Source organism: Pisolithus orientalis, assembly GCF_024613125.1.
Source record: "Pisolithus orientalis strain OTSU chromosome Unknown F5J12scaffold_21, whole genome shotgun sequence".
NCBI classification, from domain to species: Eukaryota; Fungi; Basidiomycota; class Agaricomycetes; order Boletales; family Pisolithaceae; genus Pisolithus; species Pisolithus orientalis.
In genome coordinates this window covers 491,504-623,651 of record NW_026260802.1, presented here as the reverse complement: position 1 = coordinate 623,651, position 132,148 = coordinate 491,504, and the positions used below count along the sequence as shown (strand labels likewise).

Sequence of the window (132,148 nt, the reverse complement as noted above, 5' to 3'; positions counted from 1 at the left end):
TGTCTGAGCACCGGAGAGGGATGTGCTAAAAAGACCACACTTGGGCGAAAGAAGTAGTCTGAGTAACACGCACATACCTAGCGAGGTGCCTATCAGTAAGCCGGAGCCAATGTCTCCTGGTGAAATCGGATTCCCGAACTCAGATCCACCGCTTTCATTCGGACTAAGGCAGGTTATTATCAATCAGAGTAGCGTTGCTGACAGTGCTCGTGCAAGGACTCGTTGATCCAGATGGAATGGTTGCATTACCATTGATGTGTTGCAACCTCGTCCGAGCATCTGTCGTGCTTGTCAGATGATAGCACGAAAAGGAAACCCGCTCCGGAACGTCTCTCTCGTCCAAGCTGTCGACGGGTGGGCGTGGCGACGTGGGAGACGACAATACCTGGTTTTCGTCGTCACTGGCGCTCAGCGCTCAGCATCCCACGTCCCAGGGTGACATCAGGGGTACATAACGATGTCCAATAGCAACGTCTTCGTAGGCTGTGGGCATGAAATTAACACTTGTTCAACAGTTACTACTGTGATCATACATACCGTCTGCCATCTGGGGGGACTGTGGACATTGGAGATGCCTTGACTCTGGGTATCAACCTTATGTAATGTCGCCAGTACTTCGAAATCGTCGCAGTAGCAACTCTTCGAGTCCCTGATACTGCCAAGAAAGCGGTTGATGCACTCTTAGACTTGCTCTGTTACTGATGTTTCTGTCGTTTATTCACAGTAAACAACAGTGAAACGACGTCATGCTGAAGAGGAATGGAGGTTCTGGCAGAGCTACGGAGTTCGAAACCTTTCTGTCCTGTCTTGGATACGACGACTTGAAGTGTCCTTGTCAACGCATAAGCCTGCGCTCTGGCCTCACGGCGCTTCGCTGCCATCAGATCAGTCGGGCTCCCTCGTCCCCAACGAAATATATTAGTCCCCGCAGTATGAAGTTCCAAGTTGTTTCCGCTGCCCGTCTCCACGTGCGGCCATACCACTTTCCAAAATGTCTACCGTTACTTATGAAACTGCGCTGCTGTTTTGGAGAATAATTGCCCAAATATTCTTCAGGGAAGTTTGTCCAAGAGGTGCCTTCAATATCCCTCGAGATGGACTTGTCGTATTTGCCGTTGCACCTCACCACAACCGAGTATGTGTGGCTCACTGACCTTGTACGCCCAGTTCCTTGACGGCGTCCCCCTGAGTCTAGAGATGTACCGAGAAACACGCCGTCGCATTCAGTATTTGATTGCCTCTAAGAGCCTGAAACGTAAAGTAATTGGTTTCCTTGCCCGACAAACGGACAATTGCAGTGCGTTTCCTGACTTTCAACGGCCATATGCATTCCGACTGTTGCATAGTACCCGTGGCTCGAGCTATAGACGAGGCTAAATCTGGAACTGGGTTGGTTTACCTTTCACCCAATGACTCCTGCCAAGTGCTTGGAGAGAATACCCGTTTCAAGTCAGAATCCTCTCCTAGGATGCAAATTATGTTGCCCAAGTCCGTGAGCTCGGTCGTTGCGCAAGTCCTCGAGGTGATCTCAGATACCGAATTGCGCCTTAAGAGAGAACTCGGAAGTGAAACAAGCAAGGGAACTGCTGGTGTACGAGAGAAGATAACGGAAACTGGGGCAGAAGGGAAAAGGGGTTTTCCGTTCAAAATTCTGCCTTATATTGACCAACAAGAGATGTATTGTGGAGTCTACCAACGACTGAAGGAAGGCGGTTGCATCGGAATTTTTCCTGAAGGTTTTGAACGTGTTATATGCGCTCCGTTCCTACTTGACGATGCGTTGCAGGTGGCAGCCACGACAGAACTGACCTGCTTCCTCTGAAAGCGGGTGTGTCCTTAATGGCACTTGGGGCGATAGCGAATGATCCAGGTGTGAAAGTCAATATCGTGCCCGTTGGTCTGTACTATTTCCACACCCATCGATTCCGATCGCGAGCCGTCGTGGAATTTGGAAGTGTGCTGGATGTGCCAGAAGAGTTGGTGGAGATGTTCAAGCAAGGCGGATCAATCAAGCGTGAAGCAGTTGCGAAGCTTCTGGATCTCATCCACGACGGTCTGAAGACTGTGACAGTAAGGGCATCTGATTATGACACTCTTATGGTGCGGTGCTTAGTCGTCAGTGTCAATTCTCCGCTTACCTCCGTAGCGTAGTTAATACAAGCAGCCCGGCGCCTTTACAATACCCCGGAGCAGTACCCTACGTTGGGACAGGTGGTCGAGCTTAACCGCCGTTTCTTGGAAGGTTGCGCCCATTTCAAGGATGAACCACGCATACAAAAGCTGAAAGCTGATGTATTGAAATACAATCGACTTCTTCGGGATCTTGGATTGCGAGACCATCAGGTAGGACAACATCTCGCGCTCTGGGTAGTTCAGCAGAACTGAAGACCATGACAAGGTACCGCAGGCGCGGAAAGCGACTTGGAAAACCTTGAGTCATCTGTTGTATCGTCTGGCCCCCCTAACGGTTTGGGCAGTTCTCGCCTTGTCTGGAACGATATTGAACGGTCCTGTGATTGTTCTGGTCTTCGTGATTTCTAGACGGAAGGCCAAAGGTACGAAAAGGACGAACGTGGATAGATGTAATAACTGACTTGGCGATACCAGAGGCACTCGCAGCTTCCGTCATCAAAGTCGCAGATCGAGATCTGTCTGCGACCTGGAAAGTCCTGATCTGTCTTGGTACGGCTCCCCTCTTGTACACGCTTTACGCAGTCCTCGCAGTAGCAATCGCCGTGAATGTTCAGTCTCCTCTAAGTGTACGGCTATGCGCGCCCTTCCTCGTCGCCTTTGCGCTACTTGTTATGAACTATGCAGTTCTTAAGTTTGGTGAGGCTGGGATGGACGTTTTCAAGTAAGTGCATATCGCTCTGACTTTCAAGTTTGGACTCATCTCCATCTTTATAGGTCGCTTAGGCCACTTACCCTTGCCCTCGGTCCTGAGCATCAACGAGATCTTGACAAAGTAAAGGGAATGAAGATGCGACTCTCCGTTTAACGAAGTCGTGGAGGTTATCAATGAATTTGGACCCAAGCTTTACGATGATTTCGAGAAGGTGAGTTTTGCCTTTACCTCACTGATATCCACTCGTCAAACGTAGGAGAAAGCTCTGCATTTTAGTTCCAGCCAGTGATCCTACTTCAACTGGAAACGATGACTCAGGAGTTTGGCACCGGAAAAACAGTGTCGGCCAGGTAGATGCACAGAGGAACCTTATCCGTCCAATGGTAGGATCTTACCGTCTCCACGAACCTCGGATCTGACTAGCACTTTCCGGACTTGGACGGACGAGAGAATATTTGGACGGAGTTGTGCCGCGAAATGCGGCACCAGTGCATGGAGAGCAAGCACAGGGCCTCAAACTCCTGACGAATCAGAAGAGGGGGACCATTGGGATTACGACCACGTCATCAATATCATTCCTGCTCATGAAGACGCGTTACGGGGGAAACCTTCTAGCTGGCAGGGTTCCTACGCTGACATACAAAGGCTTCGGACGAAATCTGCCAATCGGACAAATGTATCCGTAACATCTTCCGGAGCTCAGATTTTGGAGAGTCAATCGATGCACGCACGATAGCGCAAGCCCAAGGAAAGTCTCTGATCTCGTACAAGGTTTCGAGGGAATGACGAAAGGCTTGAATAAGGAGACTGGCGAGATATCTCGCGCATAGGGCCGTGGATGATGTGGTGTGCGCGTCATCAGTGCATGCTGGTCTGCCAGGTTACCCTTGAGTAGTACAGAGACAACCGGAGACTTGTAGGGGGTCCAACACCTTCATATTAATATACATGTACGCGTCGAATGGGAACAGAAAGCCACACTCCACAATTCGACCTGTAAGGTTTTGCATGAAGCAGCATTAGTAACGAATGAGATGCTATGTATAGCGTAGCAATATGACTCTGACAAAACGGAGTCAGTCTGATTGCAAAGGGAAAGACGAGCTTGGGGTAAAACGAGGGGTGTGTGTGACTGTGAACTGGTCCTGATCTGTCTGGTTGCTCGGTTGATATTTGATACCACGACTCTGAAGCTCTGCTTCTACATCTTCCGGAACTCGGCCCTTTGACATTGACAGCGTATATCTCGCTTTTCGACACCAAAGAGAATCAAATTGTCAACAACGCTAGGGAGTAAACCAGAAGGCAAACAAGACTCACCCGTTCACTGCCATCGCGCTACCACACTCGACTCAGGATCAATGAAGGAGAGGTAAGTCCATCAAACTCGATGGTGGTGTAAACGGATATGCTGTCCTCAGACCCCTTCATCGGTTTCACGGAGGGGGACATAAAAAATAGGATGTTTGAGGTTTTGTGAACAGGAAGATACAACAAACATGCACTTACAAGATTTCTTTGCAGGTTAAACATCCAATCTTCTTAGAGTCTGCTGAACGTTGGGTATTGGAGCATAGTAGGCATGCTCAGAGATTTTTATATTTGCCTTGCGAAGGAATTGAGGCTATGATCATGGAGGTCAACGTCGTCAGCCTTCACATAATTACATAAGCACATGCGTAAGTGCAAGGAGATAGGTGCCCTAGGCCTCTTGCTGCGAGTCGATACCACGACGACGGGCTTCATACTGATCCTACCCACACCTTAACCTCTGCATTCTAAAGTACACAGAATCATATCCTACGTTCACATGGCTCCTGGTCGTATCAAAAAGTGGTTCAAGTCGCTTGGCAGTGATTCTCATCGCGCCCGCCAAAGCGACTCAAGTGATTTAGCTCCTGCTGCAACTAAAGCTGCGGCTGCAGGTATGATATTTTTCTAGCCTACGAAATATGACACACTCGATGTGGGGACACAGAACCTAGTGATCTTGTTGGTGATGTGGCGAGTCCGATTCCCAATCACATTGAAGCTACTCCGCAAGGTATTATTGTTGGTCTTCGTGAAATCCGATCTTTCTAATGACAAGTCACAGAAACTACGTCTTCTGGGCCTGCTTACCGCCTCGATCCTGAAATGGCACAAGAATACATGAAGAACATCAAGCGCTTTCGAATTCTGGTCATGGGCAGAGCAAATGCTGGTAAAACCACCATTCTCCAAAGAGTCTGCAACTCTACAGAAAAGCCGGAGGTTTTTGATGGGAAAGGAAACAAGGTAAGGTTCTATGAGGTTGATGGAACCTAGCTAACAGTTTCAGATGGATGGTGCCGTCGTGCAAGGCACTTTGACAGTAAGATGCCATATTAACTTGTGGAAATTCATATTGATGCTGAGTGCTCCCAGCGTGGCTACCATAATATTGAGCATGAACTTGTGTTTCAGAGTAACCCGGGTTTTGTGTTCCATGACTCCTGTGGGTTCGAAGCAGGTTCCACCCAGCAGTTTGACCAGATGAGGAACTTTGTGGTTGACCATGGAGCCGCAACGAAGGTGAATGAACGCATCCATGCCATCTGGTAAGGGATATGTTACGAGTAACTACAGGCTAAGAGAACAGAGGAACGTAGGTTTTGCATCCCCATGACAGACTATCACAGGACAGTAACTGCAGCTGAGCAGAAATTCTTCAATGAGTGTGACACAGGACATGGTAAAACAACTCTTCCACAAATATGTTTGCATGGAACTAACCATCTGCTTAGTTCCTGTGATAGTGCTGTTGACAAAGGTGGATGCCTTGTACCTTCCTGCATTTGAGGGGCTTCTGGATCAAGGTGTGGCCATAGCTGAGGCAAGGGAAAGGGCAGTAGAAAAACAAGGTGAACTGTTGGAAAGGTGGCTGGCCCACATAAAACATGAGCTTGGCAAGTGCAACTTTCCGCCTAAAGGATATGTGTCCCTTCAGAGTGGGTATGTCATTACTCAGAGATAGTGCTACTAGATATTTTGGCAGAGATGCATCAAGAGAGTGCAGACTGCAGTGCTTTGATGCAGTGGACAGCAAATGTGTTGAATGAGGAAGGTTTACAAAGGTTGCTTATATCAACACAACAGTCAAGTATTGCACTGTGTGTTCAATATGCTGTGCAGAAGTAAGTAAACAAGTGTGTTTTGGCACAGGTACTGATTGTCTGAAGGACATTGAGAAAAAGAATGGAGTTAGGTTTTGTGGAAAGATTGCAGGTGGCTGCAAAAGACCTTGAATATGATCTGCTGGGATGGTTTCCAAATGGTGTGGTGAGTGACCAAATTCTTCTGACATATGGAATCAATGATGTTCCCATTGTGTGCTCCCTTGCATATATTAACAGGTGGTGAGTAATTATCAGTGTGTTCATGCTGCCTTTAGTAACTGGGCTCATTCATGCTCCTGGTGTGGGTGGCATGACAGCATGTGAGTGATTTCATGACATGTTTGCCTGAATGTCTGTTCAATGGCCTTCTTTGTGCTCTTGATGTTTGTGGCAGCGGGTAAGTGATCTGATGGCATGTTTAGTTGGATGTCTGCTCAATAGCCTCACTTGAACTTTTGCTGTTGGTGGCATGACAGTGGGTGAGTGATTTCATGGTGTGTTTAGCTGGATGTCTGTTCAATGGCCTCAATTGCACTCTTGATGTTGGTGGCATAACAGTATGTGAGTGATTTGATGGCATGTGTAGTTGGATGTCTGCTCAATGGCCTCACTTTCACTCTTGATGTTGGTGGCATGACAGCAAGTGAGTGACTTGATGGCATATTTAGCTGGGTGTCTGATCAATGTTGCACTCTTGATGTTGGTGGCATGACAGGCTGTGAGTGATGTCATGGCATGGTTAGCTGGATATCTGCTCAATGGCCTTACTTGCACTCTTGATGTTGGTGGCATGACAGGATGTGAGTGAGTTCATGGCATGTTTAGCTGGATGTCTGCTCAATGGCCTCACTTTCACTCTTGATGTTGGTGGCATGACAGCGAGTGAGTGACTTGATGGCATGTTTAGCTGGGTGTCTGTTCAATGTTGCACTCTTGATGTTGGTGGCATGGCAGGATGTAAGTGATTTGATGGTATGTTTAACTGGATGTCTGCTCAATGGCCTCATTTGTACCCTTGGTGTTGGTGGCATGACAGTGGGTGAGTGATTTGATGGCATGTTTAGCTGGATGTCTGCTCAATGGCCTCACTTGCACTCTTGATGTTGGTGGCATGACAGGATGTGAGTGATTTGATGGCATGTTTAGCTAGATGTCTGCTCAATGGCATCACTTGCACTCTTGATGTTGGTGGCATGACAGTGGGTGAGTGATTTGATGGCATGTTTTAGCTGGATGTCTGCTCAATGGCCTCACTTGCACTCTTGATGTTGGTGGCATGACAGAGGGTGAGTGACTTGATGGCATGTTTAACTGGATGTCTGTTCAATGGCATCACTTGCACTCTTGATGTTGGTGGCATGACAGAATGTGAGTGATTTGATGGCATGTTTAGCTGGATGTCTGCTCAATGGCCTCACTTACACTCTTGGTGTTGGTGGCATGACAGAATGTGAGTGATTTGATGGCATGTTTTGCTGGATGTCTGGTCAATGACCTCACTTGCACTCTTGATGTTGGTGGCATGACAGGGTGTGAGTGATTTGATGGCATGTTTAGCTGGATGTCTGCTCAATGGCCTCACTTGTACTCTCGATGTTGGTGGCATGACAGAGGGTGAGTGATTTGATGGCATGTTTTGCTGGATGTCTGCTCAATGGCATCATTTGTACTCTTGATGTTGGTGGCATGACAGGATGTGAGTGATTTGATGGCATGTTTAGCTGGATGTCTGCTCAATGGCCTTACTTGCACTCTTGATGTTGGTGGCATGACAGTGGGTGAGTGATTTGATGGCATGTTTTGCTGGATGTCTGCTCAATGGCCTCACTTGTACTCTTGATGTTGGTGGCATGACAGGATGTGAGTGATTTGATGGCATGTTTAGCTGGATGTCTGCTCAATGGCCTCACTTGCACTCTTGATGTTGGTGGCATGACAGTGGGTGAGTGATTTGATGGCATGTCTAGCTGGGTGTCTGCTCAATGGCCTTACTTGCACTCTTGATGTTGGTGGCATGACAGCAGGTGAGTGACTTGATGGCATGTTTAGCTGGATGTCTGCTCAATGGCCTCATTTGCATTCTTGATGTTGGTGGCATGACAGCTGGTGAGTGACTTGATGGCATGTTTAGCTGGATGTCTGTTCAATGGCATCACTTGCATTCTTGATGTTGGTGGCATGACAGGCTGTGAGTGATTTGATGGCATGTTTTGCTGGATGTCTGCTCAATGGCATCACTTGCACTCTTGATGTTGGTGGCATGACAGGATGTGAGTGATTTGATGGCATGTTTTGCTGGATGTCTGCTCAATGGCCTCACTTGTACTCTCGATGTTGGTGGCATGACAGAGGGTGAGTGATTTGATGGCATGTTTTGCTGGATGTCTGCTCAATGGCATCACTTGTACTCTTGATGTTGGTGGCATGACAGGCTGTGAGTGATTTGATGGCATGTTTAGCTAGATGTCTGCTCAATGGCATTGCTTGCACTCTTGATGTTGGTGGCATGACAGAATGTAAGTGATTTGATGGTATGTTTAACTGGATGTCTGCTCAATGGCCTCACTTGCACTCTTGATGTTGGTGGCATGACAGTGGGTGAGTGATTTGATGGAATGTCTAGCTGGATGTCTGCTCAATGGCCTCACTTGCACTCTTGATGTTGATGGCATGACAGTGGGTGAGTGATTTGATGGCATGTTTTAGCTGGATGTCTGCTCAATGGCCTCACTTGCACTCTTGGTGTTGGTGACATGGCAGGATGTGAGTGATTTGATGGCATGTTTAGCTGGATGTCTGCTCAATGGCCTCACTTGCACTCTTGATGTTGGTGGCATGACAGCTGGTGAGTGATTTGATGGCATGTTTGGCTGGAGGTCTGCTCAATGGCCTCACTTGCACTCTTGATGTTGGTGGCATGACAGTGGGTGAGTGATTTGATGGCATGTTTAGCTGGATGTCTGCTCAATGGCCTCACTTGCACTCTTGATGTTGGTGGCATGACAGGCTGTGAGTGATTTGATGGCATGTTTAGCTAGATGTCTGCTCAATGGCCTCACTTGCATTCTTGATGTTGGTGGCATGACAGAATGTGAGTGATTTGATAGCATATTTAGCTGGACATCTACTCAATGGCCTTATTTGTGCTCTTGATGTTGGTGGCATGACAGTATGTGGGTGGCTTCATGGAATGTTTCACTGGACATCTGTTCAATAGCCTCACTTGCATTCTTGATGTTGGTGGTATGACAGAGGGTGAGTGATTTGATGGTATGTTTAGCTGGATGTATACTCAGTAGCATTCCTTCCACTGTTCATGTTGATGGGTTGCAGAATGTATGTGATTTTTGTCCAATGTTGAATCTTTCTTGATTCCCTTGACTTCCATCCTTTGGCTTCCATTTGGCTTGTAGCTTGTAAGTGGTTCTGCCATGTTGGCCCCCATGTTTGCTAAATTTCATCCATTCCCTAAACTCCTCACATGGCAGAATGTGAGTGACTGCAAGGTTGTTTGAGTGCATAGACTGATTATGATTCTGTGGTGCCATTGGTGTAACCTCCTCTTTGGTAGGAGGTGTGTAGCCATACAGCTCCTATAACAAGCTACATTTCTCATCCACCTATTCTGTGGCCATATTTGTCACATGTGCTATTAACTTCTTAGCTTGTAAGCATTAGCTTCCTACCTCACTTGGTCAAGGCAAACATTAAAAATAACAGTCAAAATTTGAAGTCAATCCTGACATCCAAATGCTAGCTCTGCCCAAGGATGTCACTTTGTTGGGGAAGTTCCCAACTCTCGAGTCAATGGCTGCACATGCCATTGGTAAGTGTTTCCCATTCCCTAAACAAGATATACTTACTGTTCTAGGATGCTTGCTTGTTGCTGAACATTCTTACTTTTTAATGCAGCATGGGCACCATCTTTCGGCAGGAGGTTTTATCATTGGCTGTGGAGGAATACAACAGCTCCAATATGCAGACTACCATTTCAGAAGCTGTCAAGGCAGCTTTGCATGACCATAATGGTGATATGCATGGTTTATGTGAAGCTATCATCAAAATCATCATCCAGTACCTGCATGTGTAAGTGGATATTTTCACTATTTTTGCAGTTTTTGTTCTGAGATGTTTCCAGCAAACAAACTGTTGATGAAGCCAGAAGGCCAATAAAGTCTGTACATGGTCCCAACATTAAAAGTAGCATGTCTGGGTATGGGACTATTGCTTATCACCAATTTGCAAGGCATGTTCAATATTCAATCTCTACTGTAACATGCCTAGCACCAGTGTGACATTGGTGCTTGTCACACACAAATAGATATATCTGCCATTTCTTCACTGATTTGAATGGTTGGAGTTGAGAACACTTGTGTTCAATTTCATTCCTGCTTATGAAGACATGTTCCAGGGGAAATCCCCAGCCAGAAGGGTTCCTGTGCTGACATACAAAGGCTTTGGACAGTATCTATCAATCAGACAAATGTATTTGTAACATCCTTTGGAGCTCAGATTTCAGGCAGTCAATTGATGCATGTATGATCACACAAACCCAAGGAAAGCCTCTCTGACCTTGTGCAAGGTTTTGAGGGAATGTTGAAAGGCTTGAATGAAGAGATTGGTGAGATATATTGTGCAGAGGGCTGTGGATGATGTGGTGTACACAACTTCAGTGCATGCTAGTCAGCTAGGTTACCTTTAAGTAGTACAGAGACAATCAGGGACTTGTAAGGGGTTCAACACCCCAATATCAATACACATGTACACATTAAGTGGGAGCAGAAGGCTACACTCCACAAATTGACCTGTAAGGTTAGAAAAGGCTGGGGTAAGATGAGGGTGTGTATAACTGCAAACTAATCCTGAACTGTGTGGATGCCCAGTCAATATTTGATACCACAACTCTCAAGATCTGATTCTACAACTTCTGGAACATGATCTTTGACTTTGACAGTGAACATACATTTCACTTTTGACATCAAAGAAAATCAAATCTTCAACAACCCTAGGAGCAAACCAAAAGGCAAACAAGACTCACCCATTCACTGCCATCATGCTTCCCAACTCAAGCAGGACTGATGATGGAGGTAGATAATTTCTTTGCACAACTCAAAGATAAACATTGTATGTAAGTGACAAGTCCAGGATGACCAGGTTCAAGACTGGACTGGAGACCAGTGAAAGCACTGTAAGGAATCTGCATTCCCTAGGTGCATAAGCCCCTATCATTGGCCATTCTCTGACTATTGTTATGTCTCCAGACTGCCCACATTCACTGCAGTTCACACACTGCCTTCCCACCTTCTTCACTACCTTCCCACACCCCTTGCTCCCTCTTGTGCACTGCTATACCTGCAAGCTGCTGTGTTTAGGTCACTTCCTTTCCTTCAGACTCTTTTCTTTTACCATGGTCTCTGTTTTCTTGATGCTAGTAGTATACCCTCAGCCCCTGTTGTGGCCTGTCCTGTGTCATATACTGAGAGGCTCATACTTTGGGCTTATGCCATCAATGCTGAGACAACACCAAATGCCAAATGTACCCTTCCCTTTTACTATACTTTTCTAGTTAGCTCTGTACTGCCCCCATGTGTGCTGAGGCAGTGTCTGTCACCAGCTTTCCAGTCTCTGCCTTCTCGCTTAACCCTTAGTTAGTTTCTCTGCATTGCTATCCAGTCCACCACTGGTAGCCCCAGCCTTCAGGTTGCTGGTCTTGGGTATATATACCCTACATACTCTGTACTTAGTCTCCAGTCTGAATATCAACTTAGTTCACCCCTAAGCTCCTAGCTTAAGCCTGAATTGACTCTCAGCTTTTGCTCCTGAACCCCCTTGACTCCCTCTGACTTTAACCTGGCTTGCACAAGGGTCTAGCACATGAGCTAAGACCAAGGGTTGTTGCATCAGCTCTCAGCCTTTGGTCCTTTGACCCCCAACCTTGACATGGACTTAACAGTATATTCAGACTACCACTTGTGCAAGTCACTCACCCTTGATGACCAAAACCTGCACCCAAGCTCAAGCAGATCATGCCTTAGAGTCCACCTCTGCCTTGAGACCTACTCAACCAGAAACCTCTGACAACCCTTGCCACCAGTCAGTCCTCAGTTCCTTCACTAGTCACCACCAGACTTCTGCAATTGTGCAGCAGTTCCAAGGATTTTCAGCCCATCATTCCAGTACTACACTGGCTTCCAATGATCAAGGTACACCAACACCAGCTGGTCATTGACCTCCCACTCCCTTTGGCAACCCCAGAGGTGATGGCAACAACAACCCAGATGACTCTGACCACCACTCCAGTGATGGTGACAATAATAACAATGACAATCCTTTTGGACCTGACCCCAAGGAAGGTGAAAATGAGGAAACTGAAGAAAACCTCCAAACCATAAGGGTCCTTGGGCAGTCTCACCAGGGCCATACAGTCTCTTGTCCAGTCTTCTCACCAAGACACTGAAGGAAGCTCAGGATCAGCTAAGGTCCAGGAGCCAGACACCTTTGATGGCACCAACCCAAAGAAGCTCTGGCAAGTTCCTTGTCCAGTGTGAGTTGACTTTCCAGAACAAGCCCTGAGCCTTCCATGATGACCACTGAAAGGTAATCTTTGTTCAATCCTACCTTAAAGGAATGGCACTTGAATGGTTTGAGCCAGACCTACTCCTCACCAGTGAACCCAAGGACCCACCCCTGTGGATGGACAACGGGTGTGAGTTTGTCATTGAACTCCAATCAACCTTCAGTCCCCATGACCCTGTAGCAGAAGCTGAGAGCCAGCTTGATCACCTAACCATGAAAGAAATGCACCACATTAACAAGTACATGGTCAAGTTCAATAGGCTAGCTACCCAGATCTGGGGTTACAGTGACAGGGCTCTCTGCCATTTCTTCCATGCCAGTCTTCCTGACTGAATCAAAGATGAGATAAGCTGGGTAGGCAAACCCCATACCCTCAAAGGCCTTCACCATTTAGCACAGGACATAGATGCCCACTACTGGGAACAACATGATGAGGTCCAATGCCAGAACCAGTCTTCTGGTAACCAGAACTCATCCAAGATAAGCAATAAAGACTTGAACACTGACAAAGGGAAAACCTCAGCATCCAACACCTCCCAGCCCTCCATTCCCCTGAAGGCTGGCAGTACCAATGCTGGGTCTTCAAAGCTTGAGCCAACTAGCAACAAGCTCAGAAAGCACAGAAGGTTAATGGCTGCTGAGCAAAAGTGACATTTCAATCTAAAGCTCTGCATGTTCTGGGGAGGAGAGGGTCACATAGCCAAGGAATGCCCCAAGAAGGTGGCCAAGGCTAGAGCAGCTGCAGCAGCTCTGGAAGCCACACTGAAGGCCTCCACTGAGGCAAAAAAATAGTTGGCAGTCCTCAGAACCTTGCACACCCCAAGGACCACATTGACTCCAGTGGTGTGCTCTTGGAGGTTAAGCTCAGCATGCCCACTCTTTGCAACCCAAACAGCCTTATGCCTACCATTTCTTTAGCATCCTATGACAGGCTGGCATTTCCAGTACTCATTGACTCTGGCTCTATGCACTGTTTCATAGATACAAAATTTGCAAATAAAATCTCTGTTCCCCTTTACTCCATCCTGCCAGTCCAGCTTTGGCTGTTTGATGGCACATCCAACTTGGTCATCACCCAGGCAGCAGAGCTTGTCTTTGTTTTTCCCTCCAGTGATGCAACCCTGCTGGACTCCAAATGCAAGGCAGTCTTAGGATACAACTGGCTCACCCAAAACAATCTGTTGATTGACTGGGCCTCAAGCAGTACATTAGATCCCAGACACCTGTGCAATGAGTGCCAGACCCCCCAATGTCACCCCCTGACCCTGAGCCTACAGCTCTCAGACCACCCACCTTTGGCTCTGCTGAGCATCTGACCTTGCAATTAGAGAAACTGGTTGCACTGGGCTTGACTTGCCCACCCATTGCCTTCATCAATGCCACAGCCTATGTCTGGGTATGTAAACTCAAAGGATCTTCTCAGTTCAGCCTCCAGCTCCATCCCTTGGCTCTCACCTCCCTTCAGTCTTCAAAAGTGGAAGATGCACTGAACCTCTCTGGCATTCCACTGGAGTACCATGAGTACACTGACATGTTCAGTAAATCTAAAGCCACTACTCTGGCACCCCACTGAGAACATGATCTTAAGATTGAGCTGGAAGGGGACACATCACCACCCCTTGGCCCTATTTACTCCTTGTCACTGGTAGAGCTTGAAGCTCTGTGAGCCTTCCTAGATGAGCATCTGGCTACTGGGTTCATCTGACCTACCTCTTCCCCCCATGGAGCACCAATCTGTTCATGTCAGGTGCCTGTGCACCTCAGATCATGTTTTTCCTTTCCCCTATTTCTATCTCACCCTACAGGCATGTAGTGGACACTTAGCTTCGCTCTAAGTGTCCTTGGTTTGCATTTGTTTATTGTTTACCTTTGTTTATCATTTTTGCGCACTTACTGCTGTGTGCCCAGTGAAATTTTCTTCAGTCTCTTACACTGGGCACCAGGTACAGTCCTGTATTATTTTACTCAATATAAGTCTCTTACACTGGGCACCAGTGGCCTCAGATTGTGGTTATATTAACACAGTCCTCTTTGTCAAGAAGAAGGATGGCTCCCTTTGGCTTTGTGTCAACTTCTGGGGCTTGAACAAGATCACCAAAAAGGACCAATACCCACTCCCCCTCATCACCAACCTCCCTGACTCACCATCCTGGGCCAAGGTCTACACCAAAATTGACCTCAGGCATGTGTATCACCTGGTCTGGATCACTGATGGTGATGAATGGAAAACCATGTTCTGCACTTGGTATGGGTCCTTTGAATGGCTTGTCATGCCTTTCAGTCTGTCCAATGCCCCAGTGGCATTCCAATGCTTCATCAACATGGTGTTCACTGACCTCCTAGATGTATGCATTGTGGTCTACCTGGATGACATACTCATCTACTCCAATGATGAGGACTTGCATCAGCAGCATGTCAAAGAGGGTCTGTGCCAACTCTGGAAGCATGGCCTGTATGCTAAACCAGAAAAATGTGAGTTCCACTCCAAGTTGGTAGAATACCTAGGCTAATGTCTTTTGCCAACTGGTCTCACCATGTCTGGCAAAAAGATCAAAGCTGTCTGTGACTGGCCTGAACCCTGGAAGGTCAAAGACATCCAATCCTTCCTAGGCTTTGCCAACTTCTACCAACACTTCATCTACAACTACTTGGACATCATTGTCCCCTTGACCTGGCTCATGCAAAAAAACATACCCTGGAACTTCTCTGAGGAGTGCTGGTCAGCCTTCAATATGCTCAAAGAAGCTTTCACCACCACTCCTATCCTTACCCACTTTGTTCCTGGTGCTCAACTCACAGTGGAAACCATCACTTTGGACTACACCATCACTGGCATATTGTCCATTACTGGAGAAGACAACCAACTTTGCCTGCTCACCTTCTACTTGCAGACACTGTCTGCACCAGAACTTAACTACAACACCCATGATAAGGAGCTACTTGCTATCTTTGAGGCTTTCAAGGCCTGGAGACACTACTTGGAGGGTGCTCCTCTACCCATTGATGTAGTCACTGATCATAAAAACCTAGAATATTTCTCAACCTCCAAGGTGCTCACATGCTGGCAAGCCTGGTGGTCTGAGTACCTGTCACAGTTCAACCTTGTCATTTGTTTTTGCCCAGGTAAGCTTGGTGCTAAGCCTGATGCTCTCACTGGATGATGGGATGTCTACCCCAAAGAGGGGGATAGGGGCTATGCTTAGGCAAACCCCCACAACCTCTGACCAGTGTTTATGTGGGAACAGCTGGTCTCAGCTCTCTGTGCCACCTGCTTGGAGTACCCTGTACCATGTGCCAGCCTTCTAATGGACATAGAACAACTCCACAATGAAATACTCTCTTTGGACAGTGCTAGGATCATGTGGGTGAGCAGAAAGTGTAGCATTGCTAGTGAATGTAAATATTTGTCAAAGCAATGCTAGGATGGGACTATGTAGTGTAATGGAGGGAGATGTGGAGAGGGGAGTTGGGGGAAGCATGGAGTGCTTACCAGCCCAGAATGGTAGTGATAACCTGCTGGGAAGGTGTGAGCTGCGAGGGCAGGTGGGAGACACCTTGCAAGAGTCACAGCCACAACAAGGTGGTGCTGACATGCTCAGGGACCCAGGGGTAAGACCACAAGGGGACCAAGAACAAGGTTTGAGGAGGGGAGTGGCAGGCAGGTGTGATGATGAGGTGTGGTGAATGAGGTGGTGGCACTGGAGAAAGACAGGATGTGCTGCTTACCTACACTGGTCCAAAGACTCAACTCTGTGACTGGCACATGCCTTGCTGTGTCACAGAGTCACACTCTTTGGATGGCACTAGGATCATGTGGGTGAGTGGAAAGTGTAGCATTGCTAGCAAATGTAAATACCTGTCAAAGCAATGCTAGGATGGGACTATGTAATGTAATGGAGGGAGATGTGGAGAGGGGAGTTAGGGGAAGCACAGAGCACTTACCAGCCTGGAATGGTAGCAATAACCTGCTGGGAAGGCATGAGTGGTGAATCCCTGGGTGATAGGAAGTGGTCTGATGACACATGCAGTGAGCACTGGGTACCCAGGAGGTTAGGAGGAGGGGCACTGCCCTGGGTTATCTATGGACTGGGGGAAGTGTGTAGTGAAGGAAAGCATGGTGTAGGTTCAGTTCTGATTGCATGTATGGGGTGAGGATTTGCATGTGATGGTGGAGGTAGATGAGGAAGGTGTTGCTTGCCCAGCATCCCATCAACCTGGCATCTGACCTTTGGTTCTGCAATCATGTTGCTTATCCCATGAGTGTTTTGTTCCCCTGTTCACCTGTCATGTGACCTCACCACACATGCCACAACAGCCTGAGTGGCTGCACCCAAGCTTCATAAATACTGTTTCCCTTTTGACTGTCACCCTCTCTCTATTTGCCACCTTTCCACACTGAAAAAAAGCTGCATGCTCTTGGCCCTGTGTTCCCCCCCCCCCTCACCCTCTTCCCCTCCCCATTTTCCAAACCAAAAAAAAGGTATGTGATTTCTTTCTCCACATCCTTTCACTAATCTTTTTTGTTTTCATCTAGCTTTGTAATTCTTGGGTGTTGGTGCCCCCCCCCCCTCCTCTCCTCAGCACTGTCCACCCAAAAACAAAAGTACATGATTTTTTAATTCTTTTTCAGGTGCATCTCCCCCCCTACTCACCACTTTTCTTTCCATCTAGCTTCATTGTCTCCCCCCTTCCTCCTACCCACTCTGTCCAAGCCAAAACAAGGTATGTAAGTTCTAAGCTGCCTCTCACATTTATCCTAGCTCACTGACAGATCTTCTTAGCTGCTCCCTCCCTCTCCCACCACCCTCTGTGTCATACACAAAATAAAGTAAGTCATCCTACCTACTTTGCCCCTGTCTTCCCTGTCTAGAAGTGTACACACTTATGTATCTATATGTATGTAACCATGTAATAATCATTCAATCTAATATACACATTTATATTGATAATTCCATTCCTTGTTCCATTATATTCCCAGTCAGCTGGGATTTACCCATGTTCGTTTACTCTTTCCTCTGATCATGATATTCATATCTTCTTTCAGTTCTGCCTCATGTGTAGGGATGGGGGCACTTTATGGGAGTGTGATGTCATGGGCTGCTGGAGGGTGGTCTGCAACAAGTGTCTGGTGGTTCCAGAGGATTCCCTTCAACAGATCACTCAGCCTGGTGTCTCCTTTAGGTATGTTCACCCACCACCCTATTTCATCACCTCAAGTCCTTTTGTTTCTCCTCAGGTGTGTCAGTTGTCATTGGAAGAGGACCAGACATGGAACTCCTCAGCCCTACTATGTAGGTCCATCCAAACTTCCCCCATCCAGCCTAACTCCAAATACAGGGCTTCTATCTGGGTGATGAGCATGTCCTCAGCAAGCCCCCTGCTGTCATGGGCACATTCCAGCATGCCACCACCTCTGAAGTGGCTACCCTTTCCACAGCCATCATCCACCTTCACCTGGATGGCTTGACCATGGACCCTGACCCATTCCATATCATCCAATCCATGATACAAGGGTATTTCAAACAAGAGGGCACCTACAATTTTGCACAGTTGCCTTATGACTTGGGAACTCAGGAGTCTAGGGCTGCCTATGAAACTGCAGCTGAAGTGCTCTCTTCCTTCCTGGCCCCTTATGGAAGGGTGGTTCTCTTCTTCACTACCAACAGTGAAGAACAAAGTGGGGATCTCTTTGCTGGAAGTAGGGATGGGCAGGTATTTGTCTCAAGGGTCTTTGAGGTGAGTCACCATTTCTCAATCTTTACTCTCACCTCACCATCTCCAGGTTTTAGAGGCTCTCCTCACACCCCTCTCCAAGGTTGTTGAGGGAGGCGACCTCATCTTCCTGGTGTGTGGATATCTGGTCAAGCATCAGGAGAGTTTCCAAGACCTCAAGTCAGCCATGAACCAGTAAGTGTCCTCTCCATCTGAGCACTTATTTATCACTCATCACCATTCCAGCTTCAAGCCAAGGTCAATGCTCCTCTTTGATGCAGACAGGTTACTCCCCATCAACACCATTCCTTTCCTCATGAGTGTTTTGGACCTTACCATCATCCAAGGCTTTCAACAGATGGATAAGACAGTCAAGGCTGCCCTCAAGGATTGTGGGGTGCTGGGTAGACACTCAAACATCATCCTCATGTTTTGGGGGTCTCAAGGAGGGAGGGTATTGGTGGAAAGGTACATTTGGACTGACAAGTTCATCAAACCTTGGGGTCAGAACTTGCCTGCTCAATGCCCTCAGCATGGGAGCATACAAGAATGGCTGGCTGCTAGTGCTGATTCAACTTATTCCTATCAGTGCCAGTATCCTGATTGTGGGAAGGACTTGGAGGGGACTGCATTGCCACCCAAAACTTATACCATCTCTATGCCTCAAGGAGCCAAAAAATTACTAGATGGAAAAAAGTCATCTGCATGGTTGGTAGAAATTTTGTAAAATACATATACCTCCACAGTACATAAAAGATGGACTGTTTATAAAGAATGAATCCAATGATATGGCCCATACTGCAAGAATGTCCCATCTTTCCTAAGAAAATATGTTGAAAATTATAGAAGAAACAGATCCTTGTTTATTCTGGAGGTTTCACAGCTGATATGCATATATAATTTTGTATGTCTGCTGCATGCTTTGCTGATGCTGGGTTGGGCTTAAGTGAGGTTAGAGGGAGCTCACCCATGAAATGGTGATGTTGGCCAACACCCCTTCTAGGGAGCTCCCTCATGCTGAGACTAGGTCAGCCACTACCACTTCCAGGGGGCTGGGCCATGCTTAGGTGATGTCAGCTGACACCACTTCTAGGGGGCTCCCTCATGCTGAGGCTACATCAGCTGACACCACTTCTAGGGAGCTCATCCATGCTTAGGTGATGCAGCTGACACCCCTTCCAGGGAGCTCCCTCATGCTGAGGCTAGGTCAGCCAACACCACTTCCAGGGAGCTCCCTCATGCTGAGGCTAGGTTGGCCAACGCCACTTCTAGGGAGCTCACCCATGAAATGGTGATGTCAGCCAACACCCCTTCTAGGGAGCTCCCTCATGCTGAGGCTAGGTCAGCTGACACCACTTCTAGGGAGCTCACCCATGAAGTGGTGATGTTGGCCAACACCCCTTCTAGGGAGCTCCCTCATGCTGAGGCTAGGTCAGCTGCTACCACTTCCAGGGGGCTGGGCCATGCTTAGGTGATGTCAGCCAACACCACTTCTAGGGGGCTCCCCCATGCTGAGGCTGCATCAGCTGATACCACTTCCAGGGGGCTCATCCATGCTTAGGTGATGCAGCCAACACCCCTTCCAGGGAGCTCCCTCATGCTGAGGCTAGGTTGGCTGACACCACTTCTAGGGAGCTCACTCATGAAATGGTGATGTTGGCCAACACCCCTTCTAGGGAGCTCCCTCATGCTGAGGCTAGGTCAGCTGACACCACTTCTAGGGAGCTCACCCATGAAGTGGTGATGTCAGCTGACACCCCTTCTAGGGAGCTCCCTCATGCTGAGGCTAGGTTGGCTGCTACCACTTCCAGGGGGCTGGGCCATGCTTAGGTGATGTCAGCCAACACCACTTCTAGGGGGCTCCCCCATGCTGAGGCTGCATCAGCTGATACCACTTCCAGGGGGCTCCCTCATGCTGAGGCTAGGCCAGCTGGCACCCCTCTCAGGGGGCTCACCCACCCAGGGTAGGTTGGCCAATGCCACCTTTAGGCAATCCCATGAGCTGTGGCTGACCCACTTTCAGGGCCATTGGCTGACATCAGTTAGTCCCACTTTCAGGGTGAATGTACACTTTGGGTGTCCCAGTTTCAGGACTTTGGTTGACTGAATTATGTGTGTAAGTATAGGTATGCTCACCTCAGTGTATGAAGAAGTCACTGAGGTGGAAAAGAACAGTGCAGAAAATTTATAGCACCATAATTAGTAAGTGTAGTGACATCAGAATTTAATTCTGAGGGTCAGGGAGAAATTCCGAGCCCTCTGGGTGAAACTCTGAGAGGCTACCATAATTCCAAAATGCATTCTCAACACTCCCCCTCAATCAGAACAGAGTTTGAGTGCAGACATGAAGTGTTTTGCCTCGATGCTAGGTAAAGGTTTGGTAAGGGTATCAGCAACCATGTCATCAGTAGGACAATAAATTAAATGAAAGGGATGGTTTTCCACAGCAAAATGAATGAAATGGTATCATATATCAATGTGCTTGGTGCAAGCATGGTAGCTGCCATCCTTTGTGAGTGCAATGGCAGATTGGCTGTCAGAATACAGTGGGATAGGATGTTTGAGTGGTCAGAAAACTTCCTTGATGAGTCATTGAAGCCACAGGCCCTCTTTGGCTGCATGAGTTCATCAGTAGACCACTTTGTGAGCTGGTAGTCCTAGGGAATCTGTCCAGTGCTGGACAGCTCTGGACAGCTCTGGCCAGCAAAAGTGATTTACTGATGTTGCTGCAATGTACTCTGCTTCAGCAGTGGAGAGCATTACAAGTTCTTGTTTCCATGAGGCCCAACTGATAGCTCCTCCATCCAGTATATAGGTGGATCTGCTTATAGCACATTGATGCTCCTGTGAAGCTCCATCTGCATCAGTATAGCCCTCAAGGCCTCATTCTGTATTTCTGAATGACAAAGTGAGCACCTTTGTGCCTGCAATATACCTGTAGATTTGTTTTATGGCTTCCCAGTGAGTCATGTTGGGTGCATTATTGAACTGCACAACTGTGGAGACAGCAAATGTGGGTGTGTTCCAACAGCAAGGTGCATAAGGGAGCCTACAGCAGCACAGTAGGGCACATTTTTCATGCATGCAGCTTCTTCAGCTGGCTGTGGAATTTCTCCATGAGAGTTTTATTCCAGGGTCCATCAGAATTGCAGCAGGCTTGCAGTTGGCAAGGTTATATTTCATCAGGATGGCCTCAATGTAGGACTGCTGGGATAGTGACATGGTGCAGGCTTCTCTGTTCTGTGTCACCTTCATCCCAAGTAGCCAACTGATGGGCCCTAGGTCAGAGATTTTGAAATGAGTGCTGATCTCCTGTTTAAATGAGCAAACTAATGATGGGGAACTGCCTCTTACAGTGCAGTTGTCAACATGGCTGGCAAGAATGAGAATTTCTGGTCCTATGTGACCATAGAATACTCCCCAGTCTGTGTGTGCCCTGGTGAGTCCAAGATCTGTGAGAGTGGCACATAGCTTCTGGTACCATCAAAGTGCACCTTGTTTCAAGCCATATAATGCAATGTTTAGTTTCCCAACTGGATGGGAAAAATTCCACCCTACAGGGTAGCCCTCAGGGAGCTCCATGTAGGTGTCTTCCCCATCTCTGAGTTTGCCATTTAAGAATGCCAAGTGGAAATTGAAGACATCAATGTCCCAGTTGTTGCATGCAGCAATTGCAAGTATAGTGTGAAGTGATGCAAGTCTTGCAACAGGAGCATAGGTTTCATCATAGTCAATGCCCTGTATCTGAGAGTAGCCCTTAGCAACTAGGTGGGCCTTGTACTTCTCAATCTCCCCAGTAGTGTTGCATTTGATCTTGAAGACCCATTTGCATCCTATGACATTTGCACCTTTTGGGCACTCAACAACATCCCAGGTGTGTGCCTTCCTCTAGGCTCTGTAATTCTGCATTTATGGCATTTTGCCACTTTGGCCAGTCAGCTCAGGATTTTGCCTCATGTACTGTTGATGGGTCCAGCCCTTCAGCTTCAGCCATCCCTGCCACCATAGCATACACAATGTTAGTGTCATCTTCATTGGCAACTAGTTCTTCATCAAATATGTAGGTAGCATTTTCTCAGGATTTCAGGCTTTTTGGGTTGCTATCACTCTCTTGGAGTTCTTTTACAAAGTCAAGAGGGATGTGTCCATCATGAGTGCCTTCCCCTGCATGTAGGCGCCTCATATAGTCTGATTCAAAGCACTGGTGAGTGGAATGACAAGGTTGAAGTGGAGGTGTTTCAAAATTCTCTCCAAGTGGGTCTGAAATGAGTCTCGGAATTTCCATAGTTGCTTTGGTGGGTCACTTGACTATCTGCAGGGCCTCAGAATTTCATTTTGAGGCTTTGGAATGTCCATTTGAGGCTTCAGAATTCTCCTGCTCCCCCTCAAGTGGCACACCATGTGGTATGGACACATCTCAGTGCTCAACAATGACACTTCATTCAATTCCAATTGCTCATGTGTCAGGCAAGTAGATGTGGTGGCCATCACTCTCAGGATCAAAACCTACTCAGTGTCCATCTCAGGCTTGCATGTCTAGCTTGGAGCCAGAGGTATCATGGACCTTGACATGACATCCCCAGACTGGGATTTTTGAGGGGTCAGGTGGTCTGTTGTAGAGCATTTCATAGGGAGTCTTGGTGCCTAGATGACAAGTTGATGAGTGGTTTTTGAGCCAAGTCACATGCATGATGGCCTCCCCCCAGAGGTTCTTGGGTAGGCCACTGGCATGAATCATCACACAGTACATGCTCAACAAGTGTTCTGTTGAGTCATTCTGCAACTCTGTTGTGTTCAGGGGTATCATGGACAGTTATGCATCATTCTGTGCCTCAGGATTTCAGATACTCCAAAAATTCCACACTAAGGTATTCTCCCCCATGATCTGAGCAAAGTCACTTGACTTTGGTGTTGAATTGCATGTTCAGCCATGCTTTGTAGGCCTTGTAGGATTTGAAGGTCTTGGCCTTTGTCTTCTGCAAAAATAGGGTGGTGTAATGAGTGTGGTCATCTGTGAATGATACATAGTATTGACTGTGGCCTGGGGTTTGGACTGGAGAAGGTCCCCAAAAGTCTGTGTGGACCTCATCACCAAGGTGTTCACAGTGGGGTGGGTCACACTCCTTCCCAATGGGCTTCCAAGTTGCTTTGGCATACTCACATGAATTGCATGCACCCATGGTGGAATGTGCTTCATCCAGCTTAATTCCAGTGATTGTGCCATCCTTGAGCATGCACCAGATGGCTTTGGGAGCAATGTGACCAAGCCTGATGTGTATCTCCTCCATGGTCAAGGATTCTGTGGCCTTAGCTAGGCCTGTGAAGGCACAATGAGCTCATTTGAGGCAGTAGAGGCCTTTTTGCATCAGAATTTTGGCTACTTTCTTTTTCCAAGCATCAAAAATTTGACAATGCTTGTCTCAGAATAATGCAGCATACCCAGTGACATCAAGTTTGCTAACAGAAATGAGCATAATTCCCATCTTGGGGGCATAGAGCACATCCTTGAGTTGAATGTGGGTTTGCACAGTGCCATTTGGGAGTGAGATTGCAAGGTCACCTTTCCCAATGGCATGGAAGGTGTGGTTGTCAGCAGTGGTGATAGGTTTAGGAATGATTGGCTTGTAGTTGAGGAATTTGCTGTGGTAGGAGGACATATGATGTGAAGCACCTGAGTTGAACAGGATGGTCTCTTCTGCAGAATTTAGGCTTTCACCAGTGAGCAGAGCATGATCAAAGGTGTTTGTATATGCATCTTCTTCATCAATAACAATATCCTGGGAGTTCAGAATTTCTTCCTCCACAATTTCTGTTAACCAATCATCATCCTGCAGGTGTGCTAGCCAGACTCCATCAGGTTCAGAGTCAGCTCTGGTCTGTGTGCTTGAGCTGGCTGTTGCACTGGCTGCAGTAGCTGCTTTTCCAGAGCCTTTTTCCTTCTTTTTCCCCTTTCCTTTGTTCTGGAACCACTTGGGTGCTTGCCCAGCTTTTCTGCCACCCTCTTCCCAGCATTGGTCTCATGCATGACCTTTCTTTCCACAATTTTCACAAGTAGACTTCTTTCCATCCTTCACTGAATAGGCTGTGTCTTCAGAATTTCCAGAGTTTCCAGAATTGCCTCTCTTCATCCACATTTGGCACCTATCATATTCATCAGAAATTACTTTGATTATAAAGTCCAGAGATAGGTCCTTTTGCATGACCAAGGCCAAAGACATCATAGCTGCAAGGTTGGAGTTGTACAAAGTGGGAAGTGAACTGAGGATGATGGCTGCAAAGTCATCATCTGTGATAGACTGTCCAAGTGCAGCAAGTTGTTTGCACAGTGTGTACATCTTGTCAAAGTGAGCACAGACATCACCTTTTCCTGAACAGCAAGATTCTTGGAGTTTTCTCTGAAGATTGATTGCAACAATGCAAGAGCAGTTTTGGAAAAGGTCAGTGAGGACACCCCACACACTCTTCACAGTCTCTTCCTTCAGGACTCAAAGGCACAATGATTCCGGGAGTGACACAGTGATCACTTGCTTGACATATCCATTGTCCTTTGCCCATTGCTGAAGTTTTTCTGGATATTCATTAACAAGTTTTTGCTCCATGGCTGTGGGCTTCCAGGAGGAGTCTTTCCCTGCTGAAGGGTCCTCTGGTTTTGCATCCAAGCCAGTCAGGTGCCCAATCAGCCCTTTCAAACTGACAGCCCATTCAACCCAAGCCTTGTAGTATAGCCAGTGTGAGTCAAAGTGAGGTTCAGTGGTGAAAACCAACCAAAACCAACACAAAAGACAATGAAAGCAAGTGGTGGTGTGCCTATGCGGTACCTAGATGGTAGAACCTGTTCTTTGGGAGGGTTTCTGCGAGCTGCAACACTCAGAGATGAGTGCTGAGGGTTGGGGGTGCTCCTGACAAAGAGGGAGCAAGAATGCGATAGAAAGCGATAGGGTAGACTGCTGTCAGCCTACAGAAGGATGGATGGTGACTTAATTCGATGTCCTAAGCTGTACTGAGCTCAGGGAGGGCTTGGAGCGAAGTATATGGATGATAGATGATGATAAGCAAAGTAGATGATAGCTAGACCCTTAATAAAGTCTCAACTATTGAAGCTGATGAATGATTTACTGAGAGATGATAAATTGCGAGCAAGAGGGGCTCTCTGATGTCTTTTTTATTTTTTTTATTTTTTTACCTAAGTACAGTGACTTATATACAGTACAGGGGCATTGCCTATGGAAAACAAGGTGCAAACACTTGGTAAGTGATTGGTAACTGATGAGTAAGGAATGTAAGCGATGGGTAATCGTCTTGGAAAGCATTGGTAAGCATTGGTAAGGATAAGTAAGCCAAAAAGTGAAGAATCAGTAAGCAAAGTCAAAAGATTGGTAAGTATTGGCAACAGGTGAGTCAAAGACAGTCAGAATGTCAAAGTATGAGTCAAGCAATGTCAGGAACCAAGAAAGCACACTGGAATCACATCAGGGGGAGGCTGTGCATGTCACATCTTGAAGAGATCGCTTCTAGGCCAAAGTGGGATGACAGAGAGGCAGCGCTGACCTGATGCCGATATAGTACATCCAAAAGCAGACAGGGTGAGTCAGATGTCAACAGGGGTCAAGCTTTGGGGGTCTGTGGGGTGACAGGAGCATAGGGGATCACAACTTTCCCCCCCAAACCATCCTCTCAGTGAAGCAAATAAAAACTTCATGAATGAGGCTCTGTTGGAAGAGAGGATGAAGGGGGAGCATCTTCTGCTGTATCTTGCAACAAGGAGGCAAGATGTGCATCATACTCATCATGGATGCGATCAGGGAGAGTGGAGAACAGTAGATTATACTGTAGCTGTCGCAATTTTGGAAGAACGACGGATGAGACTGGTATGAAGACATTGCAGGGGGCAGGGAGGAAGGATCCATATGCTTCTTGGACTGGAGAGACTGAAACAACCACATAAGACCTTTCCAAGCAAATGACAGACCTGAGGTGACCAAAGAACGTCCTCCTGGAGGTCATACTGACAAAAAGAACACACTGTCCAAGCTGGATGGGCTGAGAGGGGGCAGATGAGGGTGGGATGTACCAGGACGCTTCAGGATGGAAGCTGGTAGGAACTCCTGGTAGATATATGTAGCCATGGTCCCTAGCAAAGGGGACAAGTGAAATGACTGATGTGGAGGCAGCCATATCAGAAGAATTAGCAAAATGAGCGTCTTTTGGAGGGAGTGCTGTAGAAACATGTGGAGTGCACAAATCCTTTCCAATCTTGGAAGGTAGGATCGCAGTGGCTGAGCACTACAAGCGAGTGTGGGAATGGTTTTGGTGTCTGCAGAACTGGTGGAGATATGTCGAAAACTGGAATGCCATACACAGGCACTTAAGAATTTTATTGGCACTTAACTCACCTCCTCCTTTTTCTTTGGCACTGACAACTTGTTCTTGTGCAAGGGATGACTGCTGACATTGCTGGCTGTCCTTCTTCGCATGAGGGCTATGGTCTTCACCTCCATTCATCAGCTACATCCATGTCCACCTCACCAAACACCTTTGGTGTGTGACACCAGTTGCTTCTGTCTGCATTTAGGGTTGGGACTTGTAAGGAATGATCATCTTTTGCCATAGTGGGTAGTGTTGCTGTGTAATAACTCTTTGGAATTAGAGCATGAGAGTGGGGCTCATAACCTAACAAAGTTATGAGTATCTCAGTCTATGAACAAGTCACTGTATTGGTACCTAACAAAGTTATGAGTATCTACACTATGTCAGTACCAGGTAAATGAATGTAAGTATAGGTATGCTCACCTCAGTGTACAAAGAAGTCACTGAGGTGGAAAATAATGGTGTGGAAAATTTATAGTACTGTAATTAGTAAGTGTAGTGACATCAGAATTTAATTCTGAGGGTCGGGGAGAAATTCCGAGCCCTCTGGGCAAAACTCTGAGAGGCTACCATAATTCCAAAATGCATTCTCAACATCAAAAGTGGATGCTCACCCCAGAACCTTGAACTTGATGTGTCCATGCCAACATTTCAGTACAGAGGTCCTGTGGGCATGTTCCACACATCCCATGGGTGGTATTGATGACATGGGTACATTTCTTGTACTTGGCAACCAGTCTCCATCATAGTACTGAATGCTACTCCCAGATAACATCCTCATCTTGACTCCAAGTGTGTCAATGGCATCATTGCTCATTGCACTGTCCCTGCTGCTCTCACTGCCCAAGTTCCCTTCATCAATGGTCTCCTTTGGCTGTGATTTGATGTGCAGCAGGTACAGCTCATGTCTTGGCTGTCTTAGTGCTGGTAGGCCCTGTCTCCAGCCTCATCACACTCCCTTTGACATCTCCACTGACTGGCTGGGAAGTTTCAGTGCCTCCATGCACTTCTGGCTCTCTACTGTCATCAGGCAGGCTCTCGAGCATGCACCAATGTATGTAGAATTCTTGTGGTCTTGCCAGTGCATGGTTGTGCTCATTTCACAGTGTCTTGACCTCTTGCACTTCACTGGACCCCAATGTGTGCTGTTCAACAGGCCATAGTGCCAATTCCTTCCTTTGGGTGCACTCTTCTGGTGTGTACTGACACCTACAGGTCTCATTTGTTATTGGCAGTGTGCAACCCTGCTCAGTGTGCAGTCCTGTGCCTCCTGGTGTACTACCATGCACTCCCAGCCTGTCATGAGTGTCTCCATAGCCATACCAAGTTGCAGCCATGGGTAGCAATGCATCCTTGGTCCTGCATGAGCCAGTGTTGTGACCACTATTGCTGTCCCAGTCATTTTCAGCCTTTACTGACTGTGCTCCCACTTTCAGTGCATCTTTCCTGTTCCCAACTGTTCTGCTGCTGACCCTTGACACTTCCAGCATCTTCAGAATCATGTGCTGATGGCTCTTGCTACCAGCTGGCTTGTTTGTGTGATCTTGAGGATCCTTTCCACTGGTGTTTTGGCCATTTGCATAGCTGCTTGCATTACCACCACACTCCCCCTCAAGTGGTACTCATCCCTGCTCAGCTGGTGACTCCAGTACATAGTTTGTCATAGGGGGTTTAGATTGACTGTACTTTGTAGGTGTTTGTAGTAAATTCTTGGCAGTGTGTGCTTCCATTTGAAGAATTAGGTCTGGCACTGGCTTGATAGCCTTGCATTTGCATTGCTCAGCCATGACCTTGGGTTCAGCATGCCCATCTGACCCCTTGCAGCTTGTCTCCCCCACTGCATGCTGTTTAGCAGCTGTAGTGCCAACTCCCTCCCTCAGGTGTTAGGCTGGTGTCTGGGGACTGTTTGGCAGGTCCTGGGCACTTGTGTGTACCCCTCTCTCATGTGTGCAGTGACCAGGGTCACCTGTATGGTGCTGCAGCACATCTGTGCTGCCACCTGTGTCCTTCATGTTGCCAGTTGTCTGCAAGTCATTGGGAGTGTCTTGGGCACTTGCATGCACCTTTCTCTTGTGCATGCATTCTGGCCCATTTGATGTGTGGTGGACCTCTGTGTCCCCACCATCAGCTTCAAGGTTCATTGTCTTCTTGGCTGTGATATCCATGCTGTCAGCCTTGTCTGTGGCTTCCTTGCCCAGACTGCTCTCTGCAGCTCTCTCTTTGCTAACCTCTCTAGACATCTCACCCTCAACTTTGACTGATTTCACCCTTTTGAACTTGACTGGAGATGCACACTGACAAAGTGCATCTTTGGTGGACTTCAAAGTCTTCAATTCAACCTCTCCACCCTGCAACATGACTCACCAGGCCACCTCAACTGTAGCCTCAGTTTTTACTTTGTCACCACTTCTCACCTCATCATGACTGTTCCCCTCAAGTGTCACCTCCTTAGGTGGCTCACTTGACAGTTTGTCAGGCTTCACATGTGGTACAAGTGTCTCATCTTCTGGTTCTCATGCATTTTTGCACTCACCATTTGTTCCTATTGGTTCATCCTTGCCAATGCTTGACTGTTCAGCTGGTGCACTGACACATTTTACAGGGATGGAGATAGGATTTGGGTTGCCATAGGTAGTTGCTAGGTAGTTGAACATTTCACAGGCTGTCTCATAGTATTTGATGCATGAAAAGATGGAATCAGGCATGTTCCACATCAGAATAGAGTCCACAGTTCTACTAGACTTTGGCCATTCTTTTAGTTCATTGCTACCTGGCCTTGGTTTTGGCTTCATGCCAACCAATACTTGTTCCACATTTTGGATTTGCATAACCTCAAGTATCTTTGCACAATACTCTTTCCAATTCCATCTGTTCATCTTGAGCTCAGGGATGTAGATGAAGCCTTCCCTAGTTCAGTATCTCTTCACTGCCATTCCTCCTAGGTTCTGCCACTAGGTGGGGTTCATAACCTGAAGAAGTTTGTGGGGTTGCAGAGGGAAACCCAGAGAGGAATCTGTAGGGAACCTCAGTAGTCTGTCAAGCTACTGAGGGACTAGGTAAATTTTACTAGTGTATGGGTGTGCTCTAACAGCTTATGTAAGTGACATGATCACATGCCTAAGTCCAAGTATGGACAGGGGTCACTTCACTCCAACAATGTCCTCACTCACCCTCATCCACATAATTTGTTTCTTTGTCAGGCCAAGATCAGTTTATTGTATGACTTACCACATCCTTCATCTGTCACAACTCAACCAATCACCCTGCAACTGGGATATTGTCATATGTACCCCCCCTCCATCCATGGCAATGTCTTGGAAAGCTTTCAGGAGATAAACACTTCCTGCATTGAGTCTACTATACTGTTTCAAGTGAGAGAGTGCCCAAGGTGGATCAGGAGATCAACATATGGCATCAGGAAAATAACACATTGCTATTTTTGACTTTTTGGGAAGGAATCTACTATTGTTTCCCATGTCCTGCAGGCATGGCTGCACTGTTCTCACTTATTTTGGTCTTGTTCAAACCACCTAATTCATAGCTTTCAGTAGATACCACATATATTCAAATTGATGGAGGTTCCAAAGAGATATTGTGATTTTTCTTTCAGACAGTGTGCATCACACCAATGGCTCAATATCTCTGAATTTTCAGACATTTTCTAGTCTTCTTGGCTTAGTTATATCATCACTTAGTTGTCTCAATAGGTTCTGTTCTCTTTTCATTCTTCAAAATGCTGTATATGGTCAAAAAAAAAGTACAGATAGTAGATTCCTTCCCAAGAAGTCACAAATAGTCACAATAGTCACAAAATCACGGGCTTAAACCGGCTTGATAGTCGAGGTCAAAGTGATTCACTCGGAAAAGTATCCTCGATCCTGGTGATTGGTAGACATGTCAAACATCCGCAACGCATCCTCACTCTCACTCGCCTATGTCGTCTTTGTCAGGCAGAGATCGGCTTGTTACGCGACTTACCCTACGCTTCGTCCGTCGCAACTGAACCCATCATCCCAGACGACTGAGACATCGTCGTATGTGCTCTCACTACGTCTATCAGTGTTTTGAAGATCGTCCTCTCATTGAAACTGCCAATCTCTCTCCATCCCTCCACTAAGAGCGATGTTGCACTACTCATGACAGACACAAAAGTGAGGGTAGCTCTCAAGACACATCAACATGGAATGGCAGTCACACGCGAAGTACCTTCAAACGGCGAATCAAAGCAATCAAAACTGCCAGAGACGGTTCTGCGTTTATTGCCGCCACGTTTACTCGAGGACGTTTTGCCCCCAGACAAGGAATACACTGGGACCGTACAATGATGAGGCAGGCTATACAGCGCTCTGCAAGCAGAGCATTTGAGTTGCGCGGACGCAGTACATCGGAGGCGAGTGCTACGGCGGTGGGATGAAGTGTTAGCAGTGTCGACTTAACGATCAGGTGACACCATTGATGGAAGACTTTACCAAACCCCAGCAAGTTTCGACCTAGGTGTGCCGCTTTCAAGGTCGGACACCGAGTGGGCATATATTGGGGATGCAGGTGCATCTTGCTTTTTGACCCCTATATGTGTGCGTTTTCTCCACAACGCCTTTGCAGGACTCGAAGAAGCGAAACGTATCCTTCGCGAGGCGGTGGAATAGCCGACAGAATACGCGTCTTCGTTCAAGCAAGCACCGATACCGGAAATTCTCCTGTACGGATATCCAGCTTGTGACAAGGTACATCTGCCGTTTGCAAAGAAGTCGACTTAATTCTGTCAGTATCAAAGGTCTCGAGTCACCGAATAAGTATATCGGTACGAGCGAGAAGTCGGTACGCCTGCTTGTATCGGGTGTTGGTACATTCTCACGTGAGTTTACAGGTTCGGGATGTATTTGATAGTGTCTGCGGCAACAAGGTCAGAGATTTCCTTGCGTCCAAGCGAAGGAATCCAATGGGCAATTGGTCATCCGGGTCTCACCGATGCTGCGCCGCTGCGATCCGGTCGCTTGGACAAGTCTGTTGTGCAACATGCCCGATTGTAACATGTACAATATGCAATTTTATAATTGGCATTAGCGATATCCCGAAAGTGACGGAGGGGTTTTCCAGCACAAATCTTCAAGCGCTCGCGTACATGCCGCAATCGATGCATCGCCGACCCTAAGAAGGTCTGGTTGGGTGGATCAGGCGAGCAGAAGACGCTATCGCGAGCGGACGAGTTTCAGATGCAGGAACAGGTAAGTTGGACAGACGATTTGGATATGAGCCTAGTTGTTGACATGTGCAAAGTTGTTTGCACCTTCAGCAGATTAGGGCTTGTTGTGGACAAGGGTAAAACTACTGTTGAAGCTGAAAAGGTCGGCCAAGCTCCCTTGTCGTAGATCTATTGCAAGCGATTGTCTTGTTCATACAATTTCGGAAAAATCACACGGTATGAAATTACTCGGGAGGACTTCTCGGGGTTGCTTAAGACGGCTCGTCCGTCTGTTCCCCGCCCTGAGATGGACACGTTGAGGTTACGCCGCATGTGAGTATCGTTTTTCCCTATTTAGTTGAATGTGGGGTATAATGACGGAGATAACCCAGAGATGAGACCATTGCGTCTAATCGCAGTCGGAAGTTGAACAAAAAGTTGTTCCCATCACCTGCTAGTAATACTTCAGGCGAAGGTAGTGGCGTCGGCACACGGGTGACGCTGGGGTGATTGATCGATGATGGCAAGGCATTGATCAACGCGACAGTTCTGGCCCGTGTATGTACTAATAAATTCGGACACGTGACAATGCGGAATTCCGTCTACTGTTCTGGTAGACGCCCTATCATTTCTACATGGCACAATGCCAGTTTTGAAAAGGGATGATAAGATATCGATATGTATCTTCGGTGGACGCCTGCCCACGATGCAGCCGCGATGCGTACACGAGGCTGTATGTACAGTGATAGCCGGCACATCGTTCCTTACTGCTGCAGGTGTGGGTGGTGCCAACTCTTTCTGGGGTCTTCCAAACTGGGACCCCGGGAGGCGGTGTTCAAGGGTTTATTAACAACCAACACGAACGCATCCTCATTGCACGGTATACCGACTCGTCTAAACGGGATTTTTTTTTGGTTTTATTTTTTCCACGAAGTAGTGCGGCCATGGGTAAGTCATCCAAGAGACATGCAAAACATACAGCTAAAGCGGGTACTACACAAAGTGCGTTGTTTTTTTCTTTGTTTTGTTTTCATGTTCTCTTTCTTGGTGGCTGTCAGCCTGCCACGGTGCGGTGAATGTATTGATGATTGATCTTATAACTACTTATTAGTGAGGACGCGTATGATGACGAGGTCGAAAGGCCGGGTCAGTACCCACGTTCACTTGGATCGCATCTCAGTTGTGGCTCACGTTTCCCCTTCCCACATATACAACTACGTATCATACAATACGCACACACCGCACCCACACAACACGTACTTAACGGGGATGAACACAAACACAGGCACCTTCCGATCCTGAACAGAATACCCAGCAACTGACGGGACAACTCCGTTCGTTGGGGTTATACGCCGCGCCCACGCTTGGAGATGGCAACTGCCTTTTTCGCGCGTTAAGCGATCAATTGTACGGCTCTCCGTCCCACCATATGCAGCTTCGCCGCGATATCTGTGATTGGATTGAACATCATCGACAGCGGTACGAGCCGTTTTGTGAGGATGAGAGAGGGTTGAATGTACATTTGGAGTGTATGAGACAGCAAGGTATGATAGTGTCTCCCGCCCTTCTCCGCCCCCACCACACGTTTTTGATATACAAATATTGGGCCGTGTGTGTGTAGGGACGTATGGTGGCCATCTCGAACTATCGGCTTTTGCACATTTTGCAAGGCGGAATGTCAAGGTGATCCAGCCGGGACTGGTTTACGTGATCGAATGGAACGCAGGGGGCGTCGACGAAGCCGATACGTCGGCACGCGGATTGGTGGGTGCAGACGAAGCCAGCGATGCACGAGAGAAGAGACGACTACGGAGGCAACAGAAACGCGGGGAAACGTGCGTAGAGGCTGTGCAAGAAGAGTCACCAGAGGATACTCTTTACGTGGCGTAGGTGTCGTGTGCACTGGGTGGCGTCTACTAAGCGCCTCCTCTTTCGATCATGCAGGTATCACGATTGGGAACATTTTTCGTCGGTGCGGAATTTGCGAGGGCCACATGCGGGTCTTCCGCATGTATGCGAGTTGTCTGAAGATGTTGCACCGCCTTCGCCGCTGTCGACCCCTACCAAGAGAAAAGTGACCTCGCGAGTCACATCGAAGCCGGCGTCCAAAGCGAGTGTTTCGAAAAGTGTTAAGAGAAGCAGCGTGAAGGTGAAGGCGAAAGAAGTTACTGTGCCGGCTAGCCCTGCACTGATACCACTGCCTAATTCTCGTTCGCCGTCCCCGGATGCTTCAGATTGTTTGACGCAGGCCGAGGCAGATCCGACACCGCCGATTCCTGTAGCCGTGCGCCCCGAGCTGATGCCTCCAGGCTCTGCGCCACTTCGAGTTCATCGTTCGCCCAAGCGATCGTTCGATGAATCATCTGGATCGTCTCTCTCCGACGTCGTTGCAAAACGCACGCGGAGCTCACTCTCAAGAGCGGACGACTACAAACGCCATGACGCTATCGAAGTGGAGGACCCGGCGGAAGAGTCGACCCCTGAGCTGTCTGCTCCTGGTTCGTCGAATTCTTCGCCATTATCTTCACCAGCGTCTTCTCCCCGACCTACGACACCGTCCCCTCCAGAACCCGTGGAGAAACGGATCACGCGAAGAGAACGCAAAGCGCTCGGACTTCCCAAGCCGAGGTCGGTATTAATGGCGAAGAGGGCATCTGCAACGGGTGCGGGAGTGATCGTCATTCCTGGGGGGCGGTGCAGCAAGAAGAGTGGAGGAAACAGTAAACCTGTGACGGTGGTGCGCGTGATGGGGGATGATGAAGAGGGGAGCATACAAGATGAGGAATGGCAACGGAACGGGACGGGACGATTGGACATTCGCGGGTTTCGAGAACTCAGGATATAGCTCACCACCGACTGCCCTTTCCCTCTCTTTCACGACCTTTTACGATCCCTGTCACGATCCCCCTCCCTCATCACCCCATGGACCCCTCATCAATCACCCATTCAGACCTCATTGGCATGCGGATACTATTCCAATATACCCGCAAATGTTTGGCATACATATATATCATCATCATAACCCATCTGGTATGTGGTGCACAACTTATCCATGACGGGTGTAACGGGGCTTTTCTTTTCTTTTCTTTTTGACAAGTGTTTCATTTCATATGTATACTATATTTTTTTCTGTAGTGTTCCGCATCCTCCTGTTGCATCTACTATTTGGACGGTATGTATCGCACGGTAGAGTTGTATTGTGTATGGGATACAGGAATCAAGTGACGAGTAATCAGGGGCTTGATTACATGTTAGGGGTTCTACCAGTGATCCAACCTGCAGGTCGCATTATACTTCACTGGGACGGAATGATTATCGACCCGCCGTCCATCAAGATAAGCTTGTGGGTCGCAACCCTGTAGAGTCTGGTCGGGAGCTGAGCGATCTCCACCCCCTCCCTTGTTCACGAGCATCGACCGTCATGCCTCTTTCCTCCATCCGTAACACTCTTGACGGTGCCACTCACAAGAAGCTGGACAAAAGAGTGAATAAGACTATTTTGGAGGTTTGGGGCGAAAATCCCTTCGGAACATTCGGTTTTGTGACCCTTCTTCAACTCATCGCAGAGTGCTCGCATGGCATTCTGGATCCCAAGTACCAATCAATTACCGCAGCAGCGGTGCTTGTGAGGCATCCCGAGCTGGGTGCTATGCTTCATGCTGCTTAGGAGCGCCGATCTTACTGCGATATTCGAAACCTAGGTCAGCTTGATCTCCTTCGTTTTCTGCGCTAACTCGTTCTCCAGAAATTCTTCAAGCACCTAAATCGTTGGCTACGTACGCGGACATGCTACGAGGTTCTTACAGTTTCTACTCTATGTCCGTTGGCTTACTAGTCATAACCCTCCAAGGGTCTGTCTGTCAAAATGATGAATGTATTGCATAAGGCATTCATCTCCCAATATCGCGGGAAGGCTGCGGATGCCTTTGGCGAATACCTAGCGAGGAGTGACAGAAAATTCTGTGATAGAACTGCGCGTGGCCCTCTCAAGTACTATGGCAAATTCAGTTCTATCGTCCAAAGCTGTGGAACCGGCAAGTCACGCCTGCTGTTTGAAGTGCGTCATTCGTCATCCTTTCCATGTAACGTTTTGTTTACCCGATTCAGCTTTACACGAAGGGTATTTTAGTTCTTTATATGAACCTTCGACTATCTGATGATATAACTGGCTTTCCAGCTCGGGATGATGCACCAGCTGCTGTACTGGTGGATAGTGATGATGATGATGTCGATTATGGTGATCGGTGCCGCATATTCTTTGCGGCTATTTTCGATGTCGTCTGTGAATATGTATCTGCTAGGTTAGCCTCCGGGAGCTCGAAAGATGCTGTGCTCGAAGAGTGGAATGAGTCGATCTGCGATTTGCGAATTTGCGTTCTGACTATCGCAAGCAATTCTTCGAGACATTTCATACCACATACATGATGGCACCGCAAGGTGTGACTTCCGACGCATTTATCAATTTCTCTCACTGGGTACCTATGAATGAACATATCTCTGTCCCCAGAGAATGGTGACGACCAGTTACCGTAGGCCTTATTAGCTTTAATATCCTCTTGTCTCTAGAGTTGATGACATGTACAAGTGCGGATGAGTGGTTGCTACGTTACGTCACTGTGACAGCAACCAACCGCTCGTAGGTAAAGTGATACCCATTTACTTTAAGAATTGCCCTTGGAAAACTGATCACTCTGGTTTTTCTCAGATCTTCATATTGGATCGGGTCGGGAGCAGTTCCCACCGGAATGACCTAGATAACATCACTCGCGATCATGACTCCATCAATTGCAACTCATCTCTACCGTTGGTCAATTCGGGCTTGAAGGAATCTGCTGTGGAAGCAAAGTTCCCCGGCAAGAAGTCTCACGGAGCCGAGTTTAGGAGTCCATGCCTTCGCATTTACGCCGCTTGCAATTAATAGCCAGACTTTCCCTTCTTATCTGAATCCAAGCAGCTTCCTGTCGACACTTCAGAACATCAGTAGCCCACGAGGACTTTCTCGGTCGGCAGCTCACGCAGATTCTGCAGAAACAAGTACAGTATGGAAGATTCTTGTACAAATGTCATGGAGTGGGAGGCCTCTGTGAAGGTTTTGCGTAACTCAGAGGGTAAGGAGGAAAAAGGAAAGACTAGTGATGGCTTACAGACTCGGGGGAAGAAACGAAAGGCGTCGTGATGCAATTACTCGAGGATATAAGTAGCCGTTGTTACGATGAACATAAGATATGGGATGCGCTAGAGTCGACACCAACGTCAACATGGATATCCTTCCTCAAGGTAGTTATGACCTACCGAGCCATAAGCATCCGTTTGCGAGCCAAGTTCTCTTCCGCTCGCTGTGTGAGCCTATTCCAACCGACTGTTGATGCCGGCTACCAGACACTTCAGAAGGCTCGCGAGGCCGGATGACTGCGTTGCTTGAGGATGTCACTCTCTGGAAGACCTCTTTCATCTAAGCTGTCGACAGGTGGGTGTAGCGACATGGGAGACGTTACGATACCATTCTTCCTCAGCGTTCTAGGTCCTGGAGTAGATAGTGATGTCCAGAAGTCACGTGTTTGTAGGCTGCGAGTACGGCTCAGCACTGGTTCAACAACTACTAGTCATCACACGTACCGTCTGGGTGACGTCTTTCAGGTAGAAGGTAAGATGCATTGCGGCAGGACCGAAGGGCGGACGGATGCCCTCAGTCTTAATGTCGTGCGTTTATGTAGATGAGGTACTTGCATTGTCGCCGCCGATGAAGAACGAGAGAAACGTCGTGCTGCCGTGCCCCTCGTTCGTGTGTTGGCTATTCCGTTCATGTGATGATCAGCTCGTCGCTACCTCCCTCGACAGGTACGTTGACCTGTCTGTGCAATTTTAACACGGGTTGTCATGTGCGACACCTAACACAGGAAAAACGGACGGAATCCATTGGAAATGGATGTGCCTAACCTTCATGTGACGATATTTGGCTCATAAATGCGGGGAATGTGTTCACCATGAACAGGTCAAGAATCCAGTCGGATTACAACGCCGTCACTCGCACTCGTCATACTAATATTCACTTCTAGTTCCCATCGCAGTATGTTTATTCAGTAGAGAACCGGGCGCAGTTTGATTTGACATACGTAGTGGCATGACCCATCAAAAATGATCACGGCTTAGCAGTGCACCGGGACTGATACCTACTGGAGAGGGCCGGCGAAATTCCAGCTAGGCGGTTGTGACAACAGACGAAGTTGGTCCACCACCGTGCTTTCTACGTCTCTTCCTCTTGCGCGTAGCAGTTAACTGTTCGTCATTTTCTTCCCGCTTTCTCTTTTCCCCAATGGAAAGGTCACTTGCAGATGGAGGGGCAGTGCTATCGCTTTGCCGAGGTATCCTCACACTGGCTGGCCTGCGCCACCTTCTTCTTCATACTAAGAGGATTTGGTCCCTTGGGTCCCTTTTTCTTGCGTGGAGGATTGCTTGGCTGCTGAGGTAATTTTACCAATTCGGCAGCCGCTGGGCCGAGAGCTTCTTGTTCTTTCTGGAGAGAGAATTGATAATCTACGAGCGTCTTTATGCGAATTAGCACTCACTTGTTGTTTTACCCTGAGGGTTTCTTCGCTAGGTGGTTCGAGGATCATCACAGACCGGTTAATGTGAATAATCGGAACGCCAGGTATAAGACGAAGTTTGGCGCGAAGGGGCTGCGACTGCGTGGCTACCACATAGCGATGTTTATTGCTATCCCCTACGAAGATTGTTAGAAAGAAGGGCATGCTCAGAAGATGGTGTCCGACCAACTACACTTGCCAAGCAATCATCCCCAGGGATGGCTTCCCTGTGGTTACACTTTCGACGTTCAAAAAGTTTTGCAAGGTCTACGGCCGATTGCTGAGACTTCCCCCGGAGATAAAGTTCGTGTATACAGCATTGCGTGATCACTACGTCGAAAGGTCAGCTTGGCAGTGCTTCTTGGGTACGTGACGGGGCCGTACTGGGTTTCGTCACTCCTTGCAGCACAGTACTCAATTGTTTTGACAGGTCGATCCTTGACTCTGTGGCGATCCTACATATCTCAGAGTCAACTAGGGACGGGGGTAAGCTTGAACAAGGAAAACGCTTGCTGAACACACCTAGAATCTGATATGGCTCCCGGAATCCGAAAGATATGCAATAAAGTGACATGAGCTTCCGATACGCCTTGGCCCGCTTCTGCCGCATTTTGAATATCTGAAGTGTTACCTACACTGGACGAACACGAAGATATCATATTTGGTCGTGTTTGTCCACCGCTTCTCCCAATTACCAGGCGCCGAATAAGCACGTCCTGATCCAACAATGAGGTCCTCGTCACTCCTTATCCTTCTTTTGGGACTCGTGCAGTAGGTTCTCAGTTGGAATAGGTTATGCGAGCGCTGAATTTTCTAGTATTACATTTGCTACCGACCTGCTAGGATTCGTGCAGTGGAACGACGTGTGTCCAAGTGAGTGAACTGCATCCTCCCTAGTGACATGGCTTCATATTGTAAGAATAAGGCTATGAAGAGCTTGGTGCAGCCAAAATTCTGCTGGATGCCGGTCGATATTCGGCTGGGGTGACGCGAAGTGGTAACTTCTCTATGTCCGTCTCCCTTGCCTGATTACAGACCGACTGTTGCACTGATTTTTGAATGACCTAAGACCGGACGTTAACCCAGGGGTATACGTTCTATCCGTACTTTCTCATGATTATACTTTCGAACAGGTATACTACTTCCAATTTATCGATGCGAGAATGACCCTGATACCTTTGTTTCTGCAGTTTCGTGTCGACGTATCGGACGCATCCTCTATACCAGAAGTCAAGTCTTATGTCTTTGGAACACCACTGTTATCCCCCTCAGCGGTGATCTTGCCGTACCCCATTATTTTGAGTCCCCGTAGCAAGAACAGCTACTTCAAACCACACGAGTCGTTCAGTTTGCTGGGCATGTTCCGGAACCCTATGATGATGCTCATGTTGTTCACTGCGGGCATGATGTTGGCCATGCCTTATATAATGGTAACATTTCGTTCGCGTTCCGCCTGTCTGGACTCATGCGACACTCTCGTAGAAAAATCTGGATCCTCAAAGCCTTGAGGAAATCAAGAATAGGCGGGAAATGGTAGCGAGTATACAAAACTCGGTGCAAGGTGGGGACCTCAAGTCTGGGTACGTCACTGTTTTGATAGGCCTTTAAACGTATTAACCAGCTGGAACGCAGACTATCTGCCTTATTGGCTGTTGAAGATAAGACGAAAGCCTCAACGTCAGGCGCCAAAGTGCAACCTAACAACAGCGGAACGACGATACAACAGAGGAAAGTCGGGAAAGGTGGAAAACGACGATGACGTGGGGGCAGCATTGTACCATCTCGTGTTGTGCGAACATTTCGTAGACACCTTGCAATCGAAGTTGCGGCGCGACGCGTTGCCACCGAGGGAGGAACCTTATTGGCTGTTCTTCTTCCCTAGGGCAGAACGGCTGGATGGTCTCCATTCCTCACCGCTGCGGTATCTAGCGTTCGAATGACGTGTTCATACGGGATGTGTCATAGCCGACACCAACCTCGAAATGTACGTTCTTCCTCAAGGCAGCCAAGACTCCGCTGGAATCAGTGCCAATGATTTTCCTTTCTTATCTAAATACAAAGGGCTCCAGCTGACACTTCAGACTAATATTGACCCTCCGAACGATCGATATCTTACACAATCTCTCCAGGAACAAGCGCGATATAGAAGTTCCCATACAAAATGTCATATGACGTGGGAGGTCTCTGCGGAATTTTTGCATAGCACAAAGGCTAGAGGAAGCAAACGAAAGGCTGGCGATAGCTTACTGGCTAGTAGTGAGAAGAAAAGAAAGGCTTCATGATGCGATTACTCGAGGATATAGGTAGCCATTGTCTTATTTCTGTAGGCAGAATAGACTGGGATTACATACAAAGCATGACTTCCCTTAACTTTCCAAAATCCACGCTGCTCGTCGTTTGGGGGTTTACCACATCGACCAATATCCAACACCTCTACTCCGTCTCCGTTCCGCGTGTGCACGTGTCTCGTTCAAGGTTGTCGTTTCCATCTTTTAACGCACCGCGGACCAATCCGGCCACCAAGAATGCCGTAGTTCCGCTATCGAGAATGCCGTGGCCAATCCTGAAATGACAGATGAGCTCGTTGATCGATTCTTGGATGTGCAGACAGATGAGGCGACCAGTGGAACTGTCGATAGGACTCTGGTACAAATATATCCGATGCCGATCGATGCGACGAACATCGTCGCAGGAAGCAGGAATTAGCATGCGTATCCCGACGCTGGAGAGACACCATCTTCGACAATCCCTTGTTCTGGACGACCATCCTTGTAACCCCATAATGGGCACCGTCGCTTGTTGAAGCGCATATACAGAGGAGCGGACGTCTTCTCGCCGACATCCAAATCAAACTCTGGCAACCCCCTGCGGGACTTAGTAATTTACCCCTGCTTCTCAATATCGTCATGCGTTGCTCGGACAGATGGCGTAGCGATGATGCATAGTGTAAGGAGTGGAAAACCCCAACCTACCGAGAGCCAAAGGAGACCTATGCATGTGACCGAGGCGTCCGGTCCGGTATGATCGGCGGTCACAAAGAGTTTACAGACCTATTTTCGCGCGGATGAGGAGCGCTATATTCCCATCTCTTGCATACGTCGTCGCCGATGACCAGTTCAACCATCCATATTCCTTTAGCTTTGGACCCGACAGTATGCTCTCTCTGAATTTCTTAAAGCTCAACAACTTTTGTCCTTTCCGGGCTGGCGCCCTTTTGTTCCCACCGGACCTCAGAATTTTGGATATGACCTTCGAGATTTTTGGCTTTCGACATATCTCTCTGACTCTCCCATCAGAGAAGTTGACTGTCCTCCTGCTTCATGGCAACGAACGTGGATGGACCCCCACCCCAGCGACTCTTCACTTCCCACACTTGGTGTCGCTCTCGCTTGCCACTGTCCAGCCCACACAGTTACTAATCACATTGTCGCCCCTCAGCTTCGACATTTCTGTTACTTGCATAATTCTAATGCAGAAGATCCAGTCCACGCTGTATTTGCTCAACTTAAAAACAAGTTCTTCACTGTCACCAAACTCGATATACACTTACCGGCTGGCAAAACAGGACTTGCGATTATCGGACATGTTATTGTGGACGCATTTCCTGGGGTGCGCCACCTGGTGATATACTTGGAGGATCTACCAGCATTCATTGAGCAGCATAGCTCAGAAGAACCATCTCCCGCGGACAGGTGGAGCTCGTTTGAATGCTTAACACTTCATTGGTCACGTACCGGAGGTGACACATGTAACCTTGTGTCATGGCTATAAAAGCGGAATCGTAGAGGGCAGACCGTGTTGCATGTGCAATTAGCGCCAGCACCAGATTACAAAAATCACGTTCCTGCTACCCATTCACTGAGCGAATATTGTGTCTTAGAGATAGAGCTCAGCGATTTTGGGCCTGATCCAGGGGTACGTTTCTCGTGATAATGTTCGTGAGGTCTCCGTTAAACGTGATACATAGCTCCTCCGTCAACTTATACAGCAATCCTATCGTATTACCAGAGAGCGAGAGCTTTCCGGCGAAAATTGCTGGAAGTGCCAGGCGGATGACATTGCACGGCAAGAACGAGACTAGGCTTAAAATTGTCGCGCCCCCGCCCGGCGGGTCCCCAGTGAGTGCTTGGTTTGGGTTGTCTTCCTACATACGAAAGATGTAGAATTTGTCGGTGATTGCACTCTGCGAAATGAACAAGGACAGTCTTCACACAACTCCCACAGTCTCCGAGGCGCTGCATGCCGTGCACTCTCAGCATATAACATATATATATTCCTCTCCCCCAAGGTAGAGTGGCTGGATGGTCTCTATGCCGAAGAAGAGTTTCACAACTATGGCATTCAACATTCGAACGTCCTTGAAGACTTCGTTCTCAGACGCCATGTTGCACAAATTATGGGACGTGCCGGAGTCAACACCAACCTTGAAATGCACGTTCTTCCCCAGGGCCGCCTTAGAACATGCCGCTTCGACTACAAGTCAATCTCTCTCTTCCTCTCGCTTGCTGTACCGAGCGTTCACGCCCAGGGCTTACATAGGTGAATGATTGTGTTGTGCAGCGATGTCCCTCCCGGTATGTGCCCGGTCGAGATATCATTATTCCTCTAAGCTTTCTAGGCGCGAGTGACGATGTGGAAGACCACGCTTCCGCGATGCACCTCAAGTGACGCCAGAAGCAGACAGTGAGTTGCAGCTCAACACACCCAATCTAACTCTTCTTTCGTTGGTGGCTTGGGTGTTGAACTGCGAAGGGAATGAGATAACGCAAATGGGAAAGTCGTACCTCGTTCATCCCAATCTTTTTCCGATGACGCTCTGCTACTTTGGGAGAAGATTGCGGTTGGCAGGAAGGGGCTCTTCTTCAACAGGCTGTCATACATGGTCAGCCCAGATCCACTAGAATTGCATTATGCCCTTGGAGAAGATCCTTGCTGAGGAACTCAGTGCATGGAACATCGTTCACGATGTCAAACCCCTTGACTCGATCTTCGTGCATTACATTGACGTCGCTGAACTCACCGCCTGAGAGAAACCCCACTCAGAAACGCCGGGACCTAGAAGCGGAACTCTATGTCAAAGAAATCAAGGTGCGTTTCTCAGGAGCTGGGGTTGGGCCGAGAAATGCTGTTCCAGTGTTCCGTAGACAACTTCCATCATCACCCCGCCATTTCTGGCTCAGCAATGAACCGATGAGTTGGCGGCACACATCCCGTCTCTCAAAGTCAAAGTCAAGATCTCCGTGACCGCAAAGGAAGAACGGGAGAAACGCCGTGCTACCATGCTACGGAACAATCGGAAGGCAAAATGGCTAGTCTCGATTGGTACACGTACTTTAATCGGCTCGATGTGTGTATCACGACCTGTAAAGGTGGCTGCACGTGCACTCCCGAAATGCCTACTGTTCAAGGTCTAGCGTACAGTAAACTTGGAAAGGCTAAGGAGTCCGTCGCCGATGTGCGAATAGTGCGGAATGACCGCGGATGAAGTTCAGATGATTTGGGCTGGCAAGTCGGAGTATATACACTTACGTCTCGGTGGCGTATGCAGCAAATTGACTCCTGCTGTTAGGGAGATGGTTTCGTTGGTCCCAAGGCTGTCATCCTTTGCCGTCTTGGGAACCCCTGCTGAGGCACAGGTCTCCGACCTTTTCCGCCTTTCGATGTCCCGTTACCCCGTCGCGTGTGGATATATCTTACCCCCTTCTTTGTGGATTCCCTCGCGTCGACGATGCCACTGGCTCGACGTAAGCATGACAACTCTTTCTCAGACATGGCTTCAAGGACTGTCAGGACTTTTGTGCCTATCCCAGCCACGGCTCTACGGGAACCCTAAAATTCGTGATCAGTGATGAGTTGACTGCTCCGCAGCAGTGAGGTACCTTGTTGGCATAGATCTGACCAGTTGAGCGTGGCGTAGTTCCGTCCTTCCGCCTGGAGCACAGGAGACTGACGACGGTTTTAAGTATGTGACCGACTGCTGGAAGAGTCATTGACAGAACTCGGTTCGGATGCCCGAGATGTTGTGACCTACGAAAGGTGGCAGGTTGACGCTGGCATGCTACCCAACGTTCTCAGATGGCTCCATCGAATATGCACCCATCCCCAGGTCTGCATAATTGATAGACATCTTTCGCAGGTTGGGCAACTTCGCGACAAGGCCACAAACTCGCCAAAAATGAGCGTTCTCAAGAGCATGAGCGAGGTTTTGAAAGTAGATTGGATGCAATTAGCCTTTTGTTCGGCGGAAATTAACCAATGCAACGATCTTCACTATTCGGGTTATGAGGGACCAGCGTCAGCGTTGCCTCATGGATGACCGAAAAGTAAAGGTGCCTATTCTATCTCGTTTTCCCGCTTGCAATTCTGGAACCTCACTCGTCGTAGGTACGATCGTGGTTCGTTTAGCGCAAATTAAGCAGCATTACGAGAAAGATCGCGACCGATACCAACGAGCACTGGATAATCCCCCCGATGGAAATCATGATATTGTCGCCCTAGATTCTGACGTGGGTGCTTGCTAAACCCAATTCCCACAAGCGAGGGAGAGGGCAGTTACAAAGCATATCCTTAGCTCCGTACCATTGACGTATTTCTGCGTCAGCTTTGAGGCGCGGTTCCCCGCAGTTTTCCCGGGTACCATCTTCGATTTCGGCCAGAACTTTCAGGGTGTCTCGTACGATGAAGTTGACGGCGTCGTGGCGAGCGTTCTCCCGTGTTGGTGCCTGTGGCGAGGGACAATGAATTCTGTGGAGTCTGTGCCGAAGCAATACGACAGCAACTTGTTGCATGCACCATAGTAGCCGTTTTCCATTGCAGGAGCTCCCAGCGACATACGTTGGTTTCCAACGTCTGGCGTTGTGAGCTCATAGATGGAGGCCACGTCATGCCGATCGTAAACGGCATGTTTACAGAAATTCCAGTGACTCGACTGCATATATGATGGAATGATAAACACGATACCAGCGTGGTATGGGTACAGTGGAGAGATGCGGCGACTGCATCTGCACGACGTGAGATGTCGTAGACAGAACAAATAATCGCAAGCAGAAGCAAACAGGTGACGCGACACGACGCGTATCACGTGCCCCAAAAAGTCAATCACATGCCAACGCTGGCCTTGCGTCAGGACGTCCACCAAAACTCGACAGCAAAAGAAAGCGGAACCACCAAGGCAATGCAAATGCAGGACATGTATATGCGCTCCAGAGGCGACCAAAGACTGAACAAGAAAAATATCCTAAACCAGACATTGCCTGGTGTGCAGACACCTCTTGCCGCCATGAAGAACGGAGAACCCGACCACGGTGGTATCTTAGTAAGTTTTCGTTTCTGGGCGTCCTAATCTGTGAGTAGTGCGTTTATGAGCCCGTTGAACGGGCTTTTTCTTCCTGATCGACGGTTGTGGGCGTGTACGTGTCCCGGAGAGTTGTATCCGGGACCGGTGCATAGCAATAGAAACCATTCTGTACCCGGGATCGATGCTCTTGAGGCGACGGTCGATGATGGCGTTTGGAAGGCCCGAGTATAGTCGCCCATATCGCTTCGTTGCGCGACTGGATTCTGTTGAGGTAATTTATCGCAAAACACGTCTCGTGGGCTGCATATCAGTATTCATGTAAGTACCTGGGACAATTTCAAGATCTACGATCCGACGATCTCAGCGGTCAATTCATACAATGGACGTGAGTGCACGCTCTCTGTGGCCGCGTCTCTGAGCCATATTCTTGCAAATGTATTTGCAGGTGTAAGCTAGCAACGACGTGTGGGCTTTCTCTTACACATTAAGACTGCTGTGGGTTAGATAAAGGATGCCATAGCGTGCGTGTGTGCATGATATCTAGTTTAATTGTGAAATTAATCAGACTCACATCTCGTCGTTGCATGGTGAACAGTTTTGAGAATGGATGCATAACGTGGATCAGTAGGATGGACGATTATAGCCGGAGGGGTAGGACAAGAATCTGTCACCGACACCAGGGCATGACCAATTCCTCAGGAGCCGATGGTAATGTCGCAATCATGCTTCATCCTATCATCCCAAACCTTGTTCCTCGATCAATTTTGGGGGTACCGGTTTTCAGCAACATCAATTGCCGGCGATGACGTTGGTAGACTATATCTGGGCACACCGACCTAGAAACACGAAGAACGTCGGATGCGATCCGCCCGGGTTTCCTACGGCGCCCTACACCAATACGTGATCTCCATCGCACGACCCTGTTACCCCCAACTATCTGGCGTTGGGTAAACGAAAACGAACTGACGCGAGGGGAGGCGTGTTTTCGACGCGGAAGCACAAGCGCCTCCAATGGAAGTCATATGTATGTAAGTGTGGAGAAGAACCCTCCAAAGAAAGAAGGAATTATGACAAACCAAGAGACGGTTGCATAATGGAGCAGCGAGGTACTACATACAGTTGGATCCTCGGAGGACAGGTCACCAGCCTGATATGTACGAATTCTCCTAGTCCTTCGTCTCGGGTTTGATGCTTGGAAAGCGACCGACTTCTGGCACCGGAGCCGATGCCGATGGATTTGGGGACCAAGTACAAGCAGTAATCAAATTACCAACAGTGCACCCAGTTCAGGCAGCCTCAGGTACTACTCCTCGGCGGGAGTCGCATTGCGGCGAAGCTCGCCCAAATAATCAATCATCCATCATTCACGAATTAGCAACCTTTATGTCACCGGTCGATGCTGAGATAGAGAGGCACGGAGATGACTGTTTAAGTGTGTACAACAGGGATAGTACATTGCAGGTGACGTGTCCTGCAAGGCTTAACGGTCCATTTCAAAGCAAACTGTATATATCGAGTTTTTGCATTGTGGTCCACTGGAAATACTGTTGAGCAGGTACTTGTCGTACCTGAAAAAACCCATCCGAGATGATACGGTTGACGAGGGCGGCAAACACTGAATAGCACACGGCCTTAGTAGTGCAAGACTAATGAATAATACACGGAGTGCAACCTGAGGTTGTCTCTACGCTACTTGGGCAGTCACCAATACTAAACTCGGTGATGAGTAAACCATCAAAATTCTGCCGCAACTCGTTGAGTTAGATATTGTCGTGCACAAGAGATAAACTGCGCACGTCATAACTGCATACAGGGCCACTTGTTATGATACCAGCAACATCGTTGTAACTGAGTGGTAAAGCTACATGTCAGACACCAATGCTTGGGTGTGTGGCGAAATAGTAAAAGTGCTCACCCGCAATGCGTATAGTCGTCCACATAGCAGTCGTAGAAGAGGGGCAGGGTATCTATATTATCCGGGCATATTGCGCACTGTTGTGCGTATACGTATGCAGCAACGGAAAGGAGAACGAATGTCTTTATGAGAAACATCTTTTCAAGCGCCCGTAGGAGGTTGCGAAGAGTTCATAATGCTTTTTATACCTCCAGCTTTGTATACGGTTTTTTGGTGGCAATTTCATTTTCGACGAGTACAAGTCAGGTTCAACCTTTCAACCTTGACGCGCGGCAAAAATAACGGCGCGCTTCGCGAAAAGCTGGGAGGCAGAATCCGACAATTAGGGGCGCGTGGAGAAGGATCCTTCTACGGATTTGGCCATATCTGTTTCAAGGAGAGAAAGGAACTACGTATGTATGATAAACCGAGAGGCAGGTGCATAGTGCAGCGACGATCAAAGTTTCCGGTAGCGTAGTTGGGATCAAGGATGGTCGTCAGCCCGGTGTGTGGAATTTTCCCGAGTCTTTCATGCCAACTTCTGATGCCAACAAGCGACCGTGAGCGTGTTCACGGCATGCATGTTGGTTGGAATTCAGTAGCCGTTGTCCACGGGTGATAAAGCAAATGAGAAAAGGATGTTGCTTTACCGCAGTGTTCATGCATATCATGTCCTATACACATTGAAGGCCAAGCAATCTCATAGATTCATAACTCTTGTGCCATTGCACACGGTAGCGCTGGCCTTGGTGAATGCAAGGAGGGGACGGGAAAAAGATGCACATGATATCCAACCCCACATAGCCTTCAGTCCACGCGGGTCAGTGTTCACAAACGTGCAATTGTATTGGGGAGGTCCTGGAACAACTCGCGGACATACTGGCGTTGCGTGTCATCGATACCCGGATGTTCGGTGTTCCGTCGGGGCCGGCAGGATTACTGTAACAGTGACATTGCCCCATCTATGCAACTTGCATCCTACACTGGACTCTTTGCAGCGTCGTGTTGCACCTCGTGCCAAGCATGTGTGGAGCCCTCATGTCGTCGCCACACATCCGGCAACCTTCGGTTGGCAATATTAATATTAGAGTTATTAGCCAGAGAAATCGGGCGAACCAATCAAATATCAAATGCCTTCGCTGAGTATTCACTCAGGATCAGTAGATGCGGAGGTCCTTGTCGTATTTGGGACCACGTCAACGACCCAGAGTGTCTCTGGCCGGAGATTAAGTGTACAAGTAGCATATCCGTCCACATCTACTTCACAGCTACTTTGCGGAGTGCAACGTGTTGATGCGACGATTGCGCGCAGCCGGATGGACGAGCTCCTTCCGGTCCAGTGTGGTCTTCATTGTATTTTCGTCAGTCACAAGCCTAGATCTTGGATGGGTGTCTACCCCTGGGAAGAACTGAGCGTATCTATCCTGGTGAGAGTGGGTAATTTAATGTTGGTTCCTATGCAATGCCTGGCGTCCTTATCTCTCAAAGAAGCTAGCTACTTCTGAGTGACGAGCATCGCCAACGTTCAGGGATGATGACGGCCGGGAGTCACGGACGATGATGAATAATCTAGGTTTGCGGCGCAGGTCCAATAGCAAAGCCGTATCTCAGATTCAGGAAGAAGAGTGTTTGATTGGAAGTTATCCGGGATGACGAACCTTGTGAATGAAGTTCTTCTTCGCACTGGCATACGCCTCTGTCCATAGATATCTCCGTCTGGCTAGACGACCGAGCTTCAGGAAGGTTGCGTATACCAAGGTTTGGGCCCCACATCAAATCAAAGGTAATGCTTCGCGATCCCATAGTTTGCATGCGGAGACGGTCTCATGTGATAGACTGATGCGTTCTTCTGCCTGTTGTGCGTTGGCGAGGATGGGGTGGGAATGGCATATGTACATACCAGGGGGTAAAAGGTGACAGCCAGATTCTATACAAGGGGCGGAAAAGTGGAACATGTAATACCCCGCGTTCACTGTAATGAGCGTGCGAAGGTCCCCTCCCCTGCTTGTGGGGCGCACCCTGGCGGTGTGGTCAAGGCCTGCAGGTGCGGTTGACATCCAAGTCAATCAATCATTCACAAGGTTGTGTCTTCACCACACATGAGTTGAGTTTTCTAGCAAGTGGCGAGAAAGGAGGAGGTTGGATAAAGGTACATTGTCTCACCTGCATTGTCGGACCGGGCATGAGGCACTTTCGATCTATTAGATTTGAGATTGAGAGGGAGGCTGAGGTCGTTCAGCGGCTGTTGGCAAGAGAGTAGCAAAGGGAGCTCGGCCTCCTAATTGGTGGGGGGTGGAATGAGGCCAGGATGCGGTTGGTCAGATGATGCTAAGCAAAAGAGGAGAACCGGCCATGACGGGCGTAGTTCAACGTTCACGCGACAGCCACGCCCCTCAGTCGCTTTCCCAACAATCCACCAGCATCCCTGTTATTCCATTCCACCGTCCACTCATCTGATGGAGTCTGCTGGTCGTCGTCGCTGGTGGTCTGCTGCGTTCGGTTTGGTGCTGTTGCTTTTCCAGGTCGTAGCAAAACACAGCCAAACACTCGCTGGTACCCTTCACCGCTGCTACTCAGACCGACGCGCGTCGCTGTGAGTGTACATTCGTGTCATCTGCAGAAGTCAACTTGCTAACATTTGCACCAGACCAGAACCAGAGCCTACTACTGAACCAGACATGCCTCCTGCGCAGTCCGTGGATTACACCCAGGCACCGCCAAAGCTCGTACTGGACGAGTTCATCACCAAAGCACTCACCTCGACGCCCCAGGAGCTCCACCCCTTCTTCGAGACATTCCGCAACCAGTATACTAGAAAGCGAGTATCAGATAGGTTCATATGTGGACTTCGGAACACTTACTTACTCACCGCAATTCAATCTCCAGGCTATGGCATCAGCTTACGCTGAAGCTGTCCGAGTTCTTTGATCATCCTCGTTCCCAGCCATTCCGTGTGGATGTCTTCCACTACTTCGTGCGGGACTTTGAGTCCAAATTGAATCAGCAACGTTTGGTGGAGATGGCGACGAAGGTCTCCAAAGAAATCGACAGTCAGTACTCGGCCCTTATCTCTGCGCCATGTTGCTCCCTCTAATTGGAATTTCATTTGCCTTGCTCCCTCCGCGAAGACCCGCAGGCACAGCTTTCATTCCTCACGTCCCTCCTTTCCCGGATCGATACCGAAAAATCGAAAGAAGCACATGTCCTTCTCCTCGCCAATATCGCCCATGCTAAGTTGCTCTATGGCGATCTGGTGGGAACCAAGACAGACATGGACGCGGCTTGGAAGATACTAGACCAGCTCGACGGTGTGGATAACGCCGTCAATGCGGCGTATTACCTTGTCGCGGCAGACTATTACAAGGTGAGGAGCTGTCGAGAACATTCCATTCCGATGCGACGGCGTTCTTTTTTTTCTTCTTTGCTGATGCTACGAGGCAACAGGCCAAGGCAGAGTATGCACCGTATTACAAACACTCCTTGCTCTATCTGGCATGCGTGGACGTCACATCAGACCTCACTCGAGATGAACGTCTGCTGCGTGCCCATGATCTTAGCATATCAGCTTTCCTGGGCGATACTATCTATAACTTTGGTGAACTGGTATGTTGGCTTCGATGATTTGAAAAACCCTTTTTCATTCATTTATCGTCATAACCGTACCTGCGGGTGGTGGCAACGACGGCACGATGACGATGTTTTCCCTTCTCGGCACTAGCTGATGCATCCAATACTCGACGCACTCGACAACACGCAGTATGATTGGATCAAGAAGCTGCTCTTCACGTTCAACGAAGGAAACATTGGCAAATTCGAAGCCTTGGCACCACTATTCCCACAGGAGGTGCGTGCAATGCTGTGTGTATGACCGTGGGCGACGTGCGGAGAGCCGTTGCCGAAAAAAAAAAAAAAAAAGACAACATATCTCTAACGGATGAGCTGTGCCAACAGCCGATTCTAGAACAAAACTATCCATTCCTGCGGCAGAAGATATGTCTGATGGCCCTCATCGAGTCCGTCTTCAAGCGGAACGCCAATGACCGGATGCTGTCGTTCCAATCCATTGCAGAGGAGACACGACTGCCACTGGACGAGGTGGAGCACCTTATCATGAAAGCGCTGAGGTACGTGGCTTTGGCCGCTGACTACGTGCTGACTGAGGGTGGGCTGCGTGTGCTGATAATCAATATGTCATGCGATCCGTGCTGCTAGCCTCAAGTTGATACGGGGTTCCATGGACCAGGTAGATCAAAAAGCACACATAACATGGGTGCAGCCGCGTGTGCTGTCACGGGGGCAAATCGGCGAGCTGACCACACGACTGGGGGCGTGGATAGAGAAGCTGGGGGATGTCGAGAAGCGGATAGCGCCCGAGGTGTCGGTGTCGGCATGATGGCATGACGTGCAGATGACTGAGTATGGATGATGGAGGTGATCGATGTCGATACGCATGGGTGTGGTCGTGGTGTGCACGATGTAGAGCTGTTTTGTTGTTTTAGTTATAGTGTGAGTGATGGGATGGCCTGTTAACATTTATATTTGGAGACGCTCGTCCTCGTTGCAAGCCCACTGCGGTGCACGACGTGCAACACATTCACATTGACAGCACTCGATTGAGTATATTCCAATACCGGGTGTCCCTTTGGTTCTTTCATATCCGATTCCAAATAATATAACACTCCCAACGAACGAGCGACAGATTATCATTTGCCTCGTCATGGCAGACTCGTCGGCGAGTACTAAGCCCCCGTCTGCACCCACCTTCTCCTTTACTGCCCCCCTCCCCTCCTCGTCCTCTCTTAAGCAGCGACGAGTCTCTCTTGCCCTTCCATCCTCCCCGCGCCTCGTGCCCGCTTGGAACTTCCGCGACGATACAGGCTTGGCCTCTTCACACAAGCCGTCCGAGCCCATCACCACTACCACCACTACAGCCATGCCGGAACGCAAGGGCAAAGTACGCAAGATCATCAATAACCTCGACGAACCCCGCGAACCCGACTCGGGTCTGGTCATCCAACAAAAGAAACCGCGCAAGAAGTGGACCGAAGAGGAAACTCAGATGCTCGTCACCGGGTGCAACACCGTACGCGTCTAATCGTCGTGTGTGTTGTGCGGTCACTGACTCGTTGCTGCAGTGGGGCGTCGGGAACTGGAAAGCGATCCTCAAAGACACCACTCTCAAATTCGACAATCGGTCCCCAGTCGACCTCAAGGACCGGTGCGTCCATCCGTATCCCTGTTCACACAGCATTTGTTCTGACAGTTTTTAGCTTTCGAACCTACTTCCCCGACGCGTACAAAGAACACTATCCCAACGCGAAAACCCATCTGTCCAGCAAAGTACGCTCGACCCTTCCAGACGGTCGGTCCATCTTCGAAAAGACGCGCAGCAAGAAACGTCGCCCATTCACAGAAGAAGAGGACCGTGCTCTCAAAGCTGGCTACGAGAAGCACGGAACTGTGTGGGCTGCCTATCGTCAAGGACCCAGTCTTCCAGGAGCAGAACCGTCGCTCTACTGACCTTCGTGACCGCTTTCGGAACGCCTTCCCTGAACTGTATCAGGCTGCTGGCTACAAGCCACGTAATTCATCCAAGAGACGCAAGGAAGGCGGTGTACTCATTCCTATGCGCGCAGCAACTGACGATCAGCTCACCACGAGCAGAAGCCATATTGGCCCCACTCGTAAGAAGCGGGCTTCACGACAGGGGTTACTTCGTGGGGGCACCAAGAGTGTACCAGAAAGTGCCACCTGCTCGGAGGAAGAAGAGAGCTCTGGATGTGAAGAAGAGCTCGGTACAACAAGGTTACTCAAGTGTCCTCCTATCTCTACGGAACCCTCACCACCTGGCGGCGACACCCCATCTTCCTCCGAGCCGTTCGCTGAGATGGACATGGAAACTATCGACCCTTTATCCGAACCCCTCTCCATTCCAGATTACATGCCTAGCACTACACAGTCCCTATCAGAGCTGACGGACTCCTCGCAGTCCCAGACGACGTGGTCGGGACTGGAAACCCCCGTCCATTCCAGCAGCTGGTCCGCAAATGCCGGTTCTCCAACTTCTTCTCATATATCCTCCGACTATCTTCTTAATCAATCTTCTTCGCCATACATTCGCCGTGTTCCCACTATCGGAAAATCCGCATGGGGTGCACAGGATTGGTTTTCTGCGAATCCCCGCCTCGAGACATCCGCGTTCTACAACAGCGGATCTTCTTTTGCGGACGGCCTTTCCCCCACTCCGTCATCGCCCTTTTCCTTTCACCAACTCAGCCACGGTGTCATGGATCGTTACGATCTTTTTCCAACCACCACTGCCTACGCACATGATTTTGCTTCCGAAGCCGGAGTTGGAGATACTCATTCCACATTCTCTGATCCGGACATGTTTCCCACCAATAGCTTTCGCGGCTTCACTCATCATTCCAGTTATGCCGGCGACCTCATTTTCGGTGCGCGCACTCATCAACCACCTCCGGCACAGCAGCAGCAGCAGACGTATTATGGTCCCGGGTGCGGGCTCGGGACGCCCGGCCTTGGGTTATCCGGCGGCGTGCAGCAACAGCAACCCGCTGGCATGCATTCCATCCAGATGCATACCTCCGCACTCCCTGGCATTGACGAGATCGAACTGGCGTCGATTACTCTCAATGATCAGGTTGAGATCCAGCGCGATCCTGCATCTGCCGTCCCAGAGATCGAAGTGCAGAAGGATGACAAGGAGGCGTCGTCTCTGACCGTCGCAACGTCTCCCCTAGATATATTTGGCATCGCCTCGCAGGGCAGCAGCATGGATGATATCATCGATCTCACACATACAACCCCACCTGCTACACCACTCGATGTCGCCCGTCCCTTGCGACCGCTGCATTCGCACTCCCACCATGGCCATGGTAACGGCCGCTCCGTCTCTGTCCCGCCGTCTGAGGCACGCATGAACGGCGCATCGCGATCGCAGCAGCATGTCCACGAACACCCACAGCCACCCATTTCTACCACTCGGTCTTTGCCGTTTTTCGACACGCTCACCGCTTCTCCTCCTCCCGTGCATGCCGCCACCCCCCACCATTTACACGGGAACTCTACTACTCCTGATACCACCACTGCTGCTGCTGCCGGCAACGCTGCGTTGTCTTCTTCCACTGCGGATACGTGGCGTCCCTCCAACCCGTTGGATATTCACGACCTTCCATTCCTCGACCTGCATTATTACTACAACCACGTGCATGAGGGGGCGAACCATGAATGCGGCTCAGGGTCAGGTGCCGACTCCTCGAGGCAAGGACAAGCACTCGACCTCGCGCGATCAAATACCTCGCTTCGCTCTGCACCCGCAATCTCATCATCGTCATCATCATACTCTGTGGTCTCACATGAACTCCAGGCGGCCCAGGCGCTGGTCGTCAACACAAGCTTCAGCAGTGCGCGCATGACACATCACCGAGGGACGAGCTTCGTTTCGCCTCAAGACTTGCAGCTGCGCAAAGCCAACGATAACAAACGCAAACGTGCGAGTTGGGACGGCGGAACTTTCTGAGCCCGTGACCTCCCCTTCCTTTCGCCTCATCGAGTCATTCCTTCACCGCATCTCCTTCTGTGCCGTGGCACAAATCCAACTTTGCATGCATACGTGCGTTCATTTCAAGCACTTCCCCCAACATCACGTATATCACGCCTCGCTGCTCTCAATTCCAACCTTTTGCATCCTAATCGCATTTTATTCCCTCCTTTTCTCCTTCCTTCTCGATATTTCTTCGCACTTCCATCCATCACTCTTCTTTATCACGGGGCCATCGAGTGTGCACCGTGCGTAATATATCTGCATCACGGCTCCTATCTCCTATTGCTACACACCCACCTTTTCTTTCTTTCCCTGTACGAAATTATGAATTATAATCAGGCAAGTAAAAAATTTAGCGTAGTCTGCTATGATAGTCCGGGTACTGTAGCAGCTCTACATAGGGATCCTAGAGGGCCCTGCCTCTGCATTGATGTGTACACCGTTAGTTCCGGATGAGCGTGGGCGTGAGTTAGTGGTGTTAGTGGTGGAAGAAGGTGGGAGTTCCCGCTGATGATCCTCGGCACCAGGCGGAATGAGGTATTCAATGTCTTCGAACATGTGAGGGAACAAGATAGCCAACATATCATCGACCCTGTTGTCACCATCATAGTCGTTTAGTTCCTCTGCACGGAACGATTGCAATGCAACAAACAACTGCTCACTTAAAGATGAAGTCCCCCTTTTGGGCTGACTGGTTCTTTTTGCTTGTTCTCGCTTTCGTTGGAGACTCGATCAGCTTCTTGCTTGCATCCGTAGCGAAGCGCGTGACGTTGATGGACCCAGCTGACTGGTCCTTGGTATACAGTGAAAGGCCTTGTCTCGCCGCCAAGTCTAGAATGTTCTTCTCTACCGTATCTGCGTATCAGTATATATATATTGTGTCAAGCTTATCAGCTGTTTGGACAGGATGTTGACTGATCCGCACCTTCAGCATAGTAACAAAACACTTCAACAGAGTCAGAACCTTGTCAGATGAGTCGATGATACGATTGGCTTACCTTCGGTAGTATGTTTTTGTCCCATTCTGTCGATACGGGCAATAGCTGCCGCGCGTCAGGTGTGAGCGCCAAGAATGCGGAAAACATCGAGTTTTACGACATGCCTTGTATTTCGAAGCCGTGGTTCACAACACTCTCAACGAGGAAAACCCGCGATGCGCAGGTGACGTTCAACCCGGCGTTGTCACGCTCACTGCTGCATTGTCAACATTATAAGAGCGGTTATTTCGAGCACCACGCACCCATGCAGCAGCAGCACCTCGAGAGTTGGGTCCGTACGGAATTTCTTCGCAGCGCTATTCCCTTGTGTTTTGTCGAGGCGTATAGAAGGAATCCCTAAGGAAGTGCCTTTGAATCACGAAATACACTCATTTACATATTTACGACGTCAACGTACCGTTATGGCGAAACGCGTGCTCGATAACTGTACTCAGCAGGTCAAACGAGCGCACAAAAGAGGGAACGAAAACCCTTCTCACTGTGAAGCGAATCGGCCCACGCCGAGAAAACGATGCTTTTGGAGCCTGGATCGGACACTTGAATATGCAAAAGGTGCCTAACCAATGTTTGAATCTTGCTTCCATAACTTCCGATCGACTCTATCTGCTGTATCTCACGCAACAGGGATGGGCCTATAGAAGTCAAGGTGTAGGGCTCGCAGGCGGTAAACGTCAACTTACTGATCAGTGTTGTACTCGGTCTGTCGCCGTGACGTCGGCACCAGTTCTCCTTTGGCCAACACAGGTTTGGGGGGCGGAGGAACCTCGTCTTGGATAGTGAAACGGTGAAGCTCGCTCATTTCAATGGAGGCTCTGAAATCCTTTCAGTAAAGGGTGATAGCTGGTTGACAGAAACCTACCGGCAAACTGGACACACTCCGCCTTTTTTACGAGCGAGCCACGCTGTCAAACACTCCTGTTGGGTTGTTGCACTGAGTGTTTCATCAAGCAGTCAGGCTTAGCCTTACCTTACAGAATATATGTCCACTAACCCGGTCACTTGAGCGATGTGGGACTATGAAGGACGGACACTGACATACCACGGGGTGATAAAACCTTGCAAAAAGTCGCATCTACATAGAACGCATGTCTTGTCATCTTCATCCATGGATCCATCACCCTGCGTCTTCCCCAGGTTTTCTAAATATCGGTGTCTCGCACGTCCGGTGGCGATTTTGCGTCCCAAATCCCTATATTCTTGTTCGCATGTATTCATCGCAACGCGAACGTCGCCTTCCCATACGACGTCCACAACACTATCAGAGATGTCTTGGAGTTGACGGAAGTATCTGTTTCGGGTCAGCATCAGTCCTTTGAGGCAGTCTTAGCACACCTACATGATACGTTCGTTAAACGTTTTACGTATTTGTGCCAGGTCGGCGTCCAGCCTATCCATCAAGGATGCTGCAACCCGTGTTAGCGATCGGAGAACAGCTTATAAATGTCGTATACTTTGGGTGGATATCAAACCACGCATAATCCTTACGCCATCTTTTGCGATGAGCTTCTCCGGGTCTTCCTCGCGGGGAATACTAGCCACCACCGCCGAAAGGTCGACCAGGATTGACTTAAGAGCTCTACCGGCGAACAGCAGTCTAAGGTCCGTGCGTTCATCGTTCAATGACTTGTGCAACACTTCGTGCTGGGGCTGAACCTCCACGTCATCCGGGATTTCCAAAGCATCATCTTCCTCATCTCGTATACGTGCATCTAACGCTGCTCTCGTCCGTCGTTCCTTCTTCTCTCTCGACTCATGTGCAGCTAGCAATGTGCGTTCAGCAAGAAGAGCTTCGCGACGGTCGGCCAATAGTGCAGCATAGGCTTGCATGTAAACTTCGGCTTCTCCTTGTGTGTCAAGTGCACGTGCGTACTCTTCCCCATCAGCCTGATCATCGGTGTTGCTCAGCTTCTGAGTGAGTAGCGTAATGATCTTCGTGCGCCATTGCCAAATCAGGGTCGTTTGTTCGTTGAGCTGTTCTTGGAGGATCATATTGGCTTCCTCGAACTGTGCGGACGGTCAGTGAGATACCAAATTAAAGCACTTCTCCTCATTTACCAAATGAGTCGACTTAATGCCTCCACCTGTAAAGTGTGGTAATTTAATAAGCAACTCTTGCTCCGTCACCCCACGGGCAGTTTCGTCGATATGCAAATTTAGCATGGCCTTGGTCGCATTGCCTTCGACAGCTAATCACGGAATAAGCATGAGCCTGCAATCAAAACAACTCGAACGACCGACACTTGAGAAGATCCCTTCTTAACGTCTCAGCAGCGGTATAACAAGCGTTTTCTTGTTCCGAAAGGGACGGACCAAGTACGTGGTACACGTCTCCCTGCAAGAACTTGACTCTGTGTAAAATCATCCAACACTCTCGCAACCGTTGCTGCAGACCGTGTCGCTTGGTACGGTGTTCTTCACCCGCAGGATTGTTCGGGAGACCGCGATCCTCGACCTCGTCTTCGTCTCCATCATCGCTGAACGGAGAGGGCTCGCGTCCAGTTTCCTTCTCCTTTCCCTTGTGGGAGGCCAGGGGCTGAGACTGATCCGCCAGGTTCTGCTTTCGAGACTCCCGCAGCGCCTGAGCAGCCTTTTTGAGCGCTTCTCCTTTTTGGTGGTGCTGGGCTATGGCTGCCTGGACTTCCGTAATTAGTTCGTTAACTTCGTTTTCTGCTGCAAGAAGGTGATTCAGTGCTTGCTGGTATCGGATGCGGTCGTCTTGACAATGTTGCTGAAGTTGCGCTAAGCGAACCAGCGAATGTATCTACGCCGAGCAAGGTTTCAGAATTGCAACGCAGGAAAAACGAGGTCGAAGAAGCACCTTCGCTTTTCGGTCGTCCATGAGACAACGCCAATGCTGGTCCCTCAGAGCCTGAAGATCGCCGCATCGGTTAATTGGCACCGGAAAATGATGAAATGTTTAATCTACCTCCAAAACTTCGCTCATGCTCTTGAGAGCACTCGTTTTAGCGAGTTTGTCTCCTTGCCGCTGAAGTTGCCCAACCTGCAAAAGATGTCCATCAATATGATCGTACGAGGTTGCCAAATGCAGACCTGGGGATGGGTACATAATCCACGAAGCCGTCTGAGGACGTTGCGTAAGACGCCGGTATCAGCCTGCCACCCTTCATAGGTTGCAACACCTCGGGCATCCAAACCAAGCTCTGCCAGTGACTCTTCCAGTACTTGGTCATATACCTGAACCCGTCGCAATTAGACCCTCGAGTGCAGACGGAATGAGAGAACTACCTGACGCTCTACCGGCCCTAGATCTATGCCAACAAGGTACCTCCGCTGTTGCGGAATAGTCAACTCATCATTGACGGCGGATTTGAGGGTTCTTATGACTAGGGTGAGTACGAGAACCACTGAAAGGCGTTGTTTGGAGCATACCGGACGGCGTAATGTTGGAAAAAGGCAGCGAACTGGTCCTTGAAGCCATGCTTGAGGAAAAGTTGCCATGCTTGCGTTGAGCCGACGGCAGCGTCGACGCGAAGGAACCTACGATGAAGAGGTAAGATAGGTCTGCGTGACGCCGCGACGACACGACGAGAGATACCTCAATACCCGTATGAGGTCGGCGACCTGTGCCTTAGCAGGGGTTCCCGAGACGGCAAAGGAGGACAGCCTCGGGACCAACGAAACCATCTCCCTACAGCAAGAATCAATTGCTGTATACGATATTAGACATAAGCATACGTACTCGGACTTGCCAGCTCCCATCATCTGAACTTCGTCCATGATCACTCGGTACCATTCACACATCACCAACGGACTGCGCGGCCGCTCCAAGTTACTGTAGGTCACGTCTTGGCGCCGTGGGCGCTTGGGTGGTGCACGCGCGACCACCATATCCAGGCGAAGTACGTTGTAGGTTGTGACACACACATCGAACTGATTGACGTAAGTGCACCAATCGAGGACATCGTCCTCTGACCCTTTTGCTTTCCGGTTGTTACGTGGGGCGGTAGCACGACGTTTTTCTCGTTCCTCTTCTGCAGCCGCCTCAGTAATAGGGACCTTGACTTTGGACCAACCATCGTAAACTAGCACTTTAAGAGACGGCGCGTGTGCCGATAACTCGTCTACCCATTGTTGAGCAAGAGAAGGTGGTGTGATAACGAGGGTTGTCTACAGAACACTTGGGAAACCCTTCTGAAATCCGAGCTCTTGCGGAACGCACCTTGATCTCTTTGACATAGAGTTTCGCTTCTGGGTCCCAGCGTTTCTGGGTAGGATTTCTCTCAGGGGCTGGATTCAGCAACATCAATGCAATGCACTCGATGGTTTTCCCTAGTCCTGAACAAAGATCGAGTTAGGGAGTTCGGCGACACGATCGATGTCCCGCGTACCAGGTTCCTCAGCAAGAATTCCCCCAAGTGCAGAATGGGGTTCCGGAGGATCTGGCCTGACCATACTTGACAACCTGTTGAAGAAAAGTTCCTTCCCGCCAATAACAATCTTCTCCCAAAGCAGCAGCGTGTCTTCTGAGGAAGAAGATTGTGAACGTGGTACGACTTTTCCATTTGGCATCATATCTTTCCCTTCGCGGTTCAGCATCCAGGCCACTGTTCGCCTTTGGAAAGGAAGGAGAGTTGGATTGAGTGCGTCGGGCTGCATTGCGTCGTCTACTCCTGACGCTACTTGGGGTGCAGAACGCAGAACGCCGAAGAAGAATGGTATCGTAACGTCTCTCACGTCGTCATGTCCAGGCATCGACAACTTGGATGAAAGAGATCTTCCGAGAGGAACCTCTCCAAGCAACGCAGTTATCCGTCTACGTAAGCCCTCCGAAGTACCTGGCGGCCGGCGTGAACGGTCAGCTGGAATGGGCTCATATACGTTCGGCACAACGAGTGAGAGAGAGAACTTGGCTCGCAGTCGGAACGGCATGTCTAGGGCAGGGTCATAGCTACCTTGAGGAAGAACGTGCATTTCGAGGTTGGTGTCGATTCTAGCGTGCCCTATTTCTTGTAGAGCGCGACATCCGAGGAGAAAATCTGCATGGATATTCGAGTTTTGAATGCCATAGTTATGCAGCTCTTCGGAATGGAGACCGTCCGGCCACTCAACCTTGGGGAAGAGGAACAACCATGGATCGACCGTCGGTCCGCCTTCGCCTGACCGAAGGTCACCTGTGATGGCCACATTGTGCCCACGGTATTGCGTGGAGTAGAAGCTTCCCAAGTTCATAACAGTGGCGCCGGCACCCTCTCTCAGTGACTTGACCAGTGAAATGACGTCTTCCTCTTCCTGGAGCCATCCGAGTGTTTCGGCAGAGGCGTCATCCACGTGGTCATCGCCAATTTCAGCTTGCCTTACAAAGCTGATGTCCACGGACCAATGGAAGGCAGGCAGAAATGAGCACGAAGGTCCAAGAGTGCATGCCAGAGCCGAAGCGTTCGGCTGGTGTGGGATGAATGGATATGCACTTCTGCCAACAATCACACCATTGTGCGCGTGCTCATCCATTACCTTTCTGTGTTTGCCGCGACCACTACGAATACTGGTATGGGAGGTCGATGATGTGGCGGAAGTCGCGAGGCGGCGCTTCTCGCCCACCCCAGTACTAATGTGATGGTCGTCCTCTGGGTCATCCAGGTTTAGACGGCACCCCACTTCTTCGTGCTTATTGATGAGAGTCATGAGGGCATGCAAGTTCAGCGCGGGCCGGGACATGAGGTCCAGTAAACGTCCATATTGATCGTAGTGTTGTGCTCCTGGCCAATAATAGTCTGGTTTTCGACGTAGAGATTCTGTATGTGGGATGACGAGAGGTTTGGTTGGGTCCATCCCACTTTCAAATGAATGAATTCGTCGTCACGCACGACGACCAGGGTGCGCGCGCGCGTGCGTATGGCCAGGGGTGTGGGGACTGAAGACGTGAAAGAGACGCGACCGAGCCACTCATTAAGACCACGGGAACACCTCATTTAGACATTTAACCCCTGTGTGTCATGGCCACTGAAAGTGGCTACGAACAACCGGATCACGGAGACTTGCTTTTCTTCCCCCCAGCCTGTAAGCCATCGCAAGTCTTTGGTAAACCCGGTAACTGTACCAGAACTATTTCAGTCCTCGCTGACAGAAACTAACTCATGCGAGTGGTAGTCACGAAAACTAGAACCTCACTTACGTAGATCTTTAGCCCCTGACTGGCTGTGATTTGTATGCCCAAAAAATGCAGTATATACTGACTTAGTTTATTGAATGCAGTTCACGTCGTTACAAAAGGTGAACTCTAGTACTAAGAAGGTACGGTCATTGTTGGTTTGCAGGCTCTGGTGTCCCTATGAGATTGCGTAGATTTCATACGTGCATCGCGTACTGTAGAATACCACAGCAATTCAGAGACGTTCTAAACAGGTTACCTGACAATACGCCGGTCTCGTCAGCGCCTACAGAACGTCCCTCAGGTGCAATTGGAGAGATTGTTGGGCAACATGACTATCGGGAGATTAGTATGGACGGTCAAAACTTGGTGTACTCGGTGCCTGCAGTCACTGAAGTGGAGACAAAACTTTCCACGAGCAATGGCACCATCCGGATTGCCGTGATGAAGAAATACGTAAACATTACCTACCCAGCAATCATTGCCCTCAATGTCTATCCCACAATGTTCGTAGCTTCCCAGATTCTACAACAGGGCAGTTTAGTTTTGCATCGGGAAAGCACACAACTAACGAAAGGATACCGGCATATTGGACATACCCGGAACGTGCGTTCCAGGGGAGACACAGGAAGACTGCCACGCATTAGAGGGGGAGAATATCGCAACGTGCTTGCGATGTTGGCGGTCCACGTCATTTACACAGAACTACTCTGCAACTGTACAAATACCCATGCTGCAGTGGAATCTTTGCCGATTGTGTGGATCAAGAGCTCAATCCCCCATATGGTGCACTTCAGGACGGAATATCATAATGGATGACACCGGTCCATAATTTAGCCGCGACCCATAGGACAACACTCACTTCGCGCACATCGAACCCACCTCTGTACAAACCACATGGGTCACCTGGAAGGGCGATGACTCAATCAGACGACCGCTGAGTACTTGGATGGCTAAGCTCCAGCTTACCTACATCGATCCAGATAGTTGACATCATACGGGGCAACATAGCATTAGCGTCCAGGGCCACGTGAATTTCTGAGCGACTTCATGTAAGGTGTCTACGCAATGTCCGCACAACACGAGATGGTACAATGCTGCCCCCAAGTCATCGCCGTTTTCCACCTTTCCCGACTTTCCTCTGTTGTATCGTCGTTCCGCTGTTGTTAGGTTGCACTTTAGCGCCTGACGTTGACGCTCTCGTCTTATCTTCAACAGCCAATAAGGTAGATAGTCTGTGTTCCGGCTGGTTAATACGTTTAAAGGCCTATCAAAACATTGGCGTACCCAGACTTGAGGTCCCCACCTTGCACCGAGTTTTGTATACTCGCTACCATTTCCCGCCTATTCTTGATTTCCTCAAGGCTTTGAGGATCCAGATTTTTCTACGAGTGTCGCATGAGCTCAGACAGGCGAAACGCGAACGAAATGTTACCATTATATAAGGCATGGCCAACATCATGCCCGCAGTGAACAACATGAGCATCATCATAGGGTTCCGGAACATGCCCAGCAAACTGAACGACTCGTGTGGTTTGAAGTAGCTGTTCTTGCTGCGAGGACTCAGAATAACGGGGTACGGCAAGGTCACCGCTGACAGGGATAACAGTGGTGTTCCAAAGACATAAGACTTGACTTCTGGTATAGAGGACGCGTCCGATACATCGACACGAAACTGCAGGAACAAAGGTATCAGGGTCATTCTCGCATCGATAAATTGGGAGTAGATACCTGTTCGAAAGTATAATCATGAGAAAGTACGGATAGAACGTATACCCCTGGGTTAACGTCCGGTCTTAGGTCATTCAAAAATCAGTGCAACAGCCGGTCTGTAATTAAGGAAGGGAGACGGACATAGAGAAGTTACCACTTCGCGTCAACCCAGCCGAATATCGACCGGCATCCAGCAGAATTTTGGTTGCACCAAGCTCTTCATAGCCTTATCCTTACAATATGAAGCCATGTCACTAGGGAGGATGCAGTTCACTCACTTGGACACACGTTGTTCCACTGCACGAATCCTAGCAGGTCGGCAGCAAATGCAATACTAGCAAATTCAGCGCTCGCCTAACCCATTCCAACTGAGAACCTACTGCGAGAATCCCAAAAAAAGGATAAGGAGTGACGGGGACCTCATTGTTGGATTAGGACGTGCTTATTCGGCGCCTGGTAATTGGGAGAAGCGGTGGACAAACACGACCAAATATGATATCTGCTTGCCCGTCCAGTGTAGGTAGACACTCCGGACATTCAAAATGCGGCAGAAGCGGGCCAAGACGTATCGGAAGCTCATGTCACTTTATTGCATGTCTTTCGGGTTCCGGGAGCCATATCAGATTCTAGGTGTGTTCAGCAAGTGTTTTCCTTGTTCAAGCTTACCCCCGTCCCTAGTTGACTCTGAGATATGTAGGATCGCCACAGAGTCAAGGATCGACCTGTCAAAACAATTGAGTACTGTGCTGCAAGGAGCGACGAAGCCCAGTATGGCCCCGTCACGTACCAAAGAGCACCGTCAAGCTGACCTTTCGACGTAGTGATCACCCAATGCTGTATACACGAACTTTATCTCCAGGGGAAGTCTCAGCAATCGGCCGTAGACCTTGCAAAAGCTTTTGAACGTCGAAAGTGTAACCACAGAGAAGCCATCCCCGGGGATGATTGCTTGGCAAGTGTAGTTGGTCGGATACCATCTTCTGTGCATGCCCTTCTTTCTGACAATCTTCGTAGGGGATAGCAATAAACATCGCTATGTGGTAGCCACGCAGTCGCAGCCCCTTCGCGCCAAACTTCATCTGATACCTGGCGTTCCGATTATTCACATTAACCGGTCTGTGATGATCCTTGAACCACCTAGCGAAGAAACCCTCAGGGTAAAACAACAAGTGAGTGTGCTAATTCTCATAAAGGCGCTCGTAGATTATCAATTTTCTCTCCAGAAAGAACAAGAAGCTCTCGGCCCAGCAGCTGCAGAATTGGTAAAACTACCTCAGCAGCCAAGCAATCCTCCACGCAAGAAAAAGGGACCCAAGGGTCCAAATCCTCTTAGTATGAAGAAGAAGGTGACGCGGCCGGTCAGTGTGACGATACCTTGGAAAAGCGATAGCATTGCCCCTCCATCTCCAAGTGACCTTTCCATTGGGGAAAAGAGAAAGCGGGAAGAAAATGAAGAACAGTTAACTGCTACGCGCAAGAGGAAGAGGCGCAAAAAGCATGGCGGCAGACCAACTTCGTCTGTTGTTACAACCGCCTAGCTGGAATTTCGCCGGCCCTCTCCCGTAGGTGTCAGTCCCAGTGCACTGCTGAGCAGTGATCATTTTTGATGGGTCATGCCGCCACGTATCTCCAATCAACGCAGGCCGTTCTGCACCCAAGATCGATATTTTTGATGTGACAATCGATGACGGCGTTGGGAAGGTCACTCATATCGCTTTCAGCACTGTTGGCACCTTTCATTGTGAGGCGGGATCCCGTTGAAGTAATTTATCGACATTGATGCGCACACGTTTTGCGGGACATAATTGCGCATATAGTCTGAGATCGTAGCAACACTGATTTGCATGTTATCCCCAACACTGCTGTCACCACCGTTGTGGATCTTTGAATTATTTACAGTAAACAGATAATATCCCCTACATTCATGATACAAATGTCGTTTGCATTAATCCGAAAACAGTTCCTTGTTGGGCACGTCCAACAGACTCTTCGGTAGCCCGGGTAGCTAAGTACAGTTCACGTTTCGACGTTCTTGCCCTAGCGTCCACCATGATCCTGGGATAGAAACAAGAGAATGCCTGTTAGTATTGTTGGTATCAGTAACAGGAATCACGCCACGTACCGCCGTAGGTGAGCGTGTCTGTCATCTGGTAGATCGGCAAGTACCTCTCGAAAGCGTTCCGAGATGTTGTGTAAATCCTGGCAAATCATGGCAGATAGTTAGCGGTCTCAGTCTCCAGGAAAAAGTCGTCTACCTCAGCCCTCTCCGACAGAACATTTCTGTCCACCGTCTCATCTTTCAGCAAGCGATCCACGACCTGGTGCATGTCAGGTGGCACACTGAAGGACGACATAATATCAACTTTCCTTTGCTATTGCTTGCTCGACTTCAGAAGAGATGCCGCGTTGACATACTAGTAAGACCTGTAATATACACACGAGCACAACGTCGGTGAATGGGAGAGAATGATATGGTGGTTCACACTTTGCCAGTGATATCTTCTTCTAGTGCTCTACGTTCACCGTCGTCGTCTGCTCGGTCATGTTCTTCTTGCAATTTCTCCACTTCTTGTACCAGCGAGGAAATACTGTCAACGAACACACTTCATCGAGGTACAAGAGTCTGCGGCATTAGGCTCACCCGCCATCATCCGCGTCATTCTCTCCCCCATCAACGCTAAGGTACCTTGAAAACCGAAAACCGCACACCAATCGATCACAGGTACTCACAGTCCATCAAACAATGTCTTAGCCCTGAGGAAGCCTGTAGTAATGACATCGATGAACTATAGTTCCAGGCGTAACTCAGTTAGATAACTCAGGCTAACAATACTAAGCTCACCTCGAACCCTAGGGTCTTCGCTATTGGACGCATAGCGCGCACCGTGTTCTGCATGTCTGAAAGCCAACACAGGTAACTACAAGAGTCTATCCCACGAGGGCCATCCGGTAACATGGCAACTAATCCATGGGCGCGTGGCTGGCCCTCTGATGATCCCGAGGCATTCACTATCATTATGGCTCAGGTTTGCATGTAGAAGTACTTGGGCTGCGGGGTTCACCTTCCAGTGTCTTTTCACTGTCTCCTTCAGAAGTTCTTGATAGTGACGCGAGGGTCCCAAAAAACTTTATATTGCCGACCTAGCATTACCCAAAAAGACTGAATCGGAGGTCTAGATAACAAAAAGAAGTACGTACAAGTCCTCCCAGATGTTCGGCACCAAACAGCTTCATGAAGAAATCGATCGCAGCGTCATTGCCAACGTTCAGCTCTAAAACAGTTTTGAAATAATCACTGCATCACGGGTGTGGCCTCATCAGCCCTCATGGTGCACAATCTGTGAGGCATACTAAGCTTACCAGATCTTTCTAAACTCGACTCTTGTCATCGGGTCAGGTACTTGGACAGTCCTAGTCCAGGCCCAGGGATGAGCGATCTGGAAAAGCGGAACTATGGACCGTTCGTCCGAGTCAGTTGAATGGCTAGGAAATTCAACAGGAGAATCTGATCCCGGGTGTAAGTGACGACAACAAAGTAAGAAAGACGCCTACAAGTTCTCCAGAAATGAGAGTAACCCCAAGAGTTTTTTGCCAGATTGTCCTTGAACTTATCGGTTGGGCGGCATGCAGAACAACGTATAACCGTTGTTACCAAAGCGTAGTTGCTGCTACGAGCAGACAAGGCTCTCAGCAGGATTGCAACAGCCCGAGTATTTGGAAGAGACAGGCCAATTGGACGGCGCAGAATGAGTGCAGGGTCTGTCCCTGAATCACCGATCATACTTGTCACATCCTGGTCATCAGTACCCGCTCCAGATTCACCGCTGATTCTATGTACCACAGGCTTGAGGTCTGGATCATCCGGATACAGTCTAAGTTCAGGCTGGAGTAGGTGAAGATCTTCGAAGATGTTCCCTCGGCGATGCATAAATCCGTGGGAGTGCTGCTGAATATCACCGTAGTCCCCCAGCTGCTTCTCTCAGGATCGACTGATCGGATTGATGGATTACGACACACCTGGGTCCCCTGGAGAGTTTCCGAAAGAACAAACTTCGCAGCCACCCCATCCACCAACAGACGATGATGACCAAGGTTGATAAGCCAATAAGTCAGCGGCAACATAAGACCGGGGGTATCGCCGTCGCCGATTCTCTACATCGTCGGTGGTCAGGGTACATAACACAATAATAAAGCCGTTAAGTCACAACTAACATATGTAAGTTCCCACTCGAGTGGCTGCTGGCAGCAGCCGGGGCATTTGACGACGTCAATCGTAACTTTGCAATGGTCTGACTTCTCCGACTTGCCACAGACAACCTCCACGCCAAAAATAGACTCTTTCAGATGACTATGCTTGATGCGATGCGGCTCACGTTGTGAACCCGAGTGAGTACCCAAGCGGGCTTCCCCCATACGTCGGGCATATTCTGCACCTGCGTTCCACATACGGTCATACACTCCAATAGCATCGGACGGCGGCGATGATCCCTGTTCATCAGCAATAACATGCACCCAATCTTGGCCAAAGCAGTGACCAAACGCAACCGCGAAGTAACCATTAGGTTTACCATTGGCATAGAGTATGACGGCAAGAGGACATGCACGTGATAGTGTAATGGTATCCTCTGTGGAGACCACCTCTTTCGGCAACACGTCGCGGCGGGAGAAACCATAATAGGGAATTGTCCTGTCGTCAACCTTGAAAATGAAATCATGGCGCGGCTCTGCCCGGTAAGCAAGGTAGAGTTGTCCCAACTCCGGAGAGGGCTTTGGTCTCGCAGTCGCCCCGAAATACCTGTAATGCCTGGATTTTGAGGACGCCAAGTCAATGGTCATTGGCACCCTACTGCCCTCTCTCCGACATGCTAATGCCGCCTGGAAAAGTGAAGGGCAGCCCCAGTAAGGTAAAAGCGGAAGCCATATCTGGATTCCTGCATTGGTGACGGTAAATGCCAGGGATCCTTGGTCCTCCGGCATTGTCAAGAATTCTTCATCCGACTTCCACAGAGATGGAAGCTCCTCATTAAATTCCATTGGCACCATCTTGACGATGTCATGGCAATCCCGAAAAAGACTTGGGTCGTCGGCAAGAACACTGGTAGTCTGCCGATTCTTTCCTTCCGGGTCCCAGGCAAAGATGCTCTGGTCGTTGGACATACGAATAACCTCGAGCTGTAGACGCTGAAATGCTTTCTTCCCTTCTCCATACAACATCGGCATGTTGACATCCAGTAGACCCATCAACGAATATGCGCGATCCTCAATTCGGGTGGTCCTCCTGTCGGCAGCCCAGGATACGATTTGAGCAACACTCAACCGTTGTGAAGATAATCCACTCTTTAAGACACTGACCGGGACCCGGGTGATTTCCTGTAATTTAGACGCAAGGCTGCCTTTGTCGCCGATGAGTTTCCAATCTCGGTTGAAGAACTGGATGTCCTTCGGCGCTATCAACTCCTGTAACGTCCAGCCCCGCGAAAACCACTCTGGCCAGCCATTAGACCCTCGAAAGCTCGCGCAGTCGCGCGTCGTGGGAAAGACAGAAGTATCATGAAGGTAAGCGTAGCACCGCTTCGAGTTTTCGTACCATCGGAACATTGAATTTATAGCCTCCGATAACTCTGAGCTACTCCGCTTGTCGATACAACAAGTATCTGCCCATAGCCAGTTGAGGCCGTCACTTTTCGCCTGTTCGCAACTCTTCATGATCTTCAGGTAACCACTGCGCCTTCGTATCTCGTCTCTGTTGTCCATCTTTGTTAGCTGTATCACCTCTTCGTAGCTCACTTCATCGCCCCAGCGATGTGACAATATCGCATAATCTGTGCTTGCATCGTCGAGCTCTTTCAGAACCTCGACGGAAGATAGAGTTTCATCGCGAATTCTTAACTCCCGATCCAAGAAGGCATCAACATCAATCAAGCGCATCGCGTGCTTGATATGGATGTAAGAGCATGGTCAACAATGTCAGGGAACGGAACCCACCACAAAACTCGCACCGATGACAACTGTGTCCGCTTGCACAGCCTGGAGGTAGAGGATAGCGTGGATGTTTTAACAAGGGGATGGGATAGCACTGGTTAGCCAGTACTATTAGGACAGATTTGTTGAACACCCTCATGATGGGACTGCCGCCAATTATTGTTCTTAAGGCAAGAGCCAAACAAGCATAACACTCTCAAATGATCAATCGATCAAAACTCCAGATAGCGGGGCCCAGGCTCACATGACTGGTCGTGGGATTCGGTCTTGAAAAACCAGTGCTAGGCTGCGTGAGGCGAGAATTTGACAAGGTTGGCGAGACCGTGAAGTCGATCTTCGGTCGCGACCCAAGCAATTGAAGGTGTTAACCCGGATGAAGCCATTTCAATTGGTGCTGCTATCCAGGGTGATGTTCTCGCCGGAAATGTCACCAACATCCTTCTTCTCCATGTTACTCCTCTCTCCTTCGGTATCGAGACTCTCGGTCGTATCATGGCCAAGCTCATCAATCGCAATACGACTATCCCGACGAAGAAGTCCTAGTTTTTCTCTACCGCTGCCGACGACCAGACCGCCATCGAGGTCAAGATCTTCCAGGGTGAACACGAACGCAAACTCTTTGGTAACTTCAACCTCTTGGCATTCCTCCTGCTCCGAAGGGCGTCCCTTGGATCGAGATCACTTTCGACATCGATGCTGGTATGTCCCTCATGGTGGTTTCCTCACCTCTTGCTGATAGTATCATCCATGTCGCTGCCAGAGGCATCTCTGGCTTATCCAACACCCCCCCACACCCCTGCCAGCACTGAAGAATTATCCGCAAAAATCTCGTGGCCCATCCAGCCATCGATTGTTGTTTATGCTCACTAGTAAAAATATCTACGACACGTATTCGAACAAGTCATGGAGCAGCTGTCGTACTGAGATTCGTACTCACGGCGGTTTTCCAAGATAAGCGGGTGTATGGCTGCATTGGAGGTGGAACGACTATTGGCTGTAGGCGGACTTTCGATCATGAATGGCATTCCACAACCACGAAATCGCTGTCCTTCCATTACTGTAATGTGCATAACGACATCCGATGTTTAAGTTTATCCTTAGTGCAACAACCTTTATTACGTCACCCGATGATTTCTATATGTGACATTGACTTTGTTCGATGTCGACGATGTCAACCGCTCCCGCCAACGACAAGATGAGCCCCGACGAAGTGCACAACGATGAAACCGGCCCAGCCGAGCCGCCGCTCAACGTGGACCCTCAAACAGATCTTTCACAACAACTTTTCTTGTTGAACTTAACGAGTCACACAGGAAGTGAAAGAGACTTAGGAAGCGCGACTAGAGTACTCACTTTTCGCAACCTGTTCATGCACGATATCACGGAGGATACGATGGTGTAACTCTAGGGAAGAAAATTAATGATTGATGGCAGATGAAAATGGATACACGTGTGATCAAAAATCGGTGAGGAAACGTAGGGAGGTATTACAGTGGAAAAGGAGTAACGAATACATGATGAGGCATAAGCTATTTCGCCTACTACTCGCCATAATATTCTGACAACTTACAACGGGGGGTGCAAGGGGTGGTAAGAACTCTTCGCTGGCCACGCTTGGCACCCAGTGCCCAAAATTGACTCCATTCCTCGATTTCCGAGTCGCTCGATGACTCTCCGCCACAGAGGCACAGAGACCTCTGGCGCGGAAACAGCAGATCCACAGTGTGATCCAGGCACTCCTTGATCTTTGTCTGGACAGTTTCGTCGACGATCTTCCTCCCATTTGTCGAATTAACAACAGATAACGCGCGAACAGGAAAAGCCCAAGTGGGGCATGGTCTGCCATGTGAACTGCTCAACAGCCACTGCGTGCCGTATGTCATATTGTATGCTTCGATCCACAGGGTGCAGCACAAGCAACTCCGTTTGCTACATCCGATAGGTTGTGGCTGACGAAAATCCCGAGATCTGGGAGGCTCGGTGAGATCATACAAAATGCGAGTTTCGGGATGAATGCGGGTCTGAACAACGTGGCTGCTATGCCAGTTTTCCTCCATGTCTGGAAACCTCTCACGCAGCATGGCTACAGTTTCCTCTGGGAGGTCTTTGCGGAATGCACGAGAGACGGCCTCCAAGTAGTCCTCGCAGAGGTGAACTCTTGTCTCCGCAGAGGCAGGGCTCGCGTCGACCCAACGATACACAAGGCCACGCAGGACATCGCCCTTTGCATGTGCGATGAGGCTGTTAATGCCATGATAGTACTGGCACACCTTAGCGAGACGGCGTTGCAGCTTCTCTCCCCGCGGTTTCCGGGAGAGATTGGTGGCTCCGCGGAGCGAACGCAGAAGACGGGATCTGTACAAAACACGGGCAATCTGTGCAAGATCCATGTAGAGTTGCGCTGAGAGATTGGCATCCCAGGAGTCAAAGCCTCGAGCCCTCGTCACGAGATCCATCAAAAGGTCATGCATCAACTGCGGAAACGAAGGTTCATCGCCAGAACACTTGTCTTCGCGATACTGCGAAGAGTCAGGGAACTCGTCCTCGACGGAGGGCGAGGGTTCATAGTCCTTTAGGACTTGTTCGAGGTCATGCAAAAATGCGGCCACAACTTCGCACATCTTCCTGACCCGTTTCTCGATCTTCATCCGACAACGAGCAAAAAGGAAAGGAAAAACATTGCGTGCGTCCTTAGTTGTCGTAGCAGTGAGCACACTGAACAAGTCACGAACGGCTTGATGATCTTCGACAGTGACAACGTCGTTCTTTGCCAATACAAGGGCTAGACCCTCACGTCTGTCAAATGCAGTGGCAAGCACCTCTCCGGGTTTGCCGGTTGTCAGCGCGACCGCGATGGTCTCGAGAAGGCGAATGGGGGTGTTGGCGTGAACGTTGTCGTCACTCTCCTGGGAGACACCCTTGGAAGGCATATGCACTTGGAGGTCTGAGTAGCCGAAATGATTGAGCAGCTGAAGTTGCTCGGAAAGACGAGGTTGATTGTACACGATTATGCGGCCCCTCCGTCCCATGTTGTTGATTATCTCGAACAAAGGGTTTCGCAGTCCCCTATATGGGCATGCTGGTCAGTGGTGCCACAGCCCTTGAAGCAAGCCAACAGCATACAAGTTACGTACTGGGGTGGGTTTCCGTGTCGCTCAAGTGCCCCCACGGTTGCGCACCTTTGGACACAAGCTGGTGGATGATGGTGGAAGTGGTCCAGTGGAACTGCGGGTTACCTTAGGAGAGGCCCCCTAAATCGTGGGAACAATATCACCGGCTGTTGCAGTCACGGTGCTGCTTTTAACAAGGGAATGGGATAGCACTGGTTAGCCAGCACTATGCGGACAGATTTGTTGAACACCCTCATGATGGGAATATTGTTCTTAAGGTAAGAGCCAAACAAGCATAACACTCAAAAATGATCAATCGATCAAAACTCTAGATAGCGGGGCCCAGGCTCACATGACTGGTCGTGGGATTCGGTCTTGAAAAACCAGTGCTAGGCTGCGTGAGGCGAGAATTTGAAGTTCGAAGGCCAAGGACAGAGGCATCTGTACGTGCTGGGCCAGATGACAATCAGCTCCCTGGCAGAGGGTGGATTCAAAGGCAATCAGGGATTCCATCAAATATCACGGACGCCGTTAAGGGATGCAACGTCGAACATTAGAAACTTGAAAGCTTGAAATCTGAGCTACCGAAGTCGGACTCGTGGCTGAAGGGGATCATGTAACCCACGCAAAGTACTAGTAAGACCGTCACGACATTATATTCTCGTTCGGAGTTTGATGTGAAACATGCCATCGTCACATTGAACTTCGAACGTGAATACAAATAGTACACAGACTCATCACAGACATAGCGGTGACGGCGGTCATCATGAATACTCACAATTGGACCTCTTCGGCCGTCCATTGTACAAGATTGGGAGGATGAAGAAACGGGTGAAGATTATGCACTTAGCAACTATTATCTTCTATCTCCCAGTGTCCGTAAGTTCCAAGATTCTGTAACGAGTCAGTTTAGTTCTGCACGGAGCAAGCGCACGACTAGTAAAAGGACACTCACATATTGGAAACATATTTGGGCACCAGGAAAGTGCATTCCGTGGAAGCTGACAGGGGTGGTGGCACAGAATTCTCGCCAGTCGCCACCATAAGGCAAATTCTCAAGGTAATGTTCGAAACGCTACGGATATAAACAATCTGTAAGCACTTGTCATGGGACAGTTGTCGATGATAGTTACCCTCCTTCCAGATCGCTCGGACGTGCAGCCCTGCATAAACAGGATTAATGGCCGTCATCAGGCTGAATGACCGTGAACCCCACCTTGTCTTTGAACCAATTCCAGAAGGGAACACAATCGGGCTCGTTATGATTGATTTCCCATCGTCCAATCACTACGCCTGGGCCCTACGGAGTAAGCGATGATCAGTATCCAATATGTGACAGTAACATATGAAACGAACTTGATCCTCGCAGTGCTTTGGCAGGTAGCTCTTGCCATGAATCTCTATCGGTATCTCCTTGCAAGCTTCAACTCGATGGGGGTAGTCGACTGGAAGATTTGCAAGAACAGCCGAGTACTCCCTCGTGGCGTAAGTGGTACAGTGGTGTGCCTCCACCTGATCCCAAAACATGCCCATCTTCTGACGTTCACGCTTCTCTTGGTCACGGCGTTCTCTTTCCAAGCGGTCGTGTTCTTCCATTTCCCTGTGCCACTCCTCGCGCTGTCTATCCATTTTGTGCCTCTGTTCCTCTTCTTCGCGTTGCCACTCGAGGCGCAGCTGTTCCATCTCTTGCCAGTGGTTCTCCTCCTCGATTTCCCACCGACGACGCTCTTCTGCTTGATGTTTCAAATGATTCTCAGTTTCCTTTTTCCATTCCTGTCGCATATCTTCTTCGTACTCTTCTTCACGTTGCCGGCGCTGCTTCGTTTGCTCTTCATGATGTCTCTCTTCTAATAACCATTCCAAGCGAAGGTTTTCCTGATCCACTTTTTCACGATGCCACTCATGGTGGAGGCGCTCTTGAGCAGAAACTTCCTTCTGCCATTCTTCCCGTATTTGTGCCCTACTACCGTAGGAGAGTGGGCATTGGTTTGCTACGTGCGCAGTGGTTTCGAAAAGAAAGGGTAAACCAAAAAGGAGAGTGGCGATGATGATCCAGGATTGAGTGGTCATTCGCCGTGTGCTCCTAGATCCCTTCAGCGCATCGGTCTCACATGGGCTGCAAAGACGATGAGATAGAGTGATCAGCAAATACCATTTAGATAACGCATAGGTAATGGCGTACACAGTGATAGCTTCTGAGTCGTAGTCCCCAGTGGGCCGTTCGCCTGTCGACTGGTAATTGAAAGGCATCACTACGCATGAAAATACAGGATCCTTATGCTTCCGGTGGTTCAACGCTCAAGGGCTGGTGGAAATAAGGTGGGAGAGAATGGGAGGAAGAAGTACTATACTGCTCGTAGAGGCGCTGTTGTAGCATGTTTGCAGTCTGCTGCTGGTCCGATCAGAAACCTTGTCACTGACCTTACATAAAAAGACACAGTGACTCAAGAAGCTCCAACTCCAGGCGATAAGATATCATCGCAAACGCATACGATGTCGGGACCGTGCGGACTCCAAGTAGGCTGCGATTATTAGATTAGTGCCGCAAAATACACGAGTGCTGTAAGGTTACTAGCCTGAGCTTGTAGTAGGACGAGGACATACGTGGGCTGATCGCAACCGGTTCCCAGAGGGAGGAAAGGGTGGTTCTCTCGTTATTACGCGCTTCTATAAGGGAGGTCCGTTTCAACGTGAAGCCGCGTGTACCCGCACTCAACGTTCAACCCCCGCTTTCCGAAATGGTCTCACCACATATCTGGGCTGCGGCGAGCCAGTTAGATGTGTGTACATGTACGTGTCATTTTGGCAAACCTTTGCGACGGTCAGAACCGGAGCCTGTGCCGAGTGAATTGATTTATCACTGAATGTGACACCTGGCCCAGAAAGGATCCAGAAAGTTATAATTCATGATAAGGTCATGCGCACGCAGGCGCAAGTCAAATACATACATGTTATCATCTTTGCACTGCCTGTCGGAAGAAAAGCCGAATCTATGATTGGGCTACTCAACCCTCTGCGTGGAATACAAACTATATCAACTTTAACTGATACTGGAATGACAGGAAAACGTACCGAAAAGAGACCAGACACCAGCATCGGCTGTCAAAAGACAGATTCTGGAGAGCGCTGGCTCGTCGGCCCTCGTGGAATTCCGGAATCCAGTTATCGTCGCGGTCCGGATACGTCCAGGTTGTATTGGAAAATATTGTCGGTCGACAAGGCCCCTTAATGTCCGTGCATGTTCTCAAGCGTCTGATCTATAGTGAATGGGGAACACTAGCAAAGTTAATCTAAATAGTATACGCGGTGAGCTGGTGCATGACGACTTTCAAGTTTTAAATATACGAGACAGCCACACAGTTTCGCTCTCTTTGGCAACGTCAGTCAAGCAAAAAACAGACATGAATACGGAGCAAATAGATGACTGCCGGCTTTCCTCCCGAGACAATTTTCCTCCTACATTCGCAGTCAGTGATCTCATGGCGAAATCACTTGCACCATACAAGTGCGGGTCTGATTCCAGTCACTCAGCACGTTTCAGATCTCAGGAAGAATCGAAAGTCCAATTATCAACGAACATCGTTCAGATTACAGCTACACGAGGGACACATTGTGGGACACGTTCATACGATGCTAGATTGGCGAACACCTCAAAGACCACCGCGAAGACGAAGGACAAGGTGCAGAGTACTCTCCTTCTGAATGTTGTAGTCGGAGAGAGTGCGGCCGTCTTCAAGCTGCTTGCCAGCAAAGATGAGGCGCTGCTGGTCAGGAGGAATGCCCTCCTTGTCCTGAATCTTCGCCTTCACGTTGTCAATGGTGTCCGAAGACTCCACTTCCAAGGTAATTGTCTTCCCAGTCAACGTCTTGACAAAAATCTGCATGCCACCACGGAGACGAAGGACTGACATCGGCACGTCAGCGGATGTGCAACATGTGAAACGGATCATGCGTACCAAGGTGGAGCGTCGATTCCTTCTGGATGTTATAGTCGGACAGCGTCCGGCCATCCTCCAACTGCTTGCCGGCGAAGATCAAACGTTGTTGGTCGGGAGGAATTCCCTCCTTGTCCTGGATCTTCGCCTTGACGTTGTCAATAGTGTCGGACGACTCGACCTCGAGGGTGATGGTCTTCCCGGTGAGGGTCTTGACGAAAATCTGCATACCACCACGCAGACGCAAGACGAGGTGAAGGGTAGATTCCTTCTGAATGTTGTAGTCAGAGAGCGTCCGACCGTCCTCGAGCTGCTTCCCAGCGAAGATCAGACGTTGTTGGTCGGGAGGAATGCCCTCCTTATCCTGGATCTTTGCCTTCACGTTGTCGATGGTGTCAGATGATTCGACCTCAAGGGTGATCGTCTTGCCCGTGAGGGTCTTGACGAAGATTTGCATACCACCGCGAAGGCGGAGGACAAGGTGGAGGGTAGACTCCTTCTGGATGTTATAATCCGAGAGAGTTCGACCGTCCTCAAGTTGTTTACCAGCGAAGATGAGGCGCTGTTGATCCGGAGGAATACTGCAACAAGTTAATGTCAATTATTGCATTCCTGTGAGAGGTGAACAATAGTACCCACCCTTCCTTGTCCTGGATCTTCGCCTTGACGTTGTCGATAGTGTCGGAAGACTCCACCTCGAGGGTGATGGTCTTGCCAGTAAGGGTCTTAACGAAGATTTGCATCCTACATGGGATTCTGTGAGAAAAAGATACACCAACAACGGGATTAACGATTGCCTACGCAAAAATGGAGTAGCTTGGAGGTTGTGAGCTGTGGTAAACACGGAGGAAACAAGGTGTGCCACTCCCCCCGGAGGCTTATAAACGAACGAGATAGCGGAGGTTGAAAGTCTGATGAGTCAGCGAGGTGCACCAGTCAGGCTGATGGATAGGCACACCCAGTGAGAATTGGACATATGTGGAACGATGTACACGTAGCTAGATCTATGCCATAGGTAGAGATTGCCCCACATACGAAATAGGTCAGCTCCATAGCTTTTTTTGCTAGCTCAAGCTACTTGACAGCCTTTTGTCTCTTATTCTGCTTGATTGTCCTATGGTGCACATCACCTAGTCACCACTAGTTTTGTACAAGCTTTTCAGTACATGCAAATCGTCAAAGAATGACTTCAAACTTAGTAAAAAGGCTCAAATTTAACATTAGAACAACTTCACTAGCCAGATTTTTAGTATCTCAAAAACTGACTGAGTTATAACTTTGGGCAGCAGTTGAAATGGCCAGGCATGGGAATAAAGTCATATTAGGAAAGTGTCCCCTATAAAATTACTAATTATGGTTATTGACCCCCTCCACTGCAGTTGCAACAGCTTCATGAATGTGGCAATGTGATTTGTATTTCCTTGAGCTGAAAGACTGCACATGGAATTGAGCATCCTTTGCACCCAACCCACTCCCATAGGCCTCCATCCACCATTTCATCTGGTGCTCCCACTTTCGGATTGTGTGAATTTCCACCATCCCCAAAGCTTTTGGCATATTTGCCTGAAGCAAGGCAAATGTGTAATCACAATTCTTGTGAAGGTACTGCTTTGTGGCTGCCCAGAAGTACTCAATGAAGTTTAGCTTGCAGTGAAATTTTGGAAGAAACATGCATAAGTGACCTGCTGATTCAACAACTTCTTGCACAAGAGACTTCTGTGCCTTGAAGTCTGGATGATGATCAAGAATTTGCTTGGCACAGCAGTGGTCTGATGCACAGCCATCCTTGCACTGCATGCGGAGATTGTCATGCCACAGATTTCGCTCTATCAGGACATGCTTCATGCCTTTGGGCATATCAGGGAAGTCAGCATGGTCTGTTGGAAAGATCATTTGCTGGGTAACCTTTATTCCATTGCATATGAACCAAGTGTCTCACATCCAGGCTTGCTTACCACCTGGGTTCATATTCATTCATGATGTCAAGAGGGCATCTTTGGCATATGCAGAGTGACCTTGTGAGTTGTCAACCATGAGCAGCATCTGATATCCAGGACCATGAGCATGTTTGAATGCTGGAATAATCTTCTCTTTGAGCTGCATTGTTTTTGTGAGCAAATTCACTGATGTCTATAAAATAAAAATATGATTACCTGCTTAACAAAAAGCTCCCCAGTCCAGTACCCCTCATAATTCTTTCCATATTCCAGAGTTTGACTTGCTTCCCACAACCATCCAACAGTCAAACAGATGACATCACTCTGGTGCACCCCATGTCCAACACCTTTCTTGTGCAGCCACTGCTCTCCATCAAAGATCCAACCCCTTCCCATGTCATCATTGGCTTGGGCTGTCATCTTGTCATGTGCACAGAGCACAAGACAGTTCTCAACATAATTAGAGGGACTCTTCAGCATCTTGTTCCCAACATCTCCAACAACATATTCCACCAGTCGACATTTGTACTTTTCCATTTCTGGAAGAAAGTGGGTTTGCTGGTCACTGATGACATCTGGTTGTTCATGACCATCATAATACAGAGACTTCTTGTATTCCTGGAAATGAAAACCTTCTTGCCTCAAGAGACAGTGTGCAGTTGCCAGAGAAACACCCTTGCTTGGTTTCAGTTGAATGCAGGGGAAAAGTTCAAGTTCCATATATTTTTTGAGCCCTTGTGGCATCTCAACATTTGTGATCTGTTCAAGGTACTGTTTTGCAGCTGCAGGAACCATCTTTTCCTTGCTGAATTCAATGAGTTTCAGAGGATTCATTGCCAATTTGTTGGACCATATGAATGATCACAGTTCATCTCATATTGCAGGATTGTCATACAGTGAAAATGTTTTTGAATGGTGCCCCCAAGATGAAACTGGCAGCTCTTGAGCAGCAACCCACTGCTGCACCCAATGGCAGACCATCCTCCCACCCCACTGTTCAGCAAATCCCTGGCTCTCAGCAGCTCACTTGGAAGCCTCAGTTTGGTCCCTCTTATTCCAGACATTCATCCATAAGCAACTTTGGATGGCATGTGCATGGTATGCCTGAAGACCATGCTGACCAGCATCAAAAAATTCCTTTTTTGATTGAATAAGCTTTTCAATGTCATTTAGGGCTTGTTCAAGGGCTTTGTATCTCTGTGCTTGGTTCTGCTGATGAGTGACACACACAGGAACCTTGAGTCAACATCTTTTCAAAGGTGGTGGTGGTTGTGCTGGGAAAGGACATGGGTGTGTGGTTTCATCACCTTCAGAGCCATCCTTATCTTGGTCCACTCCAGAGTCAAGCTCATCCTCATCACCTGAGCCAGATTCAGAGTCTGAAGTTGGCAGATCTGACAGATATCCAGTAAAGACATCTGTGACAATTGGATCCATGGACTCAAGTTGATCGACTGACTCAGATGGGTGGGTGGATGTGGATGTGGATTGCATGGCAGTGGCTCATTGCAATGTCTGTTTGAACTGTGGCTCCCAGACAAAAAAGGAGTGCATCATATCAGCAGCCACACTGCACATTTGTGCAGTAGTGAGTATGTTTCTTTTGTGTATTGGGCTGTATGTGTACTCACCTCTGACACACCACAGCATCCTTTGCTTCTCTTTCCCACACCCTCTGATCATGCTGCTGCTTTGTTCTTGCCAACAAACCATTGTACCCAAGATGGCAATTTTTTTCTGCCTTGCTCCATGCTGCAGCAGCTGATATGGTGTTGGAGTGGTAAGCAACTTGTGTTCCTTTGTAAAGCACAACTCTAAACTTTGCAAGAGTTCTGTGCCCTCCAGTTCCCAGACATCCACCTCATCTTGGCTGTCATCATTGCTAGTGGCAGAATCCAAAGCCAAGCAGTTGATTGCTCCATCCCAGCTGCATTGATCTGCAGTACCCCCTTCTCGTTCTGTGTCAGAACTCAGGGTCTTGAGACCCACATCTGTCTCAGGGTAGGTTTTGATATTTTCAGCTCTTTTGTTAGCTTTTGCAGCATGACCAGCTGCGGCCACCTTCAGGTATCATTTGCTGGTGTGAGGCATGCTGTTGCTAATAATTTTTCACTCAATTGATGTACTATAGCTGACATGTACTATACATCAACCCTATTTGCCATGTTTTCCACCTGTCTTCAATGCCACTAAGTAGTTAGCCAACATCTTGACCCCTAGGTTTGTTTTTCCCAACCTGAATTGGCCACTGCACAAAACTAGTGGTGACTAGGTGACATGCACCATATGACAATCTATGTCAGATGATGCCATAAATTTGTGAATTAACAAATTGCATTTGTCTATGCCATGCTATGTAGAAGTACAGTTGCAATGATGCCCACCCACCCACCCTTGCACTGCCTGTGCTCCCTCTCATCCACACTGCCCTCACCCCACTGCTCCTGCTTGCCTGTCTGCCAAAACATGCCTCCTAGCACATAGTGCCACCTGAAAACTTGGCCACAATGGCAGCTGTCCCATTAATCCAGATCTTGCACTCTACCTGCAAGACTCTTCATGAGAGATGTGGTTATATCAGGTATATGATGTGTACCAGATTGTTTGCCTCATCTTTGTATTTCTGTATATGCATGGCAGTTAGAGTAGCCAAATGACTACTTGATCAGGAGAATACATACCACCTTTGCTTTGGAAGGCAACTCATCAAAGTACTTGTTGAACTCCTCTAGTGATCTGCCAACCTGTTTCTGATAATGGTGCATGCACAACGTTCTGATGGGATAGTTAGCAACTGACAAGATACAAATGTGGCACACATACCTGCCACTCTTGTTCAAATGAGAATGCTACACCTTCTTCTTCATTCCATCTGTGGGTTGTGGGGCCATTTGCTGTGCTGATGGTTGTGATATGCTTGACATTACACCTACTCTCCATGTCAGGATGGATATTGGTCAGTTGGTGTTGCTTACTTGTACTTGGGGCTTTGACTTGAGACTCCCCTTTGTCAATAGTGCTCATGCACCTGTTGGATGAGTGTGAGTTTTCATTTAGTCACACAGACTCAGATATGGTCATGATCAGCTCTAGAAAATCTCTGACAACAGGAGGTGGATGCAAAGAGGATCTATAGGTGGTGTTAGCAAGGATACATGCATGTGAGGTTACTTACAGGGGGTTCTTAATCAGCCATGCAGCCATGCTGATACCAGTGTCATCCTCCTGCTCAACTGTGTTCAGTGTTGGAACAACTGGGATGACAGGCATGCCTGAAAACAAAAAATTAGTTTATGATGTATCCCATAATATCATCTCACCTGGTGTACAAGCATGGTCAGGTCACATATGAGCATCACAGTCTTGATCATTTCACGAAAGTAATGGGCTAGATGTGGAGAGAGACTCTGAGGACAATATCAACACCCCAGGAGTGTTGTTTATGTTGGATATGCTTGGCCTGATGGAGTTGCTAGAAGCTGAATCAACTGAACTACTTGACATGTTGGCACTGTCAGCTTGCAGGCCATCATCATTTCTGTTGTCTGGGGCCATGAATATGTCAATCTTCATGCACTTAATGTTTCTGACTCCAGTCTGCGAGTCTGTGTCCTCAGCTACCTTGCTCTTTGTCTTGTGCTTGGTAGTGCTGTTGGTTTTTTCATCCATCCTATTTGTGAACCAGGTTTGTTTGAAAGACAAGTAATGCTTCTTAGCAAGGAGGTCACTCTTCCATGAGTCTTTGCAAAAGTTTAGCTCTGGAAATGCCTGAATGAGCTCACTGTGGAATGCCTTCTTGACTTGCAGCAACATCAATGTCCAGGTAGTCTGGGCATCAACGAGTCCATGAGTATGGAACTCATGCCAAATACTCTGCATGGTCTGCAGGACATTGGTAATTTTCTCACTTGCAAGTTCTTGTCCATTTGCATCTTCAATAAATGCCATAGCAGAGGATGCTTGTCCTTGCACTGTCATACAAAAAGCCTTCCAATCCTTCTCAAACCAGTATCACACTTTGGGATGGTCAGCTCAGTTGAGCTGAAGGACTGGAGGTACATTGAGGAATGGCATTGTAGTGATTGGCAGTGATTTCAGTGAGATGTTGAGAAATCCATCTGATAAAGCACTCTGGTCTGGCTGGTTTAACATTAGCCTTGAAACAAGGGTATTGTATGTGTTCCTATGACAGAGATAACAATGTCAGTAATCTTTGCTTGGTGATCAACTTACTGCATGGCAGTGTGTTCTGCCTTCAATGCAGTATTCTCTTGCTGAAGTCTATTGATCATGTCTTGCAGAACCTGTGCCTATGCCACATATATGTGAGGAAATCAGTAGACACACATGCACTCACATTTGGTATCATTTCTGGGAAAGCTTGGCTATGGGATAATGTGTAGCTGGGCTGCATTATTGAAGAGGGAACATCAGTGAAGAGGCAGCTGGATCTGCCACATTACCAGCCATCTGCAAGTTGTTGGCCCATGACAAGGTGTTGTTAGGGGTTGAAAAAGATGCAGGACTCTGCATGCTGTTGCACCTGAAAAAGTTATTAGGACCACTTGTACTGGAATTATATAGCTCTGGCAGAGAATTAGACATAAAAAGGGGGGACACCTGGCTGTCTGAAAGGCTGGATGTTGACATCACAGATGGTGGAGCGAACACCCATGTTTATCATTATTTGTCACTTGACAGCACAATTTCTCCCTAAGTCCAAATCCTACACTAAGTCTAGTACTACATTGTTGTCTACTGCTCTTATCCATATGGCTCCCACCACTGTCAAGATCATCGAAAATGTCATCATACTCAAGGTCAAAAACCTCCTTCAAGGTTGGCCAGCATATGTTATTAACTTCACACCAGAAAATCCTGGCCCACATGTATGTCTTAAGCTATTCTAACTCTACCCATTGCATGACTGACATCTTACAGAAATTAATCCTGCATCTCAAGAACCCAAAAAAATATGTGAAGGTTGACTCTGACAATGAAGATGAAGCCATGATTGTGGAGTACTGTAGGTATCATGGCACATATAGCCAACATTTCTAACCAGATTGATTACAGGCACATTAACCAGCAACAGTGATGTGAAAATTATGGTCACTGCTATTCAGTAAGTCTTGTGTAACTTCTGGAGGTGTTCTTATCTTTGCAGGCTTGAGGAGGCTTTATGGTCTGGAAGTCCAGAAGATACTTCTGACTAGGAGACCTCCAACAACAAGGAGATGACTCATGACACAATGTTACTGACAACCACACTCATGGTCCCTGTTCAACTTCATGGGACTTTAAACCAATTTCCTCCAGTAAAGCATAAAACCTTTGATGAGAATTGGCCCCCCCATTGCCCTCACATGTTCCACAAGATCTCTCCTGACACCTCAGTCATGATGTATGACATGTTTTTGACATTCCCAGCAGTGATGAGGCCTGTGTTGGAGGCCATTGGTAGTGGTTCCAGTGGAGAGGTTGCCAAGAGCGATGGCATGAGCAAGGTCTAGGCATCTACTGGTGAACATTTTTTTTTGTGCAAGGACATCTGCCATGTGCTTTGTACTGAGGACAGTGTACATTACTGTGGTTTACCATGCTTTAATACCAGTGTTTTTGGCTGCTGAGTAGTTTGCAAGCTGAAAGGACATGAATGCAAAAATTTATTGTCTCCACAATACTTCAGACAGACAGAATGACAGAAGTTTTGGAGGATGACGAGCTGCAGGATTGTCAAGTCTATAGAGAGGAATATACTCAGACTTCAAGTTGGTTGAAGCTAAACAATTAACTACCTATAGAGAGGAATATACTGTAGGTAGGTAAGTAAGTGTTCCAATATAATGAATGGAAGGAGTCCCACCTCAGACTTCAAGTTGGTTGAAGCTGAGGTGCAGAAAAAAAAAAAATAAACTGCTAAGTGTCCGCTTTTGGATTACGTAATGCTGTGCTCGGTGAACCACAACTAAGGTAAAAGTGATAAACTCCAACAAGAAGTACATGTATGCTAAGCTCAATCCTCCTCATTTTCTTTGACCCTGAGATGTGCAATGTCTACACCCATCTTCTCCACCAGGAAATACCTCTCCTTGACCATACCTTGTATGATGGGATGATGCAGCACCATTGCAACAACTGATTGAATGGAGGAAACCAGAATGACTTGCAAACTTGGCTCACCCTGCTTGGTACAGGAAGTGACAACCCTGTAAGATTGCTTGAATAGGTGAGGGTGGGGATTGGAATAGAGAGTGATGAGAGCAATGTTGTCATATTCTAATTTATCAGGGGCATCAAGGTCATCATTGTTGTCATCATCATCATTGGAATGGTTGCCTGGTGCCCTGACAATGAGTCTTGTGAAGTACTGGACTTCTGTGATGCAGTCTCTGCCATCAAGGAAAACCTTTTATGATATGATGAGCAAATGTACAGCAAGAGTTAACTACAATTCATGTACCTTAACATTCTGAGCCATGTGAATTTTGTCTGGGGACTTCTGCAATTCTTGATACTCAGACTGCACAATTTGGCCATTGGGCAAATGAAGGCATGCCCAGCATCAGATTCTGGGTGCAAGTGGAACTCTGAGATACTCTGAGATAATTTGGGCCTCTGCTCCTTGAAGAGTGATGAGACACTTGTCATGTTTGGCAAGGAGGACATAGCCATTATGGAGGTCAGCAGATGCATGTGGGTTGTCATTTTCAGGAGGGTCGAGATGAGGTAGCATAGCCTTGAGCACATTCACTTGGCAATGGTGGATTCCCTGCTGTGTGAGGTTGGAAAATGGGTCTGATGGTTGCCATATCTCTTGGCCAAGATTGCCAATTGTATGTTCCATTGTCCACTGTGAGGAACATATGGGTGAGCCAACACAAGCTGCTTCAGAAGGAAGGTGACATGTGAGGTGAACACAAGGACAAATGAATGGAATGCAATCAACACAACACTGGTAAAAAATATGCTCGAATTCTGGTGCCCATTCCAATATGAGCTGAAAAGCACAACAAAGTTGGGCAGGAGTGATGATGTATTGAGACATAATACAAAGGCCAGCAATGAACTTGCAAAAATTGCGCCAGACACAGACAGGGAGAACTCTGTACAGAAGAGCCAGACAGAGATTGTGAATCCAGGTAATGTACTCTGTGGCTTTGTACCAGGAATTGGCATGAAGACAAGGGTTGTGAGGAGTGATGTTGAATGAGCCTGGTAGATACATCTTGCAAGTGGCAACAGCAAGGCTGTGGGCTTCCCAGGTCACCCTATCCTTAAAAATGGCCCAATACCACGAAGATTTGTTGTTGGTGGGCATGCAGTCAAATTTGCCCTACCATAAATCAACCCAGAGCATGGCTATGTTTGCCCCACTCAGGTGCATCAGCTCAGACAAAAAAACCTTGGGGATACCCTGAAGCAGGTGTGGCTGGAGGCTGAGCAAGATGCTCAGTCTGACAATGCCCATTTTCAGGCACCTTCTTTCATACTCAGCCTGGGTGTGTGAGCTGATGAGATATGTCAGTTGCTCAATGTACACTTGGGAATTCCCTGGCCCAAAATCATAGATGTTGAGGTCAGGATGGTCGCAGTTGGGTATATTGTAGTTGTGTGGCTTGAGGAGGACTGGGTAATATTGAGACACACCCGGTTTATGACATCCTTTTACAGGATAGAGCAGGTGGCACCTGTTTTTTCCCTGATGGCTGACAAAGTTGCTGAGGGTAAGTAGGCCAGGACCATCAGCATGTGCAAGAAATAGGAATGGGCATGAGGTGAATTCGCAATCTTGTGAGGCATCCCAGATGTGAAGCCCCTCACACTGAACAGCAGAGAGGTGGTGTAAGCCCAGGAACAAGAAAGAGTCGATGATCCTTGGCTTCTTTGGACCAGGTATGATTGTGCTGGGAGGAACATGCTTTTTCTTGTAATGGTAGTTGGGAGAAAGGTCAAGGATGATCCAAATATATATCCAGCAGTCAGACTCCTTACTCTCATATAATTGAGCACCATTGATTGATAACATGAGCAACATGTCTTCTGGCTTGATCCTATTTTGAGCCACTGTGCAGAGGTATGCTTCCCTGCAGAATATGTTGTTGTAAGCATCAACTAACCCATTGTTTCTCCAGATTTCCTCAAATAGCTGCTGGGTATGATTCTCCTGGTAGTGCATCTTCTCTGCAGTCTCAGGATGGTGCCAAAGGGCCTGGAGTTGTGGGGTGATAGGGATTGTATGGAAGACAGCATGGGGGTGTTTGGTCCTACCATTGCTCTGCTGCAGCTTGACTTGGTCATATCATGGCTTGGAGCACTCTGGACAGGTGTCAAGAGCAGAGAGTGGACCTACAAAGGCAGCACAGGAGTTAATACACATATCTTTGACTACAGATGTGACTCCACTGAGATTGGTGAGTAGGTGTTTTGTTTGCTGAAATGTAGGGAGTTCACAATTGGGGAAAGTCTTCTGAGCAGCTCTCTGAATCTTTGTATATGCATTTTCTGATGAATGTTTGAGGGCAAGAAACATTGAGAAGGCAAGTTCAGTAGACAGATTGTCTATGTGCAGAGGTTCTCAGGGGGGATTGCAGAGGTGCTTGAGTGGTTCACATGTTGTGCCAGCTCCATCATTGAGAGAGGCATTTCTGATGTCTTTTACGAAGTGCAGGCCATGCCATATCTTTGGTAGGCATGTGTCACAAATGAGTTTCTCGATATCAAGGTCCAGGAGGGGGGAACAGACAGGTGGAGCAAGTGGATGGTTGTCATCATGTCCAGTGGGTGGGTTGTGATTCCATGAATCTCCAGGACTGTTGTCATGATGAAAATCTCCAGCCCCATCATCACCATGAAAATCTCTAGCCCCATCATCACCATGAACATCTCCAGCCCCATCATTGCCACAAACATCTCCATGACTGTTGTCACCACAAAAATCTCCAGCCCCATTGTCACCATGAAAATCTCCAAGCCTGTCATCAACATCTGCAGGGTGTTGATGATTACCTTGAAAAAAAAAAGCATATTGAAGGACTTATGTTCATCAGCATCTTGCTGATCTGCAACCTTGTCCAAATGCATGTGGTCATCCATCTGATTTTGATGGGCATCTCCCTGGGAAGGTAGTTGAGGGTGATCCCCTGCCTCTAGTGTCTAAGAGGATTTTTAAACCAAAGAGAAGAATGGTTATTAATGTGGTCTTACCAGGCATGCATGTCTGGCAGTACCAGATTTGTTAGAAGTGCTGGTACTTGCAGCAGATGTAGCAATGAATGTGTAGAAAGTATTGGATCATGTTGCCAGTGTTATAGACACCTTCTCATCACTGTCTGCCTCACATAGGTGCCACTTCCAAGTTCTCAGTGTAAGAATGGGCCTGCAAATGCCTTTGCAGTATTTGTGACATACACACCATAGGTTTGGAGCAGGGTCCAGCATGATGAGGAGTGGGTAGTACTCATAGTGAGTGCAGCAAGAGTATGGAATGGATGGCATGGATTGCACCAGATAGCATAGATTCAACAACCTAGCACAAGTATGTCACATCACATGGAGTTGATGGCACAGATTGGACAGGTTGCATGCAATCAATATCCTGTTCCAACTAGGCATAGCTATGGACAACCTATGCATGTCATGACACATGCCAATACATGTGCACAATAGTTAGTAAATAGTACTACATTTGTCTACCTAGTTACACATTTGTCCAATTCTCACTGGGAGGCACAGGCCAGCACAGGCCCCATTCTGACTGCTCGGAATAAACTGGGCCAGTGTGTACCTGCAGGACAACCCAAGGATGACCAGTCTGGTAGAATTGGCCACGTGTCAGAGTTCCCTTGCCCACTTGGCAAGTCATTGGGGCAACTCCAGTCATTTTATTCTTGGACCTTGGATCAATGATTGGTTGACTTGCCCATGTTTATCAAGGGCCCATCCAATGGTAATATCCCACCACCCACTGTTTTTGATGTCTACACTTTACTGATTCAAAATCTAGATTAATCTGCCATGCATCTTATCAATGTCCACACTTACCACCTTGAAATGTTCAACTCAAGGCCTCCTGAATATGCTGTCTTATCCCACCACTGACATGAGGAAGAAATCTTATTCCAAGACATTGAGGATGGAAAAGATATCAATATCTCAGCACAGAAGGGGTATACCAAATTTCTTGATAGTTGCAGGCAGAAGCAATCAACTCTATGTATCAGTGGTACAAGAACTCTGCATTGTGCTATGCTTACCTGGACAATGTAGATGATCCTGCTGTTGCCTGCAACTGAGAGTGGGCCTTTGCTCTCATGTGCAGTGAATGGTTCACTTGTGGGTGGACCCTCCAAGAACTCATTACTCCCCAGCACATCCAGCTCTATACTTGAGACTGGCAACTCATCAGGAACAAAGTGACCCTCACTCATGCCTTGATGATCGTTACCCATATACCAGTCCCAGTTCTATACCATGGATTGTCCTCATCACATCTCAGTATCACCCAAATAATGTCATGGGCTGCTAATTGTGTGACTACATGAGTAGAAGACCAGGCTTACTCACTAATGGGGTTGTTTGGCATCCTCATGCCTATTTTATACAGTGAAGGGAAGAATGCATTCAGGCAGCTTCAGCTGGAAATTATGTGGATGTCCAGTGATCACAGCATTTTCACTTGGAACAAACAGTGGTTCACTGGCAGCATACTTGCAGACTCACCAAGCTTTTTTACAGACTTGAGCAATGTTAGAACAATGGACCTTGGGGAATTCATGCAGGAATGTGTATTGGGTGGCGAGCCCCCCAATCAGTCATGCACTGTGACCAACAATGGCATTTGAATTTGCCTTCCAATCATTCCATATGCCATCCCCCAGTATTCTTCAAACAAATATGTCCAGGCATCACCTGCATGTTGTCACTCATACTCCAACGAGCCTCTAAAAATCACTCTCTTAGATGTGAATGGTCAATATGAATGGACATTGGGAACCCCAGCAAATGCCATTGCTGGCAATCTGCAATTCGAAGTTCTCAACCTCATCTGCAAGGGAGATGGTGAAGAGAGCTGCCTTGCCCAGGACTGCTTGGAATGCAGTTTTGAATTTCATCTGATGGAGATCTTGTCTCATGGCTTTGTCTGGTGCTGTGTCATCCCTGAGGAAGCTACCTGGGCAGGTCAGAGACTCTGCATGTGGGGCTTCCAGGAGTGTGATCCATGGTATACTGTGGTAACATATGTGAGCAATGCACTTGATGCTTCATTCCAATTGGTTGTTGGGTACCATTCAGGGTGGAAGTGGGTACATGTCATATGCAATGATCATCATGGGGGTGGGAGTGGAACTTTACTGTCATCAAATGTTGAAGCATGGACGGATTATTCATGGGAAGTCTTTGAATGTATGTGGGGGGAGAGGAAGGCTATGGTTGCCAGTATGAAGGAAGCATGGGTAGTTGATGGAAAATATCATTCAATGAATTATACCATTAAGGCTGATGTTGAGGCATGTACTGGCAGTTGCTTGGCCCATCTAAAGGTATACAGTGTCTCAAAATGGAAAATTTACAGCCTTGCATAATCCCCCCCCCCTCCCCACTGATCACCTTGTTTACAAGGTCACTGCACCCCAAAAATTGAGATGCTTTTTTTGACATCTGTGCATATGCCCCAACAACAACTCTGCATGGCAAATCCCACCAGCCACATAACCTTGCCTCGATGACTGCAAGGTATGCTGAGGGCTGATGATGGACATTATGTATCATAGTAGTGTAGTGTATGGTGCACAATGTCATGTCAGTGCATGTAATCATTTGTATACACCTCCTGACCCTTTCATCATTTTCCACCACTGCTTTGTGCTTTCATCCATTTTATCCAAATGCTCATCTTCATTCTGTAGATATTCACTGGGATGCTGTGTGAAGAGCCACACATCAAAGTCTCTTAAAAGCTGAATCATGTCATGCCCCCAGCTCATACGCATTGAATGGAGTCAATTGACCACTAGGTGGTGTGCCAATGTCTATGATGCAGTGCTCCAGTGTTTGTGCCTGCACATGATAGTCTGTGAATGCATATGCAGCTGTTATAGGCAATTGCACACAGCTTATTATGATCTGCTTGCCACCTGCAGATGAGACTGAGAACATTCTACAGATAGGCATCACTGGCAGCACACCAGTGGGGAGACCTGGCAGTGCATTCACTTTTGTGTGGTTCATCTCCATGAGCATGTAAACTGGTGGGTATTCCAGCTGAATGACATTATTCACTGATCTCTTCAGACTTTCCCTTGAGTCCAGCACAATATTGACCATGCAGCCTCATGCACCATTGGCAATGTCAAGATCAGTGGTGATGTTGAATGTTACCATCACATGCATGCCAATTTCGAGCACCACCTCATCTGACAGCTCTCCCCATTCCTGGTGATTGCATCCATGACCACTTTTTGGATTAGCAGCCACTGCAAATTTCTCAGGCAAGGTGAGTGCATGACCACCTATGGAGTCCAGAGCTGGACAGCTGATAAGTGATATATTCTCCATATTTGCCCATTTGTAAGCAGTCATTGAATTCCACTGCATATGCACAGCATGACATGGAGTCACCAACACCACATCTTTCCATGGCAATGAATGGAAGTTGGTAGGTGGACATGTAGCATTGTCCAACACCAGTCCCTGAAGCATGTTGATGTGATGTTCACTGCAGCTGCCATTGTGAATGTGCTGCAACAGATTGAGCCACCCAGGATCAGTCACTCTCACCTGTGTCTTGAGCTGTACCACAATGTTGAACTGTTCATAAATGCAGCAACCCAGAAGTTCATCCTTGGTATCTCTTTCCATGTTGCATGGCCAGAATAAAGGCACTGACACTTTTGTAGCCACTGGAGGGAATTGATGAGAATCACTGACAAGGATAACATTGAGGCCACCAAAGGGAAGGACCAATGAGTTGTCATCAGCTCCAGTGCATGCCTGGGAAATGATGTTGGAGAGTTTGGCCAAGAACAGTCCAGAGACCATGGACATCTCATCAATAATAAGATAGTGTTTGTCATGCCAGTATTCCTCCAGTGATTTCACTGTCTGCACTGATTGTCTTCCCCCATTCAGAGGTATCATGCCTGAGACACTGATGTTAGTCATCAGTGATGATGTATATGAGATCACCATCTCTGGTGAGTGTCAGTACCTATGTTATGTAAAGTCTTGCCATCAATGACTGATGCTGCAATGCCTGTGTATGCAGCCTTGACAAGCATACCTCCAATACCAAGGTGAATGAAATTATCTGTGATCATCTCAATTGTCTTCAACTTTCAAACACCTCCTTTGCTTGGTATGATCATGTGCAGTTGATCAGGACACCTCCCAGACACAAACTGCTGTAAGTGCCATTCAATGATATTGTAGGTGTGCTGCTGATCCTCCAATAAGTCATCCACATTACTAGGTTTGAGAGTGTGTTCATCAGTCACCAATTGTGCAAGCATGTATGTGCCACCCACTTTGTCAAATGTGAGGGCATCGTTACCCATCACACTGCCATGGTCCATTTTGTCATCTGTCATCTGTGAATTGACCCTCTTGCTGTTCCCCACACTCTCAACCATGGCTTGGATGGCCATCTTCCACTGTTCAAGTTGAAGGTGCTCATCTCCTATCATGAGGTGGTAACAACATGACTCTGTTGACTGTGTTGCACCTTTAGCACTGAAGATTCCACACTGCTGTGCTATGGCAATAGCTTCTCTAGCATGCACTTGTTCTCGAGGAGATAGTTGGTCATGTTTGAATGTCATCAGATCTGCCTCTGACAGAGTCACTGTCCAGTCATCGGATCCCATCACATGTTTGGATGCATCCTTGAGAGGCTCTGCCATTTGATGATCTCATATGGGGGGCAGGTGTTGTGGTGTCTCGCCCTCAACTGTTGCCTTCTCACATGCCATTTTTGAATCATAGTAGTATTGCAAACCAGCCAAGACATGCCTCAGCCATGGAGTAGTTGATGCCTTCATGTGATCAAAGGTGGCTGACCATTGCTTGCCATTGCTCTTCAAATCCTGTGCTGATCACCATGGCTTCAACAAGGCCAAGGTACAAGCACAGTAAAAATCATATGTCCTGCTGTCATCCTGATGTGGCAGCCATGGCCCAAGAATTTGTGGCAGCATATTATGTCCTTTGGCCCAACAAACTTGTTGATGTGTTTTGGCTTTTGGGTGGTCATCTTGGTATGTAGAGCATGTATATGCAGGTCAACCCCTCATGGCAGATGTTGGAGCTGTCACCTTGGCTTTGGGTGTGTATTGTTCCTCCCATGTATCACAGACAAATGACAAAAGTGACAGATCCTCCAATTCCAGGCTGTGCCATAGATAGTCCTGCATTTGTGTGCAGGTGTACAACCCCCCTCTTCAACTGCAAAGCAATGAAATGATGTCATTATTGTCTTCACTGTCTGTGCATTCGATCTCCTGACTTGTGGAATGGTAGGGATACCTGACCATTAATGTAGTGGGTCAACACTGCTGCTCATGCTGACCCTGTGAACAAAATCCTCACCTCTCTGTCGCATTCCCACACAATTCAGGAAACATCTGTTTCACCATACTAAATAGTGGGCCTGTGTACAATGGCGCATAATTGTGGGATGTGAATGTATCACCATATCCCATCAGGTAAGACATTACTTGTGGACCTGATAGTTCTGCTTCCTGGTTGATGACATTGATACACTGATATAGCAACAGGCAGTTCTGTTCACACACATCATCATATTTTGGGTTGTCTATATGGTATGGCAGGGTGGTGGCCATCAATACTGAAAGGTTGTGACTTTTTTTCTGCTTTTTCATGGCATAGGCAGTGATATAGAATGCCATGTCTTTAGTATCTGTGCTGTTGGTGTTGATTTTTAGATTGTTGTTGCACTGCAAGGTCATAAGTAATGTTGGGCAGTATGCATTGATGTACCCATGTGTTTGCTGAGGCCCCCAATTCCCATGCTTGTCCACAAAGTCAACATCACTCAGTGGCCATGGTGTTCTTCTTTTGCATACTAGACCATCCTGCTGCATGCACAAGCATGTTGCCCTTGTGCATGTATGGAGTTGCTGTGACCTTACCAGTTGTTGTTTGAGAGCATGAGTTCTTTCTTCCAATCCTGAGATGCATGGGTCATGGGGTCATGAATATGCTAGTTGATTCTCTCTCAGCATTGTCATCAGATGTTCTTCAGTGAGATCATCCAAATGAGCCCAGATATTGGCTTGAATGTAGTTTTGAATTACCTTGCAAAATGATTCTTGTTGCAATAATGCCTGCATGTCATTTGGGTTAGGGGTGCTCATGAGCCAGAGCAACATATGCACATGCAGGGTCCCTCACCCTTGTGCTTTGACTACTCTGAAGTATGCTGTGACATGCCCAAGGATGCCCACATCCAACAATGTCTGGTTGCTGTGATTATGGATGCTGAATAGTGTCTCCAAGACAGTGTGAATGGTGAGATCAAAGTACTGTGCAGCAGCATATGGGTTCATTGCAATGTTCTCAGCACATCTATTACTATCAGGCCCTAACTGTTGGAGTGAAATGACCCCTGTCCTTACTTGGACTTAGGCACATGATCATGTCACTTACATAAGCTGATAGAGTGCACCCATACACTAGTAAAATTTACCTAGTCCCTCAGTAGCTTGACAGACTACTGAGGGTGAGTACACTTCTACATAGATAGAATACCCTTACTAACCTGTATAGTTCCCTACAGGTACTATACTCAATATAAGTAGCTTGACAGACTACTGAGGTTCCCTACAGATTCCTCTCTGGGTTTCCCCTCTGCAACCCCACAAACTTCTTCACTAACTGTGAGTTGAAGTGATTAAGATCAATGTTCTCACATGCAAAGACCTGTGCAATCAGATTGTGGAGGTCAACAGGATTAATAGTCAACCAAATGCAGAAGTTTGTGGGTTTGCAGAGGGAAACCCAGAGAGGAATCTGAAGGGAACCTCAGTAGTCTGTCAAGCTACTTATATTGAGTATAGTACCTGTAGGGAACTATACAAGTTAGTAAGGGTATTCTATCTATGTAGAAGTGTACTCACCCTCAGTAGTCTGTCAAGCTACTAAGGGACTAGGTAAATATTACTAGTGTATGGGTGCGCTCTAACAGCTTATGTAAGCGACACAATCACATGCCTAAGTCCAAGTAAGGACAGGGGTCATTTCACTCCAACACCAAAGTGACAGCCCCCCCAGTAATAGACACATTCCCCATATCATACTGCAATAACCTGCACATGTGTTATCTGATCCAAGCATGCATCCATTGGCAGCTGTCATGTGATGGTGTAGCACCTGCACCCATGTGTTACTGATCAGTTGCTGCTGTGCCTCTTTGGCTGCAGCATTCTGCAGGTCAGCCACAGTGATCAATGATAAAGCAAGAGTGTCACATTTGAAGTCCTTCCCCCTCATCTGAAGACATGCAGAGTGCATCATCTCTTGCTTTTGGATAAGTGCAAAGACCATGAACAGAAATGTGTGGTGCATGACAAATTGTCAATCATGATACTGCAGTGCCCATCCCATACAGGAAGAGCACAGGGAATGCAGCTCTGAGAGGGTTCTGTGTACTGGCAGGGTTTGGTGGGGTTGTAAAATCTCTGAGTGGCATGATGCCATGGTGCATGACATAACCTCCCTCCTGCATCTCATTGTTGAGATTGGCTAATGCTTGGGCTGTCAACTCTGTGGTGGAGACCTTGGTCTGATCAACATCTGCCACTCCAAGCACATGCAATGGCAACACATCCCCATCATCTGTCATGCATTTGTTCATTGAAGTTATTCTAATCACAGGATAGAAGACATACTGTCTTGTCATGGATGTTCACTCTCATCTGGTGTTGTTGCTATGTCCTCAGGTACGTCCATTTCTGTGCAAAGTCTCAACTCAGTTTCAATTCTGATGACATTAATGACATCCAGCAGTTCACCTTCATCCTCCACCTGCTTGTTCATGGTGTAACCCTCTCTTTCCCAAACAGCAGTGTCTTAACTCTCCTGATAGTGAATCATTGCCTCTATTTCCCCAGGTATGCCATCTTTTGGAAGTGCATCCATATGTTCATGAAATATCTTAATGTCCTCATAGTTCACATTGTTTTCTTGCAACCATCTCAGGGCTTCATACATGGTACCCCACCACACTTGAAAGGTATGTGATGGCCAATCTGTTGGGACATGTTTCATTCTGATAAATGTGATCACCAGAATGCTGCTCAAGGTCTGCACTGTCTGTGGCATCAACATGCCTTTGAGCATGTCCACTACAGCCAGCATGTTGATCTCATATAATGTCACATTCCCTGCCATGGCCCATTGAAGATGCTGCAGATTTTGTGAGTGACCTCCATCCCTTGGATATAACTTGAAGATGTAACACTGAGGGTAGTGCTGTGCTACTAACAATGTCTCCACAAAGTTGAGTTTCTGCAATACAAGGGGTACATCACCTATCCACATGTTGTTATTCAGTGCATATTTTGGTATGCAGTCTGCATGCATGGCTTGATGACAATCCTTGCACATCCAGCCCCTGCCATCTGGTTGTAAATGTGTGCTGTTGACCACAAGTCCTTGCCAAAGTTTCTGTGCCACATGAGCTTTCAGTGGACTCAGATGGTGTTGAACATTGGGTATGTCTTTAATGAGGTGAACATTGCCTGCCTGCCTGTAAGCAGCATTTGTGCATGTCTCAGTGTATGGCTTACCTTCTTTCTGGAGTAACTCCTGTGTGCATACCACACAAACTGCTGCTGCAACCACATCATTATTGGTGGCATCTATGAATGCTGTGATGCAGGCCTGCCACTGCTTGTCAGTAGGCAATCACATGTACTCAGCAGAGGTGTCACCATCATGGTCATCCCCTTCACCATCACTTCCATCTGCAGTGCACTTTTCTCTCTTTGTGCACTGTTTGCTGTGCCATTGCTCTTGATGCCTTTCTTTGGCTTGACATTTGCATTCCTGCATGGCTTGCTGCTTGGTGGTGGCAGCCTCTGCTATCACATCCATAAATTCATGTGGCAACTGATGGATTGCAGGTCCCAATTGCACCCAGGTTTGTAGACTTTTGGGTAGTGTGCCTGCTGGAAGACATTCATAAACTTCTTGATGTGTTAATGCTCCCCACAGCTTGGCCATGTTCAGTCACAGTTGAATCTTGATCTCATTTTGGGTAATGTAACATCCCACCCTCCTTATTATGCCACCAGATTGATGTGCACCCCTAAATGCTGGGTATTAAAGGGTTGTCTCTGATTCTGGGGGGCCAGACACACCTTGCCCACTGCCTCCATCTCTGTCAATGTCTGCATCTGATGACTCCAACCCCATGTCAATTGCTTCCATGAATGCCTCTGTCTCTGGACTGGCAGATGAGTCTGCCTCAGATTTTGTTTCTGATGCAGCACCAAAATGCTCCAGCATGGTAGGGAACTTGAAGGAGAGTGCAGTGGCAGTCTACACAGTGACTCCCAATATGGCTGTGTGGGCTGAATTTTTCTTTGGAGGGGCAACTGGCAATGTCACTATTCTGAAAGGTGAGGTTGATGATGTCTCAGAGTTGGTTCCCAGTGGTGTCTTTAAAATTGATTGTTAAGGTTTCTTTATGGGAGCTGAGGGTGGATACTCACCCAAGAATGCTTTCAGCTGCAACTTTGTTGACACAAAGTTGACATGCAACCTGGTTGCCATACAACATGATGCTGTATATAGCTCAGCAAAGGATGACTTCCCATTGATCATATCCAACATCAGGGCTTTGGAGAAAATCATTGTACTGAAAAAGGGAGAGACTTTAGTCTCATGCATCTGTGAAAGCTGTGGCCTGCCATGCATTCACTTGTCCCATGCCTTGTTCATGGAATGTCTGCTAGCTGTCTCTCCTGGGAGCCTGCTCCTCTAATCTTCATGTTTATAGAAAAAAGATGACAGTGATGACACTGACACCATCACACACAATGGTTTGGCTCTCCATCTGCTCCTGCATTTGCCACCTCTCATGAGTGTCTCACAGAAAATGCAACTGTGGCATGGCCTGTACAGGATCACCTCAAAGAGGCTCTTGAATGTGCTGCTTTGACAAACTATGTGTCACTTCTGCCAGTGTTTGATGTCAATGGTGTTGCCATTGACCCTGTCAACTATCATCACATGTTGTGCAGTGTGATTGTTCAAGTCCATTTGGCTCTTTTCACTACTCCATCAAAGGTGATAAGAAGTCCATATTCATCACTGCTGCACATGAGATCTGTGTGCTGCATGTGCCACTCCTGGCAGCTTGTGATCCACTCAAATGCAGGGGTCTCAGATATGACATGTCAACTACTGCAAACAAGAAATCACATTTGGTATGCCTCTCACTGTTATGCATGGTGCAGATCTGACCACTATGTGCTCTGCCATCCAGTTATAAATAGCTAGGTGGCGAGGGGGGCTTGTCTATCTATGGTGTTATCTACCATTGAAGTAGCTTCCATATGTAAACTTTGGTGTTCCATGGCAAAGGTGCTTTTCTCTTAGAGCTGTCCACTGGTGTGAGGGGCTATGTATTCTTGGCAGCCATTAGCTCTGCACCTGCAGACTGGCAGGGCTGCTGTGGTAGATCTTCACATGGATTACATAACATGGGCAGGTTTTCTGAGGTTGCTCTAGCATGGTGAGAGCAGTGATGCACATGCAATGATGCCTTGTGTCAGCAATAGTGAGAGTGCTCATCATCTGTGGTATGCTACTAAATCTGATTATCTGAAGTATGTGGTGCCTGGGTTATCATTGCAATGGGCAATTGATGATGTCCATGACAAGTGCCCTGGGGCATCTCTTGAGGGGGACCCCCTCCATGATCTCGAGGAGAGCTCCTATTGCTGGGTTCACCTCTACCTGCTGCATCTATGCACCCATCACCTGCTTCCTGTGTTTTCTGTCATATACAGGTTGGTCTCTCGGTGTTGTGGCCTTGCATTACATTCATTGTTGACATTGGCATCACAGCATCATGTCCTCTCTGTTGCCTGCCCCTGACAATGGTATACATTATTGGGTATGGGGCTTCTTGTTTGGCCCCAGGTCTGGCCCATGCCATTTGAATCTTCATGTCTTCAGCAACAATGACATCAGAATCTCTGGCACTCAGTACCTCTTTGCTGCCAATGTTGAGATCACCACAAGTCATATGGAGGTCGAGCACTGCATTTATATCATGTTCTTTGATTTAGCCCATCATCAGGCTCAGTGTGGGGATGCTTTGTATGTCTTCATCCATGTGTGTGCAAGTCACATGACCCCTTTACACATTTGTGCAGAGGATGACCTGCAAGATATCTTGTGTGTCTTATTGGTGTATGTATTTTATTGTGTGCAGCATCTTGTCCTGACAGATGTCCCTGTTTAGGCTGGCTAACCAGTTTCCCACATGTTGAGGATTCTGCCAGCACTTAATGTAGCAGTTTGCCTTACTGTAGTTTTGTGTCTGCTACAGAGCAATTGCAATTTTACTTCTTTCATAGGTGATCTACAGCCTACATGCGATGTTAGGCTTGCTCAGTCGCATCAGTAGTGGATGCACAATACATCATTGGATGCTCTGTGGCTAGGCCACTAGCTAGCACTCAGGAACCCCTTAAGTTCATCTCACCATCTGCTCCTGCATGCAGTCATGTTCAGTAAAGGGGGCCCCCTCACACCCCTTACAACAATGTCTATATAATGTGTGATTGTGCACACTGGGCAGTAAGAAATCCTGTCTCAACCATGTATCATATGCCTCTGGAGATCAAGCAACATATTCTTAGGTATTGCAACATCTCCAATATTCACCATGCTTGCTGAGACCTGCATGCTACTCAATTGTATCACCCATGATTATGTGCAGCACCACCTCCATTTCATGACATTTGGTTTTTTCAACGAACCTGACATGCTCTCAATCATCTTGCGATCATGTGATGTGGTTGTCTCCAGTTTGTGTGCACTACACCTTCTCTTACCTGCAAATGACACTGCATGGTACCCCAGTGACCTTGACATATATGTGTTGTGTTGTTTCATAACTTGCATCACAGTCTTATTGGAATGTGAGGGCAAGTGCTCCTGTCTCCTTGGGGGGTGGCTTCACTCACTTTTCTGGTCACAACAGGCTACTGGATTGTGCATCAACACTTTGCAAGTGCTAACCCATACATCTCTTCCTCGATTCACTCTGTAATTTCATTCTCAAATATGCATTGGTCAATCAATGTGGTCAGTCTCCAATACTACTGCTGCTATATCTTCGATTTTCAAGTTTCACAGCACCACTGTCATGAATTTCTTCACATCTGACACCATCTTTTGTGCTTATCTGATGCTCACTCTGCATCTCATGAGCATGGTCCATGCAGAACCTATATACTTTGGTCCTTTGGAGTGCAAAGCAATGGGCACCCTCCAGGAATATGTGGATCACAGGTGGTGGTTGGTAGCATGCCAGGAGGTCCATGGATCCACTGGTGTGTGTAGATTGATGCCCTGGTCAATTGCAGACTGGAGTTGCTTATGGATCAACATCACCAATGTACAATGTGTGGTGGTGACCCCTGTGGATGTTTTTGAAAGGCTGGGTATCATTAACCTCATCCAGCTTTTGGGGGGGTATGTATGTGGTGCATGGGACCCATTTATGCATGGGCAATCTTTCCTCATCAAGGATAATTCATGAGTGGTACATTACTTGTTGGCATTTCTTCCAATCTCACAGCAGTTGTGCTGGACTAGCAACATTGCAATAAGATACCAAAGCCCTATGGGCGCCCTGGGTGCTCCACATGATGTTGGTAGCATGTGCTCACAGTATGTGGGAAATTGTACAGGACCTGGAACAGAGATTATCCTACTGGATCATAGGCCATCTCCTGTGGCATACAGCCATTCTTTGGGTGCAAAATGCATTAACCAATATGAGCAGTCATGGATGATATACTAGAGAATTGGCAGGACACATAATGAAGTGGAATGCCCCTGAGTGTCCAAGTGCTGCACCTACATTTACTGGAATTATGCAAATTGGCAGCAGGTGGAAAGAGCTTCATATGAAGTCAGAAGGTACAAACTTATTATTGTCCAACAATAAGTTGGAGACCATGTCTCGATTGGAGGGACTGTCCACATAAGATGTGGCTGTGGTGCACACAATTGCAGCCTGCACTGCAGTCATGCAGTACTTGTATTACAAGTGATACTTCATACAAGCAAGTAATGATGTGAGGTTACTCATCTTTGGGGTCATAATCACAAAATCAACATGGTCTGTCAAAAACTATATCCATGCTTTTTTGTTCAGTGAGTGACCTTCCATCATTCACATCCAATTATGCAGCTCTGTTGAACTAGTCTGCACAACATTCCAAAGTGTGATGAGTGCAATTAGTGCTGGGGGCAGAAATATTTTCAGTTGATGTCTGCTGGCACAATGGCACAGTGGCAGTTGGTGAAATGGCACAAGGTGGCAGAATCTTTCTTTTTTTTTTTCCCTCTACTTACCATGCATACAACTATTGTAAATGAATACCAATTCTTAACTAGAGACCTTCTGATGACATCAGTGAGCCAATATCCCAAGTTGTGCTGCCTTCAGATGCTTTCTTGAGTGCAGTAACCTCCTCCCTGAATCCTCTTGGAGGCAACCCCTTATCCACATGATCAAGTTCATCCCATGCATACAAACCTCCATCAAGAACTCTGGACAGTGAGCCATCATCCAACTGATTGACATCACTCATGCATGCCTCTGCTTTCTCACACTTGAGCTCTGCAAAAGCTTCAACAAGTTCTTCATCTGTGATGGATTCAGGGCCAGCAAGATAGTCATCCAGATCATGAGCATTAGCTGCCAATGGTGGGACCCATGAGAAAGTCCATTTGAGGTCAGCTGCCAGCTCTGTATTGATTCCAGGTGTTGGCTGGGTATGCATGGGGGCATGTTTCTGATGTGTTGACTTCCCAGCTGTGCAATCCATTTTCCAAAGATGGTAAGAGTAGTGCATGTATGGAAAGCCAGACACTTGCACCACATAATTTTTGAACTCAGCACTGAATGCCTGAGCACTTACTACTTTTGAAAAAAACTTTCAGCAAGACCCCAATCACCATTGTGCTGTTGATAGATGTCCATTGTTGTTGTGCCAAAGCCCGAAGTTCCATTACCATAGGTTCACATGCTATAGCAATAGATTTGATGGACATTTACAAAATAGTAGCATAGAGTTTTATCTAAGCCCAATATCCCATAGATCTACAAGCTGCAACAAAAATCTTGCTTCACTAACAGACATACCCTGGCTGGCAAGAAAAATAACCAGATCTTCATTGTTATGCACACACTCATGCACCTGGATAATATGTTTGACATCCCCAACACCATATCCATGGGATGCAAGATAGCAAGCTGCTAGGTCACCAAGTGGGTGAGCAAGGTTCCAGATGTGTGAAGTTGAGGTTGGATAATAATTGCTGGAAACAATGCCACGAAGATTATGGACATGACTATAAATGATGGGAGAGATTGCAGCCTCTGACCTAGATGAGACAGTTGATGTCAGAGTGGAGGAGTGAGATGTAGATGAGGTATGCAAAAAGGTCAGGTCAGATGATGATGTAGAAGCATGCAAAGGCATTGAGGTAGTTTGTTGAGATCAAGGTGAAATGGATAGTGAGTGATGGAGCTGTTCAGCCAAAGAATTGGCTGTGGCCAGAGGGGGACTTTCACCTATCTGGTCATACATCAACATGGGTGGCATGCATTGTGGTACTCCTTTGACGATCATGAAGGCTAATGCAGTCCAAAATGAAGTAGTTTCCCTTCATACACAGTATTTAAATGACCCTTCAGCACACATTGTGCTCTCACTGAACAAAGTCAAGCTACAAACTACATAGTATGAGATTAAAGACTCACACTGTGTGATGAATACCAGGGGGTGAACCAATGATGATTGCATAAAAACCACTTTCATCTTCCAGTAATGTCTGTACACATGGAATGTCAAATGCTGCAAGTATCTGCATGTAGTCTGCATCATGCAGAAGTGTATCTATGATGGCTTGAAGAGTTTTTGCTAGCTTCAGAGCTTGTTTTACATTGGATCACAAGGGGGAAGGCTCGTGTCTGACAGCCACACACAATAAACAGACTATGGGCTGTGTTTTAGTACTCGTACTTGAGATTGGGTTGTATGAATGACATACCAGTCCTCAGACCCATAAACATGGGCACCACCATCACCACCAACAAGAGCCCAGCAGTGTTCTGAGTTGGCCATGTAGATGTTGAATGCCAAGAGCTCACCATCACACCACTTTATGTACCAGAATTCACCAGGAATTTCAAGAAATGGGATGGATAAGTGCAAGGCACCTAGTGAATCACTCTCAAGAAAGTAAGGTAAGTTGCTTTCTCAACAAAGACATCAATACAGTTATACTCCCAAGGGTCAATCTCACCAATCAAAGAATGATGCCACACAACCAGCACATGTTGTGTGAATGCTCAAGGTTGTGTGATCTTAACCACTCTCATATGTAAAAGTACTACATGAGGTTTTCATTCCAGACACCACAAGACAATAATGATGCAATTGTGTAAGACAGGGAGACTACCAGCTGCCGAATTGACAAACTAGCTCATAAGGAAGATGTGAGATAGGCTACATTCACAGACCAGCATCGATGTCCTCCTCATCTGCCCTATCATCCTCCTCCAAAGAAAACTGAGCCACTAGAAGTGGAGGAGTGGCATCAATCTCATTGTAGATATCAGGCTCATCAATGTTCAGAGCATCCATTGTCTGTAGATGGCTGGCCTCTGAAATGAATGGGAATCAGAAAGGATTGCTGTTCAGATTATGGAGCAAACACTTATGAAGGCCCAGTACATTTGCAACACCACCCATATAACCCTCCACTTCATGGAGAGCATGAAGGCCTGGCAGGAGATTCAATTCCTCAGAAGCTGCATCGAGATGGTCTTCCATTGCTGTCAGAATGGTGGGCACTCCCTCACAGTGCTGCATTAGGTCCAGGATATCGCAGTAGACAGTCCATGCAGAGGTGTGTCCAACAGAAGGGCTGCCCAATTGAAAGTAACATGCTTTGATGAATGCTTTGAGAGAAGGGGGCACGAGGTCAAACATGATGTGGTTGGGATTGATGTACAATTGTCACACTCATTTGATGGTGTCTGGAAAAACCACTATCTACATCACACACAAATACATAGTAGGTTAGCATTGAAATGTAAGCTACAAGATACTTAGGACATGCCTTGAAATTCAACACCCCATAGTCCTCTCAGCATGTATAGATGAGTTCCAGGATTCCATGAGGCAAAACTTTTCTTTTGTCACAATGCTTTTGGCTGTTGTTGATGCGGTCTTGATAGTTGTTTAGCTCAACTTGGAGCCAAGGGATGAATACCCATTGAAAAACCATGCTGTGGATGGGGTCACTTTGAATACATACAGGGACAGGTGTGAATGGCATACTTACAGCTGTAGTGTGTTGTCAGGGTCATACCAGCCAGAATCTACACCCATATCAAGTAGAGATTCAAAACCTGGGGAGAAACAGCAGCAGAGCTGGGACCAGGCTATCTCTGGCTTGATATTCTTCCTTGTACACATCCACCAGTGCTGAACATAGCCCTCAAGAGCCAGATCATGCATCTGCCACAGTAGAGTTTGTGCATTCACAATTCTGAAGTTTTTGGTACCTGGATCACTTTGAGTGATCATGGGAATGTCTTATGGACTGTGAACTTGAGCAAAAATAGGAAGATATGCATGGAACTTACAGCCAAATTCTTCAACAGTATTGAGGTAATAAGAGAGGATGAGCTGCAGGTTGCGATTTGAGTGCCAAACCCTGGTCCAGAGGATACAGCCTGAAAAAGGTTTGATGCCAGTGTGTAGTGTGAGGCTGAAATGCAACCACTTGTCATGCTGGTCCACAGCCCATATATTGTTTACACTGGCTGCCCAGAAGTGGTGATGCTGCAAACAATTGGCTTTGTGGCTCTTCAATAAGTGGGATTCATAGGTAACAAAATACTCTCAGATCATGCTTCTACATGCCAATTTCTCATCAGCATTCTGCAAGTGAGTGGACAATTGGTCACAGTTTGCTTACCTTGAGACAGCCATACCATGCTCATGAAAGAGCAGCCAAATCATCTCATGTACCCCTGCATTGGGGTACATTTTCTGCATCTCAACCATGATGTCTTGGATACTCTTGCAGGTGTGTCCCTGTTGGCAGGTGTGAAGTAGTCCAAGCTGCTTTCGAATTTCCTGAAACTTGGTGAGGCTGAGATTATCAGTGAGTCACAAGTCACTCCCTTTCAAAGAAAACCTCACCCAATACCATAGACACTTGTATCAATATGTTTGTGGATTTCGGAAACAATCTCCTTATCTGTCAGGCAGGCTTTCCATAGTTGCCTGATGTGGGGCTCGATTTGGTCAAGGGGTGCTGTAGGTCATGAGTAATACATCATCATATCACTGGGAGAACTAGTACTTACAAGTAGGTTTATTCTGATTCTTTGAGAGGGTAGACATGAGAATGGTGCACTGTAATCTGAAGGGTTTCCACAGTAATCAGTTCACCCTGACTCTTAAGATCTCCTGTTGACATGTTAAGATGTACTGAAGCTGTGTTATAGTGTTGTGATTGCAAGCATTGCGGATGTGTGTGAGTCATTGTGATCACAAGTATTACAGACACATGTATGGACAGCCAATCACTTAGGCTCTCTGTTCAACCTTCTGCAATGGGCACATTCACCGTGTGCCTATCTCCTCATGCTGCTTCGATGGGCCACCATTGTCCAATGCTTGACAAATTGGGTTCTTGTCCTACTCTTTTGTGTGACCATTCAAGACAAACCATGCCTCAAGGTTGCAAATATGACCTTTTACTGTGGATTCTGTCACTCAATTTAACCCCCTGTGTCCTCAAGGTATGGTCATGTTCCTCTGAAACCTACAGGTAGGCTTCCAAATCCATTCGAGGACCCATTCCAAAGTTCATCAGCTGTCTGCTACACTTAAGGTCAATGCTAGGGCCACTGCATGAAATGTCCTTGCATATTTCATCATCTGATTCCATCTTGGCTGAAGTAAGTGCCCAGAATTTATCCCATGACAAACTAGCTAATGAAGGAAGTTTGTTACATTTTTATGGTCAGGCCTTGTGTGTGTCAGTGGTTCCATTGACCAGGATACCAGCCAGTCATCATCCAGTGGATCGTTGTGAGTCAAAGTGAGGTTCAGTGGTGAAAACCAACCAAAACCAACACAAAAGACAATGAAAGCAAGTGGTGGTGTGCCTATGCGGTACCTAGATGGTAGAACCTGTTCTTTGGGAGGGTTTTTGCAAGCTACAACACTCAAAGATGAGTGCTGAGGGTTGGGGGTGCTCCTGACAAAAAGGGAGCAAGAATGTGATAGAAAGCCATAGGGTAGACTGCTGTCAGCCTACAGAAGGATGGATGGTGACTTAATTTGATGTCCTAAGCTGTACTGAGCTCAGGGAGGGCTTGGAGCAAAGTATATGGATGATAGATGATGATAAGCAAAGTAGATGATAGCTAGACCCTTAATAAAGTCTCAACTATCGAAGCTGATGAATGATTTACTGAGAGATGATAAATTGCGAGCAAGAGGGGCTCTCTGATGTCTTCTTTTCTTTTTTTTTTTGCTACCGAAGTACAGTGACTTATATACAGTACAGGGGCATTGCCTATGGAAAACAAGGTGCAAACACTTGGTAAGTGATTGGTAACTGATGAGTAAGGAATGTAAGCAATGGGTAATCGTCTTGGAAAGCATTGGTAAGCATTGGTAAGGATAAGTAAGCCAAAAAGTGAAGAACCAGTAAGCAAAGTCAAAAGATTGGTAAGTATTGGCAATAGGTGAGTCAAAGACAGTCAGAATGTCACAGTATGAGTCAAGCAACATCAGGAACTGGGAAAGTGCACTGGAATCACATTAGGGGGAGGCTGTGCATGTCACATCTCGAAGAGATCACTTCCAGGCCAAAGTGGGATGACAGAGAGGCAGTGCTGATCTGATGCCAATATAGTACATCCAAAAGTGGACAGGGTGAGTCAGATGTCAACAGGGGTCAAGCTTTGGGGGTCTGTGGGGTGACAGGAGCATAGGGGATCGCAACTTTCCCCCCCAGACCATCCTCTCAGTGAAGCAAATAAAAACTTCATGAACAAGGCTCTGTTGGAAGAGAGGATGAAGGGGGAGCATCTTCTGCTGTATCTTGCAACAAGGAGGCAAGATGTGCATCATACTCATCATGGATGTGATCAGGGAGAGTGGAGAACAGTAGATTATACTGTAGCTGTTGCAATTTTGGAAGAATGATGGATGAGACTGGTATGAAGACATTGCAGGGGGCAGGGAGGAAGGATCCATATGCTTCTTGGACTGGAGAGACTGAAACAACCACATAAGACCTTTCCAAGCGAACGACAGACCTGAGGCGACCAAAGAACACACTGTCCAAGCTGGATGGGCTGAGAGGGGGCAGATGAGGGTGGGATGTACCAGGATGCTTCGGGATGGAAGCTGGTAGGAACTCCTGGTAGATATATGTAGCCATGGTCCCTAGCAAAGGGGACAAGCGAAATGACTGATGTGGAGGCAGCCATATCAGAAGAACTAGCGAAATGAGTGTCTTTTGGAGGGAGTGCTGTAGAAACATGTGGAGTGCGCAAATCCTTTCCAATCTTGGAAGGTAGGATCGTGTGGCTGAGCACTACAAGTGAGTGTGGGAATGGTTTCGGTGTCTGCAGAACTGGTGGAGATATGTCGAAAACCAGAATGCTGTACACGGGCGCTTAAGAACCTTATTGGCACTTAACCTGCCTCCTCCTTTTTCTTTGGCACCGACAACTTGTTCTTGTGCGAGGGATGACTGCTGACATTGCTGGCTGTCCTTCTTTGCATGAGGGCTATGGTCTTCACCTCCATTCATCAGCTACATCCATGTCCACCTCACCAAACACCTTTGGTGTGTGACATCGTACTTAACCTGTTTACCATTGTTCTCACCCATTCACTCAGTATCTTTGTTATCTTGTGATCCTTCCCCCATGCAAGTGTCTGTTTCAAACCTCATTACTCAGTTTACTGAGGATGTGTTTGCAAAAGAAGACAGGATCTGCCAGCAGTCTTGGTGCCAAGCTCTGATATACAAGGGCAAGCCTTGCCTCTATGCTGCTGCCTATGATCCTGCTCAGCCCAATAAATTCATCTATGAAGTGTGTCATAGGTGGTACAAGAACAAACCTGCCACCATAGCTCAGGCACAAAACACCAATGGTATGTATGTTCTGCTCTGTTCATTGGGCTTGGACTCATACATCCTCAGCATTACCTGATCCACAGTACATATGTCAGTCCATAAGCACTGCACAGTCATGAGGTATGTCCAATCTGTGTGTTCAGACTTGCTGCTAAACTCAACTTATTTGTAGCTTTGGTCAACCCCCCCACCATCATGGCCATGTCAAATGCTGCTCCAAACCTCAGCAACTTGGCAATGTTGATGCCTCCACTGCCAATGCCAACTGCTCATCACAACCCCAAGTTTTCCCCTGCTGGTCCGAGTGTCCAAGTGCCATCTGCTTGGCAGAATGTCCCTTGGCCAGCAAACCCTCCAGCAAATGCTGCATCAGGCCACATGATCATGCTGCCACCTGGCTCCACTGGTTATAGTGCACAGCATGTGCATTATGCAGCTCAATGTGAACATTGGGCACACATGGCTCACAACCCACCTCCCGCAGAGACAATCTCCTTAGAAATATGGGCAGTCTTCAAAGCTGGGGGCAAAAAGAAGAATCTGCAAGCAAACAACATCAGAGTAAGTTTTGCTTGATTCAGATTGTATGAGCAGTGTTAATTGAGTTTGATAGAGTATCTGTGAGGGGCTGAAAGATGTTGATGTGCTGAGCACTGCACATGAACTTTTGGCCATAGCACTTGGCATTTTGGTACTGTGCATCAAAGATTACTGCCCACAGTTTCCCTGGTGAGAGGAGGAATTCTTCATTTGCAACAATAAATGGGTTGACATTTCCAGACATTCAAGCCCAATGGCATACTTTTATGGTGACTGTCTCCATGACAGCAATCGGAAAGGATCAAAAGTGAAGGTTTTTAAATCAAAACAGTTCATGTTATTTGTCATTGTACCTGTGAATCAGTGGGAAGAATTTGAAGAATTTTGAGAGAAGCTCTGCTCTAGCCCACCTGCCCATGAACAGCAGACATCTTGGGCCAGCTTGAGCACTTCTCTCCCTGGTTCTACAGTCTTGACACTGGTTGTACCTTGAAGCACAATGACTTCTGAGCCATCCACTCTTTTTTTCTCCAAGGGAGTGGTTTCTATGACGTCAAGTAGCATGTTTGATCGCCCAATCTCGCATGATGTTACACATCTTCGGGATGGAGAAAAGGTATGCTTAGCTCCAACATGATTTTGACCCAACCCATCCACTAACACATTGAACACAGGATACAGCGCTGCCCACTAATTCAAGTGTGATGTCTGGTAAATGCCACCACCATCATACTAGTAGTTCATCCAGTGGTTCTACTCCCCTTCCACCCCAGAAGAGATCTGCAAAAACTTTCTTGTCCCCCAACTGCAATCAAATCAAGAAAGCATTACAGTCTGGGGGGGCCTCTGAATTCAATGTAAAGACAGGTAAGCAGACTTTCCAGTTGATATCATTGTAGTTTCGAAGTACTGATGTATCTTAGTCTTCCAGCAGAAAGTCATACAAGTGGACTTTTACCCCATCCTGACCCATGATCTTAATGATCTGGTCAGTGAGAAGGCTGCATTCAATATTAGAAATGCTGACCTTTGCTCTGGGAAAATCCAGCTCGATGCCTCTGCTGATTCAATCATTGGAGTCAGAGCATTCAAGATGGCCCAAATTGTGCAACTCAACCTATCACCTCTCAGGGACATGGGTATTGGGTCATCTCCCAATGATCGCATCATCCTCAAAAGACTGTATATCAACAACCATCCTGTGGAAGTCAAACCCCCATTCACACATTATGCCCTACAAGACAAGTCCAACATACTCTACTGTGAAGCCAATGCTTTGTACTGGGCCAAAGCACTCTTGCAGATGACATACCAATTTGTTGATCATGCTGTCAAAGATACCAAGGTACCACCACCTTTTGAAATTCCTTGCCTGCACTTTGTGGATGTGGGATTGTTATTTGCATATTTGGATGTGCCAGTGGAAACAGAAAGGGGGTCTGGGAAGCTGTCCAAGCCCAGCAGTATTGTGAATGTCACATACCTTGTTGAGGAACTCATCCCCACATCCTCAGATGATGAGTTTGTGAAGTACATCCACAATGGCGATGCAGCTCCTTGCTTCTTTCTGGATACAAAGGCAGAAGAGATCACAGACTTTTTGGCCTTCACTCAACACATGCAGTACATCATGACTGGTGGTCAAGTATACATATCTGACTATCAAGGTAAGCTGTGGCAATAGGTGGCACTACTCATGCATCTACTTACATGAGTTCAACCAGGTAGTGGACTGCTTTTGACAGATCTGCAGATCCTCACACATCTGTAAGTACATTTTACTCAGTATTCTACCTTGTCAATGTCCCATGCTCTTTTATTGTCTCTAGTGATGTTGCTGAAGGTCGAAGACTCTTCAGTGAGGGGAATGTGGAGAAAGGGGTGGTGCTGTTTGAGAATCAACATATTTGCAACTTGTTTTGTAGATGGGAAGGCTTTGGGATGAAGGCTTTCAGCCATGGATCAAAGTCTCTTTGTTCAACCACTTAGACATTAGACACATATGTACTCTAAGCTGTGGGTCTGATATTGAACTCAGATAAAACTATGCAATATTTTTTGTAAATGACCACCAAATCTATCACTATAGCCTGTGAACTCATGGCAATGGGACTTTGGACATTGGCACAATAGCGAATGGACTTGTTGTATTGGATGTTCAACAATGGTATAATGGTGATTGGGGTCTTGCCAGGAGTTTTTTTTCAAAAGTAGTAAGTGCTTGGGCATTTGGCACTGAGTTCAAAAATTATGTGGTGTGAGTGTCTGGCTTTCCATATGCATGTGTGCTTTTCTGAGCATTTGAAATGTTTTGACTGTAAGGCCACATCACTTGTGAGACTGAACACCACCAAGGTCTGAAAAATAATGCTCAACATCAGCTGTGTGAGGGACCATTGAATGGATTGTGATGGCCATGAGCTTTAATGGACATTTTTCTGCACAGATAGGAAGTGATTTCCACCACATGAGAGCATCTGCTTCTCCACCAGCAAAGACACCAGAGCATTTATAGTACTCTTTGAGATTGTGGACAACAGAGATTACAAGAGCCTCATTCCACCTCCATTGCTTTGCAATCTTGAGTGCAGCCTCAACCATAAATTGGAAGGAACATCCATTTGCAACCTGGGAGATTGCAAGCTTCCAGCACATTGGATGAAGGAATATTGCAAGCGAGTGGATGGTTGTGCTCATTGCATGGAAATGGTGATTGAACACAGTCCATGCATGGGCCCAGAAGGAAGTGTCATCCCCATCCTCAAGGCTAAGCTTGGACACTGTCCTTGCACAGCATATAAGGGTAAGCATGCAGTCTGCAAGTGATGTGTCACATGACTTGCAGTCCCCAATAGCATCAACAAGGGGTTTGGCAGTCTTGATTAGTTGTCCAACTGCATTCCAAAATTCTGCATCATGCAACACAGTTGTGATGACATCCTTTGCAACTGGGGTAAATCCACCAATTTGGTGCTGTGCATCTGGGCAAACACAAACTAGGGTAAGTGCATTACTAGCGGGTGTGCTGTCACACACCAAAGGTGTTTGGTGAGGTGGACATGGATGTAGCTGATGAATGGAGGTGAAGACCATAGCCCTCATGCAAAGAAGGACAGCCAGCAATGTCAGCAGTCATCCCTCGCACAAGAACAAGTTGTCGGTGCCAAAGAAAAAGGAGGAGGCAGGTTAAGCGCCAATAAGGTTCTTAAGCGCCCGTGTACAGCATTCTGGTTTTCGACATATCTCCACCAGTTCTGCAGACACCGAAACCATTCCCACACTCACTTGTAGTGCTCAGCCACACGATCCTACCTTCCAAGATTGGAAAGGATTTGCGCACTCCACATGTTTCTACAGCACTCCCTCCAAAAGACACTCATTTCGCTAGTTCTTCTGATATGGCTGCCTCCACATCAGTCATTTCGCTTGTCCCCTTTGCTAGGGACCATGGCTACATATATCTACCAGGAGTTCCTACCAGCTTCCATCCCGAAGCATCCTGGTACATCCCACCCTCATCTGCCCCCTCTCAGCCCATCCAGCTTGGACAGTGTGTTCTTTGGTCGCCTCAGGTCTGTCGTTCGCTTGGAAAGGTCTTATGTGGTTGTTTCAGTCTCTCCAGTCCAAGAAGCATATGGATCCTTCCTCCCTGCCCCCTGCAATGTCTTCATACCAGTCTCATCCATCATTCTTCCAAAATTGCAACAGCTACAGTATAATCTACTGTTCTCCACTCTCCCTGATCACATCCATGATGAGTATGATGCACATCTTGCCTCCTTGTTGCAAGATACAGCAGAAGATGCTCCCCCTTCATCCTCTCTTCCAACAGAGCCTTGTTCATGAAGTTTTTATTTGCTTCACTGAGAGGATGGTCTGGGGGGGAAAGTTGCGATCCCCTATGCTCCTGTCACCCCACAGACCCCCAAAGCTTGACCCCTGTTGACATCTGACTCACCCTGTCCACTTTTGGATGTACTATATTGGCATCAGATCAGCACTGCCTCTCTGTCATCCCACTTTGGCCTGGAAGTGATCTCTTCGAGATGTGACATGCACAGCCTCCCCCTAATGTGATTCCAGTGCACTTTCCCAGTTCCTGATGTTGCTTGACTCATACTGTGACATTCTGACTGTCTTTGACTCACCTATTGCCAATACTTACCAATCTTTTGACTTTGCTTACTGGTTCTTCACTTTTTGGCTTACTTATCCTTACCAATGCTTACCAATGCTTTCCAAGACGATTACCCATTGCTTACATTCCTTACTCATCAGTTACCAATCACTTACCAAGTGTTTGCACCTTGTTTTCCATAGGCAATGCCCCTGTACTGTATATAAGTCACTGTACTTCGGTAGCAAAAAAAAAAAGAAAAGAAGACATCAGAGAGCCCCTCTTGCTCGCAATTTATCATCTCTCAGTAAATCATTCATCAGCTTCGATAGTTGAGACTTTATTAAGGGTCTAGCTATCATCTACTTTGCTTATCATCATCTATCATCCATATACTTTGCTCCAAGCCCTCCCTGAGCTCAGTACAGCTTAGGACATCAAATTAAGTCACCATCCATCCTTCTGTAGGCTGACAGCAGTCTACCCTATGGCTTTCTATCACATTCTTGCTCCCTTTTTGTCAGGAGCACCCCCAACCCTCAGCACTCATCTTTGAGTGTTGTAGCTTGCAAAAACCCTCCCAAAGAACAGGTTCTACCATCTAGGTACCGCATAGGCACACCACCACTTGCTTTCATTGTCTTTTGTGTTGGTTTTGGTTGGTTTTCACCACTGAACCTCACTTTGACTTGCAGCGCCTGTGCAGAGAGTTGAGGCTGTTAAAATGGGAATGGGACAGATGGGTGAAGTGAAGGTCCCAGTGAGTGTATTGATATACAGTTTTTCCTTAATTTGAGTTTTACTTCATATGATGTCACTCAACTGAGTCATACTAACCTTCAGGTGATTCTACTCATCCTGATGTATATTTTTGAGTTTTCTTTGTTTTTCCTTGTGCTAGGTCATCTTAAGGATGAAGAATAGTTGAGAGTGCATGTGTGTGAGTGAGGATAGTAAGTACACCACTGATCAAGATTTTTTTAGGTACATATATGTCTTCAAATTGCCTTGTAGAGGGTCTGCATCCACTGTACCAGCTGTGGTGCTGCATTACACCCCATTACCATTTTGTAAAGAGACTGCACCTTGAAGAGAATTCTTTGAGCTGCTCCACACTTGATTTATTACTCACTTGTTTGTTTGCCTGGAGTTTATCTCTGCCATCATTTGGTGGCACTTCAAGGTCCAGAGAGTTGTGTTCAAGGGTGGGGAGTGTTAGAATTTGGGGAGGTTGTTCTGTGATGTCAGGAGAGTGTCTTAGGAAAGGAGTAGGCCATGTTCAAAGGCCATGAGGGTAGGGAGCAAAGTAGGTGTGGTGAAGTCAAAGAGTTTGAGGATGAGGGTATGTGGTGAAGTTGAGGAAAGCAGTTGTGAGGAATGGGGATGTTTGTACAAGGAGGAGAGTGACTGAGGATGGTCAAATTCTAAACCACCCCTCAGATGTAGGGAACAGGATCAAGTTCCCTATGAGAAGTTGTCTTGGTCAGGAGTTTAGGGGTTGAGGAGTTTCTTTTTCTTTTTTTGTTTTGTTTTGTGTTTTTGTTTTTGTGCCTCTGGACTTAGTGATGAGCAGCCACATTGCTGACTAAGCATGTGTGCTGTGTTTGTGCAAGTTCAGTCTACTATACAAGCAATCCATGTTTGAGTCCCTCAGCAGCAGGGTGATTTAGTCTCACATTTCAGTGAGTTTTCAAGGTCGAAATTATTACTTTGTGGAGTACCCAAAGTGCCAGGAGGACTGGCAGAAGGTATAGGACAGACAGAGCTAAGTATCTCTTCCAGTTCACTTTTTTTTAATACATTTTTACTACACTTCTTTTCTCCAAAACAGAATCTCCCTCTTGGGTTGAGCACAATACTTGCCCACTGACTAATTACTATATCTAGGTTTATCAGTTACCTATTCCTACACTGCAAGCTCATGACTATGTCATTAAGCTCACCACCCTTTGTGACTTCCTCCACTCCAAAATGTCCACCACTCAGCAGCACTACCAGGGTCCAGCAGATGCCAAATGCATACCTCTGCCTGGGTTTAAGGTTGGAGAACAGGCCCATGTCAAAGCCAAGTACTTCTGCTCCACTTGTCCCTCAGAAAAACTCTCTGAAAAGTACTTAGGACCATTCACCATCTTGGCCAGGCCAGGTATGCACTCTGTCACTCTAAGGCTCCCTGACTCTATGTGCTTGATCCACCTGGTCTTCCACATCAGTAAATCACTTTGAGCTGTGGAGCTCTCCACAGTGCTCCATAATACACAGAGTCCCCTAGCTAGGTCCAGGCTAGACAGATGCACCCAACAACACTTTTTGCTATGGCTAGTTGCCTGTTACTATGGAATGGTCACATTGTCATGGAACTTTGTCCAGTATCTTACTTACTATGGATTGCTATGGAACTTTCATGCTTATATATCACTGTACAAAACTGGCCAGACTGTATTCTCCTTGGGGTGTTGTCCAGTACTCCCCACTCAATGTTTACTTTGCAAACATGTGATCACCCCACAACTAGGAACAGTTCACAGCAGGTATGACAGGAACAGGAGCATTGGCACCAATTGCATACTATGTGTAATGACAGGTATGACAGGACTAGGTATTATGATATCAATCAAGGACTGCCTGAATGTGCTGGTACCTCTCTACATTTGAATCAACCTCTTGCAGTGCAGCCCTGATATGAGGAGTCAGGCACAAGCACATCAGCCACCCCAGTACTTACCATCCTTCCTTCGCCCACTGAGAAAGCTGATTGTGCAACCTCACACTGTGATAGGGATTACAAAGGATGTCATTCAGCACCTTCATCATGCCATGGAAAATGGAATTGTAAGCCTTTCCAGAGAATTGAGGCATTGTCTTTCCTGTGCCATTCTTCACAAATCCATCCAACACACAATGATACTGTGAGAAAAGTTTGAGTTGCAGCAACTTGGGGTGTAAAATAACTCACCACAGCTGCAATGAGAGCCAGACAGGAAAGGGGAACTGAATTGTTGAAGGACTCAGGATGCTTATCCACAATTTGATAGGTCCTGGTATAGTAGAATTGTATGACAGCTTCCTTGAGGGTGGGGTGAGCAAAATTCCTGGTTTTTCCCTGATAAACCAATCCATTAGTAGTGCAGACAACAAACTGCATGAATGTACATTCTCATTGAAACTGTCTCACAGGAAAAGCAAGTTGTCAAGGAGCCTTGTGGCAGCAGTCTCTATCCATTGTACATGAACCTGTGGTGCAACATCAGAAGGAGGGATAAGGTTGAATGTGGATGGCATGGTTGCCAGTGTAACCGACTTCAATTCTGAACTCCAGGTAGATATATCACCAAGGAGCTACCAGCAGTATGTCAGTAGCTGTAACCAAAAGACAGGACTACTTACAAGGCATGCCATATCTTGCTTGTGGTCAGGCCAGTAACCTATAAAGTTAGGATAACAAGGCATGTATAAAGCAAAAATATTGTTACTCACCATCTTCAAATTGCACACCATGTTGATTCCACTCGATGATGACAGTGATGAGCACCTCTGTTATGGAGAGGTTGAGGTTGTGAGATTTTGATGGGAATGGGTTAGAAAGTGCATGTGGAGCCCTGCATTCTTGCTTAGCATCTTCAAGACAGTCCTTCATACTGCCTTGTAAAATCTCAGTTGTGAAGGCAATGGGCCCTCATCCCTTCGCTTTCTTGGAGTTATAAGGGGCTCTGGCACACTGAGATACTTCGTTGACCAAGTCATGCACAAGGGTCAGAAGATCATGATCAGGAACAGAAGGATGGCTGTTAGTGCAATGGTGGTGTTCAAGAACATTGACAACAGTGTCACATTGGGAACCCTAAAATAACAATCTGAATAAATAAAGCTAGCAGGAATGGCATTTTCATACCTCTGGCTGAGCCTTGTCCTTGGATTGTAAGCTTCACAGAGCCACATCATCATCCTCATTGCATGAGTACTGAAACTCATGGTCAGGGGGCAAGGAATTGTGGCAAATAGGATTGCTTGTCATCATTTCTTGGGAGAAGCCTAACAAAGAATGTTGAGCCAATACCATAATAACCTCTGGCACATACCAGGATGAGTTGATTGCCTAAGATTTGTTGCACCCCATCCAAATGCATTGTCCTGTTCTTTGTCAGACTCATTTCTGGAGACCTCACCAGCCTCTGCATCTGATGGGTTATTACTCAAGGACTCCAACTCCTCTTCTGAGGAGCCCTCTGATGACAGCTTCTCCAAACTCTTGTGGTGAACATCAGTGGTTGCTGAAGTTTGTCTCGATGAGAGTGAGCTATCAAGGGAGGGGTTGATACAAGAGTCAGGGATGGTAGCAGGTGGCTGGTGGGGGATAAACTGAGACTGGTAGTTGGGCTGGGGTGTTGGTGGATGAGATGTATTACTGGGAACTTGGTCTCCCTGAATTGCAGCAATATAAGGATTATTGAGCACTTGAAGGTCAGGTTCCATCACGGGAGGCATGATATGACCCAGCTGTTGAGCTGGAATACTGAAACCAAAGCAATGGGAGTCTGTGGGGCACTGATGGAAGACAGGTGTTGCTACTGCTGTTGAAGACTGAGGGACAGGATTCTGAAATGAACATTGTATATCACTATGAAAAGACACTCACCAGAGGCATATCAGCTGGGCTAGGACCATTCACAATGGGAGGCATGTAGGGTGGTGGGGCAGCATTGGACTTTGCAAGTGGTTAGCTTGATATTTGCAAATAACTAGAACTGACCTTCAGTTTTGCATTCTGGCCAGCACTGCAGCCCCCACCCTTTTTCTGCCAAGTGGGCAGAGGTGCAAGAGGATTTACAATGGAATTGTTGGGGAGATCCATCAACTTTCACAGCCATGTAGCTTGGCCTTCAAGGGCAGTACCAATCCACTCCAATTGCTTGGCCCTTCCACCTGAACCCACCCCTGCCCTTCTGCTATGATGGAGTCCTGCTGTGGCAACAGACTGAGACTCTTTGAGATCATGGGTGGGCTTCCTAGACACTTTTTTTTTGCAGGTGGAGTGCTTCTGTCAGCCTCTGGTCATTGTTTGGCTTTTTTGCTATCCTTCTTTTTTGGTGGGATTGTTCCAGATTGGGTGGACATCTGAAGGTACAAGCAGTTAAGCAGAGAACAGTATAAGATGGAAGCCTGGGGACCATGATGAAATGACATCTTGTGAATCCATATAAACATTGACAGGTTCATCATGAGATGTAAAACAAAACAATGCACAGAGATGGTTACCCACTGCAAATGAATTGAAACACTTTACATGTAATGTACAGAATGTGAACTAAACATAAAATTCATGCTAAGACTACATGCCTTTGAAGCATTTATTGGGTATAGGAGGGTTATCCATGCTCCTTACCTCTTCACAAAGGCATTTAGAAGACATAATTGCCAAAGACATAACATCCATATTGTTCTCCTGACTTGGATGCATGCTTAAATTAAGTGCTTTGTGCTGGGCGATGATCTGCTGGAATGCATTCATCATCTCTGGTGGTTTCTTGTATAGCATGCTGGCCAAGAAACAATCTAAAAGGGAGATAGTGTCAGAGAACTGCACTGCAGTTCCACTCAGCAGGGACTGCCCAAGCAATACATGCCACTCATTAGCCAGAGGGATTAGATCTTGAAAATATTGTGAGACCTCAGAATCCAGCCTTGATTTGGATGGGTCATTAAGGAATGTGAACTTGGCACATCTGGTGATTTTGAGATCTTCAGCCACCTTTTCACTCCACAAGCCAAGAAGTGTCTTTTCATGGCTGATATCTTGACACTCATGGCCAAGTGGCCCATCATAAAGGATGAGGATCCAGATGAAAATGTAGAACAGGGATTTGATATTGTCTGCAAATGTATGGTGTATAGTAGTAGGGTGATCAATGAATATGTGGGTGAGAGAGGCACTTTTCTGGATTGATGGGACATTAGTTCCACTTTTAGTGATGGCTTCCTTGAGTTGGCAAAGGATATTCACTGAAAGGAAGGGGACTGTCCCCTTTATGTACTATCAGCTTCAAGTTCCAAAATGTTTTGCATAGTACTTACTGTGCTGCCCAAGTCATATTCCCCCTGTAACATGACCCATACAGCAAATTCCCAGTCGAGGAGAAAGCCATATGACCCATTTGTGAAGCCCTTGATCATCGTATTGTTGATGCTACAATCTCGATGGAGGACACCCCTCTCAAGAGCCTGCTGTTGGACTGTTAAAGCAATTAGTATTGATTTTACAAGTGGAAGAGGATACATACTTCATAAAATATCTTGGATGCATGAAACGAGTTCCTTTTTTGTCTTGAACATTACCATTGGCCTTGCACATGGCTTCATAGCCAATCGCATGTGAGTTCTCCAAGACTTCATGCACAATCACCACTTCTCATGATGATATTGTTCAGTTTTATCAACAATGCCTGGCTCAACCTCAATGACCCAGTAGTGTTGCAACTTGGGAACTCCATCAATGTCCTGGACCAGCTTCATCATGTTGACTTTGTGCAGGGCTGTCCTCTGCTCTGACTCCTCCACCCAATAATCCTTGATGATGTAGTATTCCCCATTGTAGTGTGTGAGGTAACAAACAGTACCCCTTCCTAGAAAGCCTGTGCTTGAGAATAATACATCAAGCACCTTGTAGAAGGTCTTGTTTACTTGGATCCTCCCAATTGCTGGGATGTGTTTGGGTGATGTGGGAGTCAGGAGTGAGTTTGCACTGGGGAGGATGCCCAACTCCAAGTGAGGAGAAGGCATTGCAGGAGAGGGGAAAGGGGAGAGAGGTATCGCAAGTGCTGTGCATTTGCAGCTGTGTGCAGGATGGGGGGATATCTCTATGGTTGAATCAAAGCCAAGGGTTGAGTGGGAGCCAAATGCAATGGCACATACACAATGTATATGAAGACTTCTGCATCAGTGTGGATATTGATAGAGGGTGAGATTGCACCACCAGAGTGGTCATAAAAGTGAAGTTGAAGAAGTTCACTATCAGTAATTGATAATCCAAGGGCATAGCACCTCCAGGGCTAGTTGATGAGGGTTAGATATGCCTTAGTGTCCTTCATCTTCCCAAGGCAGGATGCTGGCTTGAAAGACTCCTTTGAGTACTTGGTGATGACTTTGGGACTTAACCATGCAATCTCATTGAGGGATACTGGGGTGTTATTGACAAGGATGAGGTTGGGCTTTCGGGAATAACCTGTAGAACCTCACAAGCTGGTTCTGCTCCAGTCTGCCATCCATTGACACTGGGGTTTGCTGGATAGACTGGGCATCATGGATTTGGTGGCAGTTCTGATAGCATTGAGAAACAGAGAAACTTGCCTTTCAAAGCAGAGCTTTTCCAATTCTACTGGCAACTCTGAGGCAAGTGGCCTGGGCTGCTTGGGAGGTGAATCAGAGCCTGGGGGTGGATGAAGCTCCCAGTTCCAGCACTTTTTATCATTGTTGTATAGGCTGTCCAGGCTGTCCTCTGACAAGCCACCCTGGTTGAAGGAGGTGGAATAGCTATGGATACATGCAGGAATTGTTTTCAGAGGGACAATCAGGGACCTGGGAGCTATGGAGGTGAATGTATCTCTGAAGGACTCAAAGATAATATTTGTAACATAACCGAGGCTCTGAGGAGAGCTAACTTGTATCTGTGGTTCACAGATGATGGTGCCCTCAAGTTCTGAAGCAGTGAACTTGTCCATAACATGAACCATGCAGCTGTGTTTGGGCAGGGGGAGAGAACTGATCAGCTTGTAGGTACCATCTATTGTTTGATATCTGTTTTTGTTTGAGTCTTTGGACATTTCTGAGGGATGTTGCCAAGTAGGGTCACATGTTTGAAAATGGTGCCACCACTCAAAATACTGATGCATTTCAACATTAACATGTAATAAGCTCTGGTATACAGTAAGGTAACATGTATGTTGACCAGATGGGAGGAGAGTCTGAACAACTTAGGGCAAAGTACATATTTTTGTCAAAGTATTTGTTGAGATAGAATTTGGTAGAATGCTCAAAGGAGTTGTATGCCATCAATTGATTATCTGCAGTTTTCCCAAAGCAAGGTATGAGACGTGTGAATGCCTGGACCTGACTGAGCAGGATGACATTGCCAAGACATTGGCCATTTGCTCTCTTTGCATGCCTAAGGATATGTAGGTGTGTCGCATCTTCAGCTGCTATGTCAAAATGTTGTACATAGACCAAAAAACAGTCTGTCCATGACCCTCTTGCCAAAAGGGCACATCAGGAGATGGAGCTGGCCAACAACATGACCTAAGATACTCTTGTGAGTGACATGGAAAAGTACTGTGGACCATGAACCTTTCAAGCCACTCTCTGGTCATTTGAAACAGGGGTCCACATTGATGATAGCTGCATCAGAGTGGCCAAGGGTCCAGGTCTTGCAAGGTGGAGAACAGAAGAGAGTCTGGGCAGGGAGGATGTCTGTGATATCATGTATTGCTGTGTTCTGCAGCCACATCTTGTACCAAACCTGCAGATTGGTAAAAGGCAGGGTTGAAGAGCTTGATCCCCAATGTTGCCCACTTATAGTGTGCACAGGGCTTGGTCCATACACCTTCTCATGATTTAGAAAATCAACAAGGGCAGCTCAGAGGTCAAGTAGTCCAAACTTCTTGGCAGCACCATCAACACTAATGCATTGCAAGGGTGGGTCATAGGAAAGGTTGATCGCCATACCATCTGCGATAAAACTATGCAAGGGGAAGGGAATGGAGTCTGGATCCTGGGTCCTGAGGCGCACAGAGATGGTGAAGTAATCAGTGATGGGCCATGCAGGACCTGGTGTCTTGGAAACTAGATTTGCCTCCTCACAATCACTGATCTCACTGTCACCACCATCAGAACTCCCATCCTCAATCTCCAAGGACTTTTCTTCTGCACGACCATGGGAGTGAGTCTTTGATTCATATAATGATGTTGCAAGTTCAAATGTCCTACATTTTTCAGTGCAATCAAGGTACTGGCAAATTTGAGGATCATAGTTATTGTTATTGCTAGTTGATGTGGGTGTCTTGATCTCCAATACATGGGCATGTTCAGTTACATTGGCAGTCCATTGGATGGTGACTGCAACACACTTCACACTTGGTATGATGCTCTGCATGAGTTCTAACTTGGGGATGTGCCAATTGTTGATGGGCTTGTTTCCCTTACCATGTCATGCACCATGATCAAGTATCGACTGCTTGTGCACATGAAACTTGTCCAGTACAGAAGATGTTATACAAAGATCATCATCGTCAATGTGGTAAGCTTGGACTCAGTATCAGAAGTCCATGAGCACATGAATAGCAGTAATAATTTTGGGAGGGGCTGCTCCAGTGATAATACTGAAAATGTAACATTGGACATCATGGTGCATGCATCCAGTCACCTGCTTCAGCTTAGCAACACCACCTTTAAAGTGACAGAACCCTGCAGTAGGCTGTAAAACTGAGAAGCAAAAGTCGATTTTGGCTTCACCAACCACATTTATGCACCACTTCATGTTGTGGTCCCAAAATTCCTTGTGCAGGTGGTGAAGGGGCTCCAGAGTTATAAAAGTGCTTGGACAAGAAAGTGGAATGTCCCTCCAAAATGGGTCACTAACTCTGCTGAGGCAAAAGCACTGTGATTTGTGAAAGAAGACTTGGATGTTTGTAGGGTGGACCTTCAATTTCACTGCTGCAAGCTGAGCCAAAGTGGTGGACATGGTTCGTGGCTCATGTCAGAATGGGTCTCCAAACTGTTTGTACATCACCATGGTGATCAGGGAAGTCTTTCCCCCAACAGCTGCAAGCATGGCAGCCTTGGGAGTGTTGGTGATATAACCTGCAATTGGCATGAAACAGTACCGCATGTGCCCCAGAGAATCTGGTAACATAATGCTGAGTTTGGCAGCTTGCTTGACAGGTTCAAGTATGATATCCAGGCATTCATGAATGAGCCTATCTTTGAGGAGGCTGCAAATATGCTTGTTCTTGTGCACAAACTTGGGGATGGGGAGGAGAGCAGTGTGGGACACTACCTCTGGGTAGCATGCGAATAGGGGGAAAGCTGTAGGGAAATCCCTAGGCTCGACCCAAGGGGTGCTGAGTAGGAAGGAGATGTATAATGCGATGGTAGAGACAGCTAGGAAGTTGAATGTAGGGTGCGGAAATTAGATCTGCAGGGCTGTGGAAAATTTGGGTATGAATTGACTTGGTTATGAAATTCTGAGTGATGATCTTGAGGTGAAGAAGTAATTCCGAGATGAGTAAGACACATGTTAGACACAGGGACACAAAGGAGGGGATGGACATGGGTGATGCAGATACACAGAGGACATGAAAGACACAGAAGATGCTGATACACAATAGCCACAGAGGGCACAGATGACTCTTTGAACACTTAGACTCACAAATACACAGATTGTGACTCCAAAAAGATGGGTGGTATTTTTCCATCGTTGAGGCAGAATTATATAGTACATGGAGAGTAAGGTACTGATCAGAGAAATGTGGGGTGGGAGAAGCAAAACTCCGAAAAATAAAGGGGATGACATGTCAGATGTCAAAGCCATACAGCAACGTGTGAAAACAAACTGTAAGGTAGCAACTGAGAAAGACAAGGGGAAAGATGGGTATCTTCTGACAGGACGAGTGTGCACTGTACTGTAGAGTGGAACATGAAGGGTAGAGGCCATAGGTAGAAAGGGGTTCTCGCATTGCAGAGAAAGGTTTGTGGGAAAGGAACGAGAGGGGTAACTGGAGTTTTTACTGATGATCTGTGTGGCTTCCCAGCTATGTGGCGAGGCGAGGGTTGAGGCGACATGACTGTGGAATTCTGGATAGACGAATGTCAGGTTGATGTTGACACAGAATTTTGGGACAATGACTGATGTGCATTACTGATGGATAGGGAAGCTCCGAAGGTTTGATGGGCGAGGTGGCACACAAGGCAATGCATGAGGCAAATGGGATAATTCTGAAGACAACAGATGTGGATGGTAATGGTGGAATTTTGGTGTTGGCATCCCTATTTCAGCCTCAGGGAGTATACTACTCCCTACACCTCCCAGGGTCTTCGAATGCTGACCATCCTTGGTCAGAGGTCATCGAGTCACAACAGAAGGGCAGTGGAGATTCAGAAGGTGATGTAAATGACAAAGGCCTGTGTTCGGTCACACAGCTTGTGTGAACAAAAACTCTGCACCCAGATAATGTGTCAGCAGCAGCCCCTCGGAACTAAAAACTTGCCCAGAAATGTCTCATCATCAGATTCACCCTTGATAATCCACCACCTCACTCTCAGATACCTGCTACCCTCACTAACTACTATGCAAGCCTACTCTGTCAACAACATGCATCCCGTGTTCAGCATGAGGGACCAGGCAGCCACAGTGCTCACAGCTGCTCTAGGGCATGTCTGGGACCTGATCGAGATGGCGCCACAGCCAGTGGAGAGGTTGGAGATGATCTACATGTGGGTGGAGGACTGGGACAAGATTTGGGTGAGTAAACCTTCCACTGCAGTGTGTCATATGTTGACAGAGTTCCACAGACCAGCATTTGCTCATGGTGGAAATACATAGATGACAACAGAATTACTGTACCGAAGGTTTGCAACGAGTGTATGTGCAACTACACCAAGGAATCTGCAATGTGCCAGAACCTGTTAGTCCCAGGAGCCATTGCCATCACTGACCTCTGATGCCCAGTGGAGCAAAGACGAGTCCACATTGACAACATCTTCGAAGACTATCAGGAGAGGGTAGAGTTGAGGGCGCAGCTTGAGGCAGAGAGGTTGACAAGGGAACCTTCTATGCGGCTACCTAAGTACAGTGACTTATATACAGTACAGGGGTGTTGCCTATGGAAAACAAGGTGCAAACACTTGGTAAGTGATTGGTAACTGATGAGTAAGGAATGTAAGCAATGGGTAATCGTCTTGGAAAGCATTGGTAAGCATTGGTAAGGATAAGTAAGCCAAAAAGCGAAGAATCAGTAAGCAAAGTCAAAAGATTGGTAAGTATTGGCAATAGGTGAGTCAAAGACAGTCAGAATGTCACAGTATGAGTCAAGCAATGTTATATTGGCATCAGATCAGTGCTGCCTCTCTGTCATCCCACTTTGGCCTAGAAGCAATCTCTTCAAGATGTGACATGCACAGCCTCCCCCTAATGCGATTCCAGTGCACTTTCCCAGTTCCTGATGTTGCTTGACTCATACTGTGACATTCTGACTGTCTTTGACTCACCTATTGCCAATACTTACCAATCTTTTGACTTTGCTTACTGATTCTTCACTTTTTGGCTTACTTATCCTTACCAATGCTTACCAATGCTTTCCAAGACGATTACCCATTGCTTACATTCCTTACTCATCAGTTACCAATCACTTACCAAGTGTTTGCACCTTGTTTTCCATAGGCAATGCCCCTGTACTGTATATAAGTCACTGTACTTAGGTAGCAAAAAAAAAAAAAAAAGACATCAGAGAGCCCCTCTTGCTCGCAATTTATCATCTCTCAGTAAATCATTCATCAGCTTCAATAGTTGAGACTTTATTAAGGGTCTAGCTATCATCTACTTCACTTATCATCATCTATCATCCATATACTTTGCTCCAAGCCCTCCCTGAGCTCAGTACAGCTTAGGACATCAAATTAAGTCACCATCCATCCTTCTGTAGGCTGACAGCAGTCTACCCTATGGCTTTCTATCACATTCTTGCTCCCTCTTTGTCAGGAGCACCCCCAACCCTCAGCACTCATCTTTGAGTGTTGTAGCTCACAAAAAACCTCCCAAAGAACAGGTTCTACCATCTAGGTACTGCATAGGCACACCACCACTTGCTTTCATTGTCTTTTGTGTTGGTTTTGGTTGGTTTTCACCACTGAACCACACTTTGACTCACAACAGTAATGATGACAACTGAAACTCTGGCAACAACTGGGCTGAAACTCCAGATCCCTGCTCACAAACCACCCCCCAGGCAAAACTCCAAACCAACTCCTGTACACCCAACACCTTGAGCAAGTCCCCCTTTGCTTTCTGACATGCCCCTACCTCCCGTACCTTGACCACTTCTGTTCCTTCCATCAGCAACCCCTGCACCTTGACCTCACCTTGAGCTAACTCCGCCACCAATGGACAATCCAGGAGACCTTGGTGATGGTGGACTTTTTTGCAGACTGACTGGATTATTGATGATCCACCTACACCTGTCATCAGTGCGCAGGACGAGTCTGAAGGTCCTCCAGTCGAAGAAACTCTGCAGATCACAAACCCAAGTGAATCAACTATGTGTGAGACTCTTGCTGAGCGCATCTGACTGTTGGAGGGTAGGGCAGATGACGAGGAGTTTGAGTTGACCCAGATCCACCAGATGCTGGGGCTGTTGGCGACACAAGTGGAGCAACAAATCAGCACAGTTCAGGGGCGATGCAAGGAGCTGAAGAGGTTGAAGGATCAGCTCAAAGATATGTAGGTACATGTACAGTAGTGTAAGTAGACTGCGGAATTTATTTGTTTTATTTTATGTTGTGAATCTTTTGGCATTTTGAACAGGATTATCGCTAAGAAGGGGGCAGGGAAAGAGAACAAATTGAGGAGAGACCAGAGATGAGTGAAATTTTTTTTTTTTTTGACTGTGAAGACAGTTTTGTTTCATACGAGATGCAGAGGGTATATATATAAAAGCAAAAGGAGAAGCAGAGAAAGAGAAGAAAGAAGAGAAGGAAAAAGATAGAGAGAAAGGTGTGCTACTCATCTGATTTGTCCAAAGGGATGCCAGCAAGTGCAGGGTCTGGTAGTGAATTGTCATCCAAGCAATCCAAGTTGCTTGTGGAAATTCCAGTCAACTGCGTGACTTCAATACAAGAGTTGTTCTGCAGGAAATAGGGGTAAAGCCGGAAGGTGGCAAAGCAGAATTTGGACACAGCTCCATCTAATTCTGCCAGGATGTACGAGCCTCCTTTGGTATGCCAAACAACAATCATGGGGCTCATGTAGTGTGGTTTGGTCTTGTGATCTAGTTCTTGCTTGATATGTGAATTCTGCACAAGGATGAGTGAGCCAGGTTCAAAGTCGAAGTCTTGGATGGTGTGCACAAAACGAGTGACAAAGTCTTTGACTGACGTGAAGTGGGATCTCAGAATGAGATCATGGATTCGAGTGAGGTCTTCTGGATGTTTCTGGAGTTGGCGGGCGTGATGGGCGATGAGTTCTGACATCGAGTAAAATTCTGCCTCAAAAGGGGCCAAGAATATCGCTTTGACAATGTCAAAAGGGAGTCTAGGTTTGACGCCATGAGCCATATAAAACGGAGAAAACCCAGTTGCCTTGTGAATTGTAACCCTCTCTGCCCAGAACACTGCAGGAGCCACTTCCAGCCACTTTGATGCTTCTCCTCCACAACTCTTTACCAATGCCTCCCTCACATCGAAATGCCGATGCTCAACAACTCCATTAGCTTGTGAGTTATAGGGTGAGATTCGTATGTGGTGAATTCCAAAGGTTTTGGAAAGCCAATCAAGAGCGAGGATGTAGGGACCACCATTTTCTGTGACAATTTCCACAACTGCACCCCAGCAGCACAAGATCTGTTTGAAGATGAATTTTCCAATGGACTTGCCAGTCTCCACACGAAGCATAGCCCACTCTGGGTAACTAGTGAGTGAACAGTGAGCTTGGGTGACATAGCAAAATCCATTCAACTTCAGCATTAAGAACGTGTCCATGTATGCTTTGAAGAATAGGGGCTTGTGGATGGCAACGACTGGTGGAATATGAATGCGATCCAGATGGCATATTTGGCATTCATGACACGACTTGATGTACCAGTGGATGTCCTTCTCTAGCATAGGCCACCAGAAATGAGTCAGCAAACGCATGCAGGTTGAGAAGATACCCTTGTGCCCTAGTTTGTCATGAGCCTGACAAAGAATCCCAAGGTGCTTGTGAAGGGCGACTACGAGTTGGTGACATCCTTGAGGCTCTTTCCTCCACAGCTCTCCTCCTTTGACAAAATACTGAGAGGGGAGACACACCAGGCTTTCCAACTCCCCTTCCTCCAATCCTTCTGGCGTCTTCTTTGTCTCCAAAAATTCCTTTACCACTTTCAGCCTCTCCTCTCTCTGGATCACTTTCTCTGAGTGCAGAATTTCTGTCTCATAGACACTCAACGAGGTTTGTTCAGAGGAGTAGATGCCTAGACTCTGTGACAAGACCAAAGGTGAGTCTGACAAGGTACTCAAAATTTCTGAAGGGTAAGGCTGGGACTCAAAATGGGCCTCCCTACAGTTCAAGAGCTCTACAGCAAAGGCTCCACACTCATCTATCCAGTCCTCATAGTCCTCTTCCCCATTCTCATCTTCTGCTGCTTTTGGTCTCCTTGAAAGACCATCTGGCACCACATGCTTGTGTGCAGGGACATGTATGAGCTCGAAGTTGAATAAAAGAATTCCCACAATCCAGCAGTTGATGGTAGTGTTGGGCTGTAAGTCAGGATTGTTAATCATCCCCTTTATATATCGTGTGTCAACCTCGACAACTAAATTCCACACACTGAAAATGTGAAGTCTGACATCGTGTAAAGCGCAGAAAAGACCAAAGAGCTCCAATTTGGCTTGGCTATAATGGCATTCACGGTTGTTGAGAGTTATTGAGCCAAACCTTGCAGGATAGCATTTTTCATCCTCCCCCTCCTGCATGAGGAGGTATCCTATAGCAATATTCAAGGTGTTGACCGCCAGAATGACCTTCCTATTGGAGATGTAGTCGATAGTGCATAGCGCAGGGGATGAGACAATAGCTTGGTGAAGATAATCCATGGCTTCTCTGTGTTCATTGTGGAATTCGAAGGAGACATCTTTTTTGGTCAGCTCAATGAGGGGTTGTGCATGCTTAGTGAAATCCTTGATAAAGATCCTGCAATACGAGCAAAGACCTAAAAATCTGCACACTTCGGTGACATTAGTGCAGTAGGGCCAATCTTTAATTTTCTGGACTTTAGCCTCATCCGGAATTCTCCCCTCAAACAACACCTTATGCCCGACCACTATGATAGATGGTGCAGCAATGATGCATTTCTTTGCTGAGATGGTAGCTCCTGCATGACACAGACGATGTAAGACACAGTTGACACTCTGCAGATGTTCCCAGATGAAGCATCTGATCCCGGAGTTTTGTGCCATCATCTGGTAAGTACTGTCGGAATTTTGGTAATGAGATTTGGGGCCTTTGATCAGGCAATTGTTGATGAATGGGATGGTAACTTCCAGAATTTCATCCTTTAATATCCAACAGACATCTCCATGGAAAATTTGGACAGCATTTGTATAGCCCATAGGTAGTTTGGTGAGTCGAAGGGTACCAATAGGGGTTTGGAAGGTAGTTAGATCATGGTATTTGTTGTGGATGGTGTGATGATCATATCTGACCATGAGATCTAAAATTCCATAGATGGAGTGGCAGGCAAAAGCTTCTGCAATTGAGTCGACAAAAGGGGGAACAGCTGAATCTTGTATAGATGTGGCATTCAGAGGTTGTAAGTCATGAACAAGGTGCAGGGATTTTCCATCCTTCTTGACTATGCAGAACCACTTCGAGTGATAGGACAAAGTAGAAGGTTCATAGACACCTGCAGAAATCTTTTCTTTGATTATGCCAATGATGTCATGAAAAATGGCTGGAGGTATGGGGATATTCCACTCAACCCAGGGTTTGTGGGCTAGCGTGGGTATCTTCAGCGGTGGAAACATATCTTCTCGGAAGGTTCCTCTTTCTGAGGCATCCCAAGCGAAGGCGGTCTCATGTGTCTTGACCAGCCATTGCACCAGATTTAACTCCATGGGCCAGAGGAACTTTGAAGGGTCCAGATCAAGCTTGTCAGCCCTTTCCTGGGTGAACCTGGAACCTGGCATGAATGGAGGAGGATGAGTAGGTAATACAGGTAAGTCCATGAGAGGATCTCCAGCCTCCCAATGCTCTAGCCAGAATTCCACAGGCATCAACGTCGGTACCAGCCTGACCTTCTTCGCTACAGGTTTGTATTTTAAGATATGAAGGACGGGATCAAACTGGTAAGTAGAATGTAAGGCTGAAAATGTCAGTGGTGAAACAGTAGTGCTAGTAGAAAATAAGAAAGGGTCATTTGAAGAAATGGAACTAGAATCAAATGGGTCAATTGGGGGTGTACTGTTGTTTTGTAAGCCATAGAGCAATGCTGCAGTGGAATTTTGGGTAGTATCTGTAGAGAAAAGAGAAACTGGGTTCAAAGGTAACAAGGGAGAATCAGAAATGTAGAGCAAGCACATGGAGAAAACATTATCATGGCCTCCTCATGATCTAAACGAGTCATTGACTGTTACTAAAAACCCTGCTCAGGTTGTTTCATGTGGTGACGCATCTCCTTGTGTGCAGAGTAGTCTTCTTTGTCATTGGAATTTATGAACTGTGGAAGAGGCTGTAGTCTGTTTCGAGGGCACATCAGAATTAATACCTGTCTTCCTGTGTTAGGGTCACGAATCTCTAGGGACTGTTCCCCATTGGGGAAATCTCATAGGACACTGGTGAGCAGACAGAAGAAGGGTCACCCGAGAAGTAGATCAAATGGAGTGTGATCAATGACCTGGATTTGGAGGTGCGCTTCAATATTCCCTATGCACAAGGACACGTTCTCTATGACACCTAGAGTACTTTCTTTGGATTGGTTAGCAGCTTCGAGAGTCATGCTCATGTCAGAATGAAGAGGAGCCCCTAAGGCCTCCCATAGTTCACGACACAAGGCTACCACCTGACAACCACTGTCCAGAATGCATTTGATGTGGAGTTTGTCCATTAAGATGCCATTGACAGCACATAAGGGGGCAGTAGTGAGGCCTACACACCTCCCTTCGACGTCTCTGACCCAGAATTGTTCATAGGACACCCAGGTAGGTGACACCACAGCTTCTGACGCCATTTCCAGGCTCCCAATCATTATCTTCTTCGTTGCAGCCAGTTCTCGGACCTGCTTACAAATCTCCGAGCTGACAGTAAGGAGGTCTTTGGTAGAGATTTCCATCTTCACTTCTAAGACTTGGTTTACGAGACATCTGGTAGCAGCCACTTCATCAAAACTGCTCTGGTATCGAAATTGGGGTGTGGGAGTTGTTGTAGGCTTAGATTTCCTGGGATCTGTGGGATTAGAGACAGCCAGGCTTTTACTAATGGTTGGGTTCTCTGTAACATGGACAGGATCATTTTGAATGGAATTAATGACTGGCCTGGGGGTGGATGATGCATTAGCAGGTGCTGGACTTGTCGCAGGGTTTTGCTGACAGCAGGCCAGAATTTCTACACTGTCAAAATGAGCAGCCTTCTTCTTGATATTATTTTTCAATTCTTCTACTTCCACATAAGCTCTCGCCAGGGCATGTTGGTCTTCTTCATTGGCATTCCCCTCTAGTTCTTCATCAATTAGGTAGGAGGAGGGATGTAGGTTGACCTGAAACTCCATGGATTCTTCATTAGTGAAGAACATTGTGCTGATGAGATGAGGTGAGGTATCACGTCCTCAAGATGAGTTTGATGACTGGCTAGGACGTTGTATGGAGACAAGGTTTGCTGAAGTGATGATAGAATTGCACATGGCAAGGAAGTTGTCGATCTTTTCTTTAAAGTTCTGGCCAGCAGCCATCCTGGGAATGTCAGAACCATCAGGCATAAATACTCTTCCCCCTATCAGGGTGCATTTCCCAGCTTGTACATATTCACAACACAGTGTGCACTCTGCCATATGGTGACCATCAGTGCTCCTGCAGAAGAAACACCATGGGTCAAAAGAGTGACAGAATTGGGCATCTTGACCTTGCTGAGGGGGTGACATGTTGGTAGGTTGTTGGGTGACTTGGATGTACTTGTGTTTTAAGATAGTGGGGACAGTTGACGACGAAGGGGGTGTGGAGTTCTGGGGAAACAAAGCCGAAGAATCAGGCTGGGGGAGATTTTGTTTTGCTCCACTGAGTAGGTAGTTAGCATGCTTGTAGACCAGATTGAGCACCCAAGGTTTGTTGATGTTGTGATCTAGGTCTGAAAGTTGCAATCACATGAGC

At 47.4% G+C, this 132,148-nt stretch overlaps 37 protein-coding genes across 37 annotated transcripts; 17 read left to right on the top strand and 20 right to left on the bottom strand.

The window, feature by feature from the left end:
* Nucleotides 1-991: 991 nt before the first annotated feature.
* F5J12DRAFT_894237 (glycerol-3-phosphate O-acyltransferase) lies at nucleotides 992-2,998 on the top strand (the record flags this gene model as incomplete). Its single annotated transcript, XM_051747725.1, has 8 exons — nucleotides 992-1,135; nucleotides 1,168-1,297; nucleotides 1,347-1,736; nucleotides 1,787-2,100; nucleotides 2,152-2,343; nucleotides 2,399-2,555; nucleotides 2,608-2,854; nucleotides 2,908-2,998. The coding sequence occupies 8 exons, from the start codon at nucleotides 992-994 to the stop codon at nucleotides 2,996-2,998; spliced, it is 1,665 nt and encodes a 554-aa protein (XP_051598677.1).
* A 1,548-nt stretch (nucleotides 2,999-4,546) lies between these two features.
* Nucleotides 4,547-8,171, top strand: F5J12DRAFT_744309 (uncharacterized protein). Its single transcript, XM_051742060.1, has 10 exons — nucleotides 4,547-4,770; nucleotides 4,824-4,889; nucleotides 4,941-5,122; nucleotides 5,166-5,198; nucleotides 5,252-5,424; nucleotides 5,476-5,558; nucleotides 5,611-5,814; nucleotides 5,862-6,000; nucleotides 6,046-6,148; nucleotides 8,085-8,171. Exons 1-10 carry the CDS (start codon nucleotides 4,656-4,658, stop codon nucleotides 8,094-8,096), a joined length of 1,110 nt encoding a protein of 369 aa, XP_051598676.1. The 5' UTR covers nucleotides 4,547-4,655; the 3' UTR covers nucleotides 8,097-8,171.
* A 1,618-nt stretch (nucleotides 8,172-9,789) lies between these two features.
* Nucleotides 9,790-10,202, top strand: F5J12DRAFT_841247 (uncharacterized protein; the record flags this gene model as incomplete). Its single annotated transcript, XM_051746126.1, has 4 exons — nucleotides 9,790-9,808; nucleotides 9,854-9,864; nucleotides 9,917-10,068; nucleotides 10,098-10,202. 4 exons carry the CDS (start codon nucleotides 9,790-9,792, stop codon nucleotides 10,153-10,155), a joined length of 240 nt encoding a protein of 79 aa, XP_051598675.1. The 3' UTR covers nucleotides 10,156-10,202.
* Nucleotides 10,203-17,943: 7,741 nt separating this feature from the next.
* Nucleotides 17,944-20,100, top strand: F5J12DRAFT_894233 (uncharacterized protein; the record flags this gene model as incomplete). The annotated part of the gene is made up of 5 exons (XM_051747724.1): nucleotides 17,944-18,294; nucleotides 18,341-18,465; nucleotides 18,517-18,978; nucleotides 19,453-19,701; nucleotides 19,902-20,100. The coding sequence occupies 5 exons, from the start codon at nucleotides 17,944-17,946 to the stop codon at nucleotides 20,098-20,100; spliced, it is 1,386 nt and encodes a 461-aa protein (XP_051598674.1).
* An 8,035-nt stretch (nucleotides 20,101-28,135) lies between these two features.
* F5J12DRAFT_783926 (uncharacterized protein) lies at nucleotides 28,136-29,513 on the bottom strand (the record flags this gene model as incomplete). The annotated part of the gene is made up of 5 exons (XM_051742947.1): nucleotides 28,136-28,280; nucleotides 28,324-28,481; nucleotides 28,572-28,985; nucleotides 29,052-29,149; nucleotides 29,171-29,513. 5 exons carry the CDS (start codon nucleotides 29,511-29,513, stop codon nucleotides 28,136-28,138), a joined length of 1,158 nt encoding a protein of 385 aa, XP_051598673.1.
* Nucleotides 29,514-30,531: 1,018 nt separating this feature from the next.
* F5J12DRAFT_894231 (uncharacterized protein) lies at nucleotides 30,532-30,962 on the top strand (the record flags this gene model as incomplete). The annotated part of the gene is made up of 2 exons (XM_051747723.1): nucleotides 30,532-30,671; nucleotides 30,698-30,962. 2 exons carry the CDS (start codon nucleotides 30,532-30,534, stop codon nucleotides 30,960-30,962), a joined length of 405 nt encoding a protein of 134 aa, XP_051598672.1.
* Nucleotides 30,963-31,096: 134 nt separating this feature from the next.
* On the top strand, nucleotides 31,097-32,033 carry F5J12DRAFT_216876 (uncharacterized protein). The gene is made up of 5 exons (XM_051738456.1): nucleotides 31,097-31,182; nucleotides 31,240-31,361; nucleotides 31,404-31,455; nucleotides 31,505-31,862; nucleotides 31,915-32,033. The coding sequence occupies exons 1-4, from the start codon at nucleotides 31,177-31,179 to the stop codon at nucleotides 31,787-31,789; spliced, it is 465 nt and encodes a 154-aa protein (XP_051598671.1). The 5' UTR covers nucleotides 31,097-31,176; the 3' UTR covers nucleotides 31,790-31,862; nucleotides 31,915-32,033.
* A 457-nt stretch (nucleotides 32,034-32,490) lies between these two features.
* F5J12DRAFT_841232 (uncharacterized protein) lies at nucleotides 32,491-35,084 on the top strand. Its single transcript, XM_051746125.1, has 5 exons — nucleotides 32,491-32,767; nucleotides 32,823-32,965; nucleotides 33,105-33,363; nucleotides 33,441-33,705; nucleotides 33,764-35,084. Exons 2-5 carry the CDS (start codon nucleotides 32,942-32,944, stop codon nucleotides 34,662-34,664), a joined length of 1,449 nt encoding a protein of 482 aa, XP_051598670.1. The 5' UTR covers nucleotides 32,491-32,767; nucleotides 32,823-32,941; the 3' UTR covers nucleotides 34,665-35,084.
* A 2,933-nt stretch (nucleotides 35,085-38,017) lies between these two features.
* F5J12DRAFT_906325 (Fcf1-domain-containing protein) lies at nucleotides 38,018-39,013 on the bottom strand (the record flags this gene model as incomplete). Its single annotated transcript, XM_051748779.1, has 6 exons — nucleotides 38,018-38,171; nucleotides 38,194-38,333; nucleotides 38,386-38,540; nucleotides 38,590-38,733; nucleotides 38,788-38,877; nucleotides 38,926-39,013. The coding sequence occupies 6 exons, from the start codon at nucleotides 39,011-39,013 to the stop codon at nucleotides 38,018-38,020; spliced, it is 771 nt and encodes a 256-aa protein (XP_051598669.1).
* A 67-nt stretch (nucleotides 39,014-39,080) lies between these two features.
* On the top strand, nucleotides 39,081-40,219 carry F5J12DRAFT_841209 (uncharacterized protein). Its single transcript, XM_051746124.1, has 7 exons — nucleotides 39,081-39,174; nucleotides 39,221-39,276; nucleotides 39,329-39,413; nucleotides 39,473-39,536; nucleotides 39,594-39,833; nucleotides 39,886-39,983; nucleotides 40,036-40,219. The coding sequence occupies exons 1-7, from the start codon at nucleotides 39,131-39,133 to the stop codon at nucleotides 40,160-40,162; spliced, it is 714 nt and encodes a 237-aa protein (XP_051598668.1). The 5' UTR covers nucleotides 39,081-39,130; the 3' UTR covers nucleotides 40,163-40,219.
* An 833-nt stretch (nucleotides 40,220-41,052) lies between these two features.
* F5J12DRAFT_841200 (uncharacterized protein) lies at nucleotides 41,053-42,411 on the top strand. Its single transcript, XM_051746123.1, has 2 exons — nucleotides 41,053-42,318; nucleotides 42,371-42,411. Exon 1 carries the CDS (start codon nucleotides 41,468-41,470, stop codon nucleotides 42,026-42,028), a length of 561 nt encoding a protein of 186 aa, XP_051598667.1. The 5' UTR covers nucleotides 41,053-41,467; the 3' UTR covers nucleotides 42,029-42,318; nucleotides 42,371-42,411.
* On the top strand, nucleotides 42,336-43,430 carry F5J12DRAFT_783921 (uncharacterized protein; the record flags this gene model as incomplete). Its single annotated transcript, XM_051742946.1, is given in 6 exon segments — nucleotides 42,336-42,521; nucleotides 42,692-42,942; nucleotides 42,964-42,977; nucleotides 43,069-43,086; nucleotides 43,164-43,285; nucleotides 43,305-43,430. 6 exon segments carry the CDS (start codon nucleotides 42,336-42,338, stop codon nucleotides 43,428-43,430), a joined length of 717 nt encoding a protein of 238 aa, XP_051598666.1.
* A 2,075-nt stretch (nucleotides 43,431-45,505) lies between these two features.
* F5J12DRAFT_783919 (uncharacterized protein) lies at nucleotides 45,506-49,099 on the top strand (the record flags this gene model as incomplete). The annotated part of the gene is made up of 13 exons (XM_051742945.1): nucleotides 45,506-45,718; nucleotides 46,043-46,085; nucleotides 46,146-46,147; nucleotides 46,205-46,221; nucleotides 46,266-46,470; nucleotides 46,516-46,728; nucleotides 46,871-47,132; nucleotides 47,631-47,697; nucleotides 47,862-48,007; nucleotides 48,046-48,099; nucleotides 48,333-48,535; nucleotides 48,593-48,662; nucleotides 48,750-49,099. 13 exons carry the CDS (start codon nucleotides 45,506-45,508, stop codon nucleotides 49,097-49,099), a joined length of 1,845 nt encoding a protein of 614 aa, XP_051598665.1.
* Nucleotides 49,100-49,962: 863 nt separating this feature from the next.
* On the top strand, nucleotides 49,963-52,057 carry F5J12DRAFT_216447 (uncharacterized protein). The gene is made up of 7 exons (XM_051738455.1): nucleotides 49,963-50,412; nucleotides 50,481-50,644; nucleotides 50,723-50,958; nucleotides 51,039-51,197; nucleotides 51,313-51,438; nucleotides 51,546-51,718; nucleotides 51,807-52,057. Exons 1-7 carry the CDS (start codon nucleotides 50,273-50,275, stop codon nucleotides 51,985-51,987), a joined length of 1,179 nt encoding a protein of 392 aa, XP_051598664.1. The 5' UTR covers nucleotides 49,963-50,272; the 3' UTR covers nucleotides 51,988-52,057.
* On the top strand, nucleotides 51,968-55,134 carry F5J12DRAFT_948100 (uncharacterized protein; the record flags this gene model as incomplete). Its single annotated transcript, XM_051749770.1, has 4 exons — nucleotides 51,968-52,677; nucleotides 52,730-52,812; nucleotides 52,865-53,054; nucleotides 53,077-55,134. Exons 1-4 carry the CDS (start codon nucleotides 52,312-52,314, stop codon nucleotides 55,132-55,134), a joined length of 2,697 nt encoding a protein of 898 aa, XP_051598663.1. The 5' UTR covers nucleotides 51,968-52,311.
* A 417-nt stretch (nucleotides 55,135-55,551) lies between these two features.
* F5J12DRAFT_906322 (SNF2 family N-terminal domain-containing protein) lies at nucleotides 55,552-61,946 on the bottom strand (the record flags this gene model as incomplete). The annotated part of the gene is made up of 24 exons (XM_051748778.1): nucleotides 55,552-55,750; nucleotides 55,821-56,013; nucleotides 56,157-56,201; nucleotides 56,261-56,349; nucleotides 56,399-56,492; nucleotides 56,554-56,580; nucleotides 56,636-56,810; nucleotides 56,878-56,968; nucleotides 57,016-57,071; nucleotides 57,124-57,142; nucleotides 57,196-57,444; nucleotides 57,493-57,559; nucleotides 57,608-58,160; nucleotides 58,212-58,342; nucleotides 58,395-58,917; nucleotides 58,975-59,025; nucleotides 59,083-59,157; nucleotides 59,208-59,351; nucleotides 59,403-59,493; nucleotides 59,547-59,654; nucleotides 59,713-59,805; nucleotides 59,857-60,284; nucleotides 60,337-60,452; nucleotides 60,506-61,946. 24 exons carry the CDS (start codon nucleotides 61,944-61,946, stop codon nucleotides 55,552-55,554), a joined length of 5,058 nt encoding a protein of 1,685 aa, XP_051598662.1.
* Nucleotides 61,947-62,990: 1,044 nt separating this feature from the next.
* F5J12DRAFT_841148 (uncharacterized protein) lies at nucleotides 62,991-64,452 on the bottom strand. The gene is made up of 8 exons (XM_051746122.1): nucleotides 64,359-64,452; nucleotides 64,257-64,312; nucleotides 64,120-64,204; nucleotides 63,997-64,060; nucleotides 63,701-63,940; nucleotides 63,553-63,650; nucleotides 63,235-63,500; nucleotides 62,991-63,171 (listed from the first exon to the last, which is right to left on the bottom strand). Exons 1-7 carry the CDS (start codon nucleotides 64,400-64,402, stop codon nucleotides 63,374-63,376), a joined length of 714 nt encoding a protein of 237 aa, XP_051598661.1. The 5' UTR covers nucleotides 64,403-64,452; the 3' UTR covers nucleotides 62,991-63,171; nucleotides 63,235-63,373.
* F5J12DRAFT_921727 (Fcf1-domain-containing protein) lies at nucleotides 64,453-65,596 on the top strand. Its single transcript, XM_051749298.1, has 5 exons — nucleotides 64,453-64,608; nucleotides 64,657-64,746; nucleotides 64,800-64,943; nucleotides 64,993-65,147; nucleotides 65,172-65,596. Exons 1-5 carry the CDS (start codon nucleotides 64,521-64,523, stop codon nucleotides 65,514-65,516), a joined length of 822 nt encoding a protein of 273 aa, XP_051598660.1. The 5' UTR covers nucleotides 64,453-64,520; the 3' UTR covers nucleotides 65,517-65,596.
* Nucleotides 65,597-67,464: 1,868 nt separating this feature from the next.
* Nucleotides 67,465-70,119, bottom strand: F5J12DRAFT_216292 (heterokaryon incompatibility protein-domain-containing protein). The gene is made up of 4 exons (XM_051738454.1): nucleotides 69,964-70,119; nucleotides 68,191-69,912; nucleotides 67,531-68,130; nucleotides 67,465-67,483 (listed from the first exon to the last, which is right to left on the bottom strand). Exons 2-3 carry the CDS (start codon nucleotides 69,904-69,906, stop codon nucleotides 67,765-67,767), a joined length of 2,082 nt encoding a protein of 693 aa, XP_051598659.1. The 5' UTR covers nucleotides 69,907-69,912; nucleotides 69,964-70,119; the 3' UTR covers nucleotides 67,465-67,483; nucleotides 67,531-67,764.
* Nucleotides 70,120-70,188: 69 nt separating this feature from the next.
* On the bottom strand, nucleotides 70,189-72,989 carry F5J12DRAFT_913908 (NAD-specific glutamate dehydrogenase-domain-containing protein; the record flags this gene model as incomplete). The annotated part of the gene is made up of 2 exons (XM_051749106.1): nucleotides 70,189-70,626; nucleotides 71,559-72,989. 2 exons carry the CDS (start codon nucleotides 72,987-72,989, stop codon nucleotides 70,345-70,347), a joined length of 1,713 nt encoding a protein of 570 aa, XP_051598658.1. The 3' UTR covers nucleotides 70,189-70,344.
* A 927-nt stretch (nucleotides 72,990-73,916) lies between these two features.
* On the bottom strand, nucleotides 73,917-75,320 carry F5J12DRAFT_783916 (uncharacterized protein; the record flags this gene model as incomplete). The annotated part of the gene is made up of 6 exons (XM_051742944.1): nucleotides 73,917-73,964; nucleotides 74,026-74,145; nucleotides 74,204-74,233; nucleotides 74,287-74,370; nucleotides 74,427-75,186; nucleotides 75,223-75,320. 6 exons carry the CDS (start codon nucleotides 75,318-75,320, stop codon nucleotides 73,917-73,919), a joined length of 1,140 nt encoding a protein of 379 aa, XP_051598657.1.
* Nucleotides 75,321-76,612: 1,292 nt separating this feature from the next.
* Nucleotides 76,613-77,848, bottom strand: F5J12DRAFT_215952 (polyubiquitin). Its single transcript, XM_051738453.1, has 3 exons — nucleotides 77,645-77,848; nucleotides 77,027-77,586; nucleotides 76,613-76,974 (listed from the first exon to the last, which is right to left on the bottom strand). The coding sequence occupies exons 1-3, from the start codon at nucleotides 77,746-77,748 to the stop codon at nucleotides 76,721-76,723; spliced, it is 918 nt and encodes a 305-aa protein (XP_051598656.1). The 5' UTR covers nucleotides 77,749-77,848; the 3' UTR covers nucleotides 76,613-76,720.
* A 1,131-nt stretch (nucleotides 77,849-78,979) lies between these two features.
* F5J12DRAFT_894217 (uncharacterized protein) lies at nucleotides 78,980-79,776 on the bottom strand (the record flags this gene model as incomplete). The annotated part of the gene is made up of 2 exons (XM_051747722.1): nucleotides 78,980-79,102; nucleotides 79,159-79,776. 2 exons carry the CDS (start codon nucleotides 79,774-79,776, stop codon nucleotides 78,980-78,982), a joined length of 741 nt encoding a protein of 246 aa, XP_051598655.1.
* A 408-nt stretch (nucleotides 79,777-80,184) lies between these two features.
* Nucleotides 80,185-83,356, bottom strand: F5J12DRAFT_783914 (uncharacterized protein; the record flags this gene model as incomplete). Its single annotated transcript, XM_051742943.1, has 14 exons — nucleotides 80,185-80,360; nucleotides 80,574-81,003; nucleotides 81,179-81,236; nucleotides 81,331-81,398; nucleotides 81,539-81,565; nucleotides 81,624-81,692; nucleotides 81,766-81,836; nucleotides 81,918-81,970; nucleotides 82,010-82,072; nucleotides 82,118-82,214; nucleotides 82,440-82,938; nucleotides 83,002-83,098; nucleotides 83,176-83,252; nucleotides 83,300-83,356. The coding sequence occupies 14 exons, from the start codon at nucleotides 83,354-83,356 to the stop codon at nucleotides 80,185-80,187; spliced, it is 1,842 nt and encodes a 613-aa protein (XP_051598654.1).
* Nucleotides 83,357-83,714: 358 nt separating this feature from the next.
* On the top strand, nucleotides 83,715-84,158 carry F5J12DRAFT_894215 (uncharacterized protein; the record flags this gene model as incomplete). Its single annotated transcript, XM_051747721.1, has 4 exons — nucleotides 83,715-83,831; nucleotides 83,884-83,968; nucleotides 84,019-84,067; nucleotides 84,110-84,158. The coding sequence occupies 4 exons, from the start codon at nucleotides 83,715-83,717 to the stop codon at nucleotides 84,156-84,158; spliced, it is 300 nt and encodes a 99-aa protein (XP_051598653.1).
* Nucleotides 84,159-84,958: 800 nt separating this feature from the next.
* Nucleotides 84,959-85,789, bottom strand: F5J12DRAFT_894214 (uncharacterized protein; the record flags this gene model as incomplete). The annotated part of the gene is made up of 3 exons (XM_051747720.1): nucleotides 84,959-85,351; nucleotides 85,406-85,465; nucleotides 85,532-85,789. The coding sequence occupies 3 exons, from the start codon at nucleotides 85,787-85,789 to the stop codon at nucleotides 84,959-84,961; spliced, it is 711 nt and encodes a 236-aa protein (XP_051598652.1).
* A 1,455-nt stretch (nucleotides 85,790-87,244) lies between these two features.
* F5J12DRAFT_723081 (uncharacterized protein) lies at nucleotides 87,245-87,514 on the bottom strand (the record flags this gene model as incomplete). The annotated part of the gene is made up of 1 exon (XM_051741431.1): nucleotides 87,245-87,514. A coding segment is annotated over one exon (270 nt), but the record flags the coding sequence as incomplete, so codon positions are not given.
* Nucleotides 87,515-87,600: 86 nt separating this feature from the next.
* F5J12DRAFT_783912 (uncharacterized protein) lies at nucleotides 87,601-89,393 on the bottom strand (the record flags this gene model as incomplete). The annotated part of the gene is made up of 7 exons (XM_051742942.1): nucleotides 87,601-87,930; nucleotides 87,952-88,098; nucleotides 88,261-88,321; nucleotides 88,358-88,471; nucleotides 88,647-88,838; nucleotides 88,987-89,039; nucleotides 89,199-89,393. 7 exons carry the CDS (start codon nucleotides 89,391-89,393, stop codon nucleotides 87,601-87,603), a joined length of 1,092 nt encoding a protein of 363 aa, XP_051598650.1.
* Nucleotides 89,394-92,279: 2,886 nt separating this feature from the next.
* Nucleotides 92,280-92,843, bottom strand: F5J12DRAFT_894213 (uncharacterized protein; the record flags this gene model as incomplete). Its single annotated transcript, XM_051747719.1, has 1 exon — nucleotides 92,280-92,843. The coding sequence occupies one exon, from the start codon at nucleotides 92,841-92,843 to the stop codon at nucleotides 92,280-92,282; it is 564 nt and encodes a 187-aa protein (XP_051598649.1).
* Nucleotides 92,844-96,867: 4,024 nt separating this feature from the next.
* Nucleotides 96,868-97,470, bottom strand: F5J12DRAFT_783911 (uncharacterized protein; the record flags this gene model as incomplete). The annotated part of the gene is made up of 2 exons (XM_051742941.1): nucleotides 96,868-97,127; nucleotides 97,323-97,470. 2 exons carry the CDS (start codon nucleotides 97,468-97,470, stop codon nucleotides 96,868-96,870), a joined length of 408 nt encoding a protein of 135 aa, XP_051598648.1.
* Nucleotides 97,471-101,696: 4,226 nt separating this feature from the next.
* Nucleotides 101,697-102,062, bottom strand: F5J12DRAFT_709951 (uncharacterized protein; the record flags this gene model as incomplete). The annotated part of the gene is made up of 1 exon (XM_051740621.1): nucleotides 101,697-102,062. A coding segment is annotated over one exon (366 nt), but the record flags the coding sequence as incomplete, so codon positions are not given.
* Nucleotides 102,063-104,367: 2,305 nt separating this feature from the next.
* F5J12DRAFT_906318 (uncharacterized protein) lies at nucleotides 104,368-105,635 on the bottom strand (the record flags this gene model as incomplete). The annotated part of the gene is made up of 6 exons (XM_051748777.1): nucleotides 104,368-104,567; nucleotides 104,609-104,818; nucleotides 104,870-105,127; nucleotides 105,221-105,381; nucleotides 105,432-105,546; nucleotides 105,599-105,635. The coding sequence occupies 6 exons, from the start codon at nucleotides 105,633-105,635 to the stop codon at nucleotides 104,368-104,370; spliced, it is 981 nt and encodes a 326-aa protein (XP_051598646.1).
* Nucleotides 105,636-108,184: 2,549 nt separating this feature from the next.
* On the top strand, nucleotides 108,185-109,129 carry F5J12DRAFT_783908 (uncharacterized protein; the record flags this gene model as incomplete). Its single annotated transcript, XM_051742940.1, has 4 exons — nucleotides 108,185-108,413; nucleotides 108,463-108,486; nucleotides 108,569-108,957; nucleotides 109,010-109,129. 4 exons carry the CDS (start codon nucleotides 108,185-108,187, stop codon nucleotides 109,127-109,129), a joined length of 762 nt encoding a protein of 253 aa, XP_051598645.1.
* A 762-nt stretch (nucleotides 109,130-109,891) lies between these two features.
* F5J12DRAFT_723048 (uncharacterized protein) lies at nucleotides 109,892-110,620 on the top strand (the record flags this gene model as incomplete). Its single annotated transcript, XM_051741425.1, has 2 exons — nucleotides 109,892-110,350; nucleotides 110,393-110,620. Coding segments are annotated over 2 exons (687 nt in total), but the record flags the coding sequence as incomplete, so codon positions are not given.
* Nucleotides 110,621-111,273: 653 nt separating this feature from the next.
* Nucleotides 111,274-111,852, bottom strand: F5J12DRAFT_708269 (uncharacterized protein; the record flags this gene model as incomplete). Its single annotated transcript, XM_051740601.1, has 1 exon — nucleotides 111,274-111,852. A coding segment is annotated over one exon (579 nt), but the record flags the coding sequence as incomplete, so codon positions are not given.
* A 3,811-nt stretch (nucleotides 111,853-115,663) lies between these two features.
* On the bottom strand, nucleotides 115,664-119,224 carry F5J12DRAFT_948084 (uncharacterized protein; the record flags this gene model as incomplete). Its single annotated transcript, XM_051749769.1, has 11 exons — nucleotides 115,664-115,730; nucleotides 115,779-115,960; nucleotides 116,010-116,156; nucleotides 116,288-116,392; nucleotides 116,441-116,478; nucleotides 116,531-116,695; nucleotides 117,133-117,634; nucleotides 117,690-117,758; nucleotides 117,804-117,848; nucleotides 118,437-119,075; nucleotides 119,126-119,224. The coding sequence occupies 11 exons, from the start codon at nucleotides 119,222-119,224 to the stop codon at nucleotides 115,664-115,666; spliced, it is 2,058 nt and encodes a 685-aa protein (XP_051598642.1).
* Nucleotides 119,225-121,679: 2,455 nt separating this feature from the next.
* Nucleotides 121,680-122,195, bottom strand: F5J12DRAFT_783904 (uncharacterized protein; the record flags this gene model as incomplete). Its single annotated transcript, XM_051742939.1, has 1 exon — nucleotides 121,680-122,195. One exon carries the CDS (start codon nucleotides 122,193-122,195, stop codon nucleotides 121,680-121,682), a length of 516 nt encoding a protein of 171 aa, XP_051598641.1.
* Between the last annotated feature and the right edge of the window lie 9,953 nt (nucleotides 122,196-132,148).

Excerpts from the sequence above, each read along its gene's own strand:
- F5J12DRAFT_215952 (XM_051738453.1), bottom strand. The coding sequence starts at position 77,748 with ATGCAAATCTTCGTTAAGACCCTTACTGGCAAGACCATCACCCTCGAG. Across the intron at positions 77,587-77,644 it reads AAGATCCAGGACAAGGAAGG|TATTCCTCCGGATCAACAGC; the intron begins GTGGGTACTATT and ends AACTTGTTGCAG. Across the intron at positions 76,975-77,026 it reads GGAATCGACGCTCCACCTTG|TCCTTCGTCTCCGTGGTGGC; the intron begins GTACGCATGATC and ends TGCCGATGTCAG.
- F5J12DRAFT_921727 (XM_051749298.1), top strand. The coding sequence starts at position 64,521 with ATGCGGCAGAAGCGGGCCAAGACGTATCGGAAGCTCATGTCACTTTAT. Across the intron at positions 64,609-64,656 it reads GGAGCCATATCAGATTCTAG|TTGACTCTGAGATATGTAGG; the intron begins GTGTGTTCAGCA and ends CCCCGTCCCTAG. Across the intron at positions 64,747-64,799 it reads GCAAGGAGCGACGAAGCCCA|TGATCACCCAATGCTGTATA; the intron begins GTATGGCCCCGT and ends CTTTCGACGTAG.
- F5J12DRAFT_841232 (XM_051746125.1), top strand. The coding sequence starts at position 32,942 with ATGATGACGAGGTCGAAAGGCCGG. Across the intron at positions 32,966-33,104 it reads TGACGAGGTCGAAAGGCCGG|GCACCTTCCGATCCTGAACA; the intron begins GTCAGTACCCAC and ends ACACAAACACAG. Across the intron at positions 33,706-33,763 it reads GAGGATACTCTTTACGTGGC|GTATCACGATTGGGAACATT; the intron begins GTAGGTGTCGTG and ends TCGATCATGCAG.
- F5J12DRAFT_216292 (XM_051738454.1), bottom strand. The coding sequence starts at position 69,906 with ATGCGCTTGATTGATGTTGATGCCTTCTTGGATCGGGAGTTAAGAATT. Across the intron at positions 68,131-68,190 it reads TCGAGTGGGAACTTACATAT|AGAATCGGCGACGGCGATAC; the intron begins GTTAGTTGTGAC and ends CCGACGATGTAG.
- F5J12DRAFT_744309 (XM_051742060.1), top strand. The coding sequence starts at position 4,656 with ATGGCTCCTGGTCGTATCAAAAAGTGGTTCAAGTCGCTTGGCAGTGAT. Across the intron at positions 5,559-5,610 it reads TGAGTGTGACACAGGACATG|TTCCTGTGATAGTGCTGTTG; the intron begins GTAAAACAACTC and ends CCATCTGCTTAG. Across the intron at positions 6,001-6,045 it reads GTTCAATATGCTGTGCAGAA|GACATTGAGAAAAAGAATGG; the intron begins GTAAGTAAACAA and ends GATTGTCTGAAG.
- F5J12DRAFT_841209 (XM_051746124.1), top strand. The coding sequence starts at position 39,131 with ATGAGGTCCTCGTCACTCCTTATCCTTCTTTTGGGACTCGTGCA. Across the intron at positions 39,834-39,885 it reads TGGCCATGCCTTATATAATG|AAAAATCTGGATCCTCAAAG; the intron begins GTAACATTTCGT and ends ACACTCTCGTAG. Across the intron at positions 39,984-40,035 it reads GGTGGGGACCTCAAGTCTGG|ACTATCTGCCTTATTGGCTG; the intron begins GTACGTCACTGT and ends GCTGGAACGCAG.
- F5J12DRAFT_841200 (XM_051746123.1), top strand. The coding sequence starts at position 41,468 with ATGAGGAGCGCTATATTCCCATCTCTTGCATACGTCGTCGCCGATGAC.
- F5J12DRAFT_216447 (XM_051738455.1), top strand. The coding sequence starts at position 50,273 with ATGCCTCCTGCGCAGTCCGTGGATTACACCCAGGCACCGCCAAAGCTC. Across the intron at positions 50,413-50,480 it reads CGCAACCAGTATACTAGAAA|GCTATGGCATCAGCTTACGC; the intron begins GCGAGTATCAGA and ends TTCAATCTCCAG. Across the intron at positions 51,719-51,806 it reads CTTATCATGAAAGCGCTGAG|CCTCAAGTTGATACGGGGTT; the intron begins GTACGTGGCTTT and ends CCGTGCTGCTAG.
- F5J12DRAFT_841148 (XM_051746122.1), bottom strand. The coding sequence starts at position 64,402 with ATGAGGTCCCCGTCACTCCTTATCCTTTTTTTGGGATTCTCGCA. Across the intron at positions 64,205-64,256 it reads GTGGAACAACGTGTGTCCAA|GCTATGAAGAGCTTGGTGCA; the intron begins GTGAGTGAACTG and ends TGTAAGGATAAG. Across the intron at positions 64,061-64,119 it reads CGAAGTGGTAACTTCTCTAT|ACCGGACGTTAACCCAGGGG; the intron begins GTCCGTCTCCCT and ends GAATGACCTAAG.
- F5J12DRAFT_216876 (XM_051738456.1), top strand. Across the intron at positions 31,362-31,403 it reads GATATCCAGCTTGTGACAAG|TATCAAAGGTCTCGAGTCAC; the intron begins GTACATCTGCCG and ends TAATTCTGTCAG. Across the intron at positions 31,456-31,504 it reads TCGGTACGAGCGAGAAGTCG|GTTCGGGATGTATTTGATAG; the intron begins GTACGCCTGCTT and ends GTGAGTTTACAG.